At 42.5% G+C, this 144,179-nt stretch overlaps 1 protein-coding gene across 5 annotated transcripts; it reads left to right on the top strand.

The window, feature by feature from the left end:
* The first annotated feature begins 34,504 nt into the window (after nucleotides 1-34,504).
* Nucleotides 34,505-132,255, top strand: LOC124309040 (protein eva-1 homolog C-like). 5 transcript variants are annotated; one of them, XM_046772260.1, is made up of 10 exons: nucleotides 34,505-34,751; nucleotides 35,814-36,052; nucleotides 99,700-99,911; nucleotides 104,035-104,173; nucleotides 105,862-106,011; nucleotides 106,610-106,753; nucleotides 119,998-120,219; nucleotides 127,887-128,135; nucleotides 129,019-129,250; nucleotides 129,424-132,255. In XM_046772260.1, exons 2-10 carry the CDS (start codon nucleotides 35,977-35,979, stop codon nucleotides 129,659-129,661), a joined length of 1,662 nt encoding a protein of 553 aa, XP_046628216.1. In that variant the 5' UTR covers nucleotides 34,505-34,751; nucleotides 35,814-35,976; the 3' UTR covers nucleotides 129,662-132,255. The 5 variants fall into 5 exon arrangements, with proteins under 5 accessions (XP_046628216.1, XP_046628215.1, XP_046628217.1 ...); XM_046772259.1 differs by lacking the exon at nucleotides 34,505-34,751 and adding an exon at nucleotides 34,778-35,714; XM_046772261.1 differs by lacking the exon at nucleotides 34,505-34,751 and having other exon boundaries at nucleotides 34,778-36,052; nucleotides 99,712-99,911.
* Nucleotides 132,256-144,179: the final 11,924 nt, after the last annotated feature.

Below are 144,179 nucleotides of genomic sequence, written 5' to 3'. Positions count from 1 at the left end.
GTGTATGTGAACGACATCGCATGGCAAGCTCATACGCGTATAAATATTGTCGAAATCTCAGGCATTGTTACTATCCTCGGGAATTCCTTCGATATATTTTTCCACCCCTCTCCACCCCCTCCCCCTTGCGTCTCTGAACCTCCTAAGCTAGCCGCACTCCGCTCTCCGACTTTTTCATCTAGATTTATTTAACGACTCTTGGCAGGACTAGAAAACCGTACCGGCGACTCGATGTACTGTACACGTATATGGCATTACCAACTTTTCACCTCGTTTCAAGAGTCAGTGGTATCAGGCTTTACTGCCACGCGAATAGGCAGGCAGCAGCATAGCTCGAAACGTCCGAGGGCTTCAATTCTTCAGTTCAACTTTATGCAGAGATCGCTGAAATATTTTCGGTTTGTTTAAATATGTATAATCCATTATTCACTTTGTATCAAATACTCTGATCGTGCGAAAATTTCGCCGCTTTTCATACAGCGCGGTGTAATGCGATCCGCTCGAAGCGACGGATATCGGATTTAATATTTATTGACTCACCGAGGAGTGGGTGGAGGCGAATTGATTGATCCCTCTGTTCTCTCTCTCTCTCTCTCTCTCTCTCTCGCTCTTGCTCTCTTTCTCTCTCTTTTGCTGTGTCACTGGAAAGGGATTGGAACGGCATAAAATTATATGTACATCGAAATAGGCACGGTTTATCGCATTTGCTCAGCTGCTCGCACCAATGTAACTGCAACATACTCGTATAGAAGCAACAAACAGCGGTGAATAATTTTATTGCCCAATATAACCGTATCTATGTAACCCCATTCCTTGGTCGTATACTTTGTACATACGCACATATATATGTATATATACATACATCGGTGTAAGAAATTCCAGACACGGTGCAGTTGTGACGAATAATAATATCCGCTTGAACAAGGAGAGGAATTTGAAATTTTCTCGACAACATGAAGGAGAACGTTCGGTATTAGAATATATATGCCCAATCAAGATTTGGGGAAAATGTCCATCCTCCTATCGTCAAAAATATATAAAAACGTGGCAGAGTATGCAGTCGTATCGTTTCGTTTCACGATGCGCATGCCGACACAAAACTGTATACCTGAAGGAATCATAATTACATCGTATACTGCGGTGTAAGTTAACGGTTAAGCATCTGTCAACGCGCTGTTAAAAACCCGTAAATAACAAAGGGGCGGAAGAACTCAAGGGACAAGGGGAATGGAATAATTTGGTAGGACCGCGTGGACGCGTTATAGGGGTCAATTAAATCCTGCGTTATCCAATAATCATAGGGGGGGTGGGTTCTTCTAATATGGAAGAGAAGAAGAGGCGTCTTCATCCCGCAGCAGCGTGCGAGCTGTGGGTCATCTGTATTGAATTCGAGCGTTTCAGGGAGCGTGTGAATAAACGTCCCTCCGAGGTACAATATGGATGAGCTGGAAGCGTGTCTCCGAGATTGTCTTGTCCGAGTGTAAGGTGCGAGGCACCCCGATGATAAATATTAATGAAGCCGTTTCCCTCTTTCCCTCTATACTTTACTTTCCTCTCCGCGTGAATTCGCCCGTGACTAGAAAGTTAATTCGACGATGTTTTTACTCCGACAATTTAGCCCTCCTCCCTCTCCCCCCCTTATTCTCCCATCCACGTTTCCAACGTGCGATAATACCCCTTCTTCTGTTCCTACTTTTTATCGCACACGACGATATACCTATAGGTTATACATTTTAGCAAAGTTTTACTTTTACTCCGACTTTTGTTAACCAGCCAAGTGACTTTCTGGTTCTTTCTTTTCTGCTTGCTTTCTTTCCATCGACCTTTTTTCTCCATCATTTGACAATCGTCAACCATTTAGCAGCACGTTTGAAAACAGTGGTGGGAAAAGATGAGGGGTGGGAGTGAACAGAAAGAAAAAAAACCTCACCACCGTCACCAGCGATGCGAAGAACGAACGGTAACGAAATGGAAAGAAGTTAAAAAAGAAAAGGGGGAGGGATAGTCTAAAATTGTCGAAAAAGAAGAGAAAGTTACTGTATAAGAATTAAGAACTTTCCTTAAGGTGTCTACAGGGGGTATTTTGCCAGACGTGCAAACGATGTGGCTTCGCAAACGGTTTTTCTTTTTTCTAATATTACTTTCTCCATCTGCTCGGTCTTTTCTCCCGCCGATTGTCTCGCAAACGAGGCGAAGGAAAAAATAAAGAAAATGAGCGCGCCAGACGAAGAGACTAGCAAATGCTGAGACGCGATCAAGAGCAAATGAAAATTGAACGAGTGTGTCCAGAGCCGTAGATTGCGTTTAGAATACGGGATTTCCTCGTTGCGGGACGATAAGAAGGAGCCACGCGAGAGGCGCGAGGCGAGGAGGACGAAAATGGACGCGACAGTTTGTCCCGTCATCCATTATGCAAAGGGGGAGAAAATTCATTGTCTTGCCGCGGATTCTCTATTCTCTCCCACGCAGCGGGATCACCCCAACTCCCTGTTTATACGGCGTACAAACGGTGGCTGCGGGTTTGTATCTACTCGTTGACTAGAAACTGATCATTTCATACCGCGGCGTAATATTACCTGGTAATGTCCGAAATCCCAGTCAGGGTCCTGTTCAAATTCATCATCCGTCAACTCCTGCGAAAGGAAGAAAGTGTATAAAAATGAGGGGTGAAATTTCCTGCACTGCAGTACCTCCATTTCGCAACGAAAAAGGCGAGTAAATATATACGACCGTTTCCGGGTACAGATTCCGATACCGACGTCTTACCGACATTCTTATCCGTTTCACAGCTCAGACACGAACCCTTTTCTTCGGGGGGAGATCATCCCCGTACTGGTCAACTTCATCGATCATTGATAAATCTTATCGATAAAGTTGGGTTTGTGTCTGAGTTGTGAAGTGGCTGAAAATGCTGCTAAAATGTCGGTATCGGAATCTGCACGCAGAACCGGTCGCGTAATATAGAATTCGGCTCGGTGCCTGATGTATTTCAATCAATGGAAACTCCCCAATCCCTTGTCAGAGTCAATAAATCTATTAAATCTATGTCCGCCTTATTATGGGGGTTATCTGACCGGCCCGGCGTTATTCGAGCGTCGCTGTCTGTCCGTGCTGTGGCTGCGGCACTGGAGGGGAACGTATATCAGTATAAGTACGGGATGGACATATACGTACACCGTACGTTACATAGGGGATGGAAGGGCGGTTTTATGGGGTGGAAATGAATGGGATGTTATTTGTAACTTTACCTAATGCTTATACCCCGCTGCCCGGACGGACCGGTATTACCGTGTCATTTGTTTCGTGCGCTGAATCAGCTAATAGAGGAACAATCTATATGGTATGTGGGCGTTCATTAATTATTATCGACGCAGTGCCTCGTTACATTCCCCTCCCGGTTTCCTGGTCGCTCCCCGAGTCGTTAACGTGCTTATAAAGGAAGTATAACCCGGCTTGGCATTCGTTTCAAGACCTTTGTCGAATCAAATCAACCGTATTTTACCCAAGGGAGGTGCATTCGTTAGCGATAATCTTTAAGGGGGTTTAACGCGAGTAATCTCGGACGGCGCGGCGGCGAAGCGATTCGTTGCTTTTATACCATGACCCGCAAAAGTTCTTCACGTACGTGTGTTTCGGACGAACCGAAAGGATGTTCGGACGAATTACTTCGCGCAATACGAAAGACTCCATCCTCGTTATTGCGGTTCGGAGTAAAAGGCGCGTTTTACTTTTGTGGGGGTTTCGCTCATTGAATAAAACAGCAGCGGCGGCACCGGCGGCGCTTCGCCGAAACTTGGGAACGGCTCTTGGGGTTACATTTTTACAACCCTACAGACGAAAGTTAAATCTCGAGTAACAAAGAGAGCCTCTCGGAGCAGTATAACGTGTATACATACATGTATCTAGGTGGGCGAAGTCGGTATAACATCGGCGTAAAAGCGGGCAGCTAAACGGCGCTGAGACCCAGCTGTGGGAGGATGGGTAGAGAAAGAGAATCCAGCGCCACTGCAGAGCGATTTCAAATAGTGATGAATGCGCCGAACACTCCCACGGCATTTATACAGCTCTTAATAACCTTCGCAGCTTAACGTCATTCCGAAGTTAAGCAGCATCCTCGTTGCCACGTCGGTATACACATAAGCTGGTTTCGAGGTAACAACCGTTGGGATACTGTCAGGGAGAGACAGACGCTTACGAAAACCCTCTTCAAAACAGTTTTTTCCCCTGGGGTGACTTCTTACTTCCTTTTTTTTTTGTATTCTTTTTCATCTTCGTTTTCCACTCTCTTCAGATATGAAACAAATGGTCTAATAATTTCCCGACACTCGAGGAATCCGCAGTACGGTATAAGAAACATGCATGAACGTGTGTCTGTCTCTTCTCCCCTCTTTCAACGTATAAATACATGCGTGTCTGTTCTTTTTTACACCCCGAGAAAAGTTGAAGGTTTCCTTTTTCTCAAATCTTTTATTTTAGAAATTTTTACTCTTGTTTGGTTATTTTTTTATTTCATTTTTTCGTCTCCTTCTTCTTCTTCTTCTTCTTCTTCACGTTCCGCAGCGGTTGCTAAGGAGCTATAAGTTACAGCGGGAGTTTAACGAGTGTTTTTCGGCTTCCTCTTAACAAGCCTCCGAGCTTAGGTAGAGGGAGGAGGAGAGAACCCTCGGCCCGTAGCTTCCTCTGTCTCTCCCGTGCCCACTCATCCCTCTTCGCCGTCCCGGCTTTCTCACTCCCTATCCCTATCCCCCACCCCGGTCCACGCAACTGGCTTTTGTTTCAAATCCGAACTTCCTGTGCGCTACGCGAGGGCATGTCTCCGGAGGACGCGGTAGTCCTCTTACACTTGCGTGCTGCCGAGAGAGGAGACTTGTGGCGAGGAGAGAAGAGGAGAGGAGAGGGGCTTACATGTATCCTCGCTCATCTCGCCCACCCTCGTAGGTATACCGGCCGTAAAAAACGAGAGAACGGAAATTTTCGCCCCGAATTACCCGGATTTCGGATTTCGGATTTCTCCCCTGGATTTATTCGGTACCGCTGTTCCTCCGTTTCTTTTGCCTCATTTTTCACTCATTCTTATGATTATCCTCCTCTTAACCGCCGGATCGTGTTTTCCGGCACTCTTATAACACAGGCTTGGAAAAAAATATTTTATTTTACCTGCACGGGATGTTTTTGGTAAATGTTCTTTTCGAGTATGCTGACTTCAAAAATGACTTCCACTTACCTTCATCACGCACAGTATTTCTGCAGTTCTTTCGTTGCAGACCTGTGTGATGTTTTATCACACGTGCGTGAAAAGTGGGGCTTTGCGTGGCGGTTTAACGGGACTAACGTAGTCAATTTCATCGCAGTGTTGTAAGGATAGGTTTGCGCAGGCGCGATCGACGATTGCTTCACTTTCCTTCTTTGAGAGAAAAAATTGATCAGTCGCGTCCCGCATAACTACCAGCACGAAAAGCCCCATATCGCTTTTGATTCGCTTGTTACAAAACCTATCGCGCGTGACTCGGGCCAAAAATTGGCAATCGCAATCGTGTGATTGCCGCCCTAATTTCGCTCGGGCACAAACTTCACGCTTGACGCAATCACCGACTTTCGTCCCTTGTCAGACAACCTACTATTTTGTTCACCGAATCAGGAACGGCGTTCTTTACGCGTCGCCTGCGGTGTGTCATGCGTGACCTCAGGGAGGCCGAGGGTTGGTTTTGACGGGACGAATGACAAGCTATTTCGGATTGTATGGAGACCGATTAACCTCGAGTGCAGGTATACGTGCCATCAAAGCCGCCTTTCGGGGACGCGGGAGCGTCGGAGGCGTCGCCGCCGGTGATGAAGGTATAATAATAACGTCCGGAGCGTGGAGCGTATAAAATTCTATTACCTGTAATTTGAAAGAATTAAAATCCCCACCTCCGTCCCATCGTCGCATAATTTTACACTCCTTAGCGCTTCATTCTCCGCTGCGAACATCTGGCAACGACTAGAGTTCACATCTTTTTTTATCCTCAACATATATTCAGTCTCAAAATTACTAGAAGAAATACGGAACCGAGCCATTATAGTTTGTTGGTAAAATCGACTCCCGCCTCTACTTTTTATCAATCGGCGCTTTGACTCTTGTTCAAAAACTTCACTTCCGTTTGCCTCATACTTCAGACGGATCGACCACGTTATTTGTCATTTCTTTTTTCAGCATTCTCAGCATTGGTCGGCACGCTCTCTGCAAAGATGACTAAGTATAGGTTTTCATCAAACGAATAATGCTTTCTATATTTCTCAAAGCCATCGAGAGACATCTAGAGGATTACTTTCAGGGAATTCATTCGTCCACACAGAAAATGTCGTTTATTTTTTTTATTATGGATCGCAAAAAAGATGGTGATGTATACTAGGGTGGTCGTTAAAAAACTCGTTTTTAAATATCGACCTGCGAGCCCCCCCCCCCCCCCCCAATTCAGTTTCAGATAATTCAAAAATAATTGTCGATTTTTTTCAGATTCTTATCTGTACTCTAACCCCATGTCCGAAAGAGGGTGAATTTTTCCATTAAACCCTTTCAGGGGCACATCAAATCTACCAAACGGATTTAGATGAAATTTGGTATAAGGAAGTGTCTTGGGTCGCTGATCATGAATCTGAACTCAAACTTTGAACATTCAAAGTGGCGGATTCAATATGGTGGACCAAAACCCTTGTATTGTACTTTCAAATTTCGAGTTCAGATTCGTAATCAGCGATCCAAGAAACTCCCCTACACCAAATTACATCTAAATCCGTTGGGTAGATTTGATGTGCTTCTGAAAGTGTTGTAAGGAATCGAGCCTGCTCTTTCGGACACGGATCAGAGTTGAGATAAAAATTTGAAAAGGGGGAATTATCTTTGAATCATCCGGAGCCGAATTGGAGGGCGCGACGATTGAAATTAAAAAATAACCTCTTCAACGACCACACTAATGTATACCAAAAAATTGACGAATCCGAGTATTTCCGGTTCCTCGTGAAATTTCGTCCTGTTCGTTCATACGCCTATTCAGGAATGTTGAATTAGACGGCACCCCGGAACTGTTTCAGATCCCTTCCGTTTCGTACCGCGCGTATGGAGTGTAATACGAGAGTGTCTTCCCCGAGACACGGAGGCATGGCATATATTTAGAAGCTGGTCCACAGCACGCATCTTCGCACGCACTCAACCGTGCAATAAAATTCCCAGCGCGGAGGCAAAATATTCAACTAGGCGTCTTCCCCAACAAGTTTACCCAACCCGGGGAGCCCAGTGCCTGCGCACTTTACGAGGGTAGGTACACGCATTTCCGAGGGTCTTGGCCAGGAGATGAGGAACACGCGTAATTCACCCTCTCTTATCCCTTACCTCTTCCCTCCTCTATCCCTCTCGAACCGGACTTCTGGCTTCGAGTTTTGAATATAATTACCGGAAACGGAGAACTCGTATCCAGGCGTTACAGGGGAAGGGTCGAGAAGCTGTAAGAAAGAGGGCCGCGTGGTACCCGAAGACAAACTCCTGTACTGGTATTCTCTCTTTTCTTCATTTCCGAATTTCGAGCCATTCGCCTCTTTACACCTTATCGCTCGACCTCGTGCAGGTTGTGCGTTACGTGCCGGCCGGTTTCATGATTAAAATGTGCTCCCCTGAGGCTTTGAACAGTCGGTAACTAATTACATTCGGTAGTCACGAACTGGCGAGAAAGCCTTACACGTAAGCTGTGGGTATTTTCATCTCATTAGAGAAATATCCCAGCCGTTCCTCAGGAGTCAACCTCAAGCGTGTCTTGTATTTTTATGACATTACAACACGTGCGGCACATGTACCGGCAAAATTTGTCCGAATGATGAATCCTCCAAAACGAGAGAAAATTTTTCGAATGTCTATTGACGAAATGATTCCGTATTTGAATTTATTCCGTATTTTTGTAGGGCATTGAACGCTTTACAAAAAAGGTCTGCTATCATTTTACGATAAATCTAGTTTTTCAAAAGTTATTATTTAAGGCCGAAAGGTGTTTACGACCTCTTCCGTCATTTCAAACAACATTTTTGACTTTAATTTCGGAAAAAATATTCCATTTTTTCGATACAGTATAGTATATAGCGATACTGATGATTCTTAAGTAATCTTGCTACTCGATATGAAGTACTGTTTTGTTCCGGAAGATACCACAGCAATAAAAGCATCGAATATACTTCATTACGGCCGAATCATTCTTTAATAGCCAAAACCTGACACGCAGCAGATGTTCGCGTAAGAACAATAAATTATCTACGCTCCTGAGAAAAAAAGCTTGCATGCAATTTCAGGAGAAATTTCTTCTCGGTGTTCGTTGTGCGGGGTTAAAGGGAGAGATAACGAAAGCATGATCTTGCGATTAGCGCATGAGAGATCATCAGACGGTTGTAATTCGAACAAGGTATCGTTCGTGGATTAGCTTCAACGCATCATCGTTGTTCCCTTGAAATTCTCGTTATACTACATTCTACTCTTTTCCTCTGGTTTCTCTTTCTTTCTCTACCCTCAGATACTCTCTCCTCCATCTTCTTATTCCTGCTTTTCAAATTTAACGACTTGCTAAGTCGGTAGGTACCTAACTACCTGTCTGCATTTTTATCCGTGTATAATAATTCGAAACTGGATGCACCGCGTTGTTACAAGTGAAGCCGGCCGTTTCTCCACTTCTGAATTTATTATAATCTACAATGTTGGAATATCCTGGGGTACCTGGTAATATAACGACCTCGAGCTTCCTCGTCTCCTCGCGTTATCCGCTTTGTGAAGGTACAGCTGTAGTCGGACAATAATTCCACTTTCGAACTACTAGACTGTTCAATGTAAAGTAATGATAATAACAACAATGAGAGTGAGAATGATTTTAATTTGGCCCCGAGTTGACACGACCTTGAGCCCTCGTTTCGGCGATACGGAAAATCTCATTGCCACTGCAGGATGGAAACTCTGTTTCTCGAACAGAACACCACATCCCGATTTCCAACTCCCTTGCACAAAGGGGGATCATTATTCTCATTCCCATTTCCGAACCTCGTGCGATTTCCTGCTTTTCACTGGAAACAGAATCCCACCCGGTTCGCCACCCTGAACCACCGAGTCGAAATTCGAGGCAGGGCTGGGCAACATTTGAGTTTATTATTATTATTGCAGTCAAGACCTCAATCAGAGAATCGGTATATTTCCAAGTTCTTCGAATTTCCACGAGATTCGGGGCGATTAATTCCTCCTTAGAATCGACGATTGTACTCGCAATACTCAATTCGTGCAATTTACGCAAGACGGAATGAGTTTCGACTGCGAGGGTGAGTGAAAAATCAGAGGCAAGGTGAACGAAACGGGCGCATGCCCGGGAATAAGCTCACTCATATTCGAGGGTACGACCCTCTGGGAGTCTGCGGCAGAGAGCAGAGCTTGAGAGCCACGGAATGGAACATTGGCCCACCAGTTGACCGTGGCAAGGCCTATATTATCCGATATATTCCCGAGAGATATTGCGAGCAGGACGTTGGCTTCCACACCACCGCAGGGTATTAACTCGCCTGGGGTTTGTGTAAGTTACCCGAAGAGCCGCCTACCGGATATTTATACCAACCCATCGTCCGCTCCTCGAGCTTATCAAATATTTTGATACGTGTGCCACCTGGGTCGAGCAACTCGCCTCTGAAATATGGGCATTAATTTGTTTAAATTCGGAGGTAAAGGACCTCGCGGAATCCTTATGGAAATTGCCTCTCGGTCGAATTGGATGGATTTTCATTATATTATGGTTCGTATCCTTCCGATCAAAAGTTTCCATGGACACAAGTTCCAAAAATCAGTAGTTTCCGAGATACTGGTTTTGGAACGGGGGTGTATGGATTTTTTATATCTACCGATTACGCGGTTTTTACGAATTACAAAGCTTCAAGGGAGTATTGAAATCAAATATATCGCTCGAAAAATGCACAGCTGATTCGCAGAGACTCCGCACAGGCGTGAAAAACAGGACGAGTCAATTATCGCAAGAGTCGGAGGGTTTCCTTTCTTCATGCGATATCTGACGTCGCACCTCCTTCCGGTAAACCAGCGAGTTCACGGATGGAATGATTCAGAGCTACCTGCCTATCTTTGAGAATAAACCGTGCAGTTTTTTGAGCAATTTGTTTGGTTTCAAGTCCCCCTAAAGCTTCATAATTTATGAAAATCACGAGATCCATAGATGTGACAAAATCCGGACACCTTTTTCCGAACTCTGTATCTCGGAAACTACTGATTGTTGGGACTCGTGCCCACGAGAAGTTTTGAACGTGACGATATGTACTACAACATACCGAAAATCGAGCCAATTCCATGGGGAGCCGATTTCCATAAGGATCCTGCGGGATCCTCGATAAAAGACAAAGCAGCTCTTAATTTTATTCTTCTGTAACCAAGTTAGAGGACAGTTTTTGCACCTCGAATATGACGCACTCTGCCGGCGATAAGCGCTCAATTTTCGTTCTAATTTCTCTGTCACGTTACCGTCAATTAGCACCGTTTTTTCCTCTGCACATCGGCTTCAGGGTAGAGCGTTCGATCTCAGGAACAATTTTCACAGCATTTTTGAGTGTGATAAATTTCTGCGCATGCCTTGCGTTTTACGAAATTCAGGAGACCGAGATGAGTTAACTTTGACGAACGGGAAAACATGAACACAAATTCCTCTTCGTTGTTGGTAATTGTTTTCCCCCCCTGTGAAATACGGTGTTTTCCTCACCATCGACCTTTCCAAACTCGTATCAGGTTGATCATCGTCACTTCACAGTCACTTACTAAAACAGACGATCATTTAGATAGCCAGATTTGACACCTTGCGTCAGCGATGAGGCATAATTTCTTCATCATTCCATGCTATACATTTTCTCAATTTTCGACGACAGCGCAGCTCGAGAGACACGCTTATATTACAACATATTCTGGGAACCAAAGCCACTGTTTCCTCGTTACACCCAATACTCCTCCTCAAAGTAGGGGGAGCATATTGCACCCCGAGTGTATCCATCATGGTTCTAGGTTATGACGTAAAGCGACGTGAAGGGATGAGGAGCAGAGGCCCGGTTCCTCCATTAGATAAATCACATTTTTTATCTTCTTCTGGCAGTTCGGCGAGAAGGTCTTCGATTCCAGAAGAGGATAGAATGAGATAAAGAGAGAAATCGAGAGGGGTGCTTTCCCGGTTTCCCTCCTGACGAACGGGGGTCCGCGTCGTCAATACCTACGCTTTCCCGCTCGTCCGTCCGTCTTTCTTCTTCATAATAAATTATTTCCTGCAATATCGCCTGGCTGGGCTCGCCTCTTTCTCCCTCCCTCCCTCCCTCCCTGCCCCTCGCCCTCTTATCCTTCAACTTTTTCGTCGAGACGAGTACGTATACCTAATGGGAAAACTCTAAATTGCAAAGGGCCCCCCTCTCTCATTTTCCTTGCTCTTACGGATACCGCCCATTTTCACCTCGTGCCATGCACCTTTTCAGAAACTCGCAATTTAACCACCATGGAAATCGTCAGCGCTACAGGTTTAGTTGCAACGATGAAAGCCCCGTTTCATTCACTCTCGTATCGTGCAGAAAAGCTCACCATTGCCACGGTAACGGTTAATATTGTTATTATTCTCAGTAATTGAAATTCTCAGTAGGTACAATTTTTATATCACGCAATTTTCAACAGTACCTAGTTCTGACTCCATCAAATCCCTTTTAATTTCGAACCACGATATTAATTTTGGTAGGTGCGATTACACAGGTCTGCAAAAAAAAATATTTTATCTCAGCTGCGTGGGATGTTTTTGGTAAATATTGTGTTTTCGAGTAAATGATAAAACGAGAACGAGAAAAAGAAAAAACCTGACGTGATGGAATTTTTTCAGTTTTCCCACATCGGTGATTAAAAATGCATAAGAAACAGTATAAAAAATCTGTGCAGTTTTTTCGTTGCAGACTATAATTACATGATTTTACCTTCGACCGGTGCGAATTCTGTGTGTCGAACAAATATGTGTAATTTCATGCATCAAAAACGTGTAACCCATGAAGAAAAAACTCTATTTCTGTTTACAGATCCGAGAATCAGGGAGAATTGACGATCGGAACTAGAATTCTACACGAAGAGAACGTGGTCCAAGTTTCAGGGTTGCATAATTTTGTCAGGCCGATCGTGGTGCCGAAGGTGAGTTTTTCCAAAACAAAATTTGAAAACACCGCTTTAAATCTGACTTGAAAATTTCTCTCAAGCCGTCTAACTCGGTGCAATATAAGTCTTCAATTTTGGCTCTCGAGATGTTGGGAAGTGTTTCCAAGTACGCCGAAGGCTGCACAGCGTGTATCGTATTATACACCCAGCCAATTAAAAAGTTGATACGACTCGATTGCTACGTCGGCTGTTTTCGTTCGACTCGAGTGCAGCGAGTAAATAAGGAAAAGAAGGCTACGCAGTCCCGCTGCATCGATGCATACGGGCTTCAAGATTTCCCCCTGGTTTCAAACGAACTAAGTGAAACACGAAACGTCGAATGGCCCCGTGCCCGTGAAATTTATGGCCTTCTAAACGGCTTCTGAACTAATAATATACACGCCCCGAAAGTACAGTCGAGTGCGCACAAACCGTTATCCCCTGAATGCACGGCGAGGATTGAGTTTCACCGAGCGTGGAAAGGAATTTCAATAATCGATATACACCGTTGATAAAATTGCACAATATTGTCGCTCGCAGTTCCGCTTCTATTTTTTATCGCGCCACTTTCTCTCTCGCGTATTTAATCTACGATTTTTTACCATTGCAACCCGTAACGAGTTTGTTTAGGTCAAAGGATGAGCGTTTTGTGTTATGTGAAAAATCGCGCTCAGTTGATTTTTTCACATTTTTTAAAATTTATGAGGAACAATGAATACAATTTTTATTTATATTGTTTACATCAATCGTAATATCAATTTACGTCACAAAGAAAATCCACGCTTCTAATATTAGGTCTCCGGTTGATGTTTGAGAAGTGTATCTGACGACTTTTTCATTATTAATTCAATATCATAAAATAGTTATAATTCAAAATGGACTTTTAATTTGGGAGAATAAGATTCCCGGTTGATATATCGTTGTGTTACGGATCGTGATCTTCGGGTTGAATATAAATGTCAGGAAAGAAATAATAATTGAAGTGCCACAATGTGTTTCTGTAGAAATTAAACAAAAAAAAAAATGTGAAACACAGTGAACGCGATCTTTCACATAACATGGGACGCTCCTCGTTTCACAGAATTTTTCTTTCAACTCGCGCAAGCTTTTTAGGGGGTGCCACGGTGGAACATCGTTAAATATTTTTATCTGTAATACCCAACTGTAGGTACAAGGTATACGTGAAAGGGTATTTTGTACACTTTTACTCAACGAGTAGAAGATATTCAACGAGAAAAAGAGATGCGTCAATACATATGTATACGTATTATACATGCATATAGGTTGCGTTAGAAACAATTCGCGAATGAATTCCTCGGGATGTTGCGGGGTTCTGAATTATTTATAAATCGCGTATCCTGCGCTTCACCATTCTCGGCGGCAGGTTTATACCGTTAAACGAAACTTTTTTCGCTCCGGACGCGGGGGAATTATTCCTCGAGGGATATGTGCAAGTGATGCAAAATTCCCGTGTCGGAAAAGAGCATCTCGTATAATCCCAGTTTGAATAGGGCTAATTATTCGACGCAAGAGAAGAGGAAAGAAAAAAAAAATGTCTCACTTCGTTTTTACTCTCACGTTCATTTTATTTTCTGTTTTCCGTTGCTAATTCAGTATTCAGTGTCTACAGTGATGAATTTCCCCGAGGGCGAGCGCGGAAAAGCCATGCTCTTGGAAAAACGAGAGTAAAATAGAAGAGAGAATAAAAAGGATCGACGTGGGTGAAAAACTGCCGGAAGAATTTAACGCCGTGGTTTTAAAACGTATAATCCTCGCTACCGCGCGGAAAAAAGCCACCACGAAGCACCGACTGACTCCATGCACCAGACATATGTATTGCACACGTGCAGTGCTGCACTGTACATGCAAAGTACCTCGTATAAGTAAAATGGCGTTTACTGTCCGCGGAATGAAAGTACAGCCGCTATTTTTTAAGGGGCTTACGTCTGATCAGGAGGACGAAGGAAGCGATTTTTCAAGGATTTTTCTTGATATAAAAATTGAGCCCCCTTTTTTGCAAAACAACAGCAAAAAGCAGGAAACTCATAATTTTTATTAAAACGCGAGTTCGGAGATCAGATTTTCCGCTAAATTTCGAACTTCTCTCGGGAGAAATATTAAGGGGTTAAAAATGTCGAATATATAGTAAAAACGCGCGTGTGTTTAGAAAATGTTTATTCAATATCGAAAATGCAAATAATACGATATACGGGATACGCGCAACTTGTTTGATTTAACGTCAAAATTTCAATACGGAAGGGAGGTAGAGTCAGTGTTTTGTCGGTGGAAAAAAAAAATAAATAAAAGTAAAAAGTAAAATATAACAAGAATTTACAACATTCCAGGGGGGTCGGATTCTCGAAAAAACTGATTACTTATACTGCCCCAATAAAATTCTTGTTACTCCTCCCACCTCTCTCTCCCCCCCCCCCCCCCCCCCCTCCCCTTCCCCTCTTCGTCCTACACCTCCTTCGCCAGCGTATTCCAATAAATCATAAATCGCTAGGTTCGCTTGTGTGCGTCCCGAGTGAATGGCTCCTGTATCGCTACATATTTCCGTCTACCGTACACACATTCACCCTGAAAGCTCGAGCTTGCGGTGAACTACGATGTATTAGGATTCCTCGCGCGGTGGTGGGCACGGCCACTATGGACCTGGACCCTTTCTCACATCGGTATCCTTCGATCCTCGAGCCGAGGATCCAGGGAACGAACGGAGAAAGAGAGAGAGAGAAAGAGCGAGAAGGGGAGAGGGGGGCGCGGAAGCCATAACAGAGGATGGCGAAGATCGAGGATAAGTATCAAGGGAGAGAGGAAACGGGAACTATTGCCACGCGGTGAAAGATGTCGGTTGTAGCCGTGCACGTATAGGTATGCATGTGCACACCCGCAAGCCGAAGACTTCTGGAATTCAACCATTCAGACCGATTCGGTCCTACTATTTATCACCATTCGACTGTGAACACGATTCTTCCTTCGAAAATTAGCCAGCTTGATATCCAGTTCACATTCTGTGGTACATTTAAGAGGTTACTTGCCGGTCTGGCCCAGATAAAATCTCACAGGAGTTAATGTTGCGACGAATAATATTTATTAACGAATAACACAGGTCAACTCAATTTTTTTATTTAATTTTTTTGGATTTTCTATTCAGATAGGTACAACGAGAGCACGATGGGAGATTACGTTTGGGGTTTGATACGAGAGAGTCCGTGTGAAAATCGGAGAAGTACGATGAATATTCATTTTTCACGAATTTTGTTTATCCATCCCTTTACATTTATAGCTTATTATTTATTATTATTTTCGAAACTATGTGGCTTAAATGCAAAACTGAAGTTTGTCCAATTGTTATTTACAATAAGTGTTTGAGAAAATATGTAATTTATCTTAAAATCCGTAATATCGTTCTGGTTTAGATAAAATCAAACTTTGTACGATAAAACTGTTTCTTGATTTATTCGTTACGTGGAAGAAATCAAAATTTAACATCCAGAACCCGGACTCAAAATTCGAGCTGACCGGTGTAAGAGGCTTTTAATTTTCTTCACTTTACGCGTCTCATTACGAACTGAGGCCAGTTGGCGACGGTTATAGCAGGTTGGTTATTCAAAGAGGACATCTCTACCCACGTAGACATGTGTTTAACTTGTCCATCGGACCTTGGCCTAACTATTTTGCATTCAGGTTACAACAGTTCGAATCCGTTGTCCCGATGTATCGTCCGTCTACCTGCACAATCTATTTTTGAAGCCACGAGCCCTGATGGCGTTTCCATTCACACCCTACGGATCAGCGAGTACCAAGAGATTTAAGACCTTAGAATTTAGGTGCTCTCCGGCTCTCCCTCTCGAACTCGGGCTGTGATGGTTAGCTAACCATTTGTTTGTTACCCTAACACTTTCGTTAAATTCAAATATTATCTCAAGACACTCGGTGCATAATAGGCACGGAGTCCACCTTTAATCTCGGCTCAAAAGATGTTTATTTTATACCATTCCTTGCCCGTCTCGACGCCGCGACGCTTCGGTGCCAACGAGACGATCTTACGGATCATCCGAGTTCCGCTGCCACTTCGCTCCCATCCTTTCCTCCTTTGCCTCTCTACTCGACGTACGGCGAACCGCGACGGCGTGAAAAAGAGGACCGCTTTTCATCTTCCGGAATGTGTTATACACACTCCTTAAGCCGGCTGTGTGTTTGTGGATCTGTGTCGAAGAAGCGCCGAGGAGAGATCATATAAAGTTGGGAAAACTCTGGTTTACGTATTCGTGCACCTCATGACTGGCACCCTGTGCGATGGATTATTTACACACTCGTTCGTGAAGAGGGTTTAGGCCTCCCTTTTTCCTCGTTTCGGACTTTTTTCTCCACGCTTCTTTGAAACATCGGCTCTTAGGTGTGACCCGCACTGTCGAAAAAGAGGAGGGCTTGCAATTCCGAATTTGAAAAGTTCCAAAAGCGCCAAATTCAGAATTTCTGCTGGCGAACCTCAGAGTAAAGAAATAATTCTGAGGAAACATCGAAGTTTCGAATGATCGAAGATTTTCAGTTCCGTAAATTTCATCGCTTTGATTTTTCTTTTTGTTTTGAATTATCGATATTGTTACGTCCGGAATCCTGGTCATTCTGATTTTCGGTTTCTCTCATTTTTTACACCCACTCGTCGATTAAACTACGCTGCGCGAGTATGTTTTAATTCCCGGAACTTTGCTCTATCGTAACTTAAATTTTCGGAATCTTGAATTTCGAAGCTTTGCCGTTTCTTCAAAGTTTGACTTCCTCGCTTCAAGTTTCGCGACAAAATAATTCGGAATCGGGCGCTTTCAAAGCTTTTCAAATTCGGAACCTCAACCCCGCCCCGTAAATTCGTACCCAGTTTTGGGCGAGTCAAACCGACTGCCGCTGTTCCGAAACTGGAATTGCAACCGCAGCTGACCACAACGGTTGACCCAACGAAATTTATTGAACGCGGTTGAATAATTCATAGAGTTTGCCGGTGCAGCCTTTGTCCGTTGCGTCAGGTTCGAAAGTTTCAATTAAATCGAAACTGTTTTTGCTCTACAGCTCCGCACTCTTTCCTCGCTTCCGCGCCGCGCTTTTGCGGCTTATTCCTTGTCGCCGGAGGAACGAGGAGGAAAACAAGAACGGAAAACAAGAACTTCAAATTTCCTCCGATTAGAAAGTAGCAAAACGAGAATGGGAAAAAAGGAACAAGCCGTGTACAACCCGAGAGCAAACCTCATTCGATGCACGTCGAAATTTTAAAGTGAATAAAAATAATTCTGAATAAAAAATAAAGAACTCGACGAAAATTTCGCCCGACATCCAGCCTGTTTCGTAATTGGGCGAGGAATGATCTGCCGGAAGTGATACCGGTGTTCTCTCTTACTTCGCTTCGCTTTGCAGGCAATCTTTCGGGCTGTCGGAAAGTTTGGCAGCATTTGCAGAGACGCTTTTCGGAGGCTTCAGCGAATCCCCGGGGGGCGAAATAGGGAAGCTCGCGGCATTGTGTATCTACGCGCGTTTTACCTCCCAGGCTCTGCAGAAACATCGACCAGAAGCCTCCGTTCCTCTGCGGCACGCCAAAGCCTTGTTTTATAATTACAGTTTAAGTGATGAACGGCTGCACCTCCGGCTTTGTCTGTGTGTGTTTTCTCAGTGCGATAAAAATGGAAGTTGGATTTATGGCTCGTTTCTATGAACAGAGTATTCTTTCTTTCTCTCTTTCTTTCGCTCTCTCTAATCACAAGCACTCGATTTTCTATTGATCTGTTTTCTCTACGACTTTTCAAACTCATGCTCTTTCCATGTTATATCTTGTTACCTCAAAGTATAACCAACGCGTGAATAAAAGTCAATCAATCAATCAGACTTTTATTAGTTTATTTTTATTTAATTTCTCATTTTATTAGTTATTTATTATATTTATTTTTCAACTTAGTTCATTTGTTATTTTATTTGTTATTCAAATACGTGTCTATTGTTATACTTTATTAATCACTATCGTTCATTTATTTATTTTTTATTATTAAGTAGCTGTCACAAGTGTCATTAGGTTAATTTGTTAACGTACCTTATATTTGTGTACGTATTCATTTTGCCTCAAAGTGTTCTAGGGAATAATATACACACATGATTTATTTATCCATCTATCGCTCTCTGTGCTTCTAGTAATTGTTATTCTTCTGTATATTCTTACCTCTCTGCAATGTCCCAGATTTGACGAGATGATTTTGATATTCTTTTACGGCAGGTGAAAATGAAGCAAAAATACTTCTTCTTTTTCTTCTTCTTCATCTTTCTCTTCTATCTCTAGGTATGCGAGAAATTTTGTACAGAACAGGTGTTAACGAAGGAGACGATGTTGCGGAATGAAATAGGAGAAAATGAAGGGAATTCGATTCTTAAATATACGCAACTTGTACAGCCTGTAGACGGAAAAGAGCGTTTTCTTCCAAGTTCTTAAGTGGTACTTGAATATTCTAGCGACTTCCACGGTCGCGTCTTGAAAGCCCGGCGGAAGGAAAGTATATGAAGTAGGGAGGCAACCATTTTCACTTTTGAGCTTAAACGGTTTTCTCACCGTCCGTTCCTCCCCCCTCCCTCAAAAACGTGGTGAGGATTTTAATTGAGTAAAAAACATTACGTACCTACCCCTCTGCATGCTCTCGGCGTGGAGCACGTTGGTCCTGTTATTTTCATTTCGGCTTAATGCTATTAACGATCCGTCGTTTTACGGTAGCTTCATGTCCATACATGTATAATGTATATATTCATGATTTTCCGTTTTACAACGTGAATTTTGCAGTCGCTTCTGCTGTCGAATAAACGCGTTAGTTGTGGCTAAAGACAAAAAAAAAAAAAAAAAAACGAAAAAATAATACACAAATCCAAAAACGTCCGCGGCAGAATAAAAATGAATGGAAGAAAAGGTGGGAAAAAAAACCCGTGACGAATTTTGAATAAAATTCAAGCTGAATAATTTACCCGATGAATGAATATACGCTCTGTATATTTGTGCCCGTTGAAATTTTTCGAACCGCATTGATGTTTGATGCTTGGACGATATATTGCGTTAAAAAAAAATTATATTTTCAAACGCGCATTAAAATTCTCGTAGAACATCTCAAACAGAGTATCTGAGACAAATATGAGACCTTAATACTGATATTTAGAAGTGCTTATTTCATTTTTCCCATTTTCCATTCAAATAACACGTAATAAACGGTTTGACTTATAAACTATCCGAATATAGATTCTTATAGGAAATTTGAAACTTTATAAAAAAAAGTACCGGGTTAGAATTTTCCTAACTTTAACCGATTAGGAGATATTCAAGATGGCTCGATGTTTACATGCACACATTTTTCGCTGAGGTGTGCCTACTTGTACAAAAATATCCTTTTGTTTTTGTGCAGCCTTCCTTATCCCGGTGACCAACCTTGTTTTCTTATTTTATTTATTTTGTTTTCAATTGTTCATTCACTTCGAATCAGCTGATAATAAGACGTCTACCGGATGACTTCTATTTGTGCGAAAATTCGCGCTGCGACAAACACGGAATAAGGATAGTAATTGCATGAAATGTGTATGCACCCCATAAACGTGTACGGCTATAACTTCAACCGGGACGCATGCTTAAGCCCCGAGTTTTCAGAGTTTTGTGCAATACGTCACACACGACGTTGTCGACGTATTCGTGCCGTTATTCTTTGCATTGTGCGGAAGTACCTTATTTATACCACCGGTACACGGCTCGCCTGCCATTTTTCCGTACCTACTATTTTCGCAGCGAGTTTTCCACCGCGATAAAAATCCCCCGCGACTTTACTCAGCTGCTGCTCCAGCATCAACATGGAAACGAGAGAGAACAAAGCGTGAAAATCAGAGCTCAGTTTTCCTTGAGGAAGGTTTCTACTTTGTTGGGTCGCAAAAATAAACAAACAAACAAAGTTTTCGAGATTTCTCTATCGGAGAAAAATTGATCGATCCAATGGAATAATCGATTATTTCTGGTCATTCTTAGAGTCGGAAACACCGTTGGATCTAGGATCTGTGCAGAGGGGCAATATTCTCGACAGTCACGAACAATCGACGAAAACGGTACACCGTGCTTAACACGCCGAGTTAATTTACCCACACCAGCGGTTCTTGCAGCGGATGGAACAGCCATTCCTACCTACCTATTCGCAGTTAATAATTCAGACCGCATCTGCGGCCGGTTTAATCGATCAGACGCATAGATCGAATCCCTCGGGATGGGCGAGCGGTTCCAGGGACTCGGTCACGTGTCCAAAATCCATCCCTTGCGCCGCTCACGGGAAAAGGCCCGAAGTGAAATTTCGCGATTAAAACATCCCCGTTCTGCGCGAGACGCCGTCGTCGTTTCCCCGCCGCGTCTGTAAGCCGGATATAAGCCGTTCGCTAAATCACGTTACAGGCGCTAGTAGATTATCCCCATTTCCGGTCGATCGGTGCCTCAGTCGGCGTGAATCCTACCGGCTTCGGGATCGGAGAGGAGAAACTTTTCAAGATCACCGCGAGGATATCCGTCCGCTTTAATTCACCCTCCTGACGCTCCTGCTAATTTACCCCGTTTATTTCCGAGGGGTGGTTAAGGAATCCAAGGCTTGTCGCGTCTCGAGCCTTGTAGCGGTCGCCTCTGGACACTCCGGCTAACTCTGGATATACACCGCAATTCCTAGTTTTGCGGTCGGCCTGCGAATTAGCGCCTCCTTCGACGGCCTCGAAACCCGTACCGCAGCTGCAAACAAGCTTTCGGTAGACACTTTGTTTATTGATTTTGTTTCACAGGCGACGAGAATTCAATTTGTTTTAACCCTATGAATCGTGGCGGACTTACCGTATTCTTACCTCCTATTTTATATCGATTATTTTGTATATTTAGACAACCTTGAGAACGTATTGCAATTATTGCAGTGTAGTGTAAATTGTCATTGTTGGAATGAAATTGATTGAAAAAACATGTGTTACGTAAATTACTAGTTTTTGGAGTCGCTGACTATGAATCTGAAGTCAGATATCGAAAATTCAGTAAGGCAAACCCAATCAGTGGCCCCAAATACTCCTGCACAGAGTTTCTTGACCCTATATGATAAAATTTCAAATTTCAAATCATCATATTGGATCCGCCGTCTCGAATTTTCAAAATCTGAATTCAGATTCGTAATCAGAAACCCCAGAAACCGCAGAATACCATCTTGTTATAAAATTTGACTGGGAAAAATAAAGTGCGACTCGACGTGTTATTTATCAACGAGCCGGGAAGAGATTGATCCATAATTTTGAGGAAAGCGCGGTCACGGTTTTAATTATTCCTTGAATTATGGAACGCCGTATCCTCCGCGGATTTATTTCGTCACAAGCATTATTCTGTATAAATAATTTTCGCGGATTCTAAGCCCTGTGCAAACAACTGTAGTTGATTGACTCTGTAATGAATGGGACAATGCGACCCTCTCCACTCATCCATCATTCTTTCACGGCACCCTAGCATATGATGATAAATAAGAGAGGTGAGAATCAGTCGGGCTTTTCTACCGAAACACGACACGGCGATCATACACAAGCTTTTCGGACCTTTTATCCTGGAGTGGAAATTCTCGCCCGAGATTCGTAGTCCGCGAGCGGAATCGATCATCCGGGTAGAGGTCTAATTTTGCCCGATCGGAAAAACGAATAAATTCAACCGCACAAAAACCGCGGCTTCGCGACCCACGAGGAGAACCGAGACTGGGGGGATGAATAGAGAAATTAGACGAGTACACGGTCGCGATTATTGGGATCAATTCATTTTCAATTCATTTCTCCCTTCGCGTTTTTTACCCTTCGTATTTACACGTCTAGGCTTGTCATATATATAGGTCATGTGTGCGCGATACGGTTCGGATTTGTTCACAGCCCTTTAGGCTACGCACTCAGATGTATGTGCAGGGTCGATCGATTCTCTTCCGAAGAATTGCTGATAAGATCGGTCAACAAGAGAAAAAATTTTTTCGAGCCCCTATTGAGGTGAATGAAGGTCGATTCTGTAAATCGAATGACAACAAAACCTTCGTTTGTTACTTATAAAGTTTGTTTTTGTCTTTTTTACGTTGATAAATAAGTCTTGAAGTTTTTGCTTGATAACTAATACGGGTGGCTATGCGGAAGAAAAATGAAAACGTTTTTACCGAGATGCGACGGACTTTATCGTTATTAACGTTATCAGGAGCCGTATAATAAGAGCGTAATGGTAGATTACGTTTGGGGTTTGATACGAGAAAGTCGAATCGAAGAAGTACGAGAAATATTCATTGCCCAACTTTGTTTATCAATTCTTTTGCATTTATTTTATTTTCAAATAAAAGTGATTTAAATGCAAAACTGAAGTTTGTCTGATTGTTATTTACAATAGATTTTTGAGAAAATAGGTAATTTTTATTAAAAGCCGAAATATCCTTCTAGTTTCTAAAGAAACAAACTTTATGTGACAAAACTGTTTAGTCATTTATTGGTCACGTAAAAATAAAACACAAAATCTGACATCTAGAACCCAGACTGAAAATCGTGTCAGCCGTCGTAATGAGTCGATCGAGACGTGAATCGACGACCACTGCTCCTCGTTCAGTCGGAATTTACTGCGGAAATCGAATGGGAGAATATAAAGACAGCGTAAGCGTGAGCGATAACGGATGAATGTATTAGAAATATCGCAATGCGAATAAGCTTGGCAAATAAGAAAAACGAATTTTAAATCATTCCTTCAGTGGTATAAAGCGCGTATGTGCGGCGAGACAGACGAGAAGGAATGAAAAATCACCGACTGACGTCGGTTTTTACATCGGGTAGTTTTATTTTTATTCGAGAAAGAATTCCACCGAGAATCAGTTAGGGGCCGACGGCGGAATAGTTTTCTCTACTAGAATCGATGGCTGCTGCATACGTCAACATTGATGAGGGTCGAACGATAGGTTTCAACCCCGCAGACTGGTGCGTGCTGGAGCCGTATAAAAGGGATGGAGGTGGCGGCGAGCAGCCGGCCGGGGAAGGTGCTAACTTTAAAATTGAAATATATAAATTGCGGGAGCGTGAGACGAGTGAAAAAAGTTGAAAGAAACGCGTCAATCGGCGAAACTCCCCCACTCACGTTGTGGGCAATTAAATTTTTCCACGCGCGGAAAAAGGACGGTCTTTCGATGATTCGAAAAACTTTTTCTCATTCTTGTCTTTATAACGGTGCGAACGGGATTATAGGGTGCAGCTTTTATCCTTCCTCGTTTTCTTTTTTTTTTTGTATTTTTTTCTCTTATCTTGTCTCGTAGTTTGAAATTCCCTCGCGAAATCCCCGCTTTGTTAGACGACGTAGTCGGTAGGTTGGTACAATAATGCGAGGAACGAAATAAAACGACGAAACGAAGGAAAAAGGAGAAACGATGACGACGTACTTACCCTGCCTACACACACGACGCATGCAATTACGTTATACCTACTCTACCTACTCTCCTTCTCCTCTTCCACCTTCTCATCCTCCCCCTTCTCCTCCTCCTCCTCCTCCTCCTCCTCGACCTAGTACTAGGTGTACATGGAGCATTCCGTGCCAACTCGACCAGGTTTTTTTTCCGCACTGTTCTTAGTTTACTGAAAAACGATTTGTCAAGACATGTTTCAAGACTAATTGGCGCCTCCGGAATTCAAAGAATACAACCAGAGAATCTTCGGGTCATTTTTTGAACAGTCGTTGATTGAACGATAATTTTTTTCGCTCCAACTCTTGAAAAATCATTTTCCAACCTTTACCGAACGATTCCACAGTGTGCATTATATGATTTCATAATCGTAAGTAAAAGTTTCAGAATATGCTACTGAAATATTGCATACGAAGAACTAAAATATTTTCATTCCGTGAGACAAATGGTTTTGGATTAGTTTGTTGATTTGTTGGTACAACCTCGATATTGATTAACGGTAACACCGGTTTGGTCGGGTAAGGTTGGGTTAGATGAGGTTAAGTCGAGTTGACACGGAATGCCTCATACACGCGGTACCGACTGTCGCTTAATAACGGCTTACACGGAATTACTTCTCTTCCGTCCGGTTCCTTTCCTCCCCCGCTTCCCCGACGGCTTCGTTTGCTTCCTCGCCGGCATTGGCAGCCCGGCTGTAAGGTAGGTATATCAAAATTCAGAAGCCCATTTCCCGGCTTCGCCCGTTTCGCACCCGTCGCCCATCTGCCGCCTGAGATCGCACAAGCAGCGACTGCGGCCAGTGGGTTACCAGATCTTAATCGGATCGATTACCTCCAGTGAATAATATCGATTAGTTCAGGTTTGCAGCCAGGCTGCCTGCCTAGCCGGCCACTTCCGGCTCGCAACATCTGGCCCTCAATGAGAAGCCTCAGGCCTCGAAGACACCCTATAATTTCTCGTATCGATGCGATACGCGAACAAGGTCGCTCGTTTGCGTTGCCAAAGGATTCCTTACGAAGCAGAGTCCTTATGAAAATTGGCTTCCGGTTGAATTGGCTGGATTTTCGGTATGTTACAGTTCGTATCTTCCCGATCAACAATTCCCATGGACACAAGTCCCAAAAGTCAGTAGTATCCCCTTTACACCCCCTTTTCTGTAGCCTGTATCTCGGAAACTACCGATTTTTGGGACTTGTATCCGTGGGAACTTTTGATCGGAAGAATATGAACTACAACATACTAAAAATGCAGCCATTCCAACCGGCAGCCAATTTCCATAAGGATTCTGCGGCGTCCTTTCCGGAACCCCGAAGCCGAGTGACGCGGCCGTCAAAAGTCACTCGGTGGCAAGATTGATGAGCGATGCATTTCGTATTCGTAGAGACTTGAACTCGGCTTGAACCCCTCGCACCAAGGGCTCTGTCCCTAACCCGACGGAGCACGGCGTCTAGGCAGCACCCAGATCAAGGGTGGAAGCTCCGGAAGCGCTTCTGGGTGCAACTGTATCATGGTCACTGGAATAATATCGCAGCGGCCAGTCACGCGCCCTTCCAAGAAACGACCGGGCATTTTTCTCATTCGTTTCCCCTCCTTGGCGACCTTCGTCCCTCGAACCCGCCCCTCAAGACCGTCGCTTTTTCCCTCAGTGACCAGGGTCAGAGTCGGTGACTCATAATCAGCGACCCTGAAGTCGAAGAAGGGCTCCACGGCTAGATTGATGAAGGGGATCATTGTCTTGGCACTAGCCGAGACGTGAACTCTTCTCTTCCACGGACACCGGAAGGCGCAACCGCAAACAGCTTGGCTTATTCCAACTTTTTGTGATTACAAAAAAGCGTGTATCATCAGATCTCCTTCCTCTTTCTTCTCGCAGGCGGCATGGATGTATAGCCCGATTCGAATTAGACCGCCGATTCTTATCGTATCCTCTCCGAGATTAGGGTGTGATTATATCGTGTTATTCTTACAAAAGTTGTTATTTTTCTTTCAGAAGAAACCCTTGTCCAGCTCTTCTCTTACGTAGCACCGTGTCCGAGTATATATATATATATAAGCCGTATATCACAAAACGCCGGAAAGCGATCGCGTCACGGAGGACGAGGAAGGTGTTGATAACCGGGATGGTCAAAATTAGTGAAGATTAATCGACCCGGCCGTCTCTTATCGTGTGCAGATCGTTGGGGTTAATAGGTAGCTATATACCATGTACCCAAAGACGAGATTGATATACGCAAGGCGATAGATACGACGGGAAAATTGGTGTCTTGTTTATCATTTCCCACATCATTTGACCTTTTTTTCCCTCCCGTCTTCGACTCTTTCCTCTTATTTCTTTCCGCAGCCTCTTGTACCTTGGCGTTAAATTAAATTCCCTCGTTTGACTCGATCGACCATTTTTATATCGTAAAATGTGTACGGTATATCGAACCGGGAGAGTATCGCTGCCCCATTACTCAATGACTCTGATACAGCTTGGCTTTCGGACTGACACGTCGACTCGCTTACTTTCCGAAGGCGCTTCCTCGAGCGTACGTTTCATGAAAAGTAAGACATAAGTTATGGCAGAGGAGGCGGGAAGGAGGAAAAAATTTGGGAAACATAAACTTATTTATCGAAGGTCTGCCTTTGACATTGGCGAGCCTGGCTGTCAGGCTGAGAGGGATTCGGGCGCAAGTGCCTGGGGATCGTCAACTTGCGAAGCCTTTGAAGATTCGCCGCGTTTTTACTTCTTTTCTCTCCTCTTTTTTTCTTCTCTTCTTCTACTTCTTCTTTTCCCTCCCTCTATCTTCCACTCTCTTTCTTTTTTCCTCAAGCACAAAGTACAGTTTCATGCCGGGGGGCGTGGCGCGTCGAGTAACGTGAGATAATCGACTCCTTGTTCCTCCTTCTGGTCTAAGGTAGGGCCTGCGGAAATGAGATATCCAGGAACGCTGCTCCTGATGCGGCGGCCGGTCAAGTCTAGTCTTCCTCTCCACTTATACGTAACGTCGAGTGGAAATATCCCAAAAGCTGTTTCAGAGACGGAACGAAGACCGAAGTGAAAGGACACGGGACGGGTAGCCAATTGTTTTTTCGTAAAGTTTCTCACGATTTTAGTTGAAAGAAGAGAATAAAACGCCTGATCGACAGAAAAAGAGAGAAAGAGATAACCGAGGGACAAGACGCGCGTGGTTTTGAATTCTAATTTTTTTCACTAGTTACTAATTGGTCTATCGCGTACTTAAATTGGAACGACGACAGCTGGCTAGCAGCGACGATTATATTCACTACACGGGTCGCGACTAAAAAACTGGAAAGGTTTTTCGATACTTTTTTTTACAGATTCTGACCTACTGAAACCGGGAGTAATACTCAAAAAATCATGTCAGGATTTTTCTTGAACTCATTTTTTGTAGTTTTATTTAGAGTGAAAATCCCATTTAACTCGAAATCTGGTATCCTATTCTCGATTCGAAAAATCCTACGCAGAAGTGATTTCTTACTTTCATTTAACACGCATTAGAGTCAGTGTTAAGAATAATCACAAACAGGCAAAGCGAAAATGGAAAACAACAGCGTGTTCGGAGAAATACAGAAGATAAGAAGAAAAGGTTTCATAGGTTAAAGAATGAACACGGAATGTTAAGTACAATTCGTGAAGAAATTTCGTGTTCAATTTTGTAAGAAATATAAGAAATATTCTTTACTTCATTGCAATGAAATGGTGGTTTTTTAATTATTGTTATGCTTTTTTTATGCAAGCACCTTGTATGTTGCAAAAATACTGCACGCGACGGAAGTGAATGAAAGTCATTTTTGAATTCAGCAGACTCGAAGACACATCACTTGCCAAAAACATCCCGTGCAGGTGAAACAAAGCACTTTTTTTGCAGACCTGTGTTATCTAATCTCGAATTTAGAACCACGCGGCCGCAGGTTTTTCGTACGACGCCTTTATCCCCCCAAGAAATGAGCGTGGACGCGTCGCGACGCCGGGGTAAATACGGCCAACCGCACCGTTTATACACAAAAGCACGGCACCACATTCTGTCTCGTTCTTGGTTTTCTTTCTCGTCTATCTATTCTTGTGTTATTTTCCCTGCGCGCCTACCGGAGGACAACTAGGTGACAAACAAAGCATACATCTCGTTCGGAAAGGCCGGGTAGATGAGTATTCGAGGAGCCACCCTCCGGCAGACTCGGGGGGTGTCGACACCCAGCTGCCGAGGCGAAAAGAGTATATAAATAAAGGAAGAACGAAACTCCGTGGAAAAAGTGAACTTCGTGAAGAAGAGAACCCTGGCTTTAAGACGAAACAAAAGTTACCCGGGATGTAAATTGGTAACAGGGTTGCTTAATTTACTAAATTACTTCTGAAACGAGTGACGCTGTCCCTCCAGCTTTTGATACACTCCCTTTCTCGAGACATTCGTCTTTTTGGTTTTCTTTCCCGATACGCAGAGGCAACAGCAGAACGGGAACCAATTATCTCGATTCGCGTCTTTTTCCTCGGGAAATCCTCTTCATCTGCGCTCAAAGAGTGAATGAAAAAGAAAAAGAAAGAGAGAGAGAGAGAGACGGAGAGAGAGAGAGATTACAGAGGGTTACAAGTAAGTGAGGTTAAAGCTAACAAGGAAGGCATTCCAGGTTGATCTCTCCGATTTTATTTCTTTTGTAACACGTTATAGTAGACTAAAAATTAGGCGACACGTATTTTTTTTTATCTGCCATTGAACACTTTAACGGGGTGAAACCACTGTCCTAAGTAAGTTATGTCAAGAGGCGATTTGACAGTTTATTTTTCTGGTTTAATTTTTATTTTTATTTTTTTTTTATTGAGAAAATTACATATTCATTTTTCTGCCAAATCGCCCCCTGACGCGCCTTACTTTGGAGGGTGGTTTTACCCCCTTAAAGTGATTAATATCAATTGAAATAAATACTTGCTGCCTAGTTTTCAGTCCACCATACATATTACTGGGATTCCTTCCTCGTCACTTGGAAAAGCATAACCGGAAATCTCTGCTTTCACGCTACGGGATTGAGCGGCTTGATGCAGCGCACGCATGACAAAACAATGCTGGGCCTTCATTCAAACGGCGCTTTTATACCTCTGACAATCGGTCGGAGGACCGACGCGTGCTGCACGGCAGAAGCGCGTCGCGCTTCGAACCCTTCAAAGGTTCGTTTCATTAGCGCATGCTGGTCACAATTTTTTCCTTCCTTATTGCGCACTTTGCGCGTACGCGTCGACGCGTGCAGACGCACGCACTAAACACGGCGGCGGGAGACGCGAAGCGAGGATAAAAAGCTAAGTTCTTAAACCGCGTCTGCGGGAAAGTGGGGCGTGAACAACACGTACAGGGTATAAGCTAGACGCGTGTAACGGATAGCACTTGACGCGAGACTCGCAAACTTTCGGCGAAATAAACTGCACGGGTATTCAGACGCGACGTGGGCTTGAATTTCAAGGGGATTTTGCTCGCGAGGGAAGGAGAAATTGAAAATAAACACATAAACGGAAAGACAAAAAGACGATAGAGAAAATGAAAATGATCCGCTTCGAACGGAATTGCGTGATTGACAAAAATTCAAGCCTCGCCGGAGTTACTTTGAAAAGGTATAACACGCTTATTACGTGTTAGCGTATAAAAAATTGTGCATCGCGAAAAGATATACCTCAAGAATCGAGCCGAAGTGGAATTCGTGCTCCCACTCGTTTTTTGCCACTACGATTCTTCTCGAAGGAAAATGAAATCCGTTATTTCAACTCTTTTATTCTCACTTCAACGTACGTCGGGTAACGTTCACTGTAACGCGTAGGTACAATATGTTACGTTTGTATTCGTGTGTCTGAAATGCTCGAGCTGTGCGAATCAAAATTGAGACAAAGTGGAAAATCAGATCCCTGGGAAGTGCAGACGGATAACCAAGGCGGACGAAAAATGGTTTTTTTTTTATCTTCGCACCTTCGCAGCTTCGGTCTGTTTCCCGCGAAACAATGAACCGAGAAGCGGGAAGTTCGGCAACTCTAGTTTCTCCGTGGTCGAAACATGCGGCGTGTGCCAAATTCAGGAGTTTCGCAACTTCGAAGAGTCGATATTAGCCTCCGAACTCACCGCGGCTGTTTATCAACTTCGCGCCATAAGCGTGGATTTTCGACAGCTGACTAGTTTGCCTGAATCCTGGCGATTATCAGCCGTCGAATCCAAGCATCGCCGAAACCCGTTCATGGGCGTTCGTACACGTGGATCTAGTACTTTTCTAATTTATTCCATACGCAATAATCGCATATTGGATACATTATTGACGCTTATCTGCTTGCGAGCTGGGAGAATTTCCTTTAAATCTCCCGAAAAAATAGCTTAGATATAAGTATTTCATTTCAAAGTATTTTAAAATTAGGAAAAATCCATCAGATTCGATCGATTTTATTCTGTCTTGAGATTATCGCGTATGGAATTAATTGTAAAATTACTGATTCAAGCGTAGGAATATTAAGCTAGCGAGTATTCCGTAGCTTCGTCTCTCTGTTTATTTCGTTACGTCGCGCTTTCAACGCAGTGTTTCGTAAAACAGGATTGTCCCGTTTAAATGAGAATTTTTCGCTTACCTATCCCGTTTCACTGGAACATATCGCGTTTCATTTCCTGTGATAAATTTTTAACCAGGCCCGATTATCGTAATGAGCTTTGTCAAGCAATTGGCAAAAGTGCTGGAGCCATACACACGCCTCGATTCAAAAAACGACCTGCGGCAGAATATATTTTCCATAATTCCACGTTGGTTTTTGCCCTCGGGTCCTAATTCCCGTCCAAATTAGAATGGGGGAGGAGAGAAAAAAGAAAATACACATCATAAGCGTAGACAGGGAGGAATGTATGGTTGATGGATGAAGCGGCTCGCGACTGAGTCTCGGGGTTGGGAAATAACTTGCGAGTTATTTCTGCAGCAGGTTATAACAGTTCTCACAGAAAATTGCCAAAGACGTGTGACGTGAATTGCGGAAACGCGTGTAACAAGAGAAACGATATCGAGGAGTAGGTACAGGTTTTTCTTTTTTCGAACCGGAGATTAACCGCGGAAGTAATTTTCCTCCGTCTCAGGATATTTCTGCTGCTGCAGTCCGCTCCTCACTCTTCCGCTGATTCTCTATTCTACGTAAAATGCGTGCGTCGTAAGCTCAGGGACATGGTTTTTGACAGCAACGTCTTGACTCTGGCTTTCCAACATCTTTAATCAGCCCGTTCCTCCTCTTTTCCTCTTTCTAACTCGTCATTTTCCGAAGAAAAAAAGTCAAGAGGCATGTTTCCGACCTCCTGATCGCACGGGCAAAGCTGTAAGGTTGAAGATCACACACGGTCCATAAAACTGCAGGCATGCAGGCGAGCCGTGGAAAAAGAAAAAGAAAGAAGCTGCGAGAAAAATGACAGGCCATTTGCGTGCTAGAATTTTTTCGGACCAGATCCGACGCGACTTTAACCATCGTCGAAAAATTCCTTCGACGGAAACTTGTCCAGAAATAAAGTTCAAAGCTTGGAATTACGTTATTCGGCATCCTATCAAGTGGGCATTTTTCCAGTGTGATAATTCAGCCCGCGTGCGTTGGACGAAGAGCGAAAAACCGGGGCTCCTAGATCCTCGGTCATTCCTCGTCATCGCCCTTCTTTGATGCCGCTTTAACAGTGCGATCCAGCAGCGCCGGATAGCCGACGATGAGCGCCAACGCATAACCCGAGGAGAAAGAGATACGGTTCTGTTTATAAGACCGAGATCCGTTTACGCTGCAGTGTCTTGGTCGAAAATAGACCCCCGAACATTTTTCATTTCTGTGCCCGTTGCGTATTTCGTGTTGGCGCATCGGACCGCTCCTCGCTCTGCGATTGCACCGTGGTTGCACCTTTTCGATTTACGTTTTAATTAACCGTGATTGCGTATGCTCGTGCATTGAAAAATTTGTTTACCAAATTGAAAAATAGGTGTTAAAAATAAATCTTCCAACGCTTCAACGAGGTTTTTGTTTTTTCCTGGTTACTTTTTCTCCTGCTCTTTCCTCCGGTCGTCTTTCTCTCTTCTTCCTTCCTACCAGCAGCTACTACTTCGCACCTCCGTCAACGTTCAAATATTTATTTCAAGAGTTGACTGATAGCCCTATTAGTAGTATCCTAACCCGTGTACGCTTTCTTTGCTTCTCTCTGTTGCTCGCAGCGAAGATGAGGCCTCGATGTAAGTATACAGATGTACTCACGTGCCTGTGAACGATCGAGCTTTTACCTCCGTGTTGTATTATTACACGGTGGGTAGGCGAATATCTTTCCGCAAAACGATTTCAGACTCGCAAGGATATTACGTAAACTTGACATTTCCATCTAATAATGAGGAATTGAAAGAAAGAAAGAAAGATGGAAAGAAAGAAAGAAAGAAAAGGGGGAAACGGGAACGAGAAACGGAGAGATAATAAATAAACAAACAGACAGAAACTTTCGGCAAGTCAAGTTAGAAAATGTGGTGCAGGATCGAGGAGGAGGTACAGGCGTTGCCAGGAAGGAGAGGATGCGCTTTACGAGCTCAACTGCACAGACGTGCATAACTCTTCCAGGGTAGGCGAGGAGGTCTCTCATCCCGCACTCTCTATCCCTCTCTCGACCTATTCTGTGTCACGAATTTTCTCAAGTTTCTGTGGAGATTCTGAGGAAGGGGCGGAGAAAGTGGAGTAGAAAAAGGGCGGGGTTAAAATGCCAAATCTTAAAACTTTCGAAAGCGCCTAGTTCCGAATTTTTTTCTGGCGACACTTGAAGTAAGGAAATCAAACTTTGACGAAATATCAAAGTTTTGAATGGTCCGAAAGGGCGTAACTCTGACAAGTCCAAGTTCCGAAAGTACGTAAGCGAGAAAATTTTGAAATCTAAATAATCGAAATTCCGAATTATCCGAGACTTGCAGTTCGATGAAATTTCACCACTTTGATCTTTCTTTGTTTTGGACATTGGATATTTTTACCGTCGGAATCCTGGTCGTTCCGATTTTCGGTTTTTCTCACTTTTTTAACACCGATTCGTTGAGTAAACCACGCTCTGCGAGTATGTTTTAATTTCCGGAATTTTTCTCTGTCGGAACTTTGCTCTGTCGTAAATTGAATTTTCGGAATCTTGCATTTCATAACTTTGAGCCGTCGGCTTTCCGACCATTCGAAACTTTGTCGTTTCTCCAAAGTTTCATTTCTTTACTTCAAGTTTCTCCACAAAATAATTCGGAACTAGGTACTTTCGGAACTTTTCAAATTCGGAACTTCAACCCCGCACCGAAGAAAAAGCTCTATGTCGGTGAGAACCTCGCAAGCTTCGCTCGCATGCGTACCTATAAGTAAAGAGCTTAAATTCTTCCCTGAGCTCATATTAATTATTCAGCCCTGATTCCCGTTTTCATCACCGAGGTAGAAGCGAAGAGCAAAATTTTCGGACTTTGTACGCACAGCGATGTTTCAACAATTAAAAGAATCTCGGTTGAATTCGTTCTTTCACGCTCGACAAGCTCCGGCACGTTCTCACCGCGTATCGTAGCCTTACAGACTGTGACTTACAGTTGGCTTATCGTTAGCCAGATTTGAAACGCTTATCCAACCTACAATTAGCAGGTTTAATTAACCGTCGAGTAAACAACGAGTAACGACGTCGATAACGAGCGAAGCGTTTTCTATTACAAACGTATAATACAGTTTTACAGACTTGTCATCCACCCCTGGATGACAGGCGAAATCCGTTATCTCTTTTGTACGTACATCGGCGGTGAAACCGCGCGTTCGCGATTTAACGCATAACGCAATGAACGAGGCCTCCCTTGACCCAGAAAGCACGTATGGGTGAATCAACGCGAGTTCACACGCAAGAGTGATATTCGCGGGCGGAAGTGGAGAAGGAGAAAATAAGAGACGTAACGAGGAAACGCTACGCGGAATGAAGTTCATTTCGAGCGGCTAACCTCGTCTCGGCTTCCACGGTTTTCGGCAGGCTCGTTCCTGCCAAAGCTCGAGCAACCCCCGGCCCCAGGAACCGGATAAATAAAATTAAACGCCGTTATCTCAAACAGACGCGAGCTACTCCGGGTATTTCGAGACCTTCTTGTCTTCAATTTAGGCCCACATGGCCCGCCTCGGCACTTGATAGCCGTGCAGCCCTCTTCGTTTAGCCACCCCCGGTTCATCTCGACTCACGACTTTGCACGAGTTGAATTGCAGCACCCCGAGTTTATCTCGAGCCGAGAACCTGCTCGGTCAAGTTTATTCAGTTTTACAGCTTTCGCGCTAACTTCCGCGTAGCGTAGGGTTAAGAAAAACTAGAATTTTCGATTGACAGGATGTGTAGAAAGTCCAAGTGTAGAAAATTGAAAACACACGCGATTAGAAAAAAAAAAAATGTCCCAGTAATGTGCACTCAAATTTTTGGGATCATTTAACCATTTTTAGCGTATGATTAAGTGGAAAAAAAAAAGTAAAAATTGTAAATCAAACCTTGATATGACAACTTGAGTGTTAAAGTTACAAAAATTTGTCTCACATTCATTAACAGAAATGTGACAAATAACACAAACATATAGTCGTCTGAGTCTGAGGTTAAGTGAAGTTTATCATTTTGACAGTGGGTGGAATATTTCTTTTTTCGTCGCCTAATTTATTCTCAAAATTTCCTTCACCGAGAAGAATCAAAGAAAAGAAGCGCCGCGCTCCGCACGCTTCAGTTCCACATCTGACGACAAAGTCGAATCGTCGCGTCGCGTCCTCAGTTCGGTTTCATCCCATCCTATCCCATCCTATCAGTTAGTCAGTCAGTCAGTCAGTCAGGCAGCCTGCGGGTCGTTTGAGCGCGCGCTCTCGTCGCGTGACGTCACATTCCGTGCCAGGTTTGAAATCCCCGTCGGGCTTCAGTCGCGCGCCGACCGTCCCGACGCACGCACGTACACGCTGCTCAACTTCCCAACGCTCGATATATGTCCTCCCCTCCCCCTCCTCATCAGCTTGAGACGTAACCGCGCTACCCTGAGATCTTATTTATCTCGGTGTCGGCGGTCGGGTTTCGTTAAAAAGTGATCGCCTGTAATCGGAGGTATTGAAATTTTTCGTTGCTGGTCTTTTTTTTTCTTCTTTTTTTGGTAGTTTTTCCTCCTCTCGCGAAGTGATCGAGTCGGCGATGTTGATTGTTCGATGTAAAACACTGCCGTTATGACACGGCTGTTGTAAGCTCCGGGGAGAAGTAATAAGAAGGTTGGAGTAATTGTTAAAGCCCGAAAGTGTGGAACGAAACTTAAATTATAAACATGGTGGTATAATCGAAACCGCAGTGAAATGAAATCGTCGAGTTACACTGATCGGTGATAAATATTTATCCCGTTTGTTTTCGAGTGTCACCGAATTCGTGCCTCGTGTACGACAATAGAATGAGTGAAGTTTTAATTACGAGCCTTTATATTAATACGAATTAAAATAAAAACGTGGTGCAGGGGTGTTGAAATTTATTAATTCCTGATATCGATTCGTCGATAAAACAAGCTGCTCCGAATACAACGCAAAAGGTGGTCGTGTTTGGCAGCGAGCCTTTGAGAGAAGGATAATAATAATTCGTGCGTGTGTGCGTTTGCGCGCGGGTGTGGGCGGGTGTGTGCGTGTTCAAACACCTCACCTGTTAACCGCGCAGCGGCGTTTCATTCACAATAGCAGAGATAATCCCCGAGATATTACCCGGGCACTTTTGTCTATAAGCAACCTTCAAACGGTGTATAAACAAGAGAAAAGTTTGAATCTAATCCCGTTGTGTGCGAAGCGAGTGAAGTGAGCGAGTGAGGAGTTTAAGTGCGACGCTCCTCCTCCCCCCCCCCTCTTAAATCCTCCGGGGGGCCACTAATTCCAGACGCGACTCGACCGACCTTAGAAACAAATAACAGACGCCTTTGTACGGACAACCAGGGGATATAGATCCTCCGGTATTTGTCTCATCTCTCGGCTCACGGCGAACGTGACGTTAACTTATCGCTCCGAGATGAGGAATATTTAAGAAAGTGGAAAGCTTTCGGTGAATAAATTGAATTACTCGCCGTATTCGTTCTTCGATCGCGATTGACGATGTAAAACAGTACTGTCCGTTGTTCTAAACTATAATTTTATTCCAAAGGTAGCCGAAAACCGAGACGAGGAGCGGAGTGGAGTGAAGTGGAGTGTTTCGAGTCCGATTCTCGGGTATCTCGGCCGGCGTTTTCGAAAGTAATGCCGTGCCTTGGCGGGGTGGTTTTAGTGATATTTTAACGGTGTGGTTAAACGCTGAGCGGTACCCCATCATGATCGCTACCTGGTGCTTCGCCGTCGAGCTGCTCCTGCTGATGTGCCTGCAACACGTAACGACGGATAATTTGGGTAACGTAAATTATTCAGCAAAGTTTTAATATTAAAGCGTCTTGGAGGGCGGGGAACAGGTGGAGGCGAGGGCTCCTCGATGTTATTACACACCTTGGGCCCTAACCTCGCCTTTGATCACCGGCTCTCCGAGCTTCGAGCAGCCCCGGCGTAGCGTGTGCATAATGCACGCGAGCGGAGGAGCTTTCCCACCCTCGGCGCTTCTTCTCCCCCGGATATTTGGTGTAATATTTTAATACGATTTTTATTCACCCTCTTATGCCTTCGCACGCCTTCGCTCGCCGAGGGAGGGGGAGATACGAGGATGGGGTTCAGGGCGTGTCTGGCGTTCAAATTATAGACTCGAACGCCGCGCGGAATTAACCTCTAGCTACCGTTGTAACGAGGGAAATCCATGTAGATCCTCCTTCGTTCGTCTCTGCCTCTCCCGGTGCAGGCTGCCGGTACACAGCGACAAGCCTCCCAAAGCCTTTTCATCCCTCAAAGTTGGGTCGGTCGGACTTTCCCCGATACACCATATTTATTCTACGTTATTCATGTGTGTACCTACGCGGCTTTCGAACGATTCCGAATTTTCTCATCACCCAATGAAAAACTCTCTTCCGACAAGCCCTTCGTTCCTTCCCTTCTTGGTTTTTATTTATTGGTTATAATTTGTTTTTGCGAAATAAGAAGAAAAAACATTGGGCTTCCGAAACGGAACATTATCACGCAAGATTAAGAGCTGGATCTCGTTTTTTCTCTTTTCATCGAAATTAATTTGGGTGTTGTTGAGATAGGTTTAAAAAATCATAGGGTGAAGACGAGCGGTTGAAAAAAAAAAAAAAAAAAAATTGAATAATTTCTAGGAAGCTTTTCAGGGGTTGTAATAACGTAGGAAAAATCCGTGGTGAAATTAAAAAATGTCACGGTCAAACCTTTACTGAGTTGGCGTGGAATGGCCCGTATACATATAGGGACACAACGATAGTGGAATTATCGTATAAATTGGATTTATTCCTAGGCATTGGAATAATTTCGATTCGGATGCGACGTCGCTCGATCATATATTTAAATGACGGATAGCTATATTTGGGAGGTGGTTTTGCCCCGGCGGCCCGTCGCGTCGCGTCGCGTCATAGATATGAACCCACCCCGTGGCATTCGGCGCTTTGAATACCCCATAAATTGTTAATGTAATTGGCACGTTCGAGAATCGGAAATTGTGATTTTCCCCGATGCGCGATTCCACAACGCTCGGCAAAGTTTAAAAAGTTTTCTATCTCATAAATTTCTCGAGAAAAAGAGAGGGAGGAAGAGGAAGAGGCAGAGGGGCCTGCATAGCTCACCCTGAGCTTGCTCCGTTCTCGTTCAAGTCGACACAAATAAAGGACGCTAGCTCCTCCGTATTTCACTAGACTTTTGAATTCAGAAATGGCGGTATTGCAGTGAGAACAAACCGTGGAGCCGTATATGTATATAATAACGGATGTATTTTCATCCTAATATATACTTACCGTCATATTTATTTATCACCCCCCCCCCCTCTGCTGTCGAAACTTCTTGAGAATTATAATCGTTCATCGGAAAACGTTTCGCTTTTCTCTCGTTCCAGACATGCCATGTCGTTATACCAACGAGAAATCCGTAGAAAAGGTGGAAAATTGCGTTAGAAACTCAAGTTTGCTCGCAGAAATCTGAAGCTTGAATTCAAATCTGTGACTTCTTTTTAATACTCAAGTGCTCGTACACTCTGTAAAATTTTGTATATAAGCAGGTTGAATCTGGGAACTGAAATGCACAAACACGATGCTAGAAAAAAGGTTGAATGGTAATCATGGAGTAAAATATTACACAATAATTTGCTCGGCTTGAAGGTATTTTTGTACGTATATTTTAGTTAGATTGAAACGAGTTTATTAGCTTCGACCTTTTTACCACCCACATTATTACAATGCTTGAAATAATAAAAGAAACATTATTCAATGAGATGTTTGAAACGTGAACTCTTATTATTATTGCTCTTACTATTTTCTCAATCATCTCGAAAACCTATCACACAGAAGGTAATACACAAGGAGCTCAATAATATACATAATATTCGACGTACCAGAGGGAAGACGGTGCGCAGCTTCTGGTGTCAACCTGGCTTGAACGTGGAGGATCACTCTAGATTGGAGCTGCCAACGACGTGAGGAAATCCAAGAAAATTGGCACAATTATTGACAGGCTTGTCGCGATGATATTAACGGTGTAAAATGCGACTCAAGTTTTTCAAAGTGATTATCGCGGATCCGGTCCTTCCCGATGATCTACGAAGCTGCCAGCATCCTGGAACCTGCGTCAATTGCCCCTTGCAAGCTGCTCTGCCGAAGGATGATCGTGCCTCGAGCAAGGAGTCCCGCGGTGCCTGCGTCGGAATCATCGCGGATCAATCAACCGGCGACGAGAGGAACGAACCAGTAAAATTGGTTATCCACGATCTGCGGTTTACGATCACTTGAGAGGAAGAAGAAAAAAAAAAAGGAAAATGCGAGTCGCATTTCCACCGCTGATATCACCGCCACTCGCCTCGTCGATATTGGCCACGGATGTATTTTATTGAGCTCTTTGTACCGACGGCAATAAATATACATATACACATCGAATTTTACCAACAAGCAAACAAATGGCAAATCTATACTTTTGTTCAACTATCTACATTTGCGAAGTAATATTGTACCATTCGACAGTTGTTGTTTTTCAGCATCGTGCTTATCGTTATTTCTGTGATTGGATTCTATTTTATCCGTTGAGAACATATTTGACGAAAATTTCTCCTATCGATGAATGAAATTCATTTATTCGTAGTTGGATCGAGTCTTGTCCCGGCGGTTTGATTAAATGTTTTCGAATTTTGTGTATCTGGGGTAATGAAAAACAGGATAATGGGTAGGAATAAAATAATTCTGCTTGTCAGGTTAATCGCGAGGTTTGATCAAAACCAGATTTTAAACGTCGTTGTTGAAATGGAATTCAATTTTGGATTATTTCGGCACACCGGTGCACCGGCAATATTCGCGGGATAACCGTTGCTGACTGAGCCCCGCTTGATGGAGCGATTCCGTTGATACGTGCGTTTCATTTGCCTCTCGCGAGTATATCAAGCTTGAAATTCCCATGCAGATTTGTTGAATCGTTAGTACCAAGGTACCGCAATTTTCCCAAGTGCTCATTGACAAGGATGGAAAATTGTTCTTTGACGTCTGCTCTTTTTTTTTTTTCAACACCGTTTTCCTTAACTTTATTCCAATTCGATTCCATGCAAATTGCCAACGGCCCAAGATCACGTCTTCGGGTAAACAATTCCAAACGCGTAGAATTTTGAATCTATCGTGTCCATCCACCGACAAACATGGTTCGTCGATCGTGCGGGACGTCTAATTATGCTTCGGTAAGTGGATTCCGTTGCATAACACCGCGAATACGCCGCGTGTTCGTGTATCCGGTCACGCGCCTCGGGGCATGCGGTCGTGTTTTAGCTGCGGCTTTCACGAATCCTAATCATTCGCCTGCATCCCGACGTATTGATTACGTTAAGGTAATTGTGTCAGGTTTAATTAAGTTGAAGAACTAGGAATTTTTAACTTGCCGTTTCTCTGTTCTCAAAGAAAAAAAGGAAATTATTGTAATCACCCGGAAAATTAAATGTTGACTTTTCACTACGCAAAATTTCTACGTTTTGAAGTTTAGAGAATCACATCCAAACATCTTTAGATGAACGCCCGTGAAGTTCGAGGGCTGGTTAAAGGCTAGTCTAAAGCCGTTTGCTGTGTCGAAACGAAATTAGAAACAAGAAAAGGACTGACGACCAGTTTCCGAATTGTATCTATTGAACATTTATGATGTAGAAATTATGAAGATAGTTTTGGATTTCACATTGGAAAGAATTTTCCTCCACTAATCTCCCAACTGTACATACGTGTACGTACGTGTATATCAGAAACTTATTTCGGCTTTAAATTCGTGGAGGGATGACGAAAAAAAAAAAAAAAAAAAAATTGAACGTTTTCTCGAAGTGGTAGTTTTCTCTAGGGGCTCGCTGTGCGACGAAGGATCCTTTTGTACGCGGGAAGGTGGGGAGGAGGCGTAAAAATTGGAACCCTTAACTTTGAAAGGAAAGAGTATTATCGCGCCGCATGGAATAGAAGAGAGACCACCCAGGAAGGGAAGTTCTTCCCTCACGTGTTTCGAATTGCGACCCTCTCTTTACCGGATTGTCGCCTTAAGACTTGAGTAAACACGTGTGGCATTTGTTTCTCTTCTTCTTCTTCTTCTCCTTCTTCTTCTTCTTCTTCTTCTTTCCGAACTTTTAAAACGTTGTGTAAATATTTCCAACATGTTTTCCCGCTTCTCTCACTCTCTCTCTTTCTCCCTCTCTCCGAACGTGTTATACACGCATGTATTCACGAGAGAGGCAATTAAATTCCTCCTCGTGGGTACATTTGTCACTACCAATCCCCCCCATATTTTTTGCCTCATTATCTCGACATTCTTTATTCCCGTATCATTAAATTAGCCGGTCATCCTTACAATTGACGCTTATTAACAGGGTGGCCACTGTGGTCAGGGAATTCTGAAAAACTTGAAAATGTCATGGAATTCGGAAATTCTGGAATAGTGGGGGAATCCTTTACTATATTTTTTGTTCATACAAATAGGTGCGACAATGTTTTTTTACCATCGCTCGAAGGGTTCTCTTCTAACTTTGAATACTCCCAAATATTACCTTACAAACCATATTGCGCACGGGCTAGATGGGGGGGAAAAAGAAGAAAATGATACGGAAGATGCGTGTGTTATTTTCAATTAGCTGTAACCAATTTATCCGAATTGGTCAGGGAAAAAAAGATGATGAAAGTTTTGTCTGGAAAAGGTGGAAAAGTCAGGTAATTTCGTGATGGAGATTTATCGGCCGGCCTGGTACAAGATGCAGGAATAATACGAAACGGAGTTTCCGTATCTCTTGAACACGTTCCTGCGGCAGGCGTACTCTCCGATCGTTGGCGTTAAATTAACGCGTAATTTGTGCCGGATAATTTTACGTCGAGTGTTCGCTTCTACGGTGAAGGGCCCACCGTGCGTCTGCATACATGCCAGTCGTTGACCTCAAGGACGTGCCTCTGAGAATTATCCGTTGTCCAAATAGTATCGACCGGCTATCTCGTCGTCAGTTGCCTGACCGAGAGACCAAATTTGGCAGCGGCGAAGGTCCGACCTAACGCCTAACGCCTAACCTCGACAGCTCGCACGTTGCTTTTTCAACTTGACGCGATTCAACCGTGCCTAAGATTAATATCAGCACACGTGTTACCGGACGGCTCGTTTGTTCTTGTATGACAGACTCTCTGTGCCTACTTTGTTACTTACCGCGACTCACAGGTCTAGCGATTAATAATACATGCAATAAAAAACACGATATATGATGAAAAACATGGATTAAATATTCACGTTCCCAGCACACGCTTGGTTAATCATTTTTATTTTTTTTTTTTCGCTGTCTCGCTGTACTTCGTTATTCTTATTCTTCTTCTTCTTCTTCTTCTTATTCATCATCTTGTTTGTCGAGTATACATACCTATACAGAATTTGCTCTTGGAATGGCATTTTGTGGACGAGTTGTTGAAACGGTATTTGTTTCTCTTCATTTCCTGCAGTTCTGAGTCCATTTCTGCGAGGAGGAAAAAAAGAATTAGGTACGGTGATAAAAATAGTTGGGAGCAAGTTGTTTGAACTCTTTGAATAACAATGGATCGGCTCATTACGCAGCACCTCTTCCACATCCGTGCCCACGGATTACTACCGCTGGAATATCTGCAGTAATCCGACAAAGAATTTCTACTAGAATTCACTTTCGGAGTTGGTTTCTTGTTTGCCGGGATACTTGTGGGAAGAATGTGAAGGAAGATTCTATGTTCGGATAAGGTAGTGATTCTCCTCTCTTCTTCTTCTGTTTCTCTTAAGACGATCAGGGAGTCCTTCGGGAAAATTAAACTTTGGCGTGAAGATAAAACGAGAGAGAGAGAGAGAGAGAGAAAAGTATAACGAGTTACCTAATTTCTATAAACGATGGAAAATTATGTAACAGGAGACAAAAGTTAAAAGAAAAGTAAGAATTTTTAATTTTGCCGTATAATTTAGTCCGCGTGTTAAAATTTTCATATTTCGCGTACAATAAATCATGAAAGTATTTACAGGTCCCACGAACGCGGAGGCTATGATTTGAAAGCTTCTTTTCTATCGTCTTTGTGCTCTCGAGCATCTTCATTAGTTCTTCGCACGTGTCACGTGATCTTTTCGTCGTCGTTGCTCTTGTATCTCGTTCTTTTCTCTGCGCCGTCCTTTTTTTCTTCTTCTTCTTCTTCTTCTTCTTCTTTCGAGCGTCCCTTTCTCACGGCTCATCCCTTAAATTAATCTTACCCCACAGTGTCCAACGTCTCGAGAGGGTCTCTCTCCTCATATTTCACCTCGTAATTTTCATCCTCGAGTAGGTACACCAGCCTCCTTAATTAATATATCTCTATCCATCCCCTAATTGAACTGTTCGTCATCGCCCCTTTATCGTTCACCGCCCAGCTCTTGACACTTTTTGAAAGAAACCAGATTTAAAGAAAGAAAAGAAAAGAAAAAAAATGGGAAAAAATAGTAATAATGAGAATATCAGATTATCGTGTTCTTGAACTTCTCATTTCGCTTTGAGACAGGATTTTACGGTCTAGTCGTCTGTTTGAGAGAGTTTTATTATCTCTTCGAAGATTTCAAACTCGCGGACAAAAAGAAACTGTTTCACGTTAGTTTCGTGAAACACGTTTAATACGCCTCGTGCCCCGATGACGTATCCCTGTAAGGAATGAATTTGTGCGTTCGATTTTAGAAAATAATTTACGACCTGCTAGATTTCTGGTCTGGCGAAAAGCCAGCAACTCACTGAGAAGATCACTAAGTGAGACAAAGAGAGAGAGAGGAAGCACTTTGTGCATCCCTCTTTTATCAACATCCAACATATCCATGAATTTCGAATTAGCAGATTCAGCGGTTTAAGGGGTTATATCTAGTCAGTAGGCCGAAACAAGCGATTTTTCAAAGATTTTTGATGGAGAGACATTTCAATTCATTAATATAAAAATTTATATACACATTGGGGTAAAATTGAAGTCCATTCTGATGTGTTTTATTTGTAAAAATAATGATGTTTAAAGCTGCTACAGCCGATTTCCGGCAGCATCTCTTAAAAAGGGCGTCCTGCGGTGAGCAAGATATTTCTGGACTGGATCATTCGAAATGAAAAGACAAAAAAGATTTAGTCAACATAAGGTATTATCTAGTGCTTGATCGAAGGAATAAGCACAACATTAATTTTTAACATAACTGTGGCTTCTCAAAACAAAATTTCGATTTTACATAAGAATTTTTGTCTTTTTTCGTTTATAAAATGTAAAATATTTATCAGCGAGAAAAAACCTTCGGTCAAGGACTGAAGATGTATTCGTAAAGCTTGTGCTTGAAATTTTGAGACTGATTGGTTCAGCCATTTTTGAGATATTTTTTTCACCGTCTTTGAATACCTAGTCTTGAGAAGTACGCGTTCAAAGTTTCAAAAGTACTTTCAAACGCTCCGTGGCGTCTTTGCAAATGTGCGCGTAGCTTGGAGAACATTTGTCGGATCGACATGAAATTTTCCGTGCACATACTTGAATATATGTGCATTACGAAAATGAAGTGAAAAAAAAAACTTAAAAAAAATGGAGTTTGCGCGTCCTCGTAACGCGTCGGCGTTATTTTCCTTCCCTTCACTCTACGCAACACGCATCGCAGTTTCGCTCGCTTCTCGATTTATCTCCACTCTCTATTCTCTCGCCGTCCTTTCCTATTTCCACCCTCGCATTTTTCACCCTCGTTGCTCTTCTACTCATGCTCCTTGCCCAGCAGCGTCATGTTTGCGCCGTTTTCCCGAACAAACAAAATTCGCTACACGCCCGCTGGTTCGCTGGCTTGCTCCGCCGCCTCGTCGCGTCGTTTAGTCTGCCAGGCACAGTGCACCCACACCTGGGTCGGTTTACTCCCAGAATGCATCTCTCTGTCAGTGCCAAGAAGACATACCGCCTCCGGTGTAGCCTGCAGGTATACCTATAATGCTCGACGCGAGCGGAGACCGACATGCGACTCGTGGCAAATATTTACTCGGCCAATTTGCACCCTCCTCTCCTCACATGCCTCATATACCTCGGCATGATGGGATGTATTCGCAAACGGAAATAGCGCGCCTTGGTGGAGAAGCTGTAGTGTAACTCCGAACCTAGTCGTTTGATTAATTAAATTAAACTTGACGTTTCATCCCGCTAATCTAGAACTCGGATACAGGTAATAATTGACTGCCTTCAATTTCTTAGATATCATCAGAATTTTTACCACGTTGCGGCGTTGTATCTGTTAATGGGAAGTGGGGGTACAGCTTGGACGGTCTAATATCGTACCTATTTTTACAAGTCTTTGTCTCTGAGGGCTTTGTTATTTACCGTTTCAGGAACATTTTAGAATTTTTTCATTGAAAGTAATAACAAAATAAGTAATAAATTAAAGTAGCGGATGACTCCGAACTTGAGGCCTTTTGCGGTGGCGCATCTCCTGACTTCGCTGTTCGACTTCTAACGGACAGAAACATTTTTTGAGCCAAGAACACTTCCTCGGGTTCGAGCTCGTAGCCCAAATGTTGCGAAAAAGAAATTTCAAGTACGTGACCAAAAAAATAGTTCAAAAAATTTTAATCAAAAAATTCTGGGATTGAGACCGAATAATCTAGCCAGGAGCTCGAATCGATGAACAAGTTTTAAAGATTTTGTCAAAATTTCAAGTCGATCGGATAAAATTTGACCGCGGAATCCGCGCCATCGGATTGAAAACGTGGTCGTTCGCTACATATAAGCACCGTGCCGTCATTTTGTTGGTAATTTCAATGAAAAAATTGTACAACATTCTTGAAACTATAAGTAACAAAGCCCTCAAACTTAAATTTCTCTGTATTTTCATACTCTTTAAAAAAACACCTAAAATTAGGCATGATTTTAGACTGTCCCCCTTTAAACACAACACCTTCCGGGACTAGTCAGAAATCCAATCGTTGTTCCAGAGACAGTTTATAAATATCGCAATTCGAGAAAGATAAGACAAAAGAAGTCAACTTTATCTCGTTTTGCCAGGCTCATCTCTTAGAATGGTGGAGAACGAGCCAGACAGGCAAACGGATTATGACTATTTAATTATCGTGTCATTCATCGTTTTATCGAGGTCAAATTGCTCTCGGGGTGTGTTTTGTGGTAGGATAGGAGGCGTCGAGCACAGTATACGTACATATCTACACACACCGACTTCGACCCTCGATGAATTATTTATCCTTCGACGGTTACTTTTGATGGTTCTGCGTTTAAAAAGAGTTTAACTCTGTTTTCGCCCACCATTCCGCAATGCGGCCGTGTGCGTGGGTTCACGAATATCCTCACGGACCCCTTGATATTTCATTAAAATGTATAACCCTTACTCCGGGTGTAATATCAACTTTTAGAGACGTACCATTATCCGTGCACCCATACATTTCACCCACGCGCACGAATCCCTATTTTCTCCCCCTGACCACCGTTTCGTATAACCTCCGGGTATTGTCCTGGATACCTGCAATATTACAGGGATTTAATTCTTTCCCGCACGCTACGGGGACACGTGAAATAGTCCACGATTTTTCCGTGTCGTTAGAGGCACGTGCGAGAGCTTCCATCTTCGCCGATGCTCTCTCCGTGGCTGCATCGATGACCTATCTCACTTTGCTATGTAAGCACGCACAAGTTACACATGCCTGGTCGGTCATTACCGGTCCAATGTGCGAGAGTGCCTGCTAGTCGACGTGAATCACTTCTCAAACTAATTTCAAGTCGCTGGGTAGTCTCGACTTTGAACTACCTCGTACGTATGTACGTACGTCCTATACCGTCCGCTTTGTCAGACTCCCAGGATCAGAAGCCAACTTCCACTGGGTATAAGTATGCTAATGTTTGACCTGGCGTCAGACTCCGCCTTGGTCTGTACAGATATTTGAAAACGAGGCAGGCATTATACATACATTCTTGACGTTTTTTAGAAATTTGAAAAACGATTCTGTAATTTCTACCTCAGAAGGTTAGCTTTATCCCTTTGAGGCATATCAATAAGTATTCTTATCACCTATTTTATATCCATGTTTTGGGTATTTAGAGAAGCTTGAAAACATGTTTCCTCGCAGTTTTTTGCTAGTTCCGATAGTATACTGGTATACAGGTTTTCAATATTCGAAAGTAATTACTGCCGTACGTTATTATTGTCACAAACAAATTGATTGAAAAAAAAAAAAAAATTGATTCGTTTTACGTAAATTACAAGTGTTTCGGATCGCTGATTGCGAATCTAAAATCAGTTTTCGAAAATTCAGCACGGTGAATTTAATCAGTGGCTTCGGATTCGTCATCGGCGACCCGAAAATCACAGAATACTATCTTGTTAGAAAAAAGTTGACTAAGCACAGTAATGTGTTACTGAAAGGGTTGCAGACCGTTTAGTTTTTATTTTAACGAGGTCGCAGCGAATGTAGGATGAAAAACGTCGATCATAACTTACCGAGTAATTGGACAAAGAAATTGAAACGGGTCTTATTGTCGCTAGTGATTCGTTACCTCGCCCTTCTCTTTCTCTCAGTCTTTCTCCATCCCTGTTTCCCTCTCGCCTTATTCGCATTCTTATTCTTACACAACTTTTATTTCGCTCCCTTTAATCACCGCTAGATATCCGGCGATCAGTGGCTGAATTGTCGGCTGGTTCTAGGTATAACCCGCAGACTCGGGGTCGGGGATTTCGCTTGTCTGAATCAGCCGCGGAAGTAACGCGTCACTCTGCTTATTGGGTCGAACTTAATCTGATCCATCCACGTCACCGTGCAAACTCCGCCTACCTATTCAGCTATCCTGCTCTGCCTACATGCTCAACAACCGATTTTACGAGTTGCTCGTTCTTGCAGCCGAACGCCAGTCCGTTATCTGATAACTTTCAGTCGTGTCATATTACCCGTGAAATCGTAACGTGAGGATTTACGGAGGAAGTTTATTTTTTTCTCTAATCAAACCTTGACGGTGTTGCAAATAATGTAAATCTGGTTTTTGCGATACGCGTTGCGTTTCATAGGCGTTATCACGGCGGATATCAGAGTCGGCGATCTGCGGTTAAACCAAGTTTCCCTGAAGCGGAAATTTGATTTGTTACGCGACACGCGTACGATTTACCAAAAATTATCTCTCCACGTACATCGAGGTTGCAGAATTTATCTTCAGACCGTCAAATTGAATAGACGACACAACTTGGACCGAGTTGGATTCTCTCTTCGAATTTTGCGAAACTGAAAGACCGTAACTTTTCGCTCTCGGCCGTTGAGTCGGGGCCGAAAATCCTCCAACAGTCTTAAAGAGAAGATGATTTATCACCACCCATCAAACACGGTGCATACTTACATATGGGCTCGTTTTTGAATCCTTGATTTTCCACGCTATTCCTGCAAAGATGTTCGGTTTGGTCCGAGAAAAAATCCAGGCGATCCTGACCTGACGAAATTTGAGAAGGACTGCTCGCGACACGTGCTCGCCACAAGTTACGACCTGTGGATACTTTGGTTTACTGCTTCTGAAGATCCCGTCGTTTCGGGCGAGTAGTTCATTGCTTTGTTTAGTGAGGCGTGGGCGACCTTTTTCTATGCATTTGAGGAAAGGATCCCGTCCCCGAAATCCCGAGCGACGCGAAGCATTGAGAGCGCTCCTTATGTTTGTTTCTACATCACGTGTCTCTTTTTCTCCTTCCCTCTTTTTCTTTTTCCTTTTCTCTGTTTCCTCTTTCAAAGCAACCCCGCAGGGTGATGGCTTCAATTTCACCAGCTCTATGTGTACATAAATTTTCTCGTCGATTGAATTATTCACAAAATACTTTCCCTGCTTTTTTCCGAGCTTTTTCATTGATCTGGATTATAATTTTTTCAACCCTGTCACACGCCTCTCTATACCGCGCAACATCCCCTGAGCAACAATGGCCGCTGTTTGATCATTTCAAAGGGTTGCTGGACGTCGCGTTCGAGCTTGTATCGAGAAAGCTATCGTCCACCCTGCCAACCTTTTGGATGGTTCTTTTTTTTTACACTGCGATAACATCGTTACTCGATTAGCTCACCCACGAGGTGGCAGAGTAGAAGGGTGAAAGGGGATTGGCCGCTTCTCTCCGATTTCTGAATCCCTAAACATCTGAATATACTTTTTTTCAACTATTTCATCTCACCTCGATCAACCGGCCAACGTTTGAGTCGCTGCCTAGATATTTTTTCGTTCGAATAACGGGGCGGGGTTGAAGTTCCGGAAGCGCCAAATTCTGAATTTGTTGGTTTTTTTTCACTATTTCCACCCACTCGTTGAGTAACCCATGCTGTGTGAGTGTATTCTGACTTTCGGAATTTTACTCTATCGTAACTTGAATTCTCAGCATCTTGCATTCCGGAACTTTGAGCCGTTGAGTTTCCGAAGATTCGAGAGATTTCGTTGTTTCGTGAAAGTTCGATTTCTTTCCTTCAAGTTTCGCCACAAAATAATTAGGAATTAGGCGTTCGCAAAACTTTTCAAATTCCGAACTTCACCCCCACCCCCAAATAAAATTGGCATGTACATATTTTCCGCACTCCGAAGGTGTAGATTCTTCTCTTCAAATTTACTCGCAAACGTATATTCTTGGTTCTCCTTGCAAACATGGAATTATTTTTCATTCACAGACTTCAGCTGTTGTAACTTTCGTAAAAAGAATTTTTTCAAAAAATCTCTTTTAAAATCCACTATGGGTAGACGGTTGTCCTTCCGAAATTCTCAAAAACGGTGTCTCTCCTTTTCTTCAAACCTTCACGGTCCGACCGAGGAACAATATCTAAAACACGTGTGCCATCCATCCGTCCGCTGCCGTCGTGGCGGTATAACATGCGGCCTGCAGCTTTCCTCCAAAGTATCGTATTTTACACTCCACTCAGCGCCTACTATCCGCGTTTGCGGGAAGCCTGGGACCTAACCCTTCGCCCTTCCTCCCTTTTGTCTCCTCATCGACATTTATGACCGCGTTACGGGGATGGGACGCCGGCGTAAGGAAGGGAGGGCTTCTTAGCTTCTCTCGGCTCGCATTCGACACGCGCTTAACGTAACGACGACGACGTCCAGCGACGCCCCCGCTCTCCTCTCCACCACCCAGAACTGCAGTTTCGTCCTCCGCGAATGAAGAACATACCCTCTCATTCTTGATATAACCGCGGCTTTGCCGAACCTTGGAGTTTCGGATGTCGCCGAGTCGCTGTTGCCCTTTGGCCCTTCGTACGTCCTTTGCTGGGTTGGGTATTTCGCTCTGACCGACGGTATCATCCTCTGCACGTGTTCTCAACATTTCAAACTTTACGTCTTATTGGTACGCGTTAAAACGGAGAAGCCGCGTCGTACAATCGGGGGAAAGTTTTAAGCAAGTTTTCACATTCACGTCTAGATTGGTATATCGGATCTCTCTTGTACAACTTTTTATAAAGAATTCATAATTACCTACGGGATGAGTAAACGTGTTCAGATTGGATATATGAGATATTTGAGGGAAACGATTATTTTTTAATTTTATACATACCATAGAAGTGATTGACATCCTCGTAGAAGTTTGTCTTTTATTTTGATTATCGTTTCTTAGGCTTATTATTTTATTTATTTATTTATTTATTTTTTTTTACTTTACAACGCGTTACACTACTCGGAAAAAAGCTCGCAAGCTCGGGTAAAACGAAACGATCGCCGAACGCGTCCACTTCACTCGACGCTGATTCCAATTTAAATATTTGCACCCTCGCCTTTCATCGTCGTCGTCTTTGACGCTGCGCGGCTGACGAAAACAAAAGAGTTAATCTTTACCTAATGGAAGTAAAAAGTATAAAACGAACAAGACTCCTTCTCTCTTGGCCCGGCTATACCGCCGACAAATTAGTTTTGTCTTCGAAAAGAGCTTACCGCTTTTTTTCGTCAATTAGGCACCGATTCCTGGAACCGTTTCGACGTGTAAGGATTCGTCAAATTTCACGAACAATTCTTGCTAAAACCGAAATCCCCTCGCAGCACGGTTTTTTTTTTTATTTCCGTTTTGTTTTTCAATTTGATTAAACGCAAAGTTACAACGCGGATTTTCTTTACAGCCGTTTTTCGAACGGTTGTTTAACCTACAAAGAGTAATTGCACGAGTTTGCGCGCACAATGGAGGTGAATGTAAAGTCAGTTTGACAAAAGCTCCGGTGTTTGAAATAAAAGTCTGCAGGAAATGTACGAATGAATAGTGCACGGATGCTGGAGCGATGGAATGAAATAACTGAAACTCAAACCGAAGCAGGAAAGTGCAGTGAAAAGAGTACCGCTGAATACTTCTAGTGCAGCAGCCGAGGGAATATCATGCGAACGAGTTAAGTCGATAGTGATGAAAAAGGGGGGGAAATCTTTTTCAGCGAATTGCTAGCGGTTTATCGGCTTTGTTCAAGCCTCTTTTGACAATTCTGTCTGAAGTAGGGTTAAAACCCTCTAACCCACCCTTTCTGAACTCACGTCGCGCGAATTCTTTCATACTTTGAAATTCCCGCGGTTGTACAACAATGGCCCTTACCCGGCTGAAAGAGACGGACTTGTGACTCAAAAATAAATCAGGAAGGAGAAGAGAGAACGCGAGACTGACAGACGCGGAAAGTGAAAGAGAGAAAAGTAAGAAAAATTAAGAAGAACGAAAAGCTTTGTTGAAAAGATTTCTTTTTTACACCGCTACTTCTTATTTTATTTTTCTTTGTCAAATAATTGCCTCTGTTTTCATTCGTTGTCACTGATAAGGTACCGAGATCTGTTTCTCAAGGGGGGGTTACAGCTTGGACGGTCTAAAATTATACCTATTTTTAGGAGTTTTTTTTTTTTTTTTTTTTATTTAAGAAAATGACAACACTTGGAGCAATTTGAGTTTGAGGGCTTTATTATTTATAGTTTCAACAATATTTTAGAATTTTTTCGTTGAAATTAATAACAAAATGGCGGCAAAATGTCCCCCACCCCCTCCAAGAACAATTCCCCCGTAATGTTTCCTCAAAATTCTTTTTCCATTATTTGTCTTTGATGCATTAAATTCTTCTCGTTTGTTATTTGTACGTAATTTTTTTATTTCGTGAAAGTTTTCCCTTCCAGACGAAAATTGGGAGGAACTTTTTCGCCCCAGCTTTGGGAAATAAAATGACGAGAAAAAAAATGTGTATATGTGACTTACACAAAAGGGTGGGTGGGTGGAGAACGCGTCGGCCCACCGTGATCGTGACCAAACGTCGCGGTTTCCTCGTAAACTGTTTTAGGTTATACCTGCATGGGTTCGGTACGTGAAAATAAAAGAGCACAAAGAAAGGCTGACGGTATAAGGGAAAAAACGATGGAGGTAAATAATTTTTACTACCGTTGGTTCTACGAAAGTCGCCCCCCCCCCCCCCCCCCCCCTCCTCATCCTCATTTTACCTTATACCGATAGAAACCAAAGACCAAAACAATTCGATCCCTCTTTGCGAAAACACAGTCTTAGTCCGACAATGAAACAGATACGAAATCCGAAATTGGAAGTGGAAGGTGCCCTCCTCCCCCCTCTTCCATCTTCAGCTCAGTTTCTTCGTCGCGTAAGCACGACGACTGTCGAGACCACCGAAGAGACGTCTTCGAGTCGCTTCGACTTCGGCCAATCCTAGCTCGGTTTGTGTCTCGGCGTGTACTCGCTCATTTCCAAGAACAACGACCAGCGGAAGATACCATCTGCCAAGGGAACGAAAGTGCGTGAGCTGACTGAAAGGCGTTGAACAAACCCGCCGACAGCGGGAAAGACTGACTCTTAATTTTTACCGTTAAACGCACGTCGTCACGCCGATAACACGCGTGCTTGTCCTCCGTTTTGTCGGAGAACGCGATCGTCAAATATACGTACCTTGGCTCTCCTCCTGTCATATTCAACACCTTTTTAGACCATGAGACGAGGACACCAATCGTGGGAATACAGCGTCATCGGTCGTTTCTCTGGGTTTTCTGTTCTTTCATATTTTTTTTTCTTTCCTTCCGTTCGAGAGCAGGTTACCAGCTCCAATTTCTTCAACGAGATAGTCTCCGTAACGGTGAAACGACTCTTTGTAGTTGACGACGAAACTTCTTTTGCCGCGGCCAAGAGTTTAATCGATGTTGCTCTGAACGTTTCCCACCACCAATTACCAAGAAAATAAACCTGTCTACGTCGCGTAATGCCTTCGCACACGGGGATCCTCGAGTTGCTAACGGGCCGACAACTTTCCTAGTATAGTCACGGATCTCGATATATGCTTGGTTTTGCTGCAGTAGCTGCACTTCGCGTTGCGGTTGAACTTGTTGTTTTATTTTATTTACTTGCGTTTTCTTTTTCCTTTTTTTTTCCGTTTTATTCATCGCACGGAACGTCACGTCAGTAAGGACGAGTCAAAGGCTCGTTCCCTTCATTTCCCCGACGTCAGCTCGTATTGCATAATTGAAATCGCCGAATCAACCTTTGCCTCGGATCTGTCAGTCGATTCGTTCTTTATTTATCCCTGACGCGACGTCCGACGCCAATTAATATTTCAATCCTTCGTCCGATCCGAAATCTTGCAGCAAGTCCGATATAAGGATCACGAAATGGCGGGGCTTAAAGTGGCGTCCTGGTCAATTTCGACGTTTACGTACATGTCACCAAATATCGGAGTGCGCGTATTTTAAGCGCGAAAAACGCTTCAACATCCTCATTTTATACGCAATTACAAACGCAAATATTCCAATACATTTTCATTTGTGTTCTTCACTTGAATCCGTGCCATTTCTTTATTTCTGCGTCAAATGATAATTTAGTGGAGTATTTTTATTCATAATTGAGTATGAAATGGGGCTTTTAAGCCCTCTTTACCATTAAGAGACGAGGATTTTTATAATCGGTGATATATACGACAACCTTGAAATTGATTAGGGCAGCCCGTTAAGGTACCTACATTATTCTTCGCCTTCATAGATTTGGTTTTTTTTTAATTTATTTGTTCATTTGCTGTCACTTTTCCTCGTCATTCATGCAGTTGCGACATATTATTTAGATGTTGACTCGAGCTAATGAATTTCGATTCCGCACATCGAACAGTAACCAAAACCTTTAATAGTCACTTATGAAGTATGTTTTTGTTTGTTTTTTTTTTACGTTGTTAAACAAGTCTTGAAGTTTTTGCGGGTGCCTATTAGGAAGAAAAAGGATAACGTCTTCGCCGAGATGCGATGAACTTTATCGTTATTATCAGGAGCCGTATAATAAGATCATGATGGGAGATTACGTTTGGGGTTTGATACGAGAAAGTCCGTACGAACATCGAAGAAGTACGAGAAACATTCATTTACCAAATTCGTTTATCAATTCTTTTACATTCGTAGTTTATTATTAATCATTATTTTCGAATAAAAGTGATTCAAATGCAGAATTGAAGTTTTCATAATTTTTATTCACAATAAATATTTGAGAAAATAGGCAATTTATCTTAAAGTCCGAAACATCGTTCCAGTTTCTACAAAAAAACAAACTTTGTCTAACGAAACTGTTTTTTCCTTTATTAACTACGTAGAAGAAATCAAAATTTGACGTCTAAGACCCAAACTCAAATTTCGTGTTGATCGGTGTTATATGTCGGAGGAGTTTCTTCCCACGTTCCACAACTTACGCCGCCGTCTCCTTGTTCTTGTTTATACGAAACGCGTGGCCGATTGATATACGAGATACCTTATATAATCTATATACCTACCTGTGACACGAAAACATCCACCCCGTACATAGGCGGTATACCTAGTGGGTATATAATCGTGACATTATCGGTTTGCCGGGGCAGGAAAATCCTTTTTGCCTTTTCCTCCGACGGTTGATTTACACCCCCGGAAAATCCGGTAAACCATATCCGGCCGGTTTCACCCCCTCGATCTCCGCCTCCGAGCCACTCGACGCTCTCATTTAATTCCTGCAGGATAATCTCTCTTTCGAACTCTCTTCCATAGCCAACCCTATCTCGTTGTTTATCCCCTATACATTTCCACCGCTTTATACACGTATATGTATACCGACCCGAAGCCGCGACTCGAGCTACCCTTGACCCCGACTAAAAGCACGGCGGACGACGCAGTTTCCTTATCCCTTGGGAGCTGCCGCGGTCCTCCTCGGGATCATAAAGTGTATTAAAAACCCGGCGAGAAAAGAAAGAAGGGCGGGGGGGGGGGGAGGAGGAGGAGGAAAAGGCAAAAGTACGGTAAAACGTGGAAGGAAAAGGTACCGACGAATGACGAATGGAGGGAAACAATTCCACCTGTATAACACATATTCATTTATCTTAAAGTTTGCGAGGCCTTTGCACGTTTATCAAATTACCAGCCGCGTCAAACGGGACGTACGGTGAAAATTTCCGTTCACCTCGACGTACGTACGCTGTTAAAAATGATTGCTTGCAATCGTGCGAAAGAGTTATCGATTTTCTGAATTACGAAATCAAGTTGCAGGTTTACAAATTTGATGCAGCGACGTGAATTACTATGTTATTTGTCTTGAATTTAGAATTAGAATTATGGTGAATTAACTGTTCCGTATCCGAATAAAACTTCCGATGCAGTTTAGAAATTTTGGCAGAGAAAAGTAGTGTATATATGCCGGTTCTAACTCAAAGATGGCGGCGCTCCCCCCTAGTTCCCCCCTAGCTCCCCCCTATCTCCCCCCTAGCCCCCCCCCCCCCCCCCCGACTCACGGCGCACCCGCTCTCCCCCCCCCCCCCCCTCGCGACTCGCGGCGCACCCCCCCCCCCCCCCCCCCCCGGTCATTTTCGGCGACTATTTCCATAGGATTTGACACACACACACGCGCACACACACACACACACACACACACACACACACACACACACACTAAATAATTCCTGTCGAGACTTGTTTGGCGCCGGAAAGCCGCACATAAATCAGATAAGGTAAGAACCCGCTAGATCTATTGAAAAAATTCCAGGAAATGACCCTGAAGGAAGGTTTAAAATGGCGTTTTGAATGCTTTTAACAATTTTTTATTTAACACCAATTACATTTAGTTTTCTTATTGTATTCTCAATTATCTTATTCTAAATTTTAATGAGTAAAATTATACATATTATTTTCAATATCCATATTAATTAAACATATTGTTATTCCAGAATTGACTTAAACCAATTTTTTAACAGTACCACTGATCGGATTATATTCAACAATGCGATCATGCAAGATCATGCAGTAGGCAGAAGTGTGTGGTGGGAACGTGGTGCTAGAGTCAAATTCCAATCGAATGTCCACAGGTCCAGTTTTCAATGTTTCGTTCTGCTTGGAGCAATCGATGACGATAAGGGGAGCTTGGTTTATAAATTCACGCCTCGATAGCAAAGGCTCAGCTTCTTTGTTATAGTAGCTCATTTGAAACCGAACATACATATCATAGAGAATGGCGTATTGATTATTGTATATATCAATATTCATATTTCCGTAGGGATAGCACTGTGAGTTGAGGAAGAGTTTTACATCTCTGATCCGACAATGATCAAATACGCCAGCATTTTTCAGCGGCTCGTTTCTCCTTGCAGTTTGAAATCCTAGAACGACATATCTCGGCTTCTCAAGCTGCGTCGATGTCTTGACTGACCATATATGCCGCGTTGTTGATGGGAGCATCGGATACACGTACGTTTCCCAAGAACGAAAACTCATGGATATGGCCGGATCCTTGGCGATGTAGTTGAGTAGCTGGATTTTCGGTTTATCTGCCAGTTTGATGTAGGGCAACAACCACTCGATTTTATTCAGGGTGATTTTAAAGTTTTCCGTCGCCGAGCTCTGAATCACGGCATTCAAATCAGTGTTGGAACGTGTGAGAATTAACTCGTGTTTAGCGTTGACGATGACTCGACGATAATCTTCGGCGAAGCCTAGCACATAATTTAACGGCAAGACAACATCGAAATTTCCAGCGGCATCGGTTAGTTCCTTATCCCCACTCAACCACCCGGTATTCTCCAGACTATATTGCTGGCCTGGAGTCAAGGATACGTAACCCTTCATGGTGCTGGTGATGCCGACATTTTTATTCCGATCAATCTCTACACCGTTCAACTCGTAGCGAATTTCCTCAAACAAATGACAAACGGCCATATTGATCAATTTCGTAACCGTCACCGCAGCCACACCATCATCCTTTGTGATTTTTCCGTGAATGTGTAGAGAGCTTTTACTGGGCAGTAGACACAAGTCTTGATGTTGAACAACAATATGGATTTCATCGTTGTTCTGGAAGGTGGATGATGCAAACGGTTGATGAGCATGAATCTCAGAGTGCGCGATCGATTCATCGAATACCACAGGTTTCTGTATTCTTATTATTTCTTCCATGGTAACACGCACAGGATGCAGCGAACACGAATTTTTATTTTCCAAAATTTCCACGTAATCGAAGACCTAGGCTCTGGAGAAACCGAGCGTTCAGAGGTGTCAGTCTCGTAGGCGGTGTAAACGTTGTCAGAGGTGTCGGGCGACTGACGATTTTTGGCCATGCCGTTTGAGTTTTATAACTTTTGCCCAACTTTCTCGTCTCAAACACGATTCCCATTATTTGAGTGATTTCACGTGTAAACGTACAGTAATCGTTTCGCCGCGAAAATTAATCAGCTCGTCGTCTTGATCGACTATTCTCAGCTGTAAATGATGTATCGACTGTACGGCGATTGGCAGGTAAATGACGTTGGTAGGCACTTCGACAATCTTATATCCGGATGGAACGGTTGGGAAAAATTCGTGAATCGTGTGAGCTCGACGCCCGTTTATGTACGCCCCTGTGGTTATGTTACACTCAACGCGTAAAGTATTAACCTTCAGTATGGCTACGGGTAATTCAGATTTATGAGTAACGTTTCGCGATAGCTCTACCGCCTTAAATCCCAATAATCGGCCGATCGAATCTTTGGGCTTAAAGTCTACCACATGATTGCATGTGACTTCACTGTTCAGCTCGTTGTTGTTAGCTGTCAGACTGAGGGTGATATCGGAGGGTAGCTCCTTATGTAGAAAATTTTCAATATCCTCAATTTCATAGCATCCCGTGGGTATCACGATGCTCTCTCTGCTGTTGTCCGCTCGTTTCAGGTAAAATTTATTACACCTCTCATGAATATTGGGTATTGAATTGAATGTCAGGAACTCGACGAGTCCGAGAACATAGTTCTTCTCTGGTGATAACTCGATTGGGGGGAAATATTGAGCCTCCAGCACGGAGGATGTACCTGACAGTGTTAACGTCAACGATTCCGGCATGACTAATGCTTGCTCATGTAACACCTGTCTTTTTATAGTTGTTCGCTGAGAAATTTGAGACACAAGTGGCCGCAAATCACAGTATCATATTCTTGATACCTCTTATGATTGTATTCAACGCTGCCAACACCGAGATACCTCATCAAGTCCTTAGGTGGTTTCAAATCACCGAAACTATCGAAATATACAACATGGTCACCATTTTTCTTGTACGCAACCCAATGTGTCCCCGGTCCGTTTTTATCATCAAGATTAATAATTGCGGATTCTCGCATTTTTGGTCCTGATTTCGGCAGATCATTCCGCATGAAAACACCTCGAAAATGCGAAATTTTCATATTTTTAGCATAGTTGCGTAAATCAATGTTGGTGAGAGCTCGGTGTGGCAGCTTTACTAGTTTTTTGCCGGACGTAAGTACAGGCCCATTCCGCTGCGGTAGGGTCGCAGGTATAATCCCTTACCCAAAGCAATCGCCTCCATTGTTGCATTGTGCCGTTTGGCCTCTTTCAACTGATGTTTGTTGGCACTAGCTTCGTTGACAGCTTTAGCTATACCCGCAGCACCACCCGCAAGAGCCCCAGTAGCGCTTAGACCGGCCAGAATTGGAATGAGAAACGGTAGGATGCCGCCAATTTTATCAGGCACAGGTATAACGCGAGGCATACGAATATTCTTCCCAGTCCCACGCGCGGCCGCACGAGCACCCGCCAACGCCGACTCGACGGCTTTATAACCCGGTCGCATGGCGACCTTTGCCGCCGTGATGATGGATTTAAGATTCACAGTTCTCTTCCGCTGTTTACTCTTCCCGTCAGTTCCAGATTTCTTCTTCGCAGCCACTCCAAGTTTCGGCCGCTTTGCAGCTAAGCCCATTCCGAGTTTAGATTTAGCTTTCATGGTGTTGGTGACTCCCCAGGCTACCGCCTTTTCACCCACACTAGCGTCCTTGGCCAAGACGCGATTCCACGCCCTCTCAGCGAGCGCTTTGTCGGCAAGATTTCTCGCTGCGGTATCGCGATTCTTTGCGTATGCAATGTCGTGGTCTTTACACGCGGCATCCAGCGGATTGATCCCCAAATCTCCACGAGCCAACCTCTTGGTCAATTTCGTTCCAGGTCCGCAGTACTGATACCCTGGCACATGCAATTCAACTGGGAGATGATTGATGATTTTATTTAACAAACCACCACCACGTTTTTTCCGTGTGCACATCCTCATAGTCGGGCGACAACTAACGTGACTTCTATAAAAGGCGGAATTTATATACCGTCATCTCAGTTTTCGTTGTCATGCTAACGAAGCATCATGAGATTTCAAGATCAGCCCGTTAAACTACCTATCGCAAATTTCGATAAAATGGTTCGACGTGGTAAGAGGAAGATAGAAAAACGACATGGAAAATTGCTGCCAAATACCGTGAGAGCAATTTTTTGCGGACCATCCAATTGCGGTAAAACTAACGCTCTTCTCGCACTCATCACCCACAGCAATGGATTGCGATTCGAAAATGTCTATGTCTATTCGAAATCTCTCATCCAACCAAAGTATCAATTTTTGCAAAAGTTACTAGAACCTGTGCAGGGAGTGGGTTATTTCCCGTTTCACGAGAACGATGAGGTTGTAAAACCGGAAGATGCTCGCCCCAACTCTGTTATGATTTTCGACGATGTGGCTTGTGAAAAGCAGGATAATATCAGAGCATACTTCAGCATGGGCAGGCATTGCGATATCGATAGCTTTTATCTAAGTCAAACGTACGCGCGCATTCCAAAACATCTAGTGCGTGACAATGCAAACTTATTGGTGCTATTTCGGCAGGATGATATGAATCTGAAACATATCTACAACGATCATGTGAACACGGACATGACGTATCAGCAATTTAAAGACTTGTGCTCGGCATGCTGGAATGATGGCAATTACAGTTTTACCGTAATTGACAAGGATAGCGAAATCAATGGGGGGCGATATAGGAAGGGGTTTGACTGCTTTATAAGCATAAACTAACATAAACTTGCACAGTTTCGTTGCAACAATCGAGCCTGCAACATGGAGAGTGCCAAGATTCGTAAGCATAGCGATACATTGAGTGAAATATCAAAAGCATCCGATGTCATACGGCTGAAGCATAAGATGCTCAAGTTGGACAAGGACACGACCGAACAGGTTATGGGGGAGGTATTCAAGCCTTTAGTAACACCGTTGCAAAAATTGGTGGATACTTCAAAGCTGCAGCAGCAGCATATTAAACGTGAAATTAAAACGGAACTACCGGATGTGACAATGAAAAAAGAAGAGGAAAAAGATGACGAGAGTGCCGGGGATGATGATGATGATAAGGAGGATGAGGATATGGATGTGGGGAATTTCATGGATGCAAATGATAAAACACTGAAGTTTGGTGAAATTTCTACTACAAGTACACCGGTGAAGAAAACAACGGATTCCACAGCACAATATTTGAAAATGTTCAGCTCAAGTAAAAAGAGGGATTTGGATACTACATACGGCGTTCGAAAGTTGACAAGCGGTATGATGATTGGCGATACACCGATCAATTTCACTGATAATCTGGTCAATGTGGGGAATAAAAGTTATGAGAGAACACCTGGATTACTCGAATTACTGTTTAAAAAATCACCCGATGCATCGCTTGTAAATGACGCGGACAAGAATAATTATATAAAAATTGTAACGATGACAAATGCGCATCGAAAACGTTACCAAGCCGATGGAAGTCTTCGAGATGATTTAAAAAGTGCAAAGTATAGAAATTTCATCGCACAACACGTTGGCTCGCCGAAAAAATCAGGTAAAGGCTTACCCGACTATAAGATTGCGCGAAAGGAGGGGCAAGATGTCGATTACGTCTACTGGGATGATCCAAATGAAATTGTAGATCGTCTCCGGCTGCTTGTGGCGTCACAGGCTGCAGGCAATACCAGCCATTCCAACGAAATAGTCTCCATTATTGAGGAGTTGCGTGAGGCTGGAATCGTTTATTAGCGGCGTGTAAACACAAAATCATCATTTGTTCAGCGACCGTCCAGTGATGAGCATAGACATATTCGGGCGACACTCGGAGCGTGGTGGGGGCAAAAAATTTATTCGAGGGCCTCCGGGTGTTGGATTCAAAATCACCAGCGACAATCAGTATGATTTGGACGGTAAACGATTGTGTAACATAGCTGATCCGCAGCACTCCACCGACGCCGTTTCCTTAAAAGTTCTCAATACCGCTTTACAGTCTATGGCTGTGGATATTGTGGATACTTTTCAATCAAATTTTGAGAGTTTCGCACATAATCACAACGAGGAGTTGAAACAGCTACGCATAAATAACAAAATCATTGAAAATACGTTGAATCGCATCAAACATATTGGGGAGCAGGCAACACCAACGTTGGGACAGACCAGCAGGGAATTAGTATCGATTGAGGAACCAGAGTGGTTGGACAGCAATTCGAAAAATTGATAGGTGAAGAGTTGGGAACAATGAAGACTGCAATAGCTGCCGAACTTCACAGACAGGCTCGACGCAACTATCCGCGCCGATTCGTAGATGTACGCGGACTGGATGAGACCTGGCAAGCTGATCTCGTCGATATGACCGCATACAGCTCGTGCAACAAGGGATACAAATACCTACTAACAATCATCGATATATTTTCCAAGTACGCGTGGGCGGTGCCGATAAAGTCCAAGAGTGGGAAAGATGTTGCCGCTGCTATGAAATCTGTACTGATCCAGAGTCGTATACCTACACATCTGCACGTTGATCGTGGCAAAGAGTTTTACAACAGCGAATTCAAAGCCCTCGTGAAGCATCACAATATCAACATGTATTCGACATTTAGCAACTTAAAGGCGTCGATATGCGAACGTTTCAATCGAACATTGAAGAATAAAATGTGGAAGCGGTTTACTCTCCAAGGATCGTACGAGTGGATTAATATTTTGGATGATTTAATGAAGTCCTACAACAACACCAAACATCGCACGATTCGGATGAAACCGGTGGATGTCAGCACGGAGAATGAAAAACAGCTGTATCGTAGCGTGTACAAGCCTCGGCAAATCAAACGAAGCGATCGAGCGCGGAAATTCAGTGTAGGCGATCGAGTTCGAATCAGCAAGTACAAGAATGTATTTGAAAAAGGCTATACACCCAATTGGACGACTGAAATATTCACCGTGAGTGAGGTGAAAAATACCAATCCACCCACCTACAAACTTACCGATTATCAAGATCATCCCATCGAGGGGGGCTTCTACGAGGAAGAGCTCGCCAAAGTGAAATATCCCGACGGCTACCTTGTGGAGAAAGTATTACGCAAGCGGGGGAATCTGTTCTATGTGAAGTGGTTGGGTTTTGATAGTTCGCACAATAGTTGGATAAATAAAACAGACATGTAACATAATTTGTATGTATTTTCCGAATTACAATAAAAGATTTTGAATATACAAATATTTCCACATTTTATCTCCCTTGTGCGTACATGTGCCATACTCTGTACTACGAAAATAATAATAATAATAATAATAAAAATAATAGTGATAATAATAATGATAATAAGCAATTTTTGCCATACGATTATTACACATTTTATTTTTTGGAAAACTTTTTTTCATTTTCTGAAAACTTTTTTTCGTTTTCTGAAAAGTTTTTTTCATTTACTGAAAAGTTTTTTTCGTTTCCTGAAAACTTTTTTTCATTTTCTGAAAACTTTTTTTCATTTTCTGAAAACTTTTTTTACGTGTTAATCAAATGGGAAAAAAGTTTTCTGAAAACTTTTTTTCATTTTCTGAAAACTTTTTTTCGTTTTCTGAAAAGTTTTTTTGATTTTCTGAAAAGTTTTTTTCGTTTCCTGAAAAATTTTTTTCATTTTCTGAAAACTTTTCTCGTGGTAAACGAATAAATATGTTCTATGTCTACAGTTTATCCTATAGCTATTGGGAGGCTGGGACAAACCCCCAAGGTACGGTGTCGGTCTGTCCAGGTATCAATTGCCGCTTGTCATCCTGCCAACTCAGAGCCAATTTTTTTTGTACGATCGTGCTTACTTCGTGTTTTTTGCTGCGTATCAAACACTGTGGAAGAGTCAACTCTCGGTAAGCCGTCAGACAGCGCTTATAATCATCAAACGTGATGCTATTTATCGATGAATTTCTTACACCCTTGGCACGCTTACTCACTTTTACGCCACTGTCATATTTTTCCCCATCCTCACCCATCGTAGTAAATGTGTACAGCTTTGCTCGCAGTCCCACAAACTCTGTCATAATTTTACCATTATTTTCATCCTTCATTAGCCCTAGTTGTTTTTTGTTTTTAAGGGGAATACCATACACATTGTCGGGCGGATAGTCAGAGGTGTCAAACATTGTATCTACATCACGTTTGATGATATCGTAGATATTAGGCACATTGAATTGATAAATAAGGCTGTCTGTGTCGGTATACATCAATTTAGCCTGTTTATTCGAAAAGTTGGTTTTAATATAATTATAGTGGAAATCGTAGAGAAAGATTTTTGACAGATCTAGAATTGATGCACCGACGTAAATAGGTTTGGTGAAGTGAACTTTGACACGATTCATTTCAATGATAACCATATCACTGTCAAATACGGTGCAGCTGTGAAAGTTTGCTCGGGCAATAAGCGTTCTCGCACCACCTTTTCCCTCCCATTTTGTAACCAATTTAACATCTTTATGATTTCGCACATTCTCCATAGTCTTGCCGAACACAGCGTTATTCATGAGTTTGTAAAAGTTTTTCTCAAATTCATTCCTAGATTGCTTACGCATGTCTGTATTGAGCGTGATGTAAGGCTCGAGCCATGGAGATTGCGCAAACTTCAAAATTCTATGCACTTTCGTTAATTTCAATCCTAAACTCAAACACTGCTTCAAATTTCTATAGTGCAATATATACTTTGTTTTGGGGTGAAGGGTGGTCGCGAGTTTGGCATTTTTACTACCTGGAGGAGTAAAATGTTCGGGACAAAGAGGTAGGTCTTTGTGATCCTCGTGGAGTTCTACAGGGTAGTCCAAATCTACCTCCAGAAAGTAGCCGATCGGTGAATCGTCCGGATGGTTCGTTATATCGATGTGCTGATATTCCCACTCGAACGAACCGATTGGTAAATGCACGCTCATAGCTGCGCCGTACAGGTTATTCACGTCAAAATACATGAGATACGATTCCGCTTTGTTTGGATCAAAATCTATTCCCATGAATCTATTATTGGCCCGAGCGTGTCGATTAGAACATTGCGCTACGCCGCCTCGAATGGCTCTTTCAATAAATAATACCATTTCAGGGTTGTCTAAAAGTTGCAAATTTACATTAGTATGCTTGAGCATCGCGTCAAAAGCAAGCCCCGGTGCAGTGTAGTAATGCAACGGATCTAAATCGTATGTTTTGAAGCAACTAGCGCGGAAATTTTCGAAAATATCGGCAAGCAAAAGAACATCGGTCTTTAAATATAAATCTGAATAGCCACCCAATGACTCTAAATGGAATTCCCTCCAAACAGTTTTCGCGTGCTCGTAATCGGTGTCTGAAATATTTGCATCGCAGAGGTGCGAGTAGAAATGCTTCTTTGCAGGTAATCGCGGTTCATCGAGTTTCCCCCAACAATCGACGTATTCATAGGGAAAAACGCCTTTGCGGGTCATCAAACTGAACTGAGTCGGGTTATTATAAAATTTACGTGTTATGCGTTTATCGGTATCGGTCAAATATTTGGAAAGTTTATCGATACTGCTAGCCATAAATCGAAACGAATCGATGAATCTCAAGTGCATCATTGTTCCATCGACGCGTTTCGTGAAGGATATATATTTTTCCTTATTTATGGGTAGCAGTGTAATTTTACCGGGAAAAGTTGACGCGAGAGATTTTATTAAAAAATGAGAATCGTAACCGGACAAATTGTGGAAAACTATTGGAATTGTGTGCGACTCTCTGAAATTCAAATTACACCGATTATGAGCAGGACCACGATATTTACCCGTGAAGTGACAGTGATCGTAACACTTTTTCTCCTCAGGGGTAAACGGTTTTTCACAAATATAACAATTCTTTGCGCGCATGTGATGATCGCGTTGCACTTGGGTAAGAGACTCCATCGGAATTATGTTTTTGATGCGTGACTCTACTTGAATTGATAAATCTTTAAGCTGTTTCATAAACCAATCTATGCAATCGACACCGCGTTTACCGTGAAACTCCGATAAAGTCTCATCGTACGCGCAATGTACATAGTACGCTACACTGTGCGGGATATGCTTTTGAATTTCACAAGTCTTACGAGTTTCAAATTCATCCACAGGTTCAGGGATTAATATACATTCGAGATCGGCGTATACGACAAATGGAACGGTGCCTTTGTTTTGAAAATTGGAAAATACTAAATCTTTACACTTGGGAAACTCCATGCGTACTTTATTTAGCGTAATACAATCTTGTCGATGATTGTCGTAGGCATGTTTCACGCTAAAGTGGCACAAACAATTGTCACATAAAAACATTTTGTGTTCATGAACGGACAATTGTTTGCTCACCAATCGGGAAAGATCTTTAATCCAAGCAAAGTGGAATCTCGGTGCAAACTCACCAGTCATATCGTCTTCCGGATTACTCTCAACCATTAGAAGATGGATCGTGTCAGTGTTTACGCTATGCAAATTTTTACTCAAATAAATTGGCACGATGACGCTTTTATTTGATTTTGCATGATGCGAAAAAGTTTGAGATTCTATTCCATATACATTGATGCGCAAATTATTTAATCTCTCAAGCTTTTTCACATCATGTAGAGTAGCAGGGAATTTGATACCTGTACAGTCCAACTCGGAAATATATCGATGATAACGACTAGTCCTATCGGCGTTGATCTTGACCGGGTGGAGGGCTGCTATGACGGACCAGAGAAGACATCTTTCATCCTCGTTTCTCACGTTCACCACCGCTCTCTTCCGTTGAATGTCTTGGGGCAGGTCGACGAATGTTGAAGCCCCCGCGGCGAGAGGTTGATAGCGATTGATATTTACAGTGAGGTTAAGGATCTCAATCATACTCCAGCCGGAATCGCGTTGCTCGAAATCTTCCACCTTTGACTGCAGATCATCCCGTGCACGTATAAACCAACCATTTATATCGCTTGATGGGAGGAGAATCGCCACGTTGGAGGTGTTGAAACTCTTAACTTCAGTGGAGATCTCTTCGTGCTTGGCATTTTCGAATTTGCACGATAATATGATGTTAACCTTCACATTTCCCTCCTCGCGCAGTATCAGCTCCAACTTCTCGGTGACGACGCGCTGCACATCGTCCAGAAAGGCGTCCAAATTTTTATGACGGAGATTTGTGACAACCCCCGTTCTGATTCGGCTGGCAAAAGCGCTATCCACGTCGTCCCATTGTACACCCGCAGGAGTACCGATATTTCCACCCGTCACCACTGTGCGCTGCTGCAACTGCTTGATCTTCGTCACCCAAGATTGCAGGAGTGCGATCGTATGTTGGATCCGTATTTTCGCACCAACGGTTGTTCCTCGTTGTATGGAAATATCGCGCAGAACTTGGATATTCGCAATTCCAATATCAGTCCAATGATTGATGATGGCGTCATTCTCTTCTCCGGGTGGTTGCTCTCTCAGCAAATTGTACGTCCTCTCCATCTGCTCCGCAAGTCCCATATACGCTTCGACTGCCATGACTTTGACGTTGATATAAGCTGAACTTTGTATAACTTTTTTGACTTGCACGTATCGTGTAAGACTGACGAGTCTGCATCGGATGTTTGAGCTTATATGTATATAGACCGATAGATCGCAAGAATTTGGGAACTGTGCGCACTGCGTTCTGCGCATATCAGAGGGTAAAATGACGTCAGAGATGCGGTGCGCACTGCGTTCTGCGCATATCGGAGAGTAAAATGGCGTCAGAGATGCGGTGCGCACTGCGTTCTGCGCATATCGGAGAGTAAAATGACGTCAGAGATGCGGTGCGCACTGCGTTCTGCGCATATCGGAGAGTAAAATGACGTCAGAGATGTGGTGCGCACTGCGTTCTGCGCATCTCGGAGGGAAAAATGACGTCAGAGCCGACTGGGCCCACCCTTTATCCGACCGGCCATCCCTAAATTTTTGAGTTTTATTGCTCTCCCGGCTCTGCAGAGAAGATGAAATTCATGTAAAAAATGAGGTCAGAGGCGACGGGGTCCGCAGTCCCCCTCCCGCCATCCCTAAATTTTTGGGTTTTATGAGTCGTTAAGCAGCGTGAGCCATGTGGTGGGAAAAATCGGTCAACGAAAAGCGAGTGGCGAACAGTGTTTGGTGTCAGAAAAATCTTATCTTGCCCGCTCTTCACCGGATGGTATGTGCACATGCAGTTTTGGGGTTTTACGACTCTTGATAGCGAGCAAGTCCGAGCCTGCACATCCCCAACCATATTAGCGTGGGGTATGCAATGGAAAGCTGGCGAGCTCTTGAGAAAATTTTCTCCTAGCTTATACCGCCTCCCCCGCGTTACTCTTTCGTCGAAAAATCGGTCAACGAAAAGCGAGTGGCGAACAGTGTTTGGTGTTAGAAAAATCTTATCTTGCCCGCTTTTCATCACCCTCCCGACTCTGCAGAGAAGATGAAATTCATGTAAAAAATGGCGTCAGAGGCGACGGGGTCCTCAGTCCCCCTCCCACCATCCCTAAATTTTTGGGTTTTATGAGTCGTTAAGCAGCGTGAGCCATGTGGTGGGAAAAATCGGTCAACGAAAAGCGAGTGGCGAACAGTGTTTGGTGTCAGAAAAATCTTATCTTGCCCGATCTTCACCGGATGGTATGTGCACATGCAGTTTTGGGGTTTTACGACTCTTGATAGCGAGCAAGTTCGAGCCTGCACATCCCCAACCATATTAGCGTGGGGTATGCAATGGAAAGCTGGCGAGCTCTTGAGAAAATTTTCTCCTAGCTTATATCGCCTCCCCCGCGTCACTCTTTCGTCCCTATGTCACGTGATGCGTGCTCTACGAATGATTGGCCGGCTGGGTTTTGCTCGGTGGGGGGCGGGTGCGAGTCCTTTAGTATTTATTCGAACAGTGGTTTGAAAACTTCTCTAGTAATTTTGAAAAATCCTTCGTGTCAAAACAGACGTTTTTGATAAAGTGAGCTGTGACAAAGAAAAAAATCGGTGTTCATTGGAAAAATCTCAAGACTTCAACGAGTTTATATTTTTGTGAGTACTTTATAGAATACACATATATATGTATATGGTGCTACGCCAATCCTCTTACGATACTGTGAATGTTGATTTGAATTCCGTAATGATTATCGCATTTGATTAGTATGTTAACAAAAAGTTTTTTTCGATTTTGTTTTAACTTTTCTGTATTCCCTATCATCGTATCCATAAAAATTCTGGAAAAATTTTAGAATCATATCGAAAAAATATGAACGGACAGAAAAGGGGGCCATCAGACTCCCCACCTCATTCACCACCACGATCGCCCACATATAAGCGGGTATGCAGAGGGGCGGGTTATTATGAGGAGGATGATGATGATGAATTGACAGATAGTGATGCTGATAGGCTAATTATCGACCCCGAGCATCATCTCGAATCATCATCATCATCGAGTGATGTGGAGGATGAGGAGGAGGAGGAGGAGGAGGAGGAGGAGGGGGAGGAGGAGGGGGAGGAGGAAGCAGAGGTGGAGGATGTTTGGAATGGCGGTGATGATAATGACGCACACTTTCAATTCGCTTTACTTCTGGATCAGATTGATGAAATCCGCGAAATCCTGGGAGACATAGATAGGGCTGACGATGATGGATATTTTTCGGACGAGGATTGGTGAGTAGCACCACATTAAAATAAAATTCTAGTATCTTCCACACCTTCTCCGTATCACTCATTTTGAATAGGTGGAAACTTTTTTTGAATTGGAGATTTATCATGCATATAAATGATGAGTGCAGCAGCATCAACTTTTCTATTTCGGCTTGCTCTTTTTACAGATTTTTCATCGCGAATCAATTTTGGGAAGAATGTCATCTCATTCGAGTGATGATAACGACGAGTGGTCGAGCATTGATTGGGGCGAGGATGAGGAGGCTGAGGAAGAGATAATTATAGGCTTTTCCGAAGCAACACGCGAGTTCTCGTTGGAGGAGCTTCGGGAACTCGTTGAGGATGCGCGAGCTGCTCGAGTGAGACCAAACAGCCAATATTATATAAATTACGGTGATATATGTATGCAAATAATTGTAGAAAAATGGGCGAATGAAACTATTGTAATAATTATAGATGATGAAAATAGCGATGATGATGATAATGTTAACGAGCAGGATAGCGATAATGATTTTATGGATGATTTTGAGGAATAAACCACGCAAAATTCATAATTATTGATTATATATTTTTCACAAGTAAAAATTCATAACATTTACATTTTGTATGAGGAGAATGGGTAAAAGTTATAAAGATATATATTTGTAATGTATCCTGTTTCTAGATTATAATTTTATCGAATAGTAAATTTTTTTAATTCTATGTATAAGCTATGATATAATTGACATTAATTCTATCGAATATTCTACATATAAACGCTAATATAATTGTATATATCGTAATAAATTCTATTGTTATTTTGGTAAATATTGTCCATATTATCTATACACGCGATTGCAAGCTAAACAGTCTTTAATTAGAGGATTCGGTCCATCCACGATATCGCCATCGGGTCCTGGTGTGTAATGTATGCTACATCTGCGGAACCTTGCGACGGCGTGGTCCATTTTCATATTCTCCGGTAGTTTATCCCACGCATCATTGATAGAGTTTGATGCGAACGTGCAGATAAATTCTTTTGGTAAAAAAGCTATATCCTCGGACATCATTCCCCTTAAACCGTCCAATTCTTTGTACAGGCGGAAGGATTTCTCGAGGGAGCTGGTACACTCCTTCGAATACCAACTTCTTAGTCGCTGCACATTTTCAAAGGCGCAGTTGTATGCCGGGATGTATTCAGAGTTGTCATCATACCAAATTGAGCCTGGTGCTGCTGCTTGCTGGAGGTTATTCGCTGGAGAGTATCCATGGTTCGCGTCGTGCCACGATGCCGCTTCCATATACCTCAATTTTTCTAGTGCAGGGGGTATGATATGCAAATCTTCCATATTAATAACCCTCGTTGTACCATCGACGATCTCCGTCAGCCATGCTTTCTTCTCCGCCCCTTTGACGTATACGTAACACGCATTTTCGACCATTTTTCTCACAATCTTCGTCACATCCTCGTGAGATTTGTTGCCCGCATTCCATGATATTCCGTGGTGATTGCGCGTCAACCATACATTGGTAGCTCTACATTCAAGTGGTAGGCTTGCCAAATCATAGGGCGACTTGAAAATGATGTAATCCAGACCCGACCCGTTTACATTCACGACTGCGACTTCCTTGGGTACAAACTTCATGTTATGACCGATAAAACATTGCACGTCTAGGATCATCGCCATGTTGAGGAGTGGGAATGTTGCGCTCGATTATATACTGACGGATTGTATGTGGAAGACTGACTATTCCATCTCCAGCACACCCGCTTTTACCCCCTCGTGGATGAATTTTGTGGAAGTAGAGGGGGGTCGCATAGTTCATTTAAGGCGCATAACTGCATGAAAATTCGAACTTGTTGAATTCTCCACCAAGGTATTTCATTTGCAGACGATTTTCTCCGGCCATGCTACACATTTCAGTCAGCTGACTGGAATCTTCTTGTAGAACTCTTGCGATTCTCGGCGGTAAGAAGACGTTGTATTCTCCATCGATTGTCGCCAGAACACGTACCCCGAATTTTGTTTTGACCAGTCGTAACCCGATGACGTCATACACTCCCCCAATTTCGAGTTCCGACATCTTCTTGGTTGGCAGATTCTCCAGGCGGCTGACGTGGTTAACTTTTGCTAGATCCATCGCGTTTCGAGGTTATTTCACGAGCGAGAACAGTTCACAATGAGAATACGATGAGAACAGAGTGACGATCACGATAGACGTACGCTTTATATACCACCCACCCCCACTACAATTTTTCCATTGGACAAGTCTCGACACGCATATTGTGCGAGGAATTTTTATGGGGACGCTCACTATCCCAGATTGGTTTAAGTGCATTGTCGGCACTATCTCAAAGAGCAATTTCCTGGAATTTTTTCAATAGATCTGGCAAGTTTTTACCCTATCTGATTTATGTGCGGCTTTCCGGCGCCAAACAAGTCTCGACAGGAATTATTTTGTGTGTGTGTGTGTGTGTGTGTGTGTGTGTGTGTGTGTGTGTGTGTGTGTGTGTGTGTGTGTGTGTGTGTGTGTGTGTGTGTGTGTGTGTGTGTGTGTGTGTGTGTGTGTGTGTGTGTGTGTGTGTGTGTGTGTGTGTGATCCTATGGAAATGGCCGCCGAAAATGACCGGGGGGGGGGGGGGGGGGGGGGGCTAGGGGGGAGCTAGGGGGGAGCTAGGGGGGAACTAGGGGGGAGCGCCGCCATCTTTGAGTTAGAACCGGCATATATACACTACTGAGAAATTTTCGACACGGTAGCCGATCGTTGCAGCAACGTAGCTTCGCATACGGATCGTTGATTCTACGCGGGACCGATAAAGGCTCGCTGAGTTCAGTTAGCCTTCCTCTTTCGTGAGGGAAACGCGTTAGCTAAAAGCCGCAGTATCATTTGTCTAATGGGGTAAAATGGGAATGTACATACATACCTGTATAGGTACAAGGATATACCTACCCCGTTAACCGCCCCCCTTTACCCCCCCCCCCCCCCCCCCGCGTCGCGTGCCCCCCAAACCCTGAACTTCTCTTAAGCTCGGCGTTGACCGCAGCCGGGAACCAGAAACCACAGAGTCCGACCATTGCAGGGCGCTGATTTTCATCGCTGGCACCTCGCCTTCCTCCAGGGGTTGCTGCATAACTTATGGACACAGGTAAAGCCGGGTATTCACGCGCTCGCGATCACGAAAGAGAATATTTCCCACCGCCTCTCTCTCTCTCTCTCTCTGTCTGTCTCGCGGCAAGTGATTCTCGACGTGTCTGTTCTGTATGCCCGATATTTTATTTTTTTTTTTATCGTTTGTTTTACTCCTCTTTTTGTCCCTTTCTTACGTTACAGGTAGGTAGATTCGTATGTGTACGTAGGTATGTAGAATTCTTGGAAAATCCACTAAGAGCGAATTGGAGGAGTGGGTGTATAAGGGCGGAAACAGGGGGATGAATTTTTATTGATTCTTCTCAAAGCGAATACGTGACGATAGAAGAAGCGTCGCGTCGCATCTGCGGAACTCGCTCGGCGCGTCTTCCTGGGGTGCAGATATTAGGAATGAAATTGAATTGGCAGAAGAAGCGAGAGGGAGGGAGGGAGGGTGGCTGCCGGCTGCTGCTGCTGTTGCTGTGGGGGTGTTATGCGGTCTGCGGATTCAATTTGAATATCTTTATTCCCCGCGTCTATATATCGTATGTTATACATATTTTGTTGTACGTTATACGTATACATAGATTTTCGATAGATTTGTTTGCTTATGTTTGCCTGTAGTGGGCGAATCTCTTCTCGAAGGTTTTGGTAAATCGTGAGGTGAGACGGGAAGAGCTGTCGGGCGGCCAACTTTTCTTTACCCCCTTCGGTCTTCTCGATGTTTGTTTCGGAAAGTGTGTGAGAGAGAGAGAGAGAGAGAGAGAGAGAGAGAAAGAGAGTGCCAGCTTTATATCATTTCGCACAGAAATGTCAAACTTCTTAACACTGCGGCAAGTAACTTGACAATCAATACGAATTGTCTCATCTACAGGGGCCGGGTTGAGGGTCCGAAAGTTCCAAATTTCGAATTTTTTACCCGCGAAACTTGAAGTAAAGAAACGAAACTTTGAGCCGTCGGCTTTTCGAACATTCGAAACTTTGTCGTTTCAGAAAATTTTGATCTCTTCACTTCATGCTTTGCGAATTTGGCGTTTTCGGAACTTTTCAAATTCGGAGCTTCAATCCCGCCCTCATCGATGTCACCAGGTTATTTTACCTTATACGATGTGTTACTTGCACGAGTATGTTATGCAAACGAAGTTTGAACCCTCCGTGTGAAGACTGGGTCTTTTAGGGAACAGTCATTTTCTAAATGTCAATTTTTATGAACAATACTGGCAAACTTTTGGATAATGTAGTCAACACTTTGAGAAGAAACAAATGTTGACGCGAAGGGTTAATTTCGATTTGAGCACATTTTACTTCCCTTCTTCATTTTCTCGAAATTCTCAAACAGTGATTCTTCTGATCCGAATCTTGTCACGTAGGTATTTCGATTATCGGTTTTTCCATCATCTTGGTAAAAAAAAAAAGAAGAAGGAAAAGAGAAGGTGTTAAAAGAAAAAAAGATTGCCTGGAAATTTCATTCGGCGTGATTTCTTTGTCACCTTCTTCTGTATTCCTCTGGTCTTGTATGACCAGCGAGGAGCCGATAAGACGAGACGACTACAGGGTTGATTTATTCAAAGTCAAGAGGGGTTGGAAATTCGTTGGAAAGGGCGGTAGACCGAGCACGTATTGCCACGCGGTGGTGGTGGATGTAGGTATAGTATACGGACGTATGCGTATAATATGAGATCTTTCGGAGTCGGTAAATCTCATTGTGGCAGGCGGGGCGGGGCGGCAAGAAATCCCTCCGCGGATATACGTGGAGGCGAGAAGAAGAAGAAGAAGAAGAAGAAGAAAAGTGAAGAGAGAAAAAATACACACGTATGTATATATATCACGTCAAGTTCAGGCGCGAACTATCACGCCTTCGTCTCGCCGTACAAGAACCTCAAAAAGAAAATTCCCGTCGTCCCCAAACGCGACTTTTCTTCCTCACCGATCCCCGGGGGTCGAAATATAGTCCCGCCGGTCCACGCAGCTTTTTAGTCATTACAAGGTTGTAGGTTGACGTATCATATATATAGGATATATACGCGTGTATGAATCGGGACCCGAAGGACCCTTGACCCCTTACGATATATGTGCGATCGCTATTCTGCAATTTTGGCTTTGGTCGATATGAAAAAAGAGAGAAAATATAAATAATTGAGGATATCGTCAAAATGGCCCATTGAAAAAAAATCAAAAAAAAAAAAAAAAAAAAACAACCTGCGACTAAATACCCTGGAGAAAAATAACCGTGACGTAAATGACCTGGAAAAAAATAATAGAGACACGCCAGAGTCACGTCAAATTTTCACACATATTTTCGGATTGTCACCTTACGCGTTTTTTGTACGGGATGGTGTGTTTTGTGTTCATTATGTTTATTTAATAATTTAATTATTATTTGATTATCACGCAAATTATCGGACATATCATTCTCTGTTTAATAAGGTTCTCATTGTAGTGCGGTTAAATTCGACGCAGGTTATTTTCACCTATCGGTGTACTTTAATTACGGTTATTTTGTCGTTCCCAGGATATTTTGTCGCAGGTTATATCAGCCAAATAAATGGACGAATGACGCCGAGCGCACAAAAACACTTGACCCGCATTGGAACTTTGATTTACGCGAAGGGAATCTATCCTCCATTTCTAAAATGATGTATCGATTGTGAGAACGATGCGTATTGTGTAGTTAGTTACTCTTTGACGTATATTCGTCGACAAAAATTGGATGCGCTTTATTGGTTAAATGGCATTGGATTCGAGCCTAAGAACACTTTGCGTCACACTTGAAGACGTTTCGTACCTCACTACATTGCATATGTTCGTCAATTCTTACGGACACAATATTTGCATCAGCGAATTGATGTCGAGTGGCGCCTGCACGATGGAATACTCTCAAGGAGGTGCTTTTGTCGTCGCATAATGCGCAAACACCCGCAGGTACTTGCACAGCGGACGCACAGGTGCGGTTCACGTATCTTACACGACGAGTATGCGTAAGAGAGCCACGCGGCCACGGTGGCGAAGATGGAGAGGAAGCGGTTGGGAAACCGAATAGAAACTCGCGTGGGTGCCGCAGGGCAACGTCTGCGGCTGCGTGGGCGATGGAATAGGTCGAATGAAGTCGCTTCGAATCGCGTTTACCTGTGTTGTGCCGCCTATCATCTATCACCTTGTTTTCCCCCCCTTTCTTTTTTTCATATCTAATACCTGTAAACGTAGGTATTCATTTTATTACACTCTCGAAGATTTCCAAGCGTCGCAATCGGCGCTGTCGCTACTGAGTTTGGGTTGGTACGTTGTAAAGAGTAATAAGGTACGAAGAATGTACGCGATGTTGCGAGGTTGAAAAATACACGTCAGCTCAACCCTTTGTGTCACGCAATATTGTGCCGAATCAAATGTTGCAACAAGATAGTATTTTGTGGTTTTTTGGGTCGTTGATCGCGATTCTGAAATCGCATGTTGAAAATTCAGGATGCTGGATTCAATATGGTGGACGATAATTTCGAATTTCATCGAATACGGTCAAAAAACTCTGTGCGAGGGTTCGAGGGGCTGCTGATTGGATTCGCCTTGGTGAATTTTCAAAATCTGATTTCATGTTCGTAATCAGCGAACCCGTAAACTTCTAATTTACGTAAAACGTGTACATGTGCGTAGAGGGGCAACTTTCTCGGAAATTAATTATTCCTTTAATTTTCACGCATTTTGTCAATCAATTTGTTTCTAACAACAATAATTTACGTTATATCGCGACAGTTGAAGTATTTTTTCAAAGTTCTCTACTTACGCGAACAGTGGATGTGAAACATGTGGCAAGAATACTAACCACCGTGACTCAAAGGGCTAACCTGCGACACCTGCGTTCGCATTAATATACCAAAGGCTAGGTCTCGCACGTGTTATATCTTCCACTCATATTTTCTCTATCCCCTTTTTCCTCGCCGTCTACCGTCTAGCCCCACTTTTTAAGACCCTTTGTTCTCCACGCAACAAATCAGTTTGTGTAAAAGTGAACGAACGAACGAAGGTCCGTCGGTGGTGGCCTATTCTTGCGGCTCGCCGCACCTACTCCATCAGCTAATTACAACGGTGGCACTTTTTTACTTCTATAACGTTTCGCGTGTTCTTGGTGGCGGGAAAAATACGATAAGGACAAAATACGACGGGGGGGAATGTAGGGAAGAAAGTAATCGAGGATTGGTGGCTAAGATTTAAAGTAAAATTGAAAAATCTACCCGCAACTGATAATGCTGATTCTGAAAATCGCACCGTACGCTTTTTATAACATTCTACTCAATCATACAGCTGCGCGAATCGCTAAAAACTCGACGCCTTTTTCAGCACGAGAAGGAAAAGTCTAATTTTGAAACCAATAAAAAGCACGCGCGATTTATTTGCAAGAGGGTGTGGATGGATGGAGGGAATAGGGATGTGTTACAACAACTTTGTTGCTTTAAACTTCTTCCTGATTTCTTTAATCGATACATGTATATTCCTCCTTGGTTTACATCAACAATAATAACAACGTTAATATAAAAAGTTTCGTTACTTGAGAAAAGTTAATGATATAAAGAGAGAACGAAACGGGAAAGAGAAATAAAAAATATGTGTGCAGGTATGTATATATTTCAAGTGTGGTATGAGGCGAAAAGTATACTTGAAAAGTCAACGTCGTTCCGATGTATATTTACCTGTGTATTTCATTTGCTTCACTTGCATCGGTTCTCTATTAATACACGATATTCTGTACATATAAGGTATAAGAAAACCCGGCATACCTTTTACCCGTATATAATGCGGGGGTTCATAAATCAGTCGGAATCCAATTTCTTATCGTCTAGACTAGAAGGGAAAAAGAAGAAAGAAAAGAAAAATGAAAGGCAAAATGCGAAAATCCTTTGTTTACACAATACGCAATATAAAGATTAATTGTACCTATTGAAAATAATTCCAGACAAAAAATCGAACTGTAACTCGGTTTATACGTTCACTATATGATATTTCACAATTAACATCGAGGAATCGATTTATGTCGATACGATGCGAGACGAATTTAATACTCAAAGGTACCTGTTAAAATGATGCATATATACGTTCTATTTCTTGTTTTCTTAGCTTGAAAAATACTGTTTCACGATAAAGAGAAAAATGTTCTTCCCTCAGCGCTCGGCGAAAGGAGCTCCGTCTCTGCTAACGGTTGTTGATCTTTAAAGTGAAAAGAGAATATTACGTGTACTCAAGATCTTATTAACTGATTTTCATCCCCGGGTTGTCGCTCTTGATATTCTTCTCAGCTTCCTCGTTTATAACCTGCGTGGGAGTTTTCATCCTCCGTACACAACGCCGTTTGGCATGCAAGTATACGCACGTCTGTACATGGGAAACGTTACACCTTTATTACCTACATTAACTACGCCAAAATACACCTCCAATTTCTTACCCTGCGTATAGAACGGAGTATAATAATACATGTTCTGCGTTATGGGTCTCGTTGATGATAATTTGAAAATCTCGTGTCTAAGGATCCGGAGCTCTGTTGTTATATTTTCCATTCGGTACAAGTGCGGCAAGTTTTTTTATTCTTATTTCTTCTCTCCTCATTTCATATTTTTATTTTTATTTTCTCCTCTAGTTTTATTCAATTTACTTTTCCGCCACGCGCCGCTTTTCCCTGATTTATGTCTTATGACGCCTGCGGAAAAGGGAGGTGGTGTAAAAGGGGTGTCGAAGGCAGAAGGAGGAAGGGGGTCTCGGGTTTCTTCCGTGAATTAATCATTCTCTTCTCCAGCAGCACACGCGCAACGTTTTTGTCTCTTCGATTTTTGTATCCTGTTGCAAGGGAAAAACTCTGACGGCCGAGGAGTAAACGGCAATAAGAGGGGGGCTGAAAAAATTTCAAAAGAAGGTCAGGAAAAACAATTGAAAATTAAGCTTTCGCCTCGTTGTAGAAGCTAATCGCAGGAAAGCCCCCAACGCTTAGCCGGTCTTCGTTAATTGAAATAATGTCCTACCTACGTAATTATATTATTATATGCTAACACGCCGCGTGAAAATTTGCAAATGTCATCTTTTTTTTTTTTTTTTTCTTCCACGCGGTACCTCGAATTTTTTGACTCGAGTGTTATTACTTTATACGTATACCTATACATAGGTATACTCGTCGTAGCTTCTCTCGCTATAATTACCTGCCGCGAGTTTTTACCCCCCCCCCCACAAAACGCGCAAACACGGAGTGAAGAAAAAAAAAAGAGCGAGGAAAAAAAATTACGAGTTAAAATCCAGCTAAACCCTCGGCATAACAACGGTAATCCGATGAATACTTCTGTCCCTTTTACTCATTTCGTTTTTCTCGCTTTTCCTCTCTTTCGCCGAATTACACTTTTCGGCCGAGGAAGCCGAATTAACGAATTTTCAAGTTAGTCCGTTTTTCATCGTTTCTCTCCCGCTATTCTCTTCTCACTGCAACTGTTACACCAAAACTTTTCTTTGAATTTATAAATTCGATACTAGCGTTTTGCTCTTCGAAATAAATTTAATATATTAAGTTTATTATAATATCTTGTTCTCAACGTATAGGTATACAATTCGCAGTTTCGCAGATAAGGACGCTTCGGTCAGGGGCTAAATAAAAAAGAGGGTCGCGAGTCTGAGGTATTAAGGGTGATCTTAAACATTCAGTAGTAGCAGCGAGGCGCACAGACGTTAACTATATATATACATATATACATGTATAGGTTTATCTGGTAAATGGTGGCAATATATTTTTCCTGTCGTAAACACGCGCTCGCGGCAAAGGAAGAACGAGAGAAAGAGAAAAGATAGAGCCTCTCTTACCAGCAAAAGCACACGCACCAGACGCACCTACCGGGGATAAATAAATTTGGCTAAAAAGGCGAAACTTTGCCTGCAAGTATCAGTTCTACGCGTAATCGACCCACACCAACGTGTCCAAAACCATTCGGGATTAATCGCCGTTTTATCCGGCACAAAGATGCGTAGTTTTAATTTACCCTCAATTTTTAGATTTTCTCGGCTTCTTTATAGGCGTATGTAATATACAAGTATACATGTATATTCTATAAGCTCATCATATGTCAGAAACGTAGTTGGATTAAGAAATTAAGAGAAACGAAATTATATTATCTACATTCGCCAGATGCCATCGGTAAGTAGAATTTCTTGTTTCTTAATTTATTACTCCGACTGCGTTTCCGACGTATGAGAAAATAATTAGATATAGAATTTTTCGCTCTACGCCATGGTCGAGTAATATTTCAACTATCGGCAGGAATTTTTTAGGAAAACGCCAAAAACGTCAAATTTTGCCGTCTTCTCGAAACGCCTGGTTATACAGCTCAAAAATTACTTAAAAATTAAGTTCCTTAGGGTCGACAACCCCTGTACACAAAAATGCTGCCATATTCCGAATGCCTTGAATTCATACATATTTTGTCTCGACTATAAAACGTAATATTTATCGCGTAGGGTGAGACTGAATTTTTTTGCAAAATAGGCCAGGATATATTCACCGCATTCACGTGACCACATTTGTAACGCGAATGGCGAAGCTGATGTATACGTTGTACGTATGTATGGAAAGATCAGAAAAATACGAGAGCTCAGGGCTTCGCGGACCAAACGCGCCTTTGCTTGCGAGTCCTTTGAAAATCTCTCAAGCACTCCGGAGTGGTCCGTGTGTCGACAAAGCGATCCGAGTTCTCGTTGACTGCCGCTCCAACGTACGCTATTTCTTTCCACGATACAAACACGCACGCACACACAACCGGCTCAAATTTTTTTCATACTACTCTAATCTTTTTTTCGCCCTCATTTACTTCTCTTTGATTGCACGTAAGCCTATCTTTGAACTCTCAGCTTCTATCCGTCTCTCCTTTACGAATCCATTTCTTCCCACGGTAGAACAATATTTTGTGTGTAAACGTCGCGTCATTACTACAAGTTACGCGTATATGATGTCACGTGTGCAAAGTGGAAGTTTTTATCTATTATAAATGAAAAATTAATAATTTCTATCTCGGGTAGGAAGATTTGTGTGCGTAGGACGAGGGTGAATCGGATGTAAAATTTATAATACAGAGTGGAGATTGTACGTGGATTGCGGACACGGTGGATATTCGATTAGAAATGATTAAATTTATTCTTAGCAAAGCCGTTGGAAATTTCACGGCAATTAATTCCGAGATTATATCACTTTTGCATAATCAATATTGACCGAGGTACTTGAGGGTGTGAAACCTTTCCTACTCTCCCTTAAACCCCACGCAAACCGCCGCCTCCCTCACATTTCTCGAATATCTCGGGTAGGTGGATGATGTTATACCTGCACGTGGATAAATCGAATCCCTCCCCCCCCCCTCATGGCAGTTGTATGCTTGGGATATTACATGCTCATTCTGGCTAACGTAACGCGGTGATATTAACTTCACCATAAAATGTGTCGCGCAGAATTTGGTTCGTCGAATAATACGTTGCACGCTTGTGTGTACCTACAACGGGTACTTGGATGCAATGATGTATATACACATATATAAGCACATTCCGTATAAAACTTTTGGAATTCGTTATACATTATACAAGGATATAATCAAAATTTCAGAACAATATACCAAGACGGTTTAATTAAATTCCCGAACTCGTTATATATTTCAGTTATGTATACTGTATTTATATAATTGTAGATGTATTATATTGCGTTATATGCGTACATCAGTCAAATCCCCGTTCATTTTCAGTCGTTTCACAGTCATCGTTTTCATTCTCGCGATCTATTTCTCACCCATTCGATTATCAAATTTTTATCGTCCAGGTACATTTCCTTCGTCCTAAACATTTTCATTTCGTCCGATTTGTTCCCCATTTTTCTCACCATTCAACGGGCTTCGGTCCAGGGGTTATAATTCGAGCTAATGCAATTACTTGACGTCGAATCGGACGACCGCGACGTCTGGGTCACGGTTTTGATACACCTACAAGGTATTATACGCAATATCGGTGTACACTAGTTAGTAGGACACAAGCCTTGATCATCAAGAGTGGCGCGCGCGGAGGGACCAAAAGCCTCTTAAAAATATCCCCGGGGGAGGATTTTGGCTCCAGGGTAGTGGAAAATTGAACCATTATTCTTAACACAAAAAAAAAATAAGGAGGCCGGGGGAGGTGGGGGACAAAAGAAGAGCTTTAGATAAATGAAAAAAAAAAAAAGAACTATACGGTTCTTGTCTTATCTCGCGAGCCTCTAGTCCTCCCCATCCCTCCCAGACGTTTTCCCGCCCCTTTTTCGCATGATTAATAGTCGTGTCCACTCGACTCCTGATCTTCAACGATACAATTCCGCCCCAGCAAAGTGACGTTTTGTCAGGAATGGCGTCTTCGGTGTAAAGGGAGACAGAGAGAAACGACAAAAACGTGTTTTCTTTTTTTTTTTCATCAATTACAAGCAGTGGAAAAGAGGCAAGGGTGTGGAATAAGAAATGCCGGTATGTGGATTCCTTCTTGATCGGCGACGAGATATATTCGGGATAGAACCGAGGTATGCATATATATATTTTGTATATTTGCGTACGCGCGCGTGGGTTTGCGTTCGAAGCGAAACTAGCGAGTCCCGCGCTCCCTCGTTCTATTTCTCATTCGGGTTCCTCGCCCCTCCTCCTCCGCTCTGGACCAACACAATGTCCGTATTATTAGCACGACGGTTCGGCTAAGTATAAAGTGACACGCTAGTCTGGCCTGCAGGCTTGATATTCCGCGGCTACCCGCGGCACGATGAATTCTCCAAGGCCTCCTTCGTCTCCGTCACGTTCTTCCGCGGGCCGTTTCCGACCCGGAGATTCTCCCCCACCTCACCCTCTTTCTCTCTCACTCATTTTGTTGCCACAGAGGAAACTTACACAGTCGAACAATTAATACCTGCACACCGCGCGATGAACTTGTTACGAAAAGCTTTAGACAATTTTCGCTACGTGCGTCTTAGGACTTGCACAAAATTTAAGGTATAACATAACCGAGCGAAGACGACTTCTAAGTCTCTTTGACTTGCATACAAACTTTCGAGGAGGTATGAAAACAATAAAAAAAAAAATGAAACTTTCAAGCTCCTGAATTTTCGACCCTCCATATCAGCGATCATTCTATTATTCTTTTAATCGTTAAAAGCTCGATCGCAGTATTCATCGCCTGTAGCCTGTGCACGTATGTGTATTCATTCAGTGACGGATGAAATGCAGGTACTCGTTATTTGTCCACTCAATCACTGTCCACGAAACGAAATTATCGTGAATGATTGCATAAAAAATTGTCGTCGTATGATTTTTACACCGGTGAACCCTCCTGCGCTGTTTTATTCGATGATTTATTTGATTGGTTTTTTTTTTCTCTCTCTCTGCCGGGTTCCGAAAATACTCGCCGCAGATGCACAAGTAGGACGAGTCCGAATGCCAAACACTCCGTATATATATATGATTCATGTGTTTCTAATGCAGAAGTAATTCTCGTATCAAACAATTAAAGAATTTTGTCTAAACACTGAATACAGAGTATTCAGAGACGAAGCATCAAAGTTTCAAATCATTCGAAATTCTACCTTCGAAGTTTCGAAAGTGCGAAAATGAGAAAATTTTTGCAATTGGAAACATCGAAGTGATTTTCATCAGGATTGCCACGCAATGAAATAGCTGAAAAAAGAATCTCCGGTCGAGGCTCGAGTCTGGACGGCGTGGTTGGTGTCGCAGGTGATCGGCTCCTCGTCCTCCTCCTCCTCCTTGTCTCTCGTTTCGATGCGTATCTCCTAATGAACAATAGGGACGACTCGAGCTGGTTTCGAAACCGTTGTTATCCTCGGGGGAAGCGGACCGAGCACACTGCTCTACAGTTGCTGCTGATTAGGGGTTCAATAGTTTCAGAGTCTAATTACACAAGGACAAAGGCCAGCGTTTTCCCTCCTCCTCGAGTAGACACCGTTTGTCGGACGATGGATCCTGGATCCCCTCCTTCCCTTCCTCCCCGTCAATCCAGGTCTCGCCTCTGCTTAGGACAAGAACCGAGACTCTCGTATCCTCTGCCGGGACGATCTCCTCCTCCTCCTCCTCCTCCCTCTCTTCCCGAAACGTCTTCTTCCTCTCGTCCTCGATCCTCGGCTGGCATTGTTTAGCTAACTGCTCGACGTCTTCCCGCGATATCTGTTCCAATTGTCACCCACGCGGCGTAATTAATTACAAACGATTCGAATCCGGACTTACTAAACGGGGACTATTTTTTTCCCCTCTGCTATTAGCCGCTTCTACCGATTCCGATTTCACTTCATCGCCGATTCAAGGCTCGGCTACGGGATTGCGAAAAGTCAATTATCCATCTCGAGCGTTTCGAGGGTGAGATAAGCGATCCTGGGACAGCGATTAAAAAGTGAATCAAGGCTGGAAGGAAGTCGGCGCGGGACGACCGCGTCGCGGGCGTCGTTCGTCCTTCTTTTCGAGTACTCGACTCCTCTCGAGTTCGTCTGAGATCCTTGGGGATTACTCGGAGTGTCGATTCCACCCCGTCTCGCCCCGCTTGAATAAGCTCGTCAACAAAGATTCTTCCGCGGGAGTTCGCGTCTCAAAATTGTCTCAAGTGGACCACGAAATTTCTTTCGCACCCCTCGCCCACTTCGCTTCAACAGCTCGGATCGTCGCTGTTCCGTAGGTACCGATGGGAAAGGGAAGCGAAGAAACGTTTGCGGTGACGGAGGGAACGGCCGAGTAACCCTCGCTTTACGACTCCGTCCATCCCTTGTCCCGGGTTCTTTGGGACTGACATATCGGCCAAAGGGATGAAAAAAAGTCGGGAAATTCGCGTAAATCGATTCTCCGAGAGGTCGGCTTCGCCGAAATGAATGTCAACCAGGCCTCTCGTGTGATAATACTCATCCTTTCTTCTTCTTCTCTTCTTCTTCTTCTTCTTCTTCTTCTTCTCCCATAAGTTTCTCATCCAAAATACGTCCCGCTCACCGTCAGTGAATTCATCCCCCCCTCACGGCTGGAGAAGGTGTTAAGAGCGAGTCGCTCGATTCTTGGTACCCCATAAATATTTATACGGTGGTTCAGCCCTGATCGTGTCGCGAATCTTTATTGTTTCGGAAAGCAATGCGAAACCCTCTCTCAGTGGCTCTTGAATTTTTTCTTCTCTCCCCCCCCCCCGGCCGTCCCCCACCCCCACCCTCGCTGCCAGCGACTTTTACAACTCGCCTCAATTTTCATTCTCCAACAATCTTCGCAATTGTCGATTTACGAAGCGTTGCGGAACTACTCGGGCGGAAAAGCTATCGGTCCATGTCCTGCGAGATGCAATGGATACCTACCTACCTACCTACCTATCAACTCCTCGAGCACAAGCACCGAAAGATAATCGAATCGCCATGCTCAGCTGTTTCTCTGCGGCATGGCGTCCTCGAAACCGCGTGAATCAGAGCCAACCAGTTTTAAATTTAGAACCTTCACGAATTGGGGAATGCTCCGCGTTCCTCGCCCTCTTCTTCTTCTTCTACTTCTTCTTCACTCTGCAGTGTATTCGAGGCTCTGTTACGTTACATACAGGGCGTTCTGGACTAAAATCAACTGCCATATTCGGGGCGGGATAGACGTTCCGAATTTGAAGAGTCACGAAAGCGCCTAATTCCGAATTATTTGGTGGCGAAACTTAAATTAAGAAATCAAACTTTGATGAAACGACAAAGTTTCGAATGGGCGAAAACCCGACGGCTGACAGTTCTGAACGTTTCCAATTCGGAATTTCAACCCGGCCTCTCACACTCCTCGATTTGCTCGGAGCTATAAGGAAAGAAAATACAAAATAAGACCGAATCTGCAAATCGCCGATCTTCATCGGAACCTGCAGTTCAACTAATCCTCGCATGTTGCACGATCACTGATTCCGGCTATTATGTCGTCTTGTCTTAATCGTCGTCTGCGTATAATCTTATTCCAGGGACAGGGATGTGGGTTAATTGTTTTATCACGGTTTATTTAAATTAGCCAGACTCGACTGGTGCTGATACGCTGATACCGGTATAACAACGTATATCGTCGAGGCTGCAGACTAGCTCATACGTACATCTCTTTATGACTATTCCATTAAGAAAAGAGTTTATTTACTCTTAACAAACGTAGGTGTATTCGAATATGGCGAAATAAATATTTCGTTATTATTATAATCAAATTTCAGTTGGGCCGAATAATGATTGATAGTGGAAATTTGTCAACACTGTATATGTATAGTTAACAAAAGTATATTTAGCTTCGCTAAAATTTTATAATAATAATAATGGAAGATTAATTTCGCCATATCCAAATATAGGTTCGTTAACAGTTAAATAAACTTTTTTCTCAGTGGAGATCGCCTGCTTCGCACACACAGGAAAATTTTCTAGACCCCTCATCTCCGTCCCACCACACTCGACTCGTCTGGTATTGTATCGTGTTTGTGTATATTCCGGGAGGTTAATAACTCGCTAAACGCGCGCCAAGTTCCTTCGGAATATATATTTGTTTTCACCATTTGGCAATAGTCTGCGGTACTACGGTATACAACGCACACACAGACACAGGCAGACACTTGTGCGCACGAGTATACCGTGATTCTATTTTCTACCGATCTATTTCGATTCCCCCTTCCCCTCCCTTCCTTCCCAGTGTCGTGTGTGTGTATATATATATATACATATACACACTCGCCTACCTAGACTTTGTTGCCCTCCGCAACTCCTGACTTTGTCATAATTCACTTCTCTCCTTTTTTACTCCGGGTTCCATTTTCTGTCCAAAAGTAGTTCTCGCAGCGTGATGGATAGTATCGCAGTGATATAGAAACTCTTGCCGTCATTGATGACCAATTGAAGTGTATTTATTGTATATCTCTCGGAGAGGACGAGGTAAAGAAATACAGAGAGAAAGAGAGAGAGAGAGAGAGAGAGAGAGGGGGAGGGAATCGCGATAGGCTCAACGACCTCTCGGATATCTCTTGGACGTCTGCCGCTGGCCCGATTATTATTCTCCTCCTGAAGCATCAGGAATACGCATTCGTCCTACGTCGTAAATCGGCGATGATTGCCATCGAGGTTTGTCTTTTTCTTTTTTTTTTTTTATCAAATCGCAGAAAAGCCTCCGGTATATCCGGAATTTCGTCAAGGATTCTTCGATATTTCATTACGAGTATAAAAATCACCGACCCTTAAATTCGTTTACGGAGCGCATTCGACATCCGTCCTCGTTTGTCAGAATAAGGGGATCAACGTTCGGAGCTTAAAGCTCTTAGTCGTGGAATTTTTTATTAATTTTTTTTTACCCCCGTTTTCTTCTTCACTTTTTAATCCAACAACTAGAAACGGGATTATAATTCGTCGGAGAAACCGCGGCCGCTGCATGAACTTCATCCGCGGACTCTCAATTACCGCGCACATTATACTCACTTCCGGTGTTCCGTGACGATGCCGCTGCAGCGAGCAATTCGAATGCGTGATCGTCGGAAGGATGTTTGCGCTCGGCACGACGTGACAACGTGTATAAAAGCAAACGAGGTTATCAAAGGTCGAACAGGCGTGTGTACGGTTTGAAAATATACATCCTTATTCTTCACGGTTCGGCTCCTCTTTTGCAAGCTCTCTTCGGCAAGGATCCTCCCCTTCCGCCTTGCCGCATGTCCTACCTACTATGTATAAGTGGCGAGAGTAAAGTTCGAAACTCGATGTATATGTATACGATATGCCAGTTTCCTACGACGTTGCTACACCTAGTTTTACCAGCAATTTCAAACCGCCGGACAAACTTTGCACGAGTATAACCTAATGTTCCGATGGTAATTGCGGAATCGTGTTTATTACACGCGACAACGTGCAGGTTATTCAACGTCGAACTTGCCCACCGCCAAAATACATCCCAAACTTGCATTTTTCTAATTTCAAGTTGTACTCACGCGTGCGCGCGTATTTTTTAATTTGCGTCGTTAGAAGTAGCTGAAATTTAGTTTAAACCATGGCGAACAAAAAGACATGCTCCTGTGTTGAAAAGCCAACTGTTGTAGAGGTCGTTTTAAAATAGAGAGATAATGATTTTCTCGTTACGTTGAGGTTACTTCAGCAACTTCGGCATCGTCGTTTTCTGGTCTTTGCGATGAATCGTCGCCTCGCGCGTAATTTAACTCTAAAAGGCGGGCAGATCGAGGTCGGTTAGAAATCTTGTTAGCTCGGTCGAATCGTCTGGTTTATTTACCCAAATATTACCGAGTACTAAACAGCAGGCCCTAAACGCGTGCGATTAATGTTTGAAAGTAAAGCAAACACGGGTTCTTCAATCTTCGGCTTCAAACCTGCACCTCAAAAAATGGGTCGAATAACGTTATCGTGAAATTTATGTACCTGTGTAGTTATATTTTGTAGCCGAGGTACGTTGCTTCGCTTCATAACGCATATGGATATTTCGAAAACTGATAGAAAAAAATAACGTATATTATTTTACATACGATAATTGCTTTCGAGGAAACAACTTTTGTAAAACGATACTTTATTGTTAAATGATTTAGTCCGACTTCGTGCATATAATACACATACCTATATTATATATATATGTATATATTTCACTCAAAAACCAAGCGAATTCTTCAAACGTAAAGAAACTATACGCAATAAGAATTCCAAGTTCATCCTTTCATTCTCTCATTTCTTGCTGCCTGCCTCGTGCCTCATTTTTATCTTTACTTATTCCTTCTCTCTTTCTCTCCTTCTCTCTCGTGTCTGTGAAGCGACAAGACCCCGCGAGCAATTCCGCGGGCCAAAGAAAAGGCGGGATTATTTTTGCCTCCGAAAGACAGGTGGTCCAGACCTGTCAACTCTGTGGAGTAGGTGTATATATATTGTATGTATATGTATATGTACATGTCATAACCTACATACAGGTATGCTCGTACGTACAGCAGAGTCGCTCCGACTCCCCCGGGCTTTGTATAACGCGTCAATTATCAACTTGCCCGTAACACTGACGATATACGAAACGGCGTGTCGTTAGCTTCGCGTATATAGACGCGGTATATATTGTATATAATATATATATATATATATATATATAATATATAATGCCTACCTCCAATTACGCGAATAGATGATTGATTATTAGTTAACTTTTTTTTCTGGAAGATGCGAAAATCAAGGGTACGATTAGTATTAATAACGCAGCTCGACAAAAAAAAAGAGGAACAATTCTTTATTTTTGTTGCCCTGATTTTTTCCGTGAGTTTTGAAGTTTCACGGAATAAAATCATGAATATAGTAGATTGGCTTTATTTTTTAAGTTATTTTAGTGTTGCAAGGAGGGGGATGTTTTCTAATATACTCATGATTTTATTCCATAAAATTTTTTTTATGGTTGTCAAGCTATTTAGTATTTTTTGATAAACTTTGGATCTTAAAAGAAAAAAAAAGTCGTATTTTTCATCTAAATGTTGCTATTTTGCGTCATATATGAAAATGTCAATAAAATCAACAACTGGAACCAGTTTCGAAAAACTACGCTCATTCCTAGGGTCGTTGATATCAAATCTTACTAAGGCGAGTCAGATATCAAGGGCAAGAAAACCACTGTTGGCCAGTGCGATACAGTATACACCTTGGGAAAGAATGTGAATAAATTCTTTTCGATTGAATCGTTTTTTCCAAGGCGAACCAAATACGCCAACGCTGCACGGTGTTGACAATTGATGCCTTACTCACACCATCTATACACTTGTAATTATATTATACGTATACCACGATGGTACAACTCGGCACTTTCGGAGCGTACACGTCTCGTATATAATAACGGCTAGCCGCGGATGGGAGTCAAGTTACGCGATATAGATAACGAGCAAATATGCTTAGACACGCGCTGCGTCATCCTGAAATGTCGCCGCTCGTGTCTATGCGGGGTACCTATCTGTCAAATTGTCTTAACATCGGAGTCGGTGATTAATTGCCGTAATTAGGGACCAAACACCGCCCATTCTCCCAACCTGTAACGCCCCTGCAAACGCGACTCCCTCGAATATCCCTTTTCAAATCGGACGTCGAATCTCTTACCCTACGTTGGCGTTACACGTATGCCTGCCTGCAATGCGCGTCGAAACCTGCAAGCGTATCGAAAAAATACTGTTTTTTTAACGATCGTGCGAATAATTTTCTCGAATTTCACGCATCAAATGATTTGTCGTACGGCACGAGTCGTTGGTCTAAAATTTTCAAGCTATTTCTATTTTCGACGAGACGGTTATGCTCGAAAAAAAAAACAAAGTTCGCCTTTTATGCCTGACGCGTGATTTGAAGCGAGAGTGAGTAAAAGAAAAAAAAAAAAAAATCGATGGCACGATTATTCTTCTTTCGTCCGGAGAAAAGATATTCTGTAAATTTTGCAAATATTCTAATGTTGTGGGTAGAACCTCGAAGAAATTGATCTTGAGTTCAGACAGCTTTTAGAGTAAAGCTTCGAATACTTCGAGGAATCCATCTGTTGAAATTTACATACCTATACGTACCTATACATTGACGAAAAAGTGGGAGGGGAAGAAAATTTTCACATTTTTTTCACAAACATTTCATCGCTTATTCTTCGATCTTTTGTTTTTTCTCCCGTTCTTACAAATTCTCCGGAGATTTTCCAACCAGCTGCAGGTAATTTCTTTTCGTTTTTAAGATGCTGCAGGTAGAATAGGTTCGGTTTATCGGTACAGTGTAACTCACGTCTATAAAGTCGATTGCTTACAAGTTAGAATACTGCTTAGGTGCAGTTAAACTTAACGACATTGCGACGACTCACTTTACATTCGCTAACTCGTGAGTAGTTGTTGCATGCCGCAGTTGCAGTTCCGGTATAGCTGGTCAGGAATTGGTTTACTCGAAATTACCCGAGTCGTTGCGAATTACGACGTTTTCCCAGTGATCCGCTCTCTGCGAAAGTGTGAAAGAAAAACGAACAGCTTGACTGTAAAACAACGGTCCGCACCGAGCGAAATAAAATAAATTTCCTATTCTCTCCTCTGATCAATCCTCTTCGTTTCGTTCAGATCGGATCTTCGTCAATTAGCCTTCTTGCAGCGCGATATCCGACACGCGCAGCGTGTGTTCAAGAGACGCCGTATAATCGGCGTCTATATACATACGTACATTTCTGTTCCGGCTCGTTGATAAAATCATCGATTATGTCTCCGAGGTTCGACATGCGGTCAGAGGTATAACGCTTAATAACGACGTGACTGCTCAGCCTCCATTCCAACGATCGATCGTTTATTTATCGCGAGTCATTCGCGTCGCTTCGCCGGCATGCAAAGTGCAAACGCCGATCTCTTACGTGTGTATCAGGTGTGTAAAGGTGTGCCGACGTACCTTGTAGGTGTATAATTTACAATTAGTGTACAATTTATTCAAGACAACGCGGCGCGAGTTCCTTGCGATAGTGGGAATTTTGTAATAAGATAACGAGTGGTGTTTAGTTTTAGAAATGTGATCGCGTCAAGAAAAGGCTTTCGCCGAATCAAGGAATTCGCTCGACTAAATCGTTTTGACAAACTAACTAAATCGAAATTGATGAATCGAAGTCATCGTATTTGGAACAAGCAAGGGATAACGGATCGAAGTGAATGGACTCGAAAGAAATCTATTCCGTTGGTTCAAAAATTCCTCTCCCTCCGTGGAGGTATATTTATGCAATGACAGGGAATCTCGAACCCGCCCGAACTGCAGTGTATGTGTGTTCGTATTTATAGAATCGAGATTTCTAACAAAGATCTCGAGCTACTCGCCTCTGCTGCAGGAATAGTAGAAAGCTGTCTCCTTTCTCGCCGCCAATTAGTTCCGTCGGTTAGGCTCCTCCGCTTTTCCAAATAAATCCCCCTGCGACACGCGGCATCCACACTTCCAAATTTACTTCCATCTCTTTCTTTCGCCTTATAAATTTTACATTTAGATTTTTCTATTTCTCGCACCTCGCAACTCGGATGACAACGCGAACGCTGTGAAAAGATCGAGAAAGCAGTCGATTATAAGCACAGTTTGTCACGTGCGTGATAAAATTTCTTTATCCAAAATCGAGGGTAATCCGCGTCGTGCGGTGGATGCAAAACAATTCCAGTAAGTTTGGCAATAAATAGAGCTGCACCAACCACCCGGGTTATCTCTCTTTCTTTTTTGGCCGACAAATTTAGCTCAACCATTATAATATCTCTACTCCAAGCACGACGTTTCACGCTCACGAATTCCACCGCTCGCGAATATACGCGGTATAATTATAATTCATTGTTAATCTGCGTCTGCATCGTCACGATTTACGCAGTTTGAAGCTGACGAAATTGTCCAGGTATGCGTCTGCGGTATGAGATGCGGTGAAAAAGTATATACAGATATAAGTTTAATTTTTTTCTCCTTATTCACGCTTTCGAAAAATTTTTTACATACATACTCGTATGCTCGTGTTATATGCGGAAATTCCGTGTTTCTTCTCTCGTAAATTAGCATAACGGTCTTTATCAGATTCGTGCCTGTCAGTTGTCAAAAGACGTTACGCGGAGGGTGAAATAAAAGTGTGAGAGAAGCATGCGAAAAGAATGAGAAAGAAAAATTTCTAACAATGAATAATTCATCCAGCCGGAGAATTCGGCCCTCGCAACATATCGTCGCGTGCGTTTTGCTGCCGCGTTCGTTTAGGTACGTACAATATACTTGTACGTCACAGCTCTATACAAGCTAGGTATGTAGATGGCGCTGCGAGGGGGTTGGGGGGGGGTGGGGGGAGGCGATATTTTCCAAGGCGGTGAAATTGCTTACGAAACTAATTTATCAAGGTTAATATTCATAGACGCATTCGCGAAAATGGTCGTGCTTTAAAAACAATTTAATTAAATTCATTACCCTGGGGGCGGACCGGACGACCGCCTAGACTTCCTATCCTATCCTATCCTACGCTCTCTAGTACAGCTGCATGCACACGAGTTTAGAAACCATCCTGCGGCTCCGCGGGACTTTGTGCATGTATACATGTATGTGTATTATACACGTATACATACATACCAACGTCGCTTACTACCATGGAAATTCGAGGGGTCCTATAGCATCCTTCCGCAGAGTCGTAATTCACCTTGATTTAGTTTCCAAAGAGATACCCCCCCCCTCCCCCCCTCTCTGGTCGGATTAATCTTTGCCTACGAAATCCAGTCCCACGGTTGTGCAGGTTGACCCTCTAGGTAGGAAATTTGACCCTTTGCTATCCGAATGAGATTCGGAGACGAGGGAAACACACTTCGTCAACGTCTTTTATCCTATGCGGGAAGTTTGCGGGGACGGGGTTCAAATGCCTACTTTGAACAGTTTCGAAGGTGCCAAAATTTTCGAATTATTTGGTGGTGAAACTTGAAGTAAAGAAGATAAACTTTGATGGAACATCAGAGTTTCGAATGATCCGAAAACCAATGCTCAAAGTTCCGAAGTGCGGAAATGAGAAAATTTGAAAATCTAAAACGTCGAATTTCCTAATGACCAAAGAGTTTCAGTTCCGTGGATTTCTGACTCAGTGAAATTTCACTATTTCGATCTTTCTTTGTTTTGGATATTCGATATTCTTACGTTCGGAATCCTGGTCATTCCGGTTTTCGGTTTTTCTCATTTTTTAAACCCACTCGTCGAGTAAACTACACCATGTTATGATTTTCAAAATTTTTCTTTGTCGGAAATTTTCTCTATCGCAACTTGAATTTTCGGAATCATACATTTCGGAACTTTGACCCGTCGGCTTTCCGACCATTCGAAACTTTGTCGTTTCGTAAAAGTTTGATATCCTTACTTCAAGTCTCGCTACCAAATAATTTGGTGTAAGGTGCTTTCGTAACTTTTCAAATTGGGAACTTCAACCCCGTCCCAGTTTCTGCAGTGCCTACAAAAATGCGGTTTTACGTTCAAAGTTGGACGAAAATTGTTTTAGCCGTTGCAGATTATTGTTATTATTACGGTTATACGATCCGGATTTTCTTTCTATACGGAGAGTGAGATACCGCGATGATGTATAATGGGCCTTTTTCTCCCTCTCTCTCTCGCTTTGTTACTCTCCAGCGTCTCCCATCCCTTCCCCCGCAGATGCGGGTATTACGTATAATGTCTGTACAGTATGCAGACGGCTCAGGTCAAAAGTCACAAGAGAGTTAAATAAATATTAAATCGAGCTAACGAACCCGCAAAGATGTGCTTAGCCTGCACCTCACCTACCAGCCTGTCGTGCCGTTGTAACCAGATGCTGCCGAGCCCTGGAGTTTCCGACTTTCTGGCAGGTTGTTCGGCTTCTGTTTTTCCTACGGTAGTTAAGGTAGAAATTACCTTTATACGATCACGTTCGGAAACGCGGAAAAACAAACAAGACGGCCAAATAATCGGTCCGTCAAGAATATGACTAAATATCTTGTAAAGAAAAATAAAAAATACAGAGCATATTCGACCGTGGACTCGCATCCCACGTGTTACGTCAACGGCACTGACGTCACTCGTTTAAGCTGCTGCAATCGCGGCAAAAACTCTTTAATTCTCAATCCCTCTATCTCTCTCTCTCGCTCCCTCTCTCGACAGGCAGCGAACGAGAGAAGGAGAGAGAGAGAGAGAGAGAGAGAAGTAGAACGAACATGTAGTATTCTAATTGTTTTAATTTGTGCAGCCGACAATGACGAGCGACGAGTAGGTGTAGATGTAATGCACGTATAATTCGGAGCGGAAACGATTACGCGACGGAAATGTCGAGATGTTGCATAATTCGAGGAGAAAAAAAAAGCAATTTTATTTTTCTTTTTTTCTTTGTCATCTCAACTTCTCACTCAAGTTGAACGCAGGATTCAACTTTTACACGACGCAAGTCTCCTCCTGCAATTTATAAATTCAAGTAATCAATTTGATTAGTCGTTCGTGTATGCGGCTTGAAAAATCAAGTCAGCTTATCACCCGTTCGATCGATATATCCGGTACGATTCGTCGTCAGCCATCCGCTTCGTGTTTTCAAAATTTCCAATAATTCGATGAACCCCGGTTCTCTGGCATCGACCCACGACCAGATACAACTAAATACGTTACCGATCACGGCTTGCTACGAGACCGGGTTCCAGGCACGGTTTGGTAACAAGTTTCACTTCGAGAGCAAATAGATCACCGTCATTGGCATTAGGCTCCAACGATATTCGCACGGATCGGATTGATTTCGGTTAAATTTGATCACAGATTCGTCGATACCTGCGTGAGAAAAAATTTTGATAGATCGTAAGTTATGCCCATTGAGAGTTAGCAATCCCCGTTTTTTAAACTACGATACGTGAATTTGGCAAGTAAGAAATATAAAAAATGTAGGAGAATCTTCAATGAAACATTGAGATCCGAGTTCACGTACATGGAATTCGAATTTTACCTACAGCCGTCGACTCTGCAGCTGGAAATCTGAGTAGATATTTTCTTTTACCAAATTGCAACGGGAATACCGGTGACGAATTTTTCGACAATTCTTTTCTTTTCCGCGTCATAAATCAAGGGGTGAAACCGGCTCGTGGAGGTATGTATATAATCCGAAAATTCGTTTCATTCATTGCATTCATTCCGGTTTGAATTCCTGCGGTGTATATTTGAGGCGGAGAAATGTTTGCACTGTGGAAAGTCGGAGTCTGCAGCGGTAAAGCGGGCCGAGATTTGTGTGTGTGTGTGTGTGCACAGGGCGATAAATTTCGTCGCGTTGAGGCGACACCGATATTTTAAGGCTACAAATTGCACCGAGATTATGATTGGCCCGGTCCACTGTGAATTCCAACTGCAGTGGCGGAAGGTTTCTGCGTGTATTCAAGCTGGCGAATAAATAACGCTTCCATTTATTGGATATATAGAAATATTTATCGGATGACCGACGTTTCCGATACCCGCATAATGTGGGAAACGTAATTTTGCCCTGCCTGCACGCGAAGATAAATCAATTACCTCGCGAGGAGCGGGAAGATAGGAGGGAGTGAAGAAGAAACTTGATAAAATGATAAACTATATGCGGAAAAGCTGGAGCCGCTACTGGTGCTTCTTTTTAGGGGATGATAACAGTAATTAAAATTAATCATAACTCTGTCAGTATTATACACAGAATGCTAATGAAGTCGTTGTCTCTGAAATTACGTAGAATGTCCAAGATTTTCATCTGGTAATATCAATTTATACAGAGTATCGGGTTGAAGTTTATTAATAAATAACTTACTACCGGCGTACTTGTCTTGCCGTGGAATTAATTAGTGTTCGGAAGGTGAAAAGTTGCTTGTCTAATCACTTGGATGCGATTTTTCATTGCATGAAAAAAAAATGGTGAACAGCCAATACTTGGCCAAAATTTGCACCTGTTTCCCGAAAGTTTGATTTCCTTACTTCGAGTTACGCCAGCAAAAAATGCACAATTTGGCGCCTTCGGAACTTTTCAAATTCAAAATTTCAACCCCGCTCCAGATATTTCCTTGCAGCGTCCATCCAGCAATATTCTCGTTATATTCTCGTAATATACGTGTGATTTACCTCCTAAGGATATTGCATATCATAAAGCGAGAAGCATCGCATACGGCGCGTTAGTTTTATTACGTCGTGTGTAAATATGCATGTATCGTATAGTTATGTATGTATATATATACTTGTACAGTTTGTCTCCCGGGGAAAATACTTCACAGGCAAAAAGTATTCGCTATTTTACCTGTACAATGTAACATTCACGCGTTTGCGTATAGACGTATATATTCGCTGCAGGCTACCTGGATACGAATGCGACGGGGCGAAGGGGATGATAATTTCGCACCCTCCTCTTCCGCCGAAAGGATCGAGAGAAGGGGGTTTCAGTTTATTTTACCTACCTCGCGGCGATACAGCCTCGATTAATCCAATTACCCATTCAAAATCGCTTGGCTCTTTTGTCTTGTTTATATACGTACGAAATTTGAATCGTTCTGCGGTGTGTGAAGTTCAAATTTAAATTTGCAGGCTTTGTACCAAGCACAAGGCAGAAAAAAAACACACACACACAGACAAAACAAATATGCCCTTTTATTCAGTTCAGTTAGAACAGATTTAAAAATCGGAAATCAGTCCCGTATTTGCATATCGATTCGGTCGATCACCTCTGTCATCCAGCTCTTTGTTGATAGTCCATAAGGGGGTTTGAAAATGAAGGGGATAAAATTAATAAATAAAAAAATGAGAAACACGAAGAAATTTTTGTTACAAAATACCGTACTTGGTATATTGATCCGCAGGCACAGCCGGTATGCACACTTCCGATGTTAATAAACGTGACGGAACGTGTATACTTTATATTTACAACCCCCGCACGAGCTAGCCTAGCACACAATGTGCGCATCCCGCCACATAATTTATATTACAACAAACTTCAAAGTTCACGTGACGTTGAAACCTGAGCGTACAAGTATAGGTACATAAATTGATGCGCGGGGCCGTGTGTTATTGGGCCGAGCTGGCATTAAGCGGGTACAATGAAGGTGAAAGTGAATTTAATCGCGTTAATTTATATTTTAACCTGTCGTGGAAAACGATATATCCGTGTAATGGGTATTGTAAAAGAACGAAATGACGTGAAAAAGTGTTGGTTAAGCGTTGCTCTTTACAATTGCGTAGGTAACGAGTGAAATTCAGCCCTCGGTTGCCGTTTCGGTTCTTTAAACAGACGAAAATACTTATTTTCACCCACAGCTGATTCCCCGTTTCAATCCTCGGGGCTTTTTCGGAGAATCCTGATGGGATGTTTGAATCTAGGTCAGATTAACCAGAAACCAACTCTGGTGTGTGAACATAAAAATCCCGTATCTGTGATACCTGGTACGTTAGTTATGGTTAGCTGGCCAAGGTGGTGGACAAGCAATGAAAAAATCATTGTGGCACAATTTTAGAATGACTTTTACAGGAGTTGGCTTTTCAACGTAGGAGTACGTTTCGTTCATCATGGTTTACTAAATTTCAGACATTGCTACTTAATAGTGCGAAGTAACGATTTTTCCAAACATGCATCGTTAAAGTATCCAAGGCTACTAACTTGATCCGCATCAATGCGACAGAGATCGCGAGAGTCGAAGTTCAAGGATCGTTGAACCAGCTTCCCAGTTCCCTTGGAAAACACGTTATAATTCACTCAATTCCCAGCCGTTCCGCGTATGCTTGGATTAAGGCCGCACCCTTGAGTCAGCTCAAGAGGAAATCAGATATGTACACGGGAAAAAGAAGTGACACAGTTTCCTCGGAGTTACCCACGTCTGTCTGTAATATTATATCAGCGGAGAACTGGATCAGAGAAACTCGCAAATAAATTACTTTCGTTCCGATCTGCAGTTAGAAAATTCAAAAATATAAAATGAGAAGATGAAAAGTTTTTTTTTTCTTGTTTTTCTCTCAGGCTCTTTGAGTCACATGGTTATCTTTCAAACGGAAATGAATACCCACCGAAATTCAATGTTTTTTCATACCCGCAGTCACGTGTAAGCGAGATATGTGCTTAGCTTGCCTTTTCCCAGAATTTTCCGCATCCTCGTTCTCTCGTGTCGTGTAGAAGCTTGGAATGGGGGAGAAAACCGGGAAAAAGAGGAGCAATGGGGATGTGGATACCAGCTCGCTTCTTTCGTTACGATTGTAAATGGCGGACGCGTTGATCGGGCGGATCGCCGTGGGCGGGTGCAGCAAGAAATTTCCATAATGCGGTGTTACATCTTGAGGAGAAGAGGCACGTATGCAAAGGGTGTCCCAAAATTTACGCAAGATGTGATTTTTAATAAAAATACAGGCTTGTCATTAAAATCTGTACATTTTTTATTTATTCGTAAAGTATGATGCAGTGTGGAGTAATGTGCATGGAATAGCGTATCGGGTGAATGGGCGCCACAGCTTTGCTGACACGTAAGCACACTTTTGTTGAAATTTCCCATGGCCGTTTTGCACAAATGCGGCTGAATTTCGTTGATAGAGCGCTCAGTTTCCTCATTCAAGGCGTGGGCGGTCGTGGGCGGGTTGGCGCCAGCCTTGTAGACTTGAAAAAAGCCCAAAGAAAAATGTCCAACGGCGTTAAATCGCATGATCCGGGCGGCCGATCCTGATCACCAAAACGAGAAATCGAAGCTGCAGGAAAGTTTCAAGAATAGATTGCGTACATGTGCCAGCAAATCCGTGGAGGCCGTACACACAACCCTGTACCGTATACTTTACGAATAAATAAAAAATGCAAATTTCTTAGTTATAAATCTGTGTGTTTCTTTGAAAATTACGTCTTGCGTGAATTTTTGAACACCCTTTGCATACGGGCCGAGTGGAGAGTCGGGATTTTAAGAATATGGCGGATGTAAGCTCTCTTCGCGAGGCGGCGCGTTATCCGAAATCTGCCCCGGGCTTGGCGAGCTTTACCGTCGTCCCTGGCAGCCGTAACTCATACGGATCTTGTATACACGAAAGGGCCGCTGTGCTCCCTCCGCTGGATAACTAAACACCACATTTAGAAACATGCGCCTTCTTTCTTTCCCCTGTATATTCTCGTGTTTATTGCTCCAGCCGAGAACCCTTGGAAACCGAACCTCGTCTCCGTTTCCTTATTCCCTTTTGGGAGGACGCGCGGCAATCGTAGCGAGAATCAGTTACGGGCATACGCGTGTACCTATATTAGGGTGTCGAGGAAAAAAATAATTTGCCCTTTTCCACCTTCGAACCACCTAGAAAGTTTGGTCAGGCTAAAGGAAAGACTCTGTCGAAAGATGAGCGTTCTACGTTACGTGGAAGACTCCGCTCGGTTGATTTTTCACTTTTATACATTTTTTTAAATTTATTGAAGTATCGTTAATAACATGTTTTTTTCCATTGCTTACATCAATCTTTATATGAATTTACGTTACAAGTAATACCGACACTTGTAATATTTCTCCAGTCGATGTTTGAGATGTCGATCTGACGACTTTTTCATTATTAAATCAATTTCATAATTTAGGAGAATAAGATACGATATATCGTCGGTAAATAATCAAATTGGACTGTGATGAGAACGGAGGGGAAAAAGATAAATTATAATTGCGAAAATCATATGTAGAGAAAAAATTGTAAATTGATGATGAAAATATGACAGGGGTATGATTGTATAAATTTCTCAAGTTATTTTCTTCGTATACCTGTACATTTATTCGCTTTATTATACGTAAGGTATATGATATACGATATATCAACGATAAACTCTCATGCTTTTTACCGTATAACTTTCTTACACTCCCCTATATACGTATCATATACATATACCGCATGCATATATGTACACATAACGTCAATTTGCCCAAGTTATAATGGAATTTGTTTATTACATTATTATAACTTATATACGCAGCTGAATTCGAAAGGACCGATATTTCATACAAGCGTAGGAATAATTGTTTTTCTGCTCTCTCTTTACACAATTTTGGAAGTTAAAGTTGAATTATCGACGGAGAAAGCCCGTCCCGACCCAACATTATTATGTGTGTGTAAATATCGTTTACTTAATCAATTTTTCAGCCATCAAGATCCTGCGCCGCGTGCAGCTGTGTACAAATGCATAAACTAATTTCGACTTTCTCTCTCTTTTCATTTTCATGTTTCGCATCATCCTGGGAATCGGACATCGTTCGTGATCGTGTTTCTCTCTGTCTGTCCTCGAAACTGGTGATGGTGAAATTGTCAACGATTGGTGATGGTCTGGTGTATACAATTAATCTTAACACGATACATCGAATAATCCGTGACCCTCCGTTTTTCCCCCCTCCGATCCCTGGCTTTTTTAAACACTCGCCGTTCCGAACGCGCCTCTCACGAAAACAAAAAAATAAAATAAAAATCACAACGCTTTCATTCCCCGTAAATATGAATCCGATGTAAAAAAAACAAAAAAACAAAAACAAACATCCAACCTCTGGATAAAAAACGGTTCGCTACGCATTGAAAATAAAATTATTCGTCCAATTTTTCCACCGCACAATGTACCTTATAATTGAATTGTTACTCATATACCGACTAACTAACAAACTAACTATACATACGGCCAATTAATCACCGCTGACATGAAACGTGTACCGGCTTCTCTTTTGCTCCGCTGTAAAATGGGAAAAAAACGACACGCTAATAAAAAACGAATTTCCGTGACTTTCTAACCGAGCAGCCCTTTTATCAGGCACACTGAAGACCTACCAGCGGGCTGCATGTGACGAAGAAACAATGACGCTGAGATGCCCTCCGGGAACAACGATATCAGTGACGCTGGCACAGTACGGAAGAGCAGGGGTGGCAAGTGTCAGTAAATGTAGCACACCGAGTCCGCAGGCTGTAGAAAAGGAGCCGACTCACACCTGCCTTTGGCCCCAGGCACTGGAGGTAAGTCTCATGACGGAGCATATGTTATTCATACGTTAAGTCCTGCCATAACGGACATATAAAGCCGGTTCTGCGTACAGTTTCCGATACCGACGTTTTACCGATATCTTACCCACTTCACAGCTCAGACACAAACCCTTTTCTTACGGTGGAGTTTCTCACCACACTGGTCAACTTTGTCGATCATCGAAATAATATCTTCCGCATAGCGCTCTACGTTACCATAGCTTGTGTCATCGACGCGTGTCGAGCAAGATCGATACTTTGATAAAGGTAGAGCAGATAAAGATAAGAAGCAATCGACGATGATGATAAAATGAACAACGGTGACCAGCGATAACCTGAGCTTGAAAAAAAGGGTTTGTGTCTGAGGTATGGAGCGGCTAAAATGTCGGCAACGTGACGGTACAGGAATCTGTACGCAGAACCGTCCTTATACATATATGTATAACTACTCGGCATCGCAATCGATGTAAGCAATGTCTTCTTTGTGGGCATCACGTGTTCCGCGGACAAATTATCTTCAATCACTTCGAGCTTCGCGGAAAGAGGGGTGGAGGGGGAGGGGGGATATGAAGAATTTCGCGGAAAAAATAATTAGGATCGAACGATACATGTTTGATGGATTATTGTTCCCGAGAGTGTATCCTATACGTTGTGTTGGGGAGATTTAATTTCCGAAAGGTTCGATGTTCATAAATTCTCTACCCGCTATTCTTGGGTATACAAGAGAGGGCATTTTCTTGTTAGATGAAAATCTCCCATTGGCAGGTATGGTAGATGCGTAGGCGTGCTAGTTTCGCGCAGTTCGCTCAACGATACAGAGATCAGTAGAGAAGACCCTTGTAAATTCGAACCCTTATAAATTCCGATACAACAAATAACGCCAGATCCCTCGGCTGAGTCGGGCGACGGTCTTTGGCCTTCGTTCGTTCGGTCGAAAAGCTAGATCCTTGCGAATTTTTCATTTCAATGTAGGAGCGAGCGTTAACCCATTGATTATGAAGAAAATTTCACAAAATTCATTTGATTCGAGGTTATTTGTACTGGGGAAAAAACAGGACCTTGGAGAGCACCTGTTATGTTAGGAGATATTTTATCTTCCCTTTTTTTTATATTACTGCGGTGACCTGTTCGATTTGATTATTGCAATCGGCGTATATAAAATTCACCCTCGAGAATCTCACCGCGTCTTGGGAAAATTAGTAGAGGACTAAATATAGACAATTGCCTTGCTGCTTACTCAACTCGACTTAGCGGCGGCATAGACGTCTTTTATTTCTTTCACGCATGTTTTGTACGCTGACAATTTCCAGCTGAATTATATATACCAGCTCGAATAGATTTATCCAATTTACGTTTACTTCTCATTCTGTATTTGCACAACTCAATCAGTCTTTCTATTGATCAATTTTTTATGAATAGATCTGAGGCTTTCTACGAACTTTACAAACTGTTTCGATATTATATTTCCTTTTTCGCTTTGCACAATCCTCGCAGAGTTTGCAGGGTAAATTTTTTTTCGAACTTGTTCACTTTTACTTTAGTTATCTTTCTCTCTCCGTCTCTTCTCCTTGTTCTTTCATCGATTTGGTAAGGAAAACATAATTTGATATCGATGTGAAATTCCTTTTCCTTCTCTTTATATTCTTATTATCGTCAAATTTAATATCCGTCTCCGTTATTATTATCAGGTAACTTCTTTCTCTCGTTTCCGTTTTTATTATTTTTATTATTATTATTGTTATTGTTGGTGTTGTTATTATTATTATTTTAGCAAATTAAGTCGAACGGGGTGATTATTAGTTCGTATAACTTGCGACTCGCGTATTCGTAAATTGTAAAGTAAACTTCTCCCCGTGGTTCTTTTTTTATTTATCGCATAGACAACTTGCTTTTATCGATAATAAGTTAGAGATTTTCTCGGGGTGTGCGTATATACGTACCAATCTATATACGACATACGTAAGTAGAATACGGTACAATGGAATCCGTCGAACAGTCTATCTGTCGAGAGAGAGAGGGAGAGAGAGAGAGAGAGAGAGAGCTTAATTTCGTATTTCACGTTTCAGTGCTGTCCAAAGGCGAACATTGCTCGATAAATTCTGCGCCCTTGGAAATCCTCGATCATTATTACATACCACGGTGGAAATAATTTGGCAGAAATGAAAAAGGAATTCAGTTGGGTTGTATAACCCGTCGTAAAGCAGCTAGATCGAAGAATTATATTATTGTCCTTAGAAACGACGAGAGCATCGATATAATAACGTAAACTCGATTTTCACTCCCTCGCAATTTCGTCACGTAATATCTTCTCCTGCACTGTTGTTTTCACTCCGAAACGTGTCATCGAGCTCGATTCGAGGTTTCTCGGCTAAAAGCCCGCGGGTGTAATCCATGTTTCGGGATTCCCGTTCCTCTCTAATTTTCTCGTCTCTTTCGGCGATATCTCGCTTATAAATATACGCGCTGTTTCTCAAAAATACAAGTCGGCATTTCGGCCTCGTTCGAGTAGCCTGGTGAAAAATAAAGCGAGGCCATGCAGACAGACATTCGCTCGATGTTTGAGAATACTTGGCGTTCTGGAAGGCGTAGGGAAAAGTGAATAAGCGATGTAAATGGCTTAAACCTACCCCCAAAATTCAACCCTCGCGTGCACATACGCCCACTGTACGAGCTATCAAATTGCATTATTAAACGAACGGTTGAATCCACGCGTCTATCTGCCTCCGTATACGTATACCTCTCCCTTTCTGACTTCAACGATGTTGTTTTATCATTAACCAGATATTTCCCAACCGAGTATATTTTCGTGTTGTTTCGAATTTGGATAACGCTTTGAAAAGTATTTCATTCGAACCCACACGCGGCTGTCTTTTTTTTCTCCCGCATAACGAAAATTTTTCGTACGAATTATTCCATCATCTCTCACCGGTGCTCGAGGAGGAAATTCTCGGGACAATTATATACCTAAAAAAAGTTTCGCAATTCGGTTCGAGTTACACCCACTTCTTTTCTCCGAATGCCTGAAATCATGACCGGTTTATATATAAAAATATACTCTGGGATTGTTTTAATTTTCTTTACTTTATTTCGGAATTGTTGTATACTACAGCAACGTTTGAATAGCGGAAGAGAGGTTGGAGTACCTCCTTGATTATGGAGACGAAGGAGGTTGAGGTGAAATCGATAGGTACAAAAGCCGGCTGCTGCGCTGCAGCTTCAAATATACGTATACGCTCGTATTTCTCATTGGTTCGTTGTTGAAAGTTTTTCAAACAGAATTCTACGCAGTTTCTCTCCGCTACTCGCTATTATTCCCGACATTACGTGCGGTGTTCATACCGGTGTTTTTTTCTTTGCCAATTTTTCCACTGTTCTAAAGTGCGCTTCTCTCGTCCTGATCAAAGGAACGTAACGGGGAAAAGATAAAAAACCAAAGGCGGCGCCACTCCTACACGTGGGTGCGTATACGCTGGTCGAATCGATAAAAATATAAATTTTATCACAAGCTGTGGAAGCGTGGGATGAATCGCGGATATCGTATCGAGATGACACGAAAAAACCTGCTTGAAGGTTTTCGGAAAATATTGAAATTTGAGGGGGAAAATTTTTCCACTTTAAAGCTAATCTCGTTATACATACGCACTCGTGAATGTGCCAGGCGGATATTTATATACTAGGTATAATATAATGTCGGAACGTATAACAATACACTTGAGCGAGCATTCAAACTGCGTAACGACTTCCATACACGAGGAGGGAGTGTTGGTTACGTGCTAATGATATTGAAAATCAGAAACGGATTTCACGCTGCTGGTTCATAATTTGCCAATATCCAATAACGTCGGAGGTTTCGTTCAATTAAACATAATAATTACACATTATGCAGAGTTGTAACATGGCTGCCTTTCCACCCTCGGGCGCATACACTTCAAGCGAGATTAATTAATCCAAAATTATACCACGCGATTCGCTGTAGGTGAACGTGATTTTTTTTGCCAATCATAAACGAACAAAAAAAGCCAGTTATTGGAGATTCCGCATTAACGAGATTGTTTAATTAACGATACGCGTATGAACCGATAAGCCAGTCGAACGGGTGGTCTGAGTGACGCGTTAGTACTCCCTGTTGCAGACCGTCGTGGAAGCCTGTCAGAAGAAACGCCAGTGCAAATTCAACACCAGCCCGGAAACATTTCAGGGTGATCCTTGCCCCGGTCTTCCGAAGTACATCGAAATCGCCTACAAGTGTCGGCCATGTAAGTATGTGATATAATTTCAGACAATTGTTATGGTCAAATTACGAACTGTCATTAACTGTACATCGCACAGCACTAGATGCATCTACGGAGGTTGGAAAGGTGATAATTACGAGAGAGACGGAACTTTGTATGGGGCATTCCACGTCAAATTGACAGCCCATGAACCTCACCCCCTTCGATTCTGATAATTTTTTAGTATGATGTTCTTACCAGCCCGAAAGGGCCTCGAGAATTTTTATCACACTTTCTTCAGCTGCTGGTGAAATTTTTTACAAAATTGTAAAACCGAGTATGAAAACACCATTTTCGAAACATCTCTTGAAAAAATTCACACCGATTCTATGATTTGAAATGTGATTTTTGAGCAACACACGATAATGGGATCTCAATGTTTACTACTTTTTTTGCAAACTTCTAGTTATTCCATGTCGGTGTTGTTTTTGCAATTTTTATTTTTTATATGCCTTGATCTAAACAGATTGCAGAATCGCACTACTTTCACGATTCCGTGATCTGTTTAAAAAAACAGAAGAATCTCCAATTCCGACATGGAACAACTAAAAATTTATTTAAAAAAAAAACATTAAATATTGAGATCCCATTATCATGTGGTACTTGAAAATCACATTTCAAATCATAGAATCCGTGTGAATTGTTACAGATTGTTAAAAATGGCGTTTTCGTAATTGGTTTTTCGATTTTTTTTCAAATTTCACCGGTGGTTAAGGAAACCTGAAAAAAATTCCGGGACCTTTTTGATTCGGCGCGAACATCGTGCACCAAAAAATGATGAAAGTCGAAGAGGACGAGGTACACGGGCTGCTGATTTGACGTGGAATGCCCCGTACACGCACATTTATCGCGTTACGTATCGAGGCGATCTCTGACGATATAACGAATTTGCGGCGGTCATGTCAACCGTCCGGCTTTCGGTCTGGCGTCAGCAGCCGCCGCTCACCTCTCCATCTACCCTGCAGGATTGGTGGTAACTTTGACACGTACAACACCGGGTGCACGTCTGCTGCTCACCCGCTGACATATCGCTACGGCACGAGAGCGTCGTCATGGCCCCCCTCACCTCGTACAACTGCCCGCCTACCCTGCAGGACAATGTTTAATTACCAATCGCTAATCACGGGCTTGAAATTACGACTCGCGCTGGTCGAGCCGTGCGATCGATCCTTGGGCGAGAAGGGAGAAGACTCAACTTTTCAATCTCCTGTTTTTTTCTCGTTATTCCTTTTATCATCATTCTTCTCTTATCTTGAGATTGATTGAATATTAACAGGTAATCCTGGGGGGTTGGACAGCTGTCCGTCATTTTGCACCGAATGAAAAGAGGATTGAAAAAGAAAAGAAAAGAAAAATTGGAATAGACGCAGCTGTGATTTGGGCGAGTGTTTCAGGCAGCGGTATAATCCCGGCGTATAGCTGCTAGTGTTACTGCAGACGTACGTTGTTCGCAAGAACGAGCTCAAAATTAGTCTACACACCGCGGCTCCCGCGGGAATGTATTCTAAGCAAAAAGCGGGAACCAGCTGTGACGATGTTCCGAATATGCATACCGAAATATCATACGTTCTGTGAATTGTCACAGCGTAACATTGGCGCCTTGCGGCGTTGTAGAAACAAATGTGGTAGGCTGCCCAAGTCGCTGAAATCCCTTCTCTTCTTACTCTTTACAGACGAATTCAGAAGCAAGGTTGCCTGCGAGAACGACGCCGTGAACCTCGTCTGCAACCCGGGAAGCAGAGTAGCCATTTACAGCGCAGCTTACGGCAGGACCCAGTACGAGTCTCTGCAGTGTCCACAGCCGCTCGGTGTGCCGGATGAAAGTAAGTAGTAGGAGGCGCCCTGCGGTCGGACGGCTATAGCCGGAGGTCTTCTCCTCCGACGCCGGTAGCTCGCAATCTAGATGGTTCGAGGCCAGGGAGGCGTGAGATCAATTTTTGACAAAGGAACCGAAGGAAGGTGCAGGGTGGCCGCCTTGTTACCTGTCCCGGCTACCCAGCAGCTCCTTCTTCTCCACCCCCATTTCTCACCCTCGAACTGCTCCGAGGTAGAATCTCGACGACGCCGTTCTCACTTCTCACCTTCTTTCCCGCGGAGGACACTCAAGATCCACGACAATGAGGAACAATGAACCGGTACCCGGTATCGAGCCACCCTATATAATGGCCCTTCGGAGTCAAGCCTCAATTGGCGGCCTCCAATCGTCGGTGACTTCGCCCCCGGGAACGGACTGCCCATGTCGCTCTGATCCGCGAACTCGGCACCCACTCCCACCACCCCCCCCCCCCTGCCCTCCTCTTTCCTCTTCACCGCACAATCAACTCGATCGACGCTGGAGGCTGCATGCTTTCACCTCGACGGGCTTGCATTCGCGGCTACCTTGACAAGTGTCCTCGTTATATATTCCGTTACCGATTTCAGCCTGCCTGATGAGCCACGCTACGGAAAGGGTGATGAACCTTTGCCATGGGAAACGGAGGTGTCTACTTACCGCCGATAGCCAGACCTTTGGAAAACCCTGCAGGCCGGAGAGCAAGGTCTACCTCAAGGTCGTCTACACTTGCGGTGAGTGTCTCTTTCAGCCTTCGTGTCCGCCGACCCGAATCCAGCCATTTTGAGATAGCCACTCGAAAGGCGGAAGCTCTTATCCCCGTCCTGCGTTGTACCTACGTGCTTCTTCCGGCTGTTCGTCCTCGTTATCATTCCAACGCGGAGAATATACCGTCCGTGAGAATGAGAGACGGAAACGAGACTCGGCTGATCGCTGTTTCAAACTTGTACCGAGTGCTTGACGATTTTGGGACCAGACCACCGAGTCAATTTACAGGGCTTTGGTTTTCACTCTCGCGTTCAAACCACGCGGAGCCGCAATATCAAGCCAAGTATATATATACGCAAGTTCGTCTCGCCTCGACCCCAGTTTACCAATGCGCATTGATATTTCGTACCGTAATCAGCTTTGCATAATTAGGATACTTCCCTTTGGTTCCGCGCAGCTCAATGTTTGATTGCTCTTTGATATACGCCCACTCACTCTGGTACGCCAACCGATCACGTGCCTCTGCCTATTTCGAGGACAACTTGACTCCGCGTGCACAAGATTTCCGGCAAACCCTCTCACACCACCCACGTGAGCAAAATTTCGACAAGCCAAACTCAATTAGTTGCCCTGGGACATTGATTCGTGTTTATCAGGGTTGAAGAGATATCCTCGAAGGGATTCCGTCCGGTCAGCCAAAATGGTTTGGGAGGCATTTTTTCCCGAATTTATTTAGTCGTGGAATAAGTGGAGCACTGCAGCAGGGGATGGAACGAACTCTTGACTAATGAACCAGTGTGGGCGAATGGAAATGAATATAAACTTGTCGAAGAAAGAAAAGTGGAGAGAGAGAGAGAGAGAGAGAGAGAAAGAAAACAAAAAGAAAACGCTGGAGTAAAAATTGCTGGGCTAGGTATAGAAAGTGCAGCGCGTATCCTGGAGTTTTGCCAATTTGAGGAGGAGATCTAGATATCATCCGCGTAAATCGGGGGCGGCGCGGTGGTTTCATGTAGAGACGGTCGTAAAACCCTTCGGTTGATCTCTGCGGGACGGGTGAACCTGCCGCCGAGCACTATCTGCACGTCTTGGAGAATAAGGGGTTAAAGCCTTTTCTGTCTTTCAACCTTAATGACGAAGATGCGCCGTCCGGAAGATGCCGGCTTCTCTTCGGCAGCCAAGCCGAAGCGGAGCTCCTCCATCAGGGACGATCCCTGGATCCGGGTATTCCTGCACCTTTATCCCGGTCGGTCCCCGGGGAGGGAGAAGGGCTGGACTATCGCGTTCATTTAGCGTTGGGAATTGAAACCATCCAGACCCACTGACCTGTAACTATACCAGACCGAAGCTAGTTCTAATTGGCCCCAAGAACTAACCGCGAGATTCGCCGTTTCCGCATCATCATTTCCGAATGCTATTCAGTTCCCACCAATCATTGCGACGGGTTCCGATGGAGTCGCGGAGAAAATCCTTTACAACGGTATCACGCCCAAATTGTCTCCCGACGGTATCTCGGCTCGGAGAAAAAGAGGAAACTTACTCCGCCTTCTTTTCTTCGTCATCTTCATTTTCATCCCCCTTTTCTTTTATCTCTGCGTACCTGCGATAAAGAGGAAACAAAATAGGAGCAGAAAAAAAACAGTTTCTCGCTTTTACGAGCGAGAAATGTAGTTCGCCGCGAGACCCCGGGATAAGATTTCTCTCTATAAATCCATGGTCTAGACTCTAGACTCTAGGTATATATTTTTACTTACTCGCACTCAGCGCGTGATGATTCGACGACAAGAGGGAGTTGTAGCTTTTCTACCGTTCGTTGTCGTATTTAAGTGTGTAGTCAGTCACCCTTATAGGCAACGTTTGCGATTCCATGAAGTGCGCGAGACCCGAGAGTGGGGTTCAGGTAACAATTCCAATTCCTCGTATCCGTCTACGATGTATCGGGTTACGTTGTCGGGGAGTATTTCTTAGGGATTAAACGGCAAGAAAGTGGGACATTCTAGAAGGCCAGGTATCGTCGTTTTCTTCTTTCATAAATACCTTTTTCAAACATCGTTGACTCTCTGCTTCGCAGATTATCAGTTAACGATAAGTAAGGTCAAGATACGTGATGTTTCTTAATTGCTTTTTAACCCGGTGTTTGATATACACATGCAGACCAACATTGTGCGGGTTGTTTTAATTCCTGGATTTGTTAGAGCCTGGAGGGTGATTAATTGTGATTAAGTTTGTAATTGTTACCGAGTTAGAAAGCTTTCGGAAGTCTGTCGTATTAACAGAGGTACATGTATATACATATGGGGGGTACCTTATACCATCGCCTCGGGTGAGCGGAAGCCGCTTTGCATTAACCTTTCTTGCCAAGAATCCATCATTATTATATTCTCCTTCGCGTAACAAGCGTACGTACAGTTTCGTGCAGGATGTTCGGTAGACTCGTTCGCTGTTTTGGCCTCGCGAAATCAAATTTGTGTAACGTGGCTAACGAGAAGCAAATATTTTCTCTTAATTTACGAACCACTCGCAGACGGCAAACGTTGCGCTTTTTATTCCTTCCTTCTCTCGGCGAAAAAAGGTGAATAAAATACATATTGTATATTACGCAAGATGTACAAAAATTCGGGATGTTTATATCGAGTCTCGTATTTCGTTGAAACACACGGTTGCTACGATCGCTTGTTTAAAAAATCTGTTAATCCGTGAGTTTGGAATAGGTTATTTGGCCTTTTGTCGAACTTGCATGGAATTGAGATTTCATATACGGTTTCATCAACATTTTATTTTACGGAAAAGAGAAAACCGATGAAAACAAAAAAATGGTCTGTAAAAGTAGTTGGTCGTTATGCTAGAATAAACTCTCCTGTTCGATTGACCATCGGTTGTTTGCTCACCACTCCCAGGCGCGATGCGCTTAAAACTCGCCGAAAGCTTTTCAACTCTTGAATTAAATCCAAATTCGTCATACTTGAATACTGCAGAGAGAGAAATGAAAAAGAGAATATACGGTTCTTTCACATTTTCCTTTCTCCCGGCAGTGTTTCCTGCATTCACGGGGAGAAAGGAATCGCTTCGTAATTGCAATATGCGGGTGCAGGAACTCGATACCGATTATCGAACATTGTTTAAAGTAATTGTATGAAATATAATATGAGTTGATGCATAGCTGGGAGAGGAACGGCGAAATATAGAGAAAAAATTCGATAGCTGCTACGTTTGGAAGTGACAAAAAAGAAAGAATATGCGTAGGTTGCAAACAGTAGAATAACTTTTCGGAACTTTCATGGTTGGATGAAGAGGGGAAAAAGAGAATTTCTCTTGGCATTCATCCTAGCATTTCATTTTGAATAATAAATTCTCTGCTGTTCGCTTGTGAATTGGATTGAATTTCTTTCATGCGTGTAAGTTCAAGGGTGTAGCGACAAAATGAAAAAAAAAAAAAACATACGCGTTTCCGTGTGTATCGATGTAAAATCAAATCTGTCCTCAAATATCGCAGCTGTGTATCTGTCAGCAGAGATGAAAAAAATTTTAATATTCGGTAGGAAATGGGAATACGAATCACATTGATTGGTATTCTTTGTGGTAGGATTTCTTCATTGGAATTTCGAAGCGTCGTAAAAATTATTGGGAGCGAACCCTGAATGCTGTTGATTTTCAGGCAGTTTTACAGGCGCCCGTTACGCAATATTTCCAAGACGTTTCTGAGGGTCGTAGACGGTTCTTGGATCAATTCAGATTATCACGATCGTCTTTGCCCGGAGGGCTGCCTCCGTTTAAGTTTGTTCGAAAAAAAAAGACGGTTCAAGATTGTTAAATTGTCGATTTTATTTGATCCGATCAGTTCGTTCGAAAAACACATAAAGCTTTCTACCCTCTACGAGGGTTTTGCCAGGGAATCGTTATACCTTCCAAAGTAATTACTATATAACCGTAAAAATGACAAGCAAAAAAAGTAATGGAAATTGTGCGAATATATCCGACATTAGCATCATCCCGGGTAGAAATTTAACCCAATTTATGTTACACAGACAAAGACGAAGGTGATTTATACTGGGGAGGGGGGAAAAAATTGACTCACCGTATAAATTTTGAAGCGTAAAAAGAAACAGAGAAAGAAAAAGGTTGACTGTAAAATTTCTGGTTGATTTGTGGGAGTGTTTTCTGCTCCTTTATCCTCCTGCCTGTAACAGCAACGCAGCAGAACGCGATAGCTTATAAAATGATAATGATATATATCCAGGCGTTAATAAAGTATCATTTTCCGGGGGGGGTGCGCGACGTAAACCTCGACGATCCATAAACCGCCAGACTCTCCGATGGCTAATAGAAGAAAGAGCTGCCGCCGGTCGCGAGAGTTTCTCCGAAGGAAATATATCGCTGTATAGCATAGTCAGTGTCACGGTATCGAGGGAGTAGCTGGCTGTTTAATATATCGCCGTTTACAGGCTCCGCCGGGCCGCCATGCGCAAAACCATTTGCAACGAAAACTTCGTAAATTTCCGTGCTCCTGTAGGGCGATAAGTATCGAAGAAACTTGGATAGATACCGACGACGTGGGTACCGATATTTTGACTCACAATACCTCGGTCTTGAAATAACAACCCCTTGGTGTATATTAATCTTCACCCTGCGCTGTATAAACTATCAATACCAGTCTCAATTTCAACGTTTACTCCAGCTAATCCGTAGACATTGATTGCTTTTCAATGCCGTCCCTTAAATTACTTCCGAATCAACCCTTTGAGTCGCACATTATTGTGCCGAGTCAACATTTGCAACAAGATAGTAATGCATGGTTTTTCGATTTGCCGATAACGAATCTGAAATCGGATTTAAAAATTCAAGATGACGGATCCAGTACGGTGTACTTAAAAATCAGAAATTTCAAAAAACGATCGAATCTTTCTCGGAAACGAATCATCCCTTCAATTTCTACGACTTTCTTCCAACCAATTTCTTTCCAACAATAGTAAATTACATTAAATCGAAACAATCGAAACATCTTTTCAAACCTGTCCAAACGTACAAAAAACGGATGTAAAACAGGTGGTAAAAATACTTACCGCTACGACTCAAAGGGTCAATTATGCACATAGCGCCGGACGCTTATGCGTACAGGTATACGTGTACCCAGCGTGCTTAATTAAATCGTAATGATTAATCGAGCGACGGGTGGCAGGGTTCGTCGACCAGTGCACACAACAGTTCCTCAAGTGTCCGCCGTCGTTGAGATCAGTTGATTACTCTCCTGCGGCTCGCCGCCTCTGCTGGCCCGCTGCATCGAGTCTCCCTCCCCCTCCCCCTCGTCCTGTCTCTCCGTTCTTTTCATCCCTCCCGTCCCTGAATCGGTGCGGTAATCGGCGTGACCATGGCCTGCGGGATTTAACCGCGCGTGTCATACGATCCGGTCGATACCCACAGGCGATGTTTATGCCCAACCACCTATGACTACGAGAGAGTTGAAACACGACTCGATCAAAGAAACCTGCACCCTCCGGCTAACTAGGCGTATAATATGCGCCCCGAACTATATCGCCGCCTCGCCCTTTCATTTCACACGGGGAAACAATTCCCTGTCACCCGATAGATCGGTTCAATTCCGTGTACGAGGTATTCCGTGTCAACTCGACTCGACCCGAATCCTCGCCATCTACGATTACGCTTCAAATTTGATACTTAGGGTGTTTCGATGGTCGAAAAAGTAAGCCCTGAATTGTTTCAGATTTATTTCTTGTCTTAGTTTCACACCGATTTACATTGCCAACGTCCGTCAGTTGTGCGAAAAAATTATTGATACGAATCATCTTTGCGATCAAAGTTTCGAATGGACGAAACCCGACGCTCAAAGTTCCGAAAGGACAAAATTTCGAAAGAGCGTAACTTCGACGAGTCAAAGTACCGAAAGCTCGAAAGTGAGAAAATTCAAAAATCTGAAAGATCCGAATTTCTCATGATCGAAGATTTTCAGTTCTGTGAGTTTCCGGCTTGGTTTTGTATCGGATTTTCGATATTCTTACGATTGGAATTCTGGTAATTCTAACTTTGGCCCTTTCTAATTTTTTACACAGACTCGTTGAGTAAACTACGCTCCGTGAGTATATTTCAATTTTCGGAATTTTACTCCATCGAAACTTTATTTTTCCGAATTTTGCTCTATCGAAACTTTACTTTTCGGAAGTTTGCCCAACTTGAATTTTCGAAATCATGCATTTCGTAACTTTGAGCCGTCGGATCTCCGACCATTCGAAGCTTAGCCTTTTAATATTTTTACTTCAATTTTCGCCACCAAATAATTCGAAACTAGGTACTTTCGGAAATTTTCAAATTCGGAATTTCAACCCCGCCCCATTATTCGTACACCTCTTGTTTTTTCCTACACCAAACAAATGAATAACATAGTTACACGCATTACGAATGCCCCATACGTACGGGATCGGAATTGTCGCACGAGAGTTGTTCGGCATCTGATTCTTCACAGTCGACGAAACTCCATCCCGGAACGGACCGCAGCCCTGACCGAGGTGCCCACAGCGACACGTAATATCACCGAGATTACATTATACGAATGTAAATGTCGCATCTAACCCGTACCTACTTGCCTTCGTACGATACGTATACACACACATATATATACATGTATATACACACCTACCTTACGCGAGGCTCGCTGCACGTTAAATAGCGAAGGACACAATGTGCAAGCACGTGTTGCCGAGGGGAAAGAGGTGGCGGGCGTTCGAAACTTGCAGAGAAAACCAGATGCCATGGGAGGAGAGCTTCGACTGAACTCTCTTATCTATTTATGCCGTGGCGTTGCGGAACGGCGGCTAGAAATGCATGAGACTAAAACAAACCCTCTGCCCCAGTGTTACTTCGCCTCTCTCTCCGCCGACTGTGAAATGATTTACACACAATGTCTGGTCGTTTCGACATACGTGTGTGTCGGGCTCTGCAACAATATCGCGAAAATTATATCACGTGCAGGGGCAAAAGCTCCGTCTGACCTAATTTTCCTCCGAAAGCTCGCGTCAATGAAATATAGGTATAACCGGTTAATTAAACGGGCGGATACCCAGCTGCCCGCTCTCCTTATACCTACGGCACCACCTCCCACCTTACCGGGATATTTGACTCGAGACAAAAGAATCGGGGATTTTAATTAAGATTTATTAACCCGGCGGGGGGACGCCTTTTACTCTATCTTTTTTTCCTCTTCCTTCATTTTTCACCAAGGCTGCTCTAAACCTGCTGCCGGAAAATTCGTATACTAAAAACAATCACGATCGTCTTTCGAGTCTCGGGTTTTCTTTACCTTCTTTATTACGTTCCCCGCAGGCTGGCCGAAAGCTTTGCTCTCTTGCATTGTTGTATGGATATACGCACACACACACACACGCACACGCGCGCAATACACGGTATGTTCCAGGCCGGCAATTCGACGGGCTTGCGCGCGTGTCAACTGTCCTCCGGGGGATCCTTATCCGGCTTAAACAGCTCGCGAAATAGCAAATCGATACCCTATTCAAGGACTTTATTTGCGGATGAGACGCAGTCGGACGGGCCTTCCGACGCGAGCTTGCAAGTGGACGAGGTACGCACATGGTCAGACGGACCGCGGCGCCGCCGATGATCGTATAATACGTATACGGAGCCGTTGCGGGGGCGGCGCCGATCCCGAAGCACATCATCAAGCTCTCCGCCTTCGCTAATTCGTCATTCACTCGGTCGTTTTCTGCCCTTTTGACAAAGAATTCCTTATTCGCCAGCTAGACCGTGCATACAATCGACTTTGATTAAAGCCGCTACTCTATCTTGCGTATAAAGGATGTACTGACCATAAGTTCTCAGCCAAAAGTGAATCTCGTCGACAATATTGAATATTTTATGATGATATGAAAATCGGAAAAAATCAGCCGCGACAAAGTCGACGAAAAAATTGAATTTCAATAATAATAATGCTTAAGGGTTGTGAATTAATTGTGAAAAAAAAAAACAAAGTTGTCGAACAAATTTTTAGGAAACGCTTTTATTTTTTTGTCACGTGAAATGAATTCCCCGATTTTTCTGAATACCCATGAAGCATTAACGAATTTTCTCATTGTTTTGAAATTTCCGTTTTCGATAATGTTAAAGTTTGAAAAACAGAGGAAAAATCGTAGATTGTGAATAGTTTTTCGTAAAAGCGTTGTATATTACAATTAAAAAGTTTCCGGGTCATTGAACGAATAGTTTTGTGAATACAGCTTTTGAAAATTTGAAAAAAAAAATCATACGTATCTAAAAAAAAATCAAAGAATTAATATCCCGGACAAAAAAAAAGAACATTCCCTAAAAATGTTTTGATCAATTTATCGCCAACTGTTGGGCATTATTATTACTGAAATGTGATTTGCTCGCCGTCTTTACCGCGGTTGATTTTTTTCTCCGATTTTCGTCTTATCGCAAAATATTCAATATCGTCGACGAGACTGACTTTCGGTTGATATTGCGTAGCCACAGAACGAGGACGAAATCTCCGGACGTTATCGCTCCGCGGCGAAGGAGAAGAAGCTCCGCACCGTCTGGCTGGCTCTGCGCTTTTCTCTCAGCCGGCACGACTGGCTCCCGGATTTAGGGTTTCCCTTGGAACCTGCGGGGTCCGCTTCGCCCGGCGATATCTCTCGCTGATGGGACTTCGGGGAATAATTATAACAGCCAGGGTCCTTCTCGGGTTCGCGTGCCCCCCTATCTCTCGCTCTTAGCCCCGAAACCCGGCACGGCTGGCCGCGTATCTGGGAGATGAAGAGACCCCTTTTCGTCTCGATGCAGGTCCAACCACCGGCCGAATGCGACGACCTCCGAGGCGGAGGTTCTGCGTTTTATGGCGGATATGATACCTTCAAGGGAGGGGTGACTGCCTTATTACGATTCATCTCGAGAAGGTGCGAGGTCCGGGATTAAGTCGCTGCTATCTTCGTTTACCGAAACCGGCCGGTTGATTGAGACGATGTATCGTGTTACGAGTATCGAGGCTGCTTCAACGACGGATTAGGAGATAAAATCGTCGTCGAGGTTAACGGTGAGGTAATGCGATGCGAACGAGGATGAGAGAATAAAATAAAGTTTTATAACTCGCGGTTTTAACCCAAAACGAATTGCGGTCTGGTTGCGGGCTTCCAAGGGAAGGATGAAGGGACAGGCAACACAACTGAATTACGCAAATTACGGAAATAAGGGGCGAATATTTGCAAGTTTAAGTAAATGTCCCTCTACCGAAGAAAGTTTCGTCCTCACGGATGCGGATCGACGCGGTGCGGTCTCTCTCTCTCTCTCTCTCTCACCCTCACTCTCTCTCTATTCTCTCTTTATCTTTCTCTGAGTGAGCGAGCTGCGTTACCCTGTGGTTAGAACTTTGCGACACCTATAACGCCTACCAACTTTTAGTACTTTGAAACGCCGCGACCCTGTCCACAAGACGTGCAAATTTTGTCTCGGGTACTCGAAGAGTCTTTCCGAGTGCGACCGACGGATGCACGGAAAATTTGTGCATCGTGACGAGGTGTTTTCACGCTTCAAAAATCTAACATAGATAGTCTTTGATACAAAATTTTGCCATTGACACATATACACGAAAAAGTAGATCAAAACAGAAGATTGTGAAAAGCCGTTGAAACGAAAACAATTGATTAGAATGTCCAAAAATTCAGAAATTTTAACAGTAAATTCTCGGAGATAGAATCAAAAGTTCGTATAAACGCCAATTTCTTTTCTTTTTTTTTTCGCAAGCGCTTTAAAGACTACTTAAACGCGTAGAAAATTGAAACTAACAAAATTATACACCGAGGATATCGATTATCCAAATCGTCAATCATCGGAATCATGGGAATAACGATAATAATTTTTGGCTATTAAGCCCTTACGCAGTTACCTTGGCAGATGATTATTTTTTATTTTCATCGTCGTACCTACCATCGCGTGCGACCTTTTACTCTTAATTAAATTGTCAAACGAACTTCAACGTCAACGTTTCTGACCATATTCTCATGTTTCAAGCATAAAAAAAAATGTGTATCCGTGCTTTTGATTTTTTCAACAGCAAAGGTCGCAAGCCATTAGTCGGGTGATATTAAAATCGTGTTTTTCACCTCTGACTGTTCTCTCAGGTTTCACGTATCAACCGCATTCTCTTTCTCTCACCCCAGAGCGACAGGTGACGTTTAACGTAACGTAAAAATAAAATTCTCGTTGAATCTAGTTTATTTGCCAAATTTTTATCCGTCCCGCGAAACTCCTCCCTCACATCTTTCATTCCCTTCGCATTCTCGCATTCTCGCCTTATTTCCAGTGAGAAAAACGGAAATGTTTTGGCATTTAACTTCGTCACTCTCCCTCCGAATACTCGACAAGTTTTTTGTGTTTTCTTTACCTTTATTTTTTCCTCTTTTTCCATTATACTCACACTCTTCCGCCTCTTTTTCTTTTCTTCTTTTATTTTCTTCCTTACTTTCGTTTTTTTGTTTTTTTGTTTTTTTATTTTTTTTTTTATTCCAGACTTTCGAGAACCTCGTGAATCTTGTTAACCCAAAGATTATTACATTCATTTCGTCCCTCAGGATTTCCTTTTTTTTTTTTCTTTCCCGTTCCCTCGTGTTTTCACCCGACCCGAATTTCTGTCACCTTCATTTTCCCTTTCTTTAGTTTTGCTTTATAGCTCAGCTTTGTTATTTCGTTTCACCTATTTCTTCCTCTGAATATTTTTCTTGGTATTTTTTTCTTCTTTCGACGCTGTTTCTTTGGCACTACCACGCAAACCTTACCTTTCCCCGCGGTCGAGTTTAACAACACCTTTTGGCAATGTCAATTTTCATTTTCGTTTTTCTTCTCTCTTCCTTGTAACGGTTACCTTTTTTCCATTCGTTTGTTTCCTTCGACACTCTTCAACGCGATCTCGCACAAGAGCCTTAAAACTTCAACAAACAAACATTTCGATGATTTTTCCAGTATTTCCCACGCACTTCCCGATCGCGTGATATTTTCTATCGATCTATAAAATACAGGCGAAAGCGTTGAGACGAGGTCTCTTATATTTAACAAGTAAACAACTTGAGGGGATGATTTGTCATTACCTTTGCTGACGCTAATTTGTCGTTATATTTCACTCGAGCCTGAATCTCACCTGTGCGCGGCAGGCGTATATCTATGTATTGTATACGTACACCTATATAGAGATAATGCGCGTACAAGGTAACAACGCGGTAGCCGAAGTACACGTAGCCTGGGCCTGCAAACTGCGGTCTGTGCTGTCGTCCTTCGCCATATCGCATTATGGCAGCATGCAGCTCTCTCAAGCCTTCAAGCTTTTGATGTTTAGCTCTCCTCTAATTTTGACAAAATTTCATCCGTAAACCTCAAAGCCATGCGCGCATCCTTCGCTTCTTCCCTCTCGTGTTTAACACACGCGACGAGGGGAAAGGGCGGAGGAGGGTAGTGGGTTCGAAAATCGTGTTTACGCGAACGTGGAAATCGTTTTTGTCCATCGAACCGGCCCAAAGAGCTTCTTCTTCTTTTTTTGGGGGGGGGGGGTTCAATCGATATTTTCAACCCAGGTGCGTCCGTGGATAATAACTTTCTTGTCGGGGACACCCTGATCACAAAGTTCTGTCTCAAACGACTAAAAGTTTCGTAGAAATTTGACGACAGTCTTGGCGGAGAAAATACTCACTCCTTTCAAATAATTGATTTCATAGGTCTGCAAAAAAAAAAGGGGACATTTATGGAGATACTACCATTTTATAACAATGAAATAATAAATTTTTTCACGAAATTTACTCAACATCCCGTGTTCATTCTTTTTTCCTACGAAACACGCTTCCGATTTCCATTTTCTCTTTCCCCGTTTGTATTTATTCTTGAGTCTCTCTCTAATACGTGTTCAATGAAAGTAAGAAATCAATTTTACATAGGATTTTTACAATCAAGAATATGATACCAGGTTTCGTGTTGAACGGGAGTTTCAATCCGATTGAAACTACAAGCACGAATTGGAAAAAAAACAAAAAACCTGGCGTGATGGAATTTTTCGAGTATTTTTCTCGGTTTCAGTGAGTGAAAATCTATAAGGAAACGTTATAAAAAAAAAAAAAAACCAGTTCAGTTTTCTGGTTGCAGACCCATGTTTTCGTATATTTTTCCATAGATAAAGTACAACAGAAAAGGAAAGTCGAACCGAGTACAAGGGTCGCTCCGTATTTCCTCAATTTGGAAAAGTTAACCGAACTCTGAAAAGGATATATTACGCGTAGAGAGTCAGCGACGTTTCATGCATCCACCGAAGTTTGCCCTCTAATCAAACGAAGTCGATAAATGCGTACAATAAATTCCAATCGCTATACCGAACCCTACCAGTCGGAGTTGTATAGTTACAGGCGTTCCTTGGGGTGAATTCGTGAGTACGATTTTGCCATTCCCTGGCTGGTGGGGAGCCTTTCAACGCCCCCCGAGATACCTCCGTAACAACTTTCGATCATCCCCGCGTCATTAACCAAACGACCGTCAAGTTAGAAATTATATCTCACGGCTAGTTTTCTCCTATCTATCTTATCTAGCTAGCTAGGAAAATAGGCGGGGAAAAAGGTGAAACGAGTTATCAAACTCCCGCCTCCCGTTCGTTATTATTATCACAATCATCCTATCTCATCCCATCAGATTATCCTACAGACGAGTTTTTGGGAAGGGTTAAGGGGCGCTCGGCAGGTACGTGGCATAATTTAGCGGTTCATAGTTGATGTGGTCATCCGGCGCGGTCGTCGCTGAATCGCCTCGCCTCGCTATCATACGTGACGTCGTATCCTCCCGTTAACCGGTCGCATCAGCTAGCTCGAGATCCTCCCTCTCTCCCTCTCCCTCGCCATTTTCACATCTTCGCCCTCGACCGCATCGTCGTATTAATATCCTAAGCCGCTTCTCGAATTACCGAACATCGGCTAAGCTCCTTTTCCATATTTACTGCCCCCTCTGTACATGAACAATGCAAACACTCGTGCCGGAAGCCGCCTCCCCGCAAGGGCTAGAACCACCGCGATTTAAACCTTTCACTCGATGTTTTCCCAAAAGATTGCGTCGGCTCGTACGTAGGTATAATCGCTTCGTCCCACGATTTGCAACCAACGAATAATCTCTCATATTCTTCTCAGGTATTTTTCATTCCAGTCCTGCAGTTAATTTCTGTCCTATGTTACGTCACCGAGTATCCTTATCGCGATAATTATTCTTCGATGTTCTTCTCCCTCCTCTCCAGTTCCTCGGAAAGTGCTACGGGAGCAGTACGAGGGGGCGGTTGAACCCGACGAAACGGACCTTGTGAACGAGTTCGAGGAGGGTTACGACAGGGCAGATTTTCGCGCGGAGTTCAGCCCGAGTCCGAACTTGGAGGGTCCCCAGCCTCAGCCGAGAGATAACAGTACCCGGGATGGACCGACCGTCAGTTCTTCACCGCCAAGGGCGAGAACCAACAACGACGGTAAGTCGAGGAGATCCTTTTCTTGGCATATACCTTCTTCTATAATTTTTCTCGCACTCTGGGTGTAAGAGTCGGATTGATACTTGGCTTGTGGCTGAATGCATGCGCTGAGTTTGCCTGGTGAATAATCTTTGTCGTTTGTTGTTGTTTTATTACCGTCAAATTATTCTTTCCTCTTAATTAACCGTTAGTAGCGATCTCGTCGCTCGTCGTCATCCCAATCTGCACTGACGTTTTCGCGAAAGAGGATAATTTCATCAAGAACGATCACAAGTGATCGTTTTTCGATTAAATCGATTACTTTTTCTCGACTAATAGAGCATAATCGATAATCAGAGTATCAATTGTCATCGATGTCTTACTCGCTAAGTACGCGTGTTTGATACAACAAGTGAAAGATGAATGAATATTTTTCGCCTGAAATTGATAAACATTTTCAATGAGACTGTATGTAAATTATAAAAAAAAAAAAAAGAACTTGTCCGCTATTAAGACTGCGTACTGGAATTTACGATATTTAAGTTTCAAATGCAACGTTTCTAAAACACAAAAAAGAAAAAAAGAAAAATCAAACAAAATAACGGATTAATCGATGGATTCTTACCGATTCAATCGAGTCGTGTTTGATTATTTTTTTGGACTCGATTAATCTTAGCTTAAAGTGGGCATCGCCAATTATTTTACGTTTAAATTAACATACGTACCAGGCGATCCTGAAGCTTTTTGTTGTGCCTAAAAGATTGGTACAAGGCAATTTTCCTGAGAGAGTGGGGTTTTTAATTCATTGCTTTAATTAAACCCCCCCATACCCGGAAAGAGTGGCTGTTGTAGTTACCAGCTACAGTGTGTATATATTATATTGTTGGCTCATATTTCATTCTATCTCTACGCAATTATGCGAAGCATCCTGCGGATGCCGCAGCCGTCGCTCCGAATTTTTTTCACCTCCTTTTTGTTTTTTTTTATCCCCTCTTCTTTTTCGATTTTTCACCCCGCTTCGCTTCACTTTCGTATAATTGCTGCCGCTGTGTAATTTGATTTCAAACATCGCACAACCGACGATACGTATCGGACACGTATGTTTCTTGAATTTCAACACCAACCGCTTTCGTTTTATCTTGTTGTTATCCTTTCATCATTTCCATTTCACGAGCTGCGAATGTCGGGATGCGGGATAATCGTTAGGCTCGTGATCAATATTCCTCTCGGCTTCACGCTCGCACACTCTCCGCGAGACACGCCCGCGTACGTATCTACGTACGTATGCTTTATACACGGGGTGATTTTGAAGCGAGAAAATAGCGTCCAATTGGTTTCGAAGACAGCGTCGCGTTGCGATCCTATCTCCTTGGTAAAATTGGAAGATACCGTCATGCATTTAGAGCGAGTTACCCACCCTGCATCCCATCTCCACGTCTATACGAGAAATAATGTTCTGATTATCGATAAAGGAAATGCCGAGCATCCCGCCTCCGATACTCCGGTTACCTGCATCTTTTTTAAGGAACAAATTTACTCTCCTCCGAATTTCTCCGCGGAAGTTTCCTCGCGGAACGCGGAAGCGGCCGGAGGGCGACGGTATTTCGGCTCTTCATTTCACACCGACCGGAAAATTGGAGGAAAATCCGGGGAGCTTATACGTTTTCCTCTTGGCCAATTAAAGGGCTTAAGAAAGCGTCTCTGTTTGTTAAATACTTGCTCAATTTACCTACACAGATCCGTGCAGCTGCTCGCTTTGCATGCGGAAATCTTTCGGTGAGCCTCTCGTAGTCTGTTCAAGCAGACGAAGCAGCAGCTTCTCTGGTAAAGACTCGGAGACTTAATTCAGGAGCGTGGCTTCGACGCTCTTTAGGACTAACCGGAAAATTTTATACCGCACTTTTCGAAGAGCTTCAACCCTTCCTTTTTCCCCCTCATGCTGCCACGGTCTTCTCGGCTTTAACCCTGGGCTACGGCTCGAGTGACAGGGTCGAAAGCTTAGTTTCCGAAAGGTCTGAACTGCCACCACCTTTGTGACCCTGAAGACAAATTATTTTACGAGAGGCTGATTGCAAAGGAAGAATCCCAGAGAGAAGTTTTTCAATGCGGCGAGAAGATTTTTCATTTTCGAAACGCGTCAGTTTCCGCTTTGGATATGGATTTGCGTTGGGCGGGGTTAGGATTCTGAATTTTAAGACTTCCGAAAACGCCTGATTCCGAATTATTTGGTCGCGAAACTTGAAGTAAAGAAAACAAACTTTGAAGAAACGACAAAGTTCCGAAAATTAAAACTCAAATTCGCAAAACTCAAAATCTTGGATCATTCGAAATTTCGATGTTTCAGATTTGAAAATTCTCTCACTTTCACATTTTGTAACGTCCATTCGGAATTTTGCACTTTCGTAACTTGGAGCACCGCGAAGGTTCGGACCATTTGAAACTTTGATGTTTCGTCAAAGTTCGATTTCCTTACTTTAAGTTTCGTCGGAAATTTTTTCGCTCTCGGAATTTTTCAAATTTGGAATTTCAATCCCGCCCTTTGTGCGTACAAGGTAGGTACATCGGGACTCGAGTGAGAAATTAGGGAGACATTCCGGAAGCATCTTCGACGCGATTCTTCACCGTCGGGTTATTTTCGTTATACGGCGTGGTGTATTCGAGCCCCCCCCCCCCTCTCTCTCTCTCTCTCTCTCTCTCTCTCTCTCATTCTCTGCTCTGCTCCTTGATGCATCAATTTCTTATGCCCCACTTTATCTTCCTCGTATTTCTCATCTTTCTCATCTTACTCGCATCAGCAACAACGACGTCCTCCTCGTTCCGGAAAACGAATATGTAGCCATCCGCCATACGCTGCGTCAATGAAATATTTATGAGGCAATTTCCCCGTCATGCTTTTATTCGTGATATTATTGTTATTGTTAATATAATTATTATTTTCCTATAATGATGAAAATTCATCCACTTTTTGTCCAATGATCAGTCTCGTCCCTCAGACGCTGCTGGACCGATCATTTTTCTACCAATTATTATCCCCGTCAAGTATCGCTGGCATAAATCATCCGCTCTCCGCGGATTAATCATATATAATTCAGGGTTTTTGATTAGTTTGGAAAGTGGGTTAGATTGCCTCGTCCAAACTTCTAGTGATTTTCTGCGATGCAAGATTTCGACGCCCGTATAGTTAGATAATACGGAAATTACAAGCGAGGAGAAGAGAAACATGACGTAGACATTGATTGGCTGCGAAAACTTATTTGCAACAAGATCGCCAATTCTTTTTGCGATACAATAAATACGACGTAAACGAGGTAAAGGTATAAAATCGAATGGTTACGTGTATACGTGTATATATATATATATGTATATATATTTATATACAGCTGGTAATACGCAACTTTCGAAAACACCGATAAAGTATATTTTATACCTTTGTATAATCATATAATCATATAATAATGTAATAATACATTTATCCATCGTCGCAGATACGAAATTGAGTTGCAAAATTTTATAGCCACAACGATATTGGACGTCTCGGATAGGCGAGGAGGAAGAAATGGCGATTTTTTACCCCACAGCTCTACGGGTATTATTAACGCGGGTTTTTCGCTCAACAGAAACCGTTAGTCAGCTAACTCCGACAGAATTAATGAGATTTTTAATCCCCTTATTATTCAGTGACTTTAATCCCGTCTCACTTTTTTCCATTTGTCATTTAGGCGACTTTGAAAATTGCCTGAGAAGGAAGCTTCGATTCGAGATAGGCTCGCGTGTATCGCGTATAAAACTTTTCTCTTCCTTTTTACCTGTTTTTTTTTCCTTTCGTTACAACACGCGTCCAATTTCATCCCCACGATTAATTTCAGCTTGGCTCTGATTCCGATCAAAGTTTTCAACTCTTCTCTCGCACTTTCTGCACCATTTATTTTCTTTGACTCTTTTTCTCTCTGCGTCCTTTCGCGCAAACTCGAACCGATTGAAAAGGTTACGATAAACTCACGCGCCGATCCGCACGCTTCTTCCCGGCTTTTACTCTATTCGGCAACGACCGGATCCGTCTGATCCTCTCTAGTTTAAACTTTGAATTCCTCAATGCCCTCCGGTTGTGAGTATTACCCGTGTAACTCCCGAAACACTCGGGTAGAGAGAAAGTGAATTTGAGAGACGGATGCGAGGTCGGCCTTTTAATTACAACTTTGAATGATTTCAATTTGACTCGCTCCGAGATCCGCTCATACAATAATCCACACCATCTTAACGCTCGCCGACGCGATTATTTCATCCACCCCGAAAACTTTTAGGCAAAGAAGCGTGCGTTAAATGTTTCCACGGTATTTCCCCCTCTCCCCACTTTTCTGCACACTTCGCGTTATTTCAGTGTATTATACACAGCTATTCTTTTTTTCTTTTATCAAAACTTAACAGATATCAGTATGGATTGTGAAAATAAAAATCACCATACGACAAGACGTCAGATTTGTATTTTATGTCAGGATTTTTCTTTCTTTCCTTTCTTCCACGATTACTCGCCTATGCATATGCAACTTTAATTTTAAAGCACAAATAAGCGCCGAGAGTCTCACTACGTAAATTTTTGATTCTCTCATTTGCAGTGCGCTCTTCATGTTCTTTTCTTTCCATTTTTTCCGGCTGATTTCTTATTTTCTTTCCGTACAGTGAATTCTTCTAATCTCAGTCTCGGTCGTTTGTGCTGTACATGTGTACATATATATATATATATATATGTATACGTAATACCTGGTTATACACTAGTTAAGTATACATCCAACTGCTAACTCTCGGTAACTTTTCCTTCATCCCTCGTTCTTTCACTCAGTCTCTCTCTCTTCTCGTCCTCGAAAATCTCTGCAGACGCCCGCGGTGGCCAGTCGAGTTGAGCAAACTTTTGTATAATTCACCATTGCACACGTTTAATCAAAGTGGAGTGGTAATTAAATCAGATGAGAGGGAAAAAGAGAATGAATACCGGCCGCTGCTCTGCAGCCGAGTTCTGTAGTTGGGTATCGATATCCACGTGGCTTTGGGAAATGGGGATTCACTCTGAGGGCACACTGCACCATTTTATACGTATGACCATATTTTCACTTTTCTAAACTTGACTGGATATCGATCGAAAATATTGGATATCATCGATTCTGTCTCTTCTTCTTATTTTATCATTATTTTTTTTCTCTCTCAACTTCTGCTCTAATTAACCCATAGGTACTAAGAATGAGTCAAGAAGAAAGAAGTGTAGAATCGAAGTTAATTATCATTTTACTACAGCGTAAATGCATACGCGTAAAGCGAGCTTGGTTCGATGTAAAAATGTTTAAATTAGAGACGAACGTTCATTATCTTCCTCCTTTAACGAACCTCTTCGTTGAGTCTCGTGGCTAAGTTGCACACCTGTAGGCGATACACGAATGACCGCGTAAAGTAATATTTGCACGTGTTAGCAATTTTATTACATCGATATTAACCAAATTCGTTTAGTTCGCCTACGTCGAGCGCAAAGGACCCCGCAGAATCCTTACAGAAATTGATTCTCGGACGAATCGGCTGGATTTTTAGACTGCTATAGTACATATCTTCCCGGTCAAATGTTTTCACGAACACAAGTCCCGAAAATCAGTGGTTTCTTTGCTTTGTAATTCATGAAAATCGCGAGATCCGTATATGTCAAAAAATTTGGACACCTTTCTTTCGAAGTCTGTATCTCGGATACTACCGATTTATGTTACTTGTGTCCATGGGAACTATTAATCGAGAGGTTATTTACCATAACGTACCGATAATCCAATTACCATAAGGGTTCTCCGGGATCCTGTTGTATTTTTTCTTCCACGTTTTTCATCATTTTCCGTTTTCCCACTCTTTGGAGCCGCTTGTTCTCGGCGACGCGACGATGATAAACGATCCGCGAGTGGCTGAAACTCGTTAAAATTCTCCGGGTCCGAACGAACCTAGGGATTTCAACCACGTACTGGCAAACGCAATATCAAATGTACTCCAGCTGTTTCAGAAGCCTCTTGAACTCTACCCCTGCAGGCTATCAATCGATCAATCGCCATTCCACCAAATTCATGTAAAAGTCTGCCCGGAGGCCGGCGGTCAGACTTTGGTCATTGATACGCACGTAGAACTCGGAACCGTTCTCGAATATAAGTCAGTCGCACTTTCGCGGGTGAAGAGAAAACTTGTTATTTCTCTTCTTTTTCTTTCTTTCTTTCTTGGTACATTACCTCACTTTAATCCGAGGTAGCAAGCGACCATTCGAATACCGAATTTGGTATCCGTGCAGATTGTGGGAATGATTTTTCACTGTAGTATGACATTTCATTAGGATCGTGAACCGTGCATGAACTTTTTTGCATCGACAAAAATTCTTGTGTACTTGTACTTTCCTGTTTTGAATACCGTTGCTTGCTTTTCATGCGGGTTTTGTCACAGATACATTTTTGTAGGCTTCGATTAATTCCAGTGCTTTACGAATCGCCAAGAGTTTCGAAATAATCAATACGTAACAGTCGGTTTCACTCTGATTAAATAACAACAAATTTGTATAATCGACGAATCGAGTCGGCGGGTGTATGTTACAATCGTATCGTATAAATTACGTGTAATAAAATTAAGAAACAAATTTCAAGTATATACAAAAGTATACATAAATTGATAAAAATATATATGAAACGTCGTAAAGATTTTTCCTCGACCTTCGATATTACGAGCTCATAATTCATCGTATAATATCTCGGTTGGAAATATTAACAATTCTACCGTCGTCACGCGGTAGACTGAAGAATACTATATAGGTATAATTGGTTTTTCAAATATGGTCGGTTGTTATCTCCGGTACTAATTGACTTGATTTATACCCACGTGTGGGGAGATAACGGCTTGCTTACCGCGGCGCTCTGTAAAATTCATCCTCGCGTATTTCTACCGAGAAACCAACGTGAGACCGATCGTCTCTCGCCGCACAAGTTCGTCGTGCGAATGAAATAAATCGAATATAACAATTCAACCGTTTATAAAATACTCGCATTTCAAAAGAAACGAAAAAGTCAAAGAAAACATCCGAATGTTTCGGACAAAGGCCTCTGTAATTCTGGGATATTTTCACAGGTATTTAACATAACGATACATTCACTTGTCGCACTGTTTATGTGTAATCATCACCAAACATCCGTGTTCCTTTTCAAGCAAAATTGTTTTCCTGCTTCTCTCGATTAAATATAGAAATTTTTTGAAGCACTAATAATTTTAGAGCGAATCTTTGTCCGTCTCATCATCTTGTGTACTGAACCTAATTTACTTTGATTATAAACACGTATAATCATCTTTTCTTTTTTTTTTTTTTTTTTATTCATCACGTACAGTGAATACAAAATTTGAAAGTGTGTAAGAAGTGCACCGACTTGTTGAATACATCACAGCAATAATTTTCCTCGAGTTTTCATCAATTCGCATAGTTGCTTTGTTAATCAGCAGCGACTAGTGTACAGAGAGGGTGTATATAGTTTTAGTTTAACCCCTGGAAAAGAGACGTAGACGTTTAGTTGTTGTGTTTGAGAGTATATAACATTTAATATACACCCTAAATTCATAGAGATGTGTTTAATATCGGAGCTGTTGGATTATGTTTCTTTTTCTCTTCTCCATTTTCTTGTCGGGTCGCGGGATAGTGGATTCGCGATTGAAGGTAACGAGCTCGGTCGGTACACACGAGAAAAAGCGCAAGCATAGCCATAACCAAATGCCGACCGAGGACACCCCCGGAATGATGTTGGGGGACAGGGGCGGTAGTAGTAAGGCCGAGGATGACTCTGTTTTTCCGACAAACTGCACGACAGTTATCTACGCCATTCCCGAGGAGGAACGCGTTGTCGTTGGCTATCTCAATGAGTGGATCAATGCCTACGCTTTCATATCAAGTGAGTATCAAACGATATATTTTCAAAACAACCCCTAAGCCTACGAATCGCGAATACCTCATTTTCAATACGCAGGAAACCACTCTTACCGATCGCGATCATTTTTACCGATCGTCGGTAAAATCGGGGGAGAATCTCGGTAGGATCTCGAGCCGTCTGTTTTTAACCAAAAGTGGTTGCTGGCTGCGGATTTCTTCACACAGAATTCAGTATTTTCCAACGGGGGGTTGTTGAAGCTTAGACGCACGCTTCGTCATCCACTGAGCTGGATGTTTTATTGATTGAAACTATACTACATATATTTATTTATTTATTTATTTATTTATTATTATTATTATTAATTTTTCTTTCGTAAAGTTTTCTAATAAATTTTCTCCTCTTTACATTAGGAATGCGGGGAGTAAATTAAAAAAAAAAAAATAAGATATCTGGCTTGCATTTTTGCTGTTACGCATCTTACAGTATTATATACATACTCTTTACGATTACGTTACGTGAATATTATATAAGCATATAATACGTTTGTATTCTCAGTAGTTGGTAGATTTTATATGCATGTGTTTGAATTTTGAACCTAGTCTAATGTCTCTTTATTACATACGTACCTGCATCATCATATTATTATTAATCGAATTATTCATTCAAGGGACGATGTGTACTTTACGAGTATTCCATCTCTCGTTTTCATCGTTGTAACAGCAGTCTTGAACGATAATAAGGAATTCATATTCTCAAAATACACCTTTTAGAGTCTTCTTTCCCGTCAGATAGAACGACAAGTGTCTTGACCAATGCCACGAATCTCGTGAACATTACCCAAATACCCGTCCAAATGACGAACAGGATTCATTTTTCTTTTTTCGATTCTTCCAATCCCTCTCAGAAAACCAGGAGAAATTCTATCTCTACATAATCGTTTCGGTAACGGCTGGAATACTTCTATTCCTCGGTCTGGTTATCGGGCGATTGTTGGTCAGCCGACATCGCGCTAAAAGGGAGGCTAAATTTCACGCCAACAACGACGCGTTGCCGAACGGATTCACCGACGACATCTCGGAGATCGACGCCGACATCGATCTCACAACTCCCGTTGCCGTTCCGATGCAGGACTCGAGGTACTTGAGGCCTTTGTTATTTATAGTTTCAACAACATTTTGGAATTTTTTCATTTAAACGAACAAGTCAAAACTTAGCTGCTTCGTTCGTCGGCGACTAATCGCCGATAATTGATGTTGGATAAGAGCGAAGTAGAGAAAAGAAAAAATGGGACATTTGAACCCCTGTCCAGGATTCCTGAAACTCAGCTGGCCGAGCGTCTTCACGGCGAGCGTTACTACTCGGACGGCAGAATCGGGTTGATGGGGACGACGCCGATTCACGCTACGAGTCAGCAGCATCACCAGCATCACGGGGGCGTAAGGATCGACCTCGGTAATCACATGGTCGGCACCGACAGCCTCCACACGATCCTTCGATCGTCCGAAAACCCGAGAACGATGAGCAACAAGAGCTACTACTACGGCTGACAAGAAGAGGGGGCAGCCCTCCGCGAGGGGAGGCCCCCCACGTTGAGTCCGGTACCGGAAGTTACCACTCGGAAGTACTGCTTCTAGGTATACAGAAACGCACGCGCATATACATATATATATATATATATATATATAATATTATATATATTCGGTAATTCGTTATTCGATCACTGTCATCAACGTTGGTTCAATTCTTGTTATCCTCTTTTCACCACCTTCCTCTTCTTCCAATGATCACGCTTCCCTCCCTCCTCCCCCTTTCTTTGATCTTACCGCGCGTAATTACAACTGTAAATAATCGTCAGATCCTTTGTCATTGATATTGGAAGTCGTGTTTTTGTAGGCAAAGATGTGTCAAGGCGCATAAACAGCTGTTTAAAAATTGCATCCCGACTAGTTGGTTAGTTAGTCGGACTCTGATCGTTCGATCATACCTCAATTCACCGTTGTACCTGGTGGAAGAAAATTCTTAGCTTCGTTTAATTTTCTCGTATTATTTACTCTCGTTTCCCTGGGGATATTCTTATGTAGATTACACGGGTTTCCGGACTTCCACGCTTTATATTGATCTTTCTTATCGGCCAACCTATGTATTACTTACTTTCTCAAATAATATGTACAACACGGACGTACACTTGCATGTGATAACTTTCCAGAGGAAATGAGTTTAGCGATCGATTCTATCTTGGTATTTTTTGTTTTATTTTTTTTTTGCTCTTTGTCGTAAATTTTTTATTTTCCCCTTGCGTTTGTACACAAAATTGTATGCGAGAACCGTTTTCTTTACCATTGTTGCGCAGTTTTCCCCGATCGAATATATCGCAAAACGGCGGCATTAGTATAATGATAAATACGCACTGTACGATAATCATTCAACGTCTGTGACAAGCGACCTTTTACTTTGTCTTTCTTTTGTGTTTTCACACGCGCGCGGAGCTGAACGAGTAAAGAAAAAAGAAGAAAAAAAAAAAAAAATCAAGCATAATTATAGAATTATATCAATTTGTAAATACAATCGCGTATATGGTAAGTATGTATGCACATAGACGTATATTACTCAGAAATGTATATTAGGATACAATGTAAATCCACAAATGCGTGTCCGGAATGTAAACAGAATTCACGTACGAGAGTAGGAAATTTATTCCCGTATTGAGAGTCGAGGGTGATGAAAAAAGTTGTAAAAAATAACTTTAACCGATCTTGTGCCATGAATTTCTCTTTCGATAGTTTATATAAATTAGGTAGGTAATTGTCTTTACTATAACGATGTATTATTATTTCAATAGGTATACATGTCACGCATACAGTGGTGGGATACAGATCTGTCTAACGATTGATACGAAGTATCAAATATCCTTGGACATTTTTCATGTTCTTCTTTTTCTTTCACCGATATAGCAATCACTTTGTCACGGATCTTGTATCGTTCGACGTAAAGTTTTGCATCGCTAAAGAATCTTATTACAGAGGCTAGAGATTTGGATTTATCGCAAGTAACAAACCACAGCGAATGAAACGAAAAGGAAGAAAATTAGGGAAATTGATACGTATTTAAAAATGTTTCACCTACGGACTCCACGCATGCGGATATTATAACCATTGTACGTGTAAGGTGGAAAAATCGATCGGAGATGAACTCGAGGTACCAAAGATAATTAAGGTTGAATCAACAAAGTAAGAATAATAATATTAACAATAACAATAAACAATAATAACAAGGGTTAACGGTAACGGTAATATAGATATTAAGAAGTAATATTAACTATTCTTGTTGGAATATTTTCAACGGAGTGCCTGACAATTTGAATACACGTATAAAATATTACTACACCTATATGTATTATGTATATAGAGCCGTAGGATTCACGTCTGCGCGTATCGTTATCGAAAATTTCCCAACGACCTTCGTAAATTCAACAACAATACCTATATAAATAGATGCATACGTATACAGACAAACGAATCGATATCAGTTTAATTGAGGAGGGAAAATGGCGGGGTGTATGAAACTCGTTGCGGGAAAACAAATGTAACAAATATTGAGTTTTAAAGAGAGATACGAAGAAAGTAAATGATCCTCGGCCAATTTGAAGATACTTGTACGGCGTAAGTATTTGTATTTCGTATCGTATGCATGTTTATTACGCGCGATATGCATGTACAAATACGTACCCGTACAACTGTACGCGTAATGATAACTTTGTTAGTAATAATCTTTTGTATTATATGGGAGTATGGAAATTTATCTATGATAATAATTATCATTACTATTATTATTATAATTATAATGGTGATATTATTATTCCGTTGTACTACAAATAATTACACAATTGAATATCGCGGCCGGAAGGCGATACGGTGAAGTAATATCGCGTATAATATACAATGCGTATGGTATAATTCACGATTCCGATATATTGCGACGATGCGATGGTGTTGCAAATGTACGGCGTATTATTCTGTACACTTTTATACCATCGTCACGTCGGCGTGAAATCGTACTTAAACGACGAAAACTCGGAGCAAGACGAAAAAAAAACAAGAAACTAAAAAAAAAAAAAAAAACAAAAAGAAAAAACAAACAAAAATAAAAAAGAATACGTTGTACATAATTCTGTAAAATATATGGTAATTGGTATAATATAGATGGTATACGTATAAAAATTTCTCAAAGCTGACTTGAGTGCGCGTTGTATAGTACGTAAACAGGATGAAAAAAAAAGAAGGAAAAACGTAAAACAACGGAAACAATGAAGAAAAATGAAAGAATCAACCAAAATGTCAGAAAATAACGTCACTAGTCTAGGTTGACTTTCTTACGCCTCTGTGCCCCCCCCCCCCCCCTTTCCGCCCCCGCCCCCCTTGCCTCCCATATAATACTTAATAATATCAATTTGCCATTATTATTTTTCTACGAAATCGATACACTGTTGGATATATTTTCACTTTTTTCACTATGCATAAATTGATCCACACATATATATATATATATTAAGATATATATATATATATATATATATATATATATATATATATATATCCATATATATGTATGGATACACATATTACGTGTAGATATATTATTGATAAGAAACTCGTATAAATGATTAATAAATAATTGAATAAAACGATGTTTGGTTTATCCGCAGAGCAGTGAAAGTGGATAACGCAATAACAGTGATAACCACGTCTACAAAAATAATAAAAGTAATGGTGCAAGTGCGTGAAATGCTTATAATTATTGTAAAAGACAAAACGGAAGAATTTGATTCAGGCCGCGTTTAAATTTATTGCGTTATGTATCCGAGTGACAGGGATCAGCGGGGGGAAAAAGAAACAGAAACAATAAGAATCTATCGGTATCGACGATTGTACGTAATTGAAATATTATTGTAATATAGGTATATAAATGTATATTATTATATATACATAATACAAGTATATCACTGTTGTTATGTCATATTAATATGAATGGAAAGAAAGGGAGGAAGGGAAAAAGGATTGACGTACGTACACGCGTATTATATCGCAAAAGTACAAACGGCATGTATGAAAGATGAGACAAGTGCGTAAAAGAGCGAATTGAGCATAAAAGAATTGAAGATAAACCATATGAAAAACAAGCAAGAAAGAGAAAAACTGAAATAAAATAAATATATATAAACATTGTCATAATAAAATATTACGGTCAATTTTTATCCGCACTTTCTCGATGAAAATAAATCGCATATCATGTTATATGCAGGGTCACGGTAGGTGTATTATACGTACAATTCTCTTTGTTTGAATAATTTGGAGTCTTTTTTTTTTTATGTTTTTTTTTTATCTTTGCTCCACCCGGATGTCGAATGTCAATCGCTAAATCTTCGTGAATTCAATATTTCAAACTACTCGAAATCGTCCCGCCGAGTATGATTTTCACGCATTGCACAAAGTGGCAACCCTACAACTTTTTAAGGGGGGATGGTGGTGGTTCACGCATTTCGCTGGCCACATTGATACGTCGTGTCCGCATGGGAATCGATCCCGATTCAGGAATGAAAAATGTACTCCGAACACGCAGGTGTTTTAATAGGTAACTCGTTTCGTTCGCGAACATCGATATTACACCCGTGGCGTTTGCAGTTTTTATTGTTTTATTTATCTTTCGTTACTCGAAAGAATTTTCACAACACGAGTTTGTTCTCGACAAGTGGTGAAAAAAAAAAAAAAAAAAAAATTAGAAATTATCGCCTCATAATTGAACGATTTTTCGAGCAGTATATTTTAGCGTTTCTGTGATTTGTGTAATCACTGAATTCGTCCTAAGAATTGAACCGTCAATTTTTTTTTTTTGTTTTTCTCGTCACAGTGGGATAAAAACCACAGGGAACTTTACTATATAATTAATATATTCCACACGGATCCGATTCCTCGACGACAGATTGACGAATCGCACGCAGGTACAATACAACTCTTAATTATTATTGTTCATGATATCTGCTTCGTTAACGGAAGGCGGCGGGTGTTTTGTTAAATTTCGATCACAGCCCCGGGGGTTGTACGAATTATAAGACATACCCAGCGTGCAACGGCAGTCGCATGACGTTGAAAAATTCTCCGTCCCACAACCATTAAACTTGCTTTTCGCAATTAAAAAAACAAAAGGCATGCTTACACGACGAAGCGGACAAATCGCTCCCACGATTAAATTCTACCACCGCCCACGAATATTGTTCACAACGATACAACATGCCGAAATGAACGAGATGTCCGATAAGCATGCGACAATATTATACTATCCGCGTTTTGCGCTATGCGGGTTGATATACCCTACGATACATTTGTTTTCGATCGCACGATCGCTCGTATACCTTTAATTTGCAAAATTATTATTTTTTCTTGCTCCCTGTTATTGTTGTTATTATTATTATTATTATTATTATTATCATCGTCGTCGTCGAAGGGTGCGTGCAAAATATACCCAATGACGAAGGAATAATTAACGACCCGTTCCTCTTTCCAACGCTGCCTTGATTTAAGTCTCGTATTTTTCTTGCAAGTTTTTCTTCCCTTCACCCTGCTCGGTGCAGGTTTTCAATTTAAATTGCAGAACCATGCAGGTAAACCCGTACCTTGTATAAACCAACACGCCTCGAGGAATATATGCCTACGTATAGCAGCTGTGCCGAGTTATCGTGTTCCCCGGCAATTAGGCAGTGGGAGAAACGTATTAATCAGAAACGTCATATTCTCTGGTAATTATCGAACGACGGTAGGTATACCTCCCGCCTATTCGCGGGCTGTTGCCCGTCGTGTCGCATCGTATGCTTACGCACGCGAATTGTCACGTACCGTATATATTGTTATATATTGTTACATTAACCGATACCCACCGCAGCATCTCAACTTCCCTAGTACGGAATGATTCGCGGCAACGCACGCAGTTTTAAATTAGTCTTGACAACTTACGTGCCTACGTAATATGTACACACATGTCTGTACAGGGTGTGCCAATTTAAAGTACGCGTCACGTTTTCTATCCGTACTAATATTGTGAAAAGGTAAAGTTTGTTTGTTCGTAGGTAGGCGGTAATCTCTGGAACTACCGAAAGGATTTGCAAAATTTTTTTTCAGCGTAGGCTGTAAATTCATTTTGATAAAACTAAGTTTTCAGTTTGAGTCTTGAATAATTGTAAAAAGCGTCGTTTGACTGCTTTGTCGGCGTGCGCTAATGTACTAAAAAAATATCGGTCGTGAATAAATGTAAAAAAGTCGGTCAGTATACATATATGAGAGTATATGTAACGTGAGACCCGGTGAGTCTGATAGCTCAGAGGAGGATTTGCCGAGGAATCGAGGGTGTATCCGAGGTTCCGTCCGTCGGACGAGGGGGATTTTTCGCGGACACGCGGTCGCGCAACCAGGACACCATCACGATTCATAGAGTATAGTGGACTACGCAGGTATAGAGTAGGTATATATCGGGTCGATATTTCCTCCCCGAGGCTCACGGCCTCGGGTGACACTCCTGTCAGCTCACCCTCCCCCCCTACCGCCTCGCGTCGACCTCTTCGCGCCGCCCCCTGAACCCCCCGCCCGCTGGTTTCCTCTTTTTCCAGACCCCGCAGCGTCGTCTCTCCGTGCGGAGGAAGTTTGAAGGAAGGAAGGAAGGAAGGAAGGAAGGAAGGAAACGAGGAGAGAAAAGAAGGGAGAAGGGAAGGTTGAAAAAAAAAAGAGGTGGAAGGTGGACGTGGAGGAGGAAAAAATGAAAAGGGGTGAAAGAAAAAGACGGATGTAATCTGATTTTCCACCATCGCCGCGTAACGCGCAACCCTCTGATCCACTCGTCCCCTCACCCCGCGCCTCGTATATGTATATACCCTCCTGGTAGTTCTGAGAGAGACTCGACTTCTGAAGGCTTCGGGCAACTTTTAACCAAGGGAAGAAACTCCGGATAAGAGCATCCCGGCTTATATATCATGCACAGCGGCTGACTAATCATCTTCAATTCCGGATAATCTGTTCACACTGAGTCGCGAACGTTATCTGCGCCTACCGTCTCCTCGTAGATTATTATTTTCGATATCGTTATGCGAGATAATATCCGAAGGAGGAAAAATCAATTCTTACCATACAATTTTTCTTATTCAAACGTAGAGAGAAAAGATGTAGAAAATTTTTACCCACTCAGGTGGACCGCAGACCTGAAAAATCTGCAAAACCTGGATTGTCGGGGAAGTTTTGATTCGGTCTTGGAAAAAATTGAAAATATCAGTTTTCCATCGTGGGGATTAGAAATGATTTTTTTAGACAACAAGTTTTACTTTTTCGTCGATAGAAAAAATTGGCTTGTAAACCGACTTTTTTGTAAATTATATTTTTCTTCAATTCGAATTGAATTTCAACCGAATATAGAGTTAATAATAATGAACGATTTAGGTTTTAGTAACTTACTAGAACTGGGGAAAATGTCAGGGAATACTAGGTTTTGGGTCCTGGAAAAGCTGAAATTGTGACGGAATTTTTTCCACTCTGCGCGAGCTTGCATTGTTGTACGTTAACGCTTCGCGAGACTTTGTAAGTAGTAACGGCAGAGGTGTGGTCAGACCGAGAATCGAGTTTGACGACTTTTCGCCATCGGAACTAGAGAGGGGCGGAGTTGTTGAAAACGGAAATTTAAAGAGCGTCGCTATTCAATCGAAACTCGAGTTGTTTAGGGCCGTAAGTATTTGTAATATGCTTGCAGCAAGCTCTCAAGCTTTTGCGGCTGCGATATTGCTGAAATTGTGACTGGGTTGATTGAAAAGGCAGAAAGTAAGAAGAGAGGGAGAGAAAGCGAGAAAAAACAGCGAATCAAACAGCGTGAAAAACGATATTGTAATTCGAGATGAAATTCAAACGGACTTGCGAGAGGGTGTAAGAGAATTTGAAAGAGGGCTTGATTAATGGGTTTGATGGAATCCCGGCGTCGCGGCATATAAGTGGTTCATTCAGTCCGGTTCAGCGCCTACATTATATAAGGCCTGCCTAACACCCGCGATTTTCGAGTGCCAATCGAGGCTTTCGTCGTGAAGCGAAAAAATCGCCGTTTCTCTTCAGTTGTTACATACTTACGTGTCTTGTAATAAAATTACTAAACGCGAAGCTGATCGGCAGAGTCTTTTTTGCACGTGAAAATTTCCAGCAAAGTTCCATCGGCGATAGAACAGTTTCTTTTTTTTTTTTTGTTTTTTTCTTTCTTACCTCAGCCAAAATTTTTCCGTTTCGCCTTTTCCTCGCACTGATCGTGCCGACTGCAATTATTCAACCCAAAGGTAGGGTTAAACGTGTTGCAGGCGCGAGGAGGGAGGGTGCGGAAAATTTTAATTAACCTTCCGGCTTTCCCGACTCCCTTCGCAATTATGACGCAGCCTGTAACGCGGTGCGTGCCGACCCAGCTGATTTAACCCCTGGCGAAAATTGTTGTAAATCACGCGTCCGTGCAATAATTGCGTTCGTTGCGTGGCCGTAAATTCTCCCTTGCCGAATCTGAAAATATAAGCGCCGAACCCGCGCGACCATTCATTTTTATAACTGTGATCCGCGTGTTTTGGCCACGTCGGTTATCCTGAAAATTGAATCAAAGTGATCGAAAGAAGCTCCGATGATTTTTTTTAACACATTCATTACCTGCGATTTTTTTCTCTCTTTTGCTCCGATCAAATTTGCGACAGTTTTCTTTTGAATCGAAAAGTCTGCCCAAGTAACGAGAGAAAATCCCTGAATTTCTGAAAACTAGAAAAAATTTTATATAAAATCGTTCAAATTCTTTGTACTCGTGACGAGACGAATATTTTGTAAGTTCAATGATTCAGCCCACCTGACCAGATCGATACTACGAAGATCTTTGTGCCGGATTTCTCAAAGCCCGGTTTACAATTTTTCAATTTTACTCACCGCAAACATCCTTTCTTCATCTTTTATTCGGTCGTGTAATGTCTTACACGCGTTGTTAGTGTACGAGAGGAAGACAATATTTGATATTTCGTTTTAATTGAGCTTTGAGCGTCGTCAGCGCGCCGAGTTTGATGCCGAGGTGATAATTACCCGGCAGTAATTCCGCCTTGATCGAGGGGGTCGGATGGCCGAATAGCGTGTGCTGTGGCAAAACCTGCAGAGAAGAAACTTTTCCGCTTGTCTTACGCGTCCGTGTCAGGAACGCGAAGAGCCGAAACGGAATCATTAGACCAAAAGTTTACTTACCCTCCCCAAACGGGACAGCAAAACTATTTAAAAAAAAAAAAAAACAGGCGTAATCAGGGAAAATGAGATACCGCTGAGACAAAAGAGCGTCGGAGATCCTTTGCAGTTTCCGATAGAGATGAAGTGCTTTCCGCACGGACATTGAACGCGTGATCGTCATTTCGTGCAGGGGGAATACGACTTCCGGTATGTCGCGTCGTCTGACAAATTCCAAGTGGCGTTTCTACTTCTTTTCCCCATTCGGTATCGCAACACGATGTTTCGCTCGCCTTTGCCGTAAAAAATTCTTGGGATGTTTGGCGCGATAATGCGAGTGTCGACGGCTTGGACGATATCGATTCGAGCGATCGAGCTGCGGAGTAAAGAAGAAAGGGATTTCTAGGATAGCAACCAAGTTTACGCCAGGGGTGAATTCCTCCTCTTCCTTAAGCCCGTTCTCACGTTCTCCCGTATGATTTACGCACGTGTAGTACGTGTGTCATTCACGCAGGCCGTAAGTTTAGCTTATGTAAATGTTATCGCAGTCGGATCGCTCTGGCAGTTTGCCCGGGGAGTGAAAGCGGACCCGGTGATGCTGAATTTTTTAGGCACACTGAATCCGCCCCATCATACCGCCTCAGGATTTGGCTTGATTGTTTAATCCGACCGGAATACGAGGGGCGGTTTACGGAATAGCGCGTTTTTCGTATAACGTTCAAGTCTCGCAATAATATTACATCGCGTACCTCGTAACACGTTCTATACGCGTAAGAAATCTCAACGCATTCGTGACTCTGGGATCACATCGTTTGTAGTATATTATGTAACAAGGGGTTAATCGACTTTCATTCCTGTGTTACGTTCGGGATTCTATTATAAAATAAAATTACTGAAAGTAAAAATTCAAATACACAAAGCAATTTCAAAGGAATTCATTCGCGGTGGAACATCGACGAGAATTGAATACGCGATTGCGGCTGAGGCGGGATTAAATCGATCAATCGCGTAGCCGGTAATACAAGTAACGAGGTAAACCGCAACGCAGATTGCATCGTACGTATGCTGCGCGGTTATAAGAGAAGAGAAAAACCGCTTCTTTGCGCGATTTAATTAGCCACACGTTCCGGGAGCTTCCGCGGGGGTTTTTTTTTCCCGCGCGTTCCAATGTCGTTCTGTATTTTTCCGTGAACCACTTCGGCCGGCCTGCAGCAGATAACCGAAGGCGATAAGGTCGCTGGGGTCAACCAACCTGCGATAACCGATGCAGGTGATTCAGGTCAGAGCTGTTTCCTGCCATGCATACCCGTCAAAGCACACTTTGCTCCATTTTTCCGTACAACCTCGTGCTGATTATGCCGCAGCTCGATAAGCTGAAACCGCGCGATGATCGATCGGACTTCCCCGCTCGTTTCGCGAACCGATTTCGCGAAAATAATCGACGCTTTTGCAATCGCGTCGCGCAGTTATCGCTGCTTCAAAGTAAACGGAGAGGGAGAGAAAGAGAGAGACGAAAGCCCCTCTCCATCTCCGTTGCAAATTTTATTATATCGTTATATTGCGCACACCAGGGTGTCTCTTTTTCTCCCTCCCTCTCTCTCTCTTGCAAAATGTCTTTGGCTAAGCTTGGTTTAATTACTACAGTTTTCGTAACGCTCGGCTTTATACTCCGGGAGTAATTCCGCTTCGTTATCAAGTCGTGGCTCATTTTTATACCAAAGTATAATATATATCAGAATTTTCTACTCGAGGAAGAAATTAGCCAGATTTTCATCATCCCGTAAGCTCGAATCTATTCATTTATTTTTTTTCCTCCGTATCAGATTTGTCCGACTCAAATTACGTTTGTAATCACTGCAGTTATGAGTCTGACAATATTAACTCTCCGCTGTGCGTATTAATTGGAAATGAAGGATACGCGATTAGGTACCCGAAGTGTGCAGGTTACACTTTTGCATGGTTTAAGTTATCAACGTAATTGTAATAATTCACGTTTCCAGGAAATCGCTATTTCCAAATGTTTGAAATATCTGAAGTCCAGTATAAATTGTAATAAGGTAAAACAAATTGATATTGGAAAAGTTCGGCTACTTCAAAGTCACTGTAAAATTGCAAAATAGTTACTTTTTCTCTCTCAATGTTTTTTGTCTTCTATCTTCAGCAGCCTCCACTTTAATGTATCAATTACACTCGGCCCAACGACTTTTCTTCCCCAGCTGTAACTCTGATCATTTGTAACTTCCCGTCTCCGTTCGGAGCCCTGCACTTCTGACGAATTAATTATGCATTGCAATCCCGTGCTAATTGTTTTACTTTTGCAAACATAGGCAGGTACGTACAACGCGCAGATCTCACGATGCGGGCATCGAGAAACGTTTCGAGACCGACTGTAAAGCGTCTTGACAACGGAACGGAAGCTTTTGAAGTAAAGCAATTAGATTAACGATTTGAATTTATTAACGTGCTTCGTTTAATTGAAATCGGGATTCTCGAATCCCCCTCTTCCTCCCTCCTCTTCAGCTTCCGCGCCTTATTCGAGGACCGAAAATCGCGTCCGTTTTACACCGCTTATAATTTCAGTTTTTTATTTCTCTCAATTTTCGCGATGGCATAAAATTGTGTAGATATTTATTTTGCAGATAATCGCGTACCGTTCACTTGTTAGGTAACAATCGCTTATCAATTCAATTGTTTCACTTCGCTTCTCTTCTCTTCTCATCTCCCTCCCTTCCGCCGTTCGAACCGGTGGAAATTCTCACCGCCGTATAATAAACGCGGGCGTTCCGACGGAGTTTCGCGGCGTCGGGACGCTGCCTGCCCTGACTCAGCTTTAGTCGCGAATGTCGGCTCCGATCAATCCCTTCAAGGCCTTTCCTCCCGGTCGGACGAGAGTACGAATAAAATGATAGAGAACGGTGACGTTTCGTGAGAATTTTAAATTAAACAAGGATCGACAATTTTGAACGTCAACTGAAATTATCTCCGGCTGATTTTCATCGGCATTTTGTAATCGTGGATAGATTTCGACAAGCTCGGGCCACGAATCACATCGGATTCGGTGATTTCTCAATGCCGCGAGTATCTGATATACGGTAAGTAGAAAAAAAAAAAAAAAAAAATGAAACAGGAAAATCGTTGTACAGAATAAAGTGAAAATGTGGGCGGTGCAGTGAATTTTTTAAATCCAAATTAAACGACCACTCTGAAGAATATTGCGGAAGGCCAAATTGTGTAAGAACTGTCGAGATTTCTAATATTCTTTTATATTTCAACAGTGTAATTTTATTATCCTGCATTTTTTCCTCTTTACATTTTGAGCAGCTACCCACGATATTTCGACAATTTCTACGTTTTAAAAACCTAAAAATTGGACGATCGCCGTTTTTCAACCCTTGTCTCTACGCGTTTCGAGCCCTAATCCACATCCTGTGACCGTTCAACGTTACGCTACCCGAGCAAAAGATGCGAGAAAAAGAACATGCGCGCTATTCGAAATTGTTACACAGTTTCTACCGCATTTCGCCACCGAAATCGGGCCGACTTATCATCTTGAATAGGTAGTAAAGGTGGGCGCGTCGCCGAGGGGCAAAAGCGTACAAGGTATAGATCGCCGTCTCATTCACGAAGAGGTACCGCGCCCAAGGGTGAAACGCAGAGGACTGGGGGTCGTACCTAGGCGGAAGAGAGAGGGAGAGGGAGAGGGAAAGACACACCCTTGCAAATATGTACCCAAGCAAACACTTACGAAACAAGGCTAAATTGATGATGACGAGCTGCGTTGCAGAGACGCGACTCTTTGTCGAAATGGGCATTTTTATTCACGAGGTTCACGTGAACACGGTAGATGAAAACATTAAATTCTAATTATCATTAGGGAATTTTCTCGGTGTCGTTTGTCGTAAAAAAGAAAAAAAAAAAAAAAGGACGACATAGCGATGAGATAAAGAGGAACGGAGAGAAAAACGATGGAAGGTAATAAAGTGACTTACTTACTTCGATATCAGTGACAAAAGTCAAGAAAAATCAACTACAAAGACAGGTTGGAAAAACATTACGTTAAGATCCATGAAACAACGGTAAGACGAGCAAGAAAATTTACCAGGCTAGTTGAAAAAGGATAATATATTGTACCTATATCTGATTCTTTGGGGAACATTTGACGTATTCAAGTGTGAATTTAACTACACTCATTTTTCACACCCCTTCAAATTTTAATCATCCTCTCTCCCTCTCATCGTCTCTCTTTCTTATTCTCTCTCCATCTCCCCAGAATCTTCTCGCCTTTTCTCCAATCACGGGTAAACAGCACAATTACAGCATAATAACACGTTATAACATAAACGCACACAGCCGTAATTCACCCACCTTCGCATCCATATTTTACTTCGTGAGAATCGCACCTCGGCTAACCTGAATACGTAACAGTTGAATATTCCTCACAGATTCAAGGTTTTTACACACACGGTCGTTTCTGGAATAGCGGAATAGTTGAAAAGGTGCAGAACGGTTAGAATGAAATAAGATGTGAAAGTCGTTTTTAAAAACACCGTCGTTTTTATTATTATTATTATTACTATTATTATTGTTATTATTTTTCACTTTATATTGATTATTATTATTATTAATGTTATTGTTGTTGTTCTTGTTGTTGTTGTTGTTTTTATTGTAGTCGATAACTCGCAACTGCTTACAAAATCAGGAATCCTTTGTCGTTTTCTAAATTATCATTTATATTATTCCTTAATATTATTATGCGTTATGGATCAGGGTCAAGTCACAGGTATATATATATATATATTTCTCATCATCTCGGCGAATATTATATCCTATGTAAACCTCACTTATGCGTAGATGTATCTCGTTACAATTTCTATACCTGCGTATAATATATTATATTACCTAGGCGTGTATGAATAACGTAACGTCTAATATTCGCGTTATTTCGAGTGGGATAAAAATTTTCTTTTCTTTTCTTTTTTTTTTTTTTTTTCAATTCATTTTATTATTTATTTATTGATTTCTGGTTTAATTTTTTTATTATTCTTTTTTTTTTCTTAAAAATAAAAATATTCTATTCAACAATGTACGATCCACGCACGTAATTATAGATATTCAATAGGACGTGTAATAATAATATTAAAACAAGTGTAAACGTACATACAGGTAGGTATACCACGTATAAGATGCGAATACATATTGTAATAGAAAATTATTCAGATCGTGATAGTTCGACCGAAGTTTCCAGTTTTTTCTTTCCTTCTCGTCTTTAATCAACGATCAGTTTTAAATTAATTTTTTCAATTAACTTGATACGAAAAAAAAAAAAAAAAAAAACTTTCATCGCGAGACAAGCAGCCGACTTGCTTCCACGCATTCAACGATTCGTTGACAAAATTTCACCTGATGTAGAATTGAAAAGTTTAATCAAATTTACGGATAATCCGGTAATCAAATCGTAGAAAATCGCTTGAATACGAACGCGAGGAAGTGTTACTTGAATTCACAAGCTTAACGTCATAATATACCTACGATGATCACGCCTTTCTTCATTTCTTGATTATACATTTCATATTTATACCTATTATGCGGTATTTACTTTGGTTAATAATCATATCGTAACACACCACTTGCATATAACTTATAATATTTAGTTTAATACGCGTTAACGACAAGCATATCGGTATTTAACGCCTGGCTGATAAACATAGAAAAAGACTTTGCAGACTATTTCGATACATACATTTTCAAACGAAAAAATGTTCTGTAAAAAATAACTCTTACCGTTCTTACAACCTATTATTTAATATTAGAA

Source organism: Neodiprion virginianus, chromosome 7, assembly GCF_021901495.1.
Source record: "Neodiprion virginianus isolate iyNeoVirg1 chromosome 7, iyNeoVirg1.1, whole genome shotgun sequence".
In the NCBI taxonomy this organism is placed as follows: Eukaryota; Metazoa; Arthropoda; class Insecta; order Hymenoptera; family Diprionidae; genus Neodiprion; species Neodiprion virginianus.
The sequence above is the reverse complement of the archived record's forward strand: the minus strand, read 5'-3'. Positions and strand labels throughout refer to the sequence as shown.

Bases quoted from the DNA above. Each gene is read 5' to 3' on its own strand.
- LOC124309040 (XM_046772260.1), top strand. From the start codon at position 35,977: ATGATCGCTACCTGGTGCTTCGCCGTCGAGCTGCTCCTGCTGATGTGC. The intron at 106,012-106,609 runs GTAAGTAGTAGG...TACCGATTTCAG, and splicing joins GCTCGGTGTGCCGGATGAAA to CCTGCCTGATGAGCCACGCT. The intron at 120,220-127,886 runs GTAAGTCGAGGA...GTCGCGGGATAG, and splicing joins GGCGAGAACCAACAACGACG to TGGATTCGCGATTGAAGGTA.